The 118,705-nt window shown below is 36.2% G+C and overlaps 5 protein-coding genes across 6 annotated transcripts; 2 read left to right on the top strand and 3 right to left on the bottom strand.

Annotated features, from left to right (window-relative positions):
* Nucleotides 1-638: 638 nt before the first annotated feature.
* On the bottom strand, nucleotides 639-8,439 carry LOC128214199 (uncharacterized). Its single transcript, XM_052920539.1, has 3 exons — nucleotides 8,137-8,439; nucleotides 4,917-4,998; nucleotides 639-4,696 (listed from the first exon to the last, which is right to left on the bottom strand). Exon 3 carries the CDS (start codon nucleotides 4,684-4,686, stop codon nucleotides 2,305-2,307), a length of 2,382 nt encoding a protein of 793 aa, XP_052776499.1. The 5' UTR covers nucleotides 4,687-4,696; nucleotides 4,917-4,998; nucleotides 8,137-8,439; the 3' UTR covers nucleotides 639-2,304.
* An 8,598-nt stretch (nucleotides 8,440-17,037) lies between these two features.
* On the bottom strand, nucleotides 17,038-22,602 carry LOC128213107 (uncharacterized). Its single transcript, XM_052918630.1, has 3 exons — nucleotides 21,798-22,602; nucleotides 21,301-21,428; nucleotides 17,038-20,219 (listed from the first exon to the last, which is right to left on the bottom strand). The coding sequence occupies exons 1-3, from the start codon at nucleotides 22,018-22,020 to the stop codon at nucleotides 19,347-19,349; spliced, it is 1,224 nt and encodes a 407-aa protein (XP_052774590.1). The 5' UTR covers nucleotides 22,021-22,602; the 3' UTR covers nucleotides 17,038-19,346.
* A 3,598-nt stretch (nucleotides 22,603-26,200) lies between these two features.
* LOC128215118 (SCO-spondin-like) lies at nucleotides 26,201-65,837 on the top strand. The gene is made up of 32 exons (XM_052921838.1): nucleotides 26,201-26,515; nucleotides 27,112-27,247; nucleotides 27,570-27,749; nucleotides 29,449-29,616; nucleotides 29,884-30,045; nucleotides 31,111-31,260; nucleotides 32,836-33,006; nucleotides 34,802-34,966; nucleotides 35,172-35,336; nucleotides 35,580-35,744; nucleotides 36,011-36,175; nucleotides 40,212-40,376; nucleotides 41,012-41,176; nucleotides 41,351-41,515; nucleotides 42,619-42,783; nucleotides 42,938-43,102; nucleotides 44,068-44,232; nucleotides 44,558-44,722; nucleotides 45,151-45,315; nucleotides 45,888-46,052; nucleotides 46,897-47,061; nucleotides 51,878-52,042; nucleotides 52,381-52,545; nucleotides 53,088-53,252; nucleotides 54,532-54,696; nucleotides 55,107-55,271; nucleotides 56,103-56,267; nucleotides 56,934-57,098; nucleotides 57,880-58,056; nucleotides 60,729-60,875; nucleotides 61,014-61,421; nucleotides 65,776-65,837. The coding sequence occupies exons 1-32, from the start codon at nucleotides 26,201-26,203 to the stop codon at nucleotides 65,835-65,837; spliced, it is 5,541 nt and encodes a 1,846-aa protein (XP_052777798.1).
* Nucleotides 65,838-77,136: 11,299 nt separating this feature from the next.
* Nucleotides 77,137-81,262, top strand: LOC128213147 (uncharacterized). Its single transcript, XM_052918689.1, has 4 exons — nucleotides 77,137-77,278; nucleotides 78,535-78,734; nucleotides 80,074-80,191; nucleotides 81,185-81,262. Exons 1-4 carry the CDS (start codon nucleotides 77,224-77,226, stop codon nucleotides 81,205-81,207), a joined length of 396 nt encoding a protein of 131 aa, XP_052774649.1. The 5' UTR covers nucleotides 77,137-77,223; the 3' UTR covers nucleotides 81,208-81,262.
* A 13,989-nt stretch (nucleotides 81,263-95,251) lies between these two features.
* Nucleotides 95,252-103,014, bottom strand: LOC128213130 (ankyrin repeat domain-containing protein 66-like). 2 transcript variants are annotated; one of them, XM_052918660.1, is made up of 5 exons: nucleotides 102,886-103,014; nucleotides 101,332-101,514; nucleotides 99,140-99,368; nucleotides 98,454-98,669; nucleotides 95,252-95,511 (listed from the first exon to the last, which is right to left on the bottom strand). In XM_052918660.1, exons 2-5 carry the CDS (start codon nucleotides 101,477-101,479, stop codon nucleotides 95,436-95,438), a joined length of 669 nt encoding a protein of 222 aa, XP_052774620.1. In that variant the 5' UTR covers nucleotides 101,480-101,514; nucleotides 102,886-103,014; the 3' UTR covers nucleotides 95,252-95,435. The 2 variants fall into 2 exon arrangements, with proteins under 2 accessions (XP_052774620.1, XP_052774622.1); XM_052918662.1 differs by lacking the exon at nucleotides 98,454-98,669.
* Between the last annotated feature and the right edge of the window lie 15,691 nt (nucleotides 103,015-118,705).

Genomic DNA, 118,705 nt, shown 5'->3' with positions numbered 1-118,705 from the left:
GTGGTCAATTTGGCCCAGATATTTATATATGTGAAAGGGGAGTCTCGCCAAACATTCCAAACCTTTTAAATGTAAATGAACAAAAATAAATATGATGAAATGGACAGCTAAGTTGTTTTTCTTCGTTTAAGAACTTTAATGTGTAACATGGAAATAAAGTTAAGAAAGCGTCGCCTTATTCAGGTTTAGGAAGAGTATGGTGTCAAATTAAATTGGTTTTGGTCAACTTTGTTGATAATGTCGTGTTATCGCGTTTTCGTTATCGTAATGTCGCGTTTTCATCAACGTATTGTCACGTTTTCACCATCATAGTTTCGTGATTTTGCGTTTTCATCATCGTACTTTCAGATCAACACATTCACAGGCGATGGCCCTAACGGCATTCCGTAATGTACACATTATGACAGCGCTTGTAATAAAATCATAAATGTGGTATTCTGTATCTGTTTTCAAAAGTGACATCATGTTTGACTGTTTAAATGGTGTATAATAATAATCTGCCACTGGTTTACAGTTTATACAATTAACTGCAAAAACGTGTAGTACGTTTTCTCTAATTTAAGTGTCTAACAATCGCTACTGGCAAGCAAAGACATGTAGAAGTGTTCTGATTGGCGATCAACAAAACTCAACTCAACTCAACTCAAAACACGTTTATTTTTACATCCAGTCTGCATACAAGTACAAATACAATGGCAAACTTAAGCCACACACGTGCCAATGTTACTGAAGGAGAGAGATACATTAATCAAAATGCATGTGTTTTATAAAGACACAATAAATAGAGGCATACTCAGTTGTTTCAATCTTGAATAAGGCTATTTTCAATACTTCTCCTAAATGATTTACGTATGCAACGATTCTGTATATATGTATATATGAATACACAATCTACATACTGTGAAATCACTTCAAGTTAAATTTGATATCTGCTTCAACCTTCACTATTCTGGTGATCAAACTCATGCATTACGTTAGCGCCATCTAGGACGAATGATCGTGGCGCGTTGACCGGGCGTTCTTTTCCAAATCATCAAATCTATTTTTCATTTCGCATCATATTTTGCTTACTCCTTATGGTGTTATATATTTATATATATAAACAAAATCGGTCAACATCCAATTAACAGACTGTATACTATTTTCTAATTGTAGTACTAATGCCGTAAACCTTAGGGTACAAATCACTTGAAGTTTAAAACAATATAGACACAAAGATATACATGTATGCCTGCAGAAAAATCACAATTAGAAAACAATAATTTCAATATTGAAAACTACTACTACTACGACATGATTATAATAATAATGCAAATAAAAGCATTTTACTTTCAGATGGTAACGCCTTAGGACTCAAGTATAATACCAACACATCTCATTTACAATTCGGCCATCTATGAAAAAATACAAGATAAGTAAACAATAAATGAATACAATACATACATTGGAATTTGCATAGTAACTGTTGATAAATCTTATTCAGAGTCGTCTCGTTCAGTGAAAAGGATAAATATAAATCATGCCTATTTGAATTTGACAGCCATATCAGTATCAATTTAACAAACAAACATATAGTCAAACTTGAGGCCGTATGCATAATGCTATTATGGTGCGTACGATTATTGTCTAATCTGACTGTATGTTAAATCAATATTTCTTGCTTTTTTACTTGAAAGAGTATACCGTAAAGGTTAGGTGCATATCGCCAGGTAAATTGTTTATTAAAGAGTCTGCTATAATATGTGAATAAGCGATTCATGTGTTGCTTTAAATCTAATTTGGGCAATATCCTTTTCAGAAGTAATTTCATTATTCCAAAAAGAAATCAGATCGTTTATGTTTTCAGGTATTGGTTGTTTGATATTTAATACCAAAAAATGCCATTATGGTATTTGATTCGAATGTTAAAACACACACTGGACATTACAACAAAAACATATATATGAATAACATGATATCTAAGTATATACATTATAACGCACACGTACATGTCTAAATGGGATAAACATTACTACATGAACACAACTAAGAAGTTTACTAATCGAAAATACAGGGATGTTTCTTAGGATCTCTAGAATAATAATTTCCAAAACACAAATGACAGTTCGTACACATGAATACAAAGTAACTATTTCTCAAAACAGTTTAATAAAAGTAGACATCATTTGACACAACAAGCATAAACTGTTCACATGAAGTAATAGAGATACAAAAACGTGTTTCAAAATAAAGCGGGTCCTAATTTCCTTTCGTTCGAATCCAACTGTACAGAATGAAATGATAACCAGACAACTCAGTTTATTTTCAATCGAACTGAAACTGGAACTGCTCGTATTTCCCGCCATTCTCGGTGCTTAACACTCTAGTAAGATGCACGTGATCAATTTCCGTTTCGTCGGACAACATCGTCCTCCACGTTCCTGACAAATAGTCGTTGCAGTGGATTGTTCCACCTGGTATATAAAGAGTGTGCCTCACTGGGATTTTGAATCCAGTGATATGAATCTCATCGTCATCCGTAAACTTCCCTAATATAAAAGTCCCTGAATTTGGGACCAAAGGACAATCCAGGTGTGAAAAATCGTGTTTTTCAATCCCTGCGCCGCCATTTGCAGATGTAACGTACTTTTCCAGATATCCGTTTTCGTATGTGAAATCCTGGATACCATGTCGATATAGCAGGGAAACCTTTTCTTGTTGTGTATCAGCGAAACTACAGCCGTAGTACCGGAGAAGTTCATTTGTTGCAAGATCGGTCACAATCTTTCCATCAAAATTCTTCGGAAAAATTGCTTTTCCAGATTTTCCAGACACAGAGCTTGAGACCCATTTCACTCCTTTCGCTATGGTGTGTTTGGGAACCAGTGGCGGAAGGTCGCTGAAACATGCAAGATCTACCAGATTGTATTCTCCTGGAAGGAAATCTGCCACCATTCCGTGTCCACCTGTCATGACTACAGAACCAGTATTCCCTGCACGTCGAAACGTTGCAAACTTGTTCCATCTTTCTCGAATGTAAGAAGCTAACTCCTTTGCTTCTGTATCATCGTAAGCGTGTTTCAGCTGATCTCGGAAAACATCGGATGTTTCATCTTCTTTCATTGATTCTTCTATTATTGGCATCATTAGATCAGATGCTCCATTTTGAATGACTTGCTGAAAATCCGTGAATGAGATTTCATCTGAACCTGCTTTTGTTGCTTCGGAAAACACCTTCATTACTTTCGACATTCTGATTGATCTTTTTTTGTCCCATATGTACTCTGTTAATTCTCGGAAACTTAGAGTTCCCGAGCCATCTCTATCTGCTTCCATGAAAGCCGTTCTCATAGCGTTGACGCACTCTGCAGAGCAGGTTTCGTCCATGATGTGTTTGTTAAAATATAACTGAAACTCGTCAAACGACACATGTCCATTGCCGTCTGTGTCGACACTTTTGTAAACCAAATTAGCTTCTTGTTTTGACATCTGAAGGCCAATACTTTGAAGAAATGCTGCAAACTCTTCTCTGTCGATTTGTCCGTTCCCGTCTTTGTCCATCTTCATAAACATGGCTTTCATTTTCTCCGTGTTTGCATGTATAATGTTTTCTGGCTTCAACATTTCCTTTTTGGTTTTGTCGTCATCGTAGTGAACCGCTTTCACCTTTTCGTTCGTCATTTTTGGGGTTGTAGATGGAATAGATGGATTCTGGGTCTGGCCATTCTCGTGTTTCTTTTCATGACTCCGGCGCTCATTTAATAACTTTTGAATAGGTGTGTGCTTTTCTGTGCAGCACTTAATGGATTCTTCAAGGGCCGACAGCCACGACACCTTTTCTTCAGCACTACCAACAGAAATTTCCATATCAATAACAGGTTTATTTGATACAATGAATCGACCCTTCAGTTTGTGAAGAAGACTATTGTAGTCATTCAGACCGAGTAATTGTGTGTGCTTTGTTATCAAGAGTTCTCCTTTTGTTTGACTTGACGTTGGTGAAGAGGTTTCCTCCTTGCAGTAAATAATTTTATTTGGTGTAAGGATGCACCATCTGTGGACCCAGTTGGTCCAGTTGGCTTGCTTCCTGGTGCGTTTATAGACCCACCCGGACTTCATTACTTCTGTGACAATACTAGTATACAAAGAAGTCATGCTCTTCTGCAGTTTGTCCTGAGATGTCTCATGTAAAACTGTATCTTCGATTATATCAGCGAGATCTTGAAATGTTGCTCCATCGGTTTTGAAGCATTCGCTGCATTTCCACATCTTGCCAATGGCTGTGAACATTTTTTCCATGAACCAGTTCCCCTCCCGCTGACAGATGGCAGGTGGATACGAATTCTCGTCTACAAGCCGGTTTGATATCATCCAAAGTTTTCGAGTGTCCTCTTTGTTGAGAGACGTTTTGTAATATGGCTGGCAAAGCTCCCAACATTTTCCTTCTATTTCATCGAAAACAACATGAAGCGGATATCCCTTTTCCCTTAGATGATTATCAACGTATCGCTTAAACGATGTGAAATTTATGACACCAGAACTTTTAAAAACTTCTTGGAATGTTCTTTCAGAATAATGAACGGATTCCAGATTTGCTAATGCTAAAACTATTTCTTTGATGGATTCCTTTGGTATGTCTCCGCTCTTGTTATGAAGACCCTTCGCAAACGCAGTTTGCCACACACAGGTCAGCTGTTCCCCAGGCATGGCGATGATTCTGTTACAACAATAAAAACATCGACTTCATTCTGATACTGAGAAATAATTCATAAAAGGATACTTTAAAAATAATACTTAAATAAATGCTATCACCATTTAATAGTTGAGTTAAGTTCATTAAAATTTACAAAATGATATGGTATTGTAAAACACATAAGATGTGGTTTTGTATCTTAAAACAAACGCAAACATTTTCAGTATTATCGAATAAAACGTACCTCCACTTTATTATGCCCACTATCAGTACGCCAGTAATCCAAACACCTTATGGCTTCAAGTCCTCCCCAACCGAGCTATCATCTGTAAAACAAAGGAAAATTGCAACGTATGTGACGGAAGACGGAATTCGATTTAAAATAATAAAGTAAATTAAAGTTTTGGGGTGACTTTGTTAATAAACGCAGCAACTTGACCTATTTTTATCGAACAAAATGCAGCCCGAAAGGACAAATCCGCATGAGCTTGTAATTTTACTTAACCTCATGACACCATTATATGTCATTCTTAATTAAAGTTATTGAGACCAAAAAGTAGCTTTTGAAACCATGATCATGATCCAATGCACCAAAAATGTACCCCCAAGATAGGCTTCCATATACTAAGTTTTATCACTTCCCAACATCAACTCAAGCTTATTGTTTGAAAACAATTTTTCTATGATAAAAAGTGGCCACCTTCATCTTTTCAACCCAAACTGCTCTCTCAACGTACAATTTTACACAAGCTTGTTACATGCAAAGTTCCACTTTACACCAATTCTTAATACAGTTATTGATCGGAAATATTGTATTCAAAGTTTTGTAACAACTTACCAGTGACCCTAACTATCAAAGTTATGCCTTTACGTAATCTTGCTAGATGACATGTTATATTACTTTACTTCAATCCTAACTAAAGTTAATGAACGAACTGAAGCCAAATTCCTCTTTTATTAACAGCGACCTTGAACTTGACCCATTTGACCACAAACGTAAACTCAGCATACGTCTCTATTTGAGCCTGCTAAATACTCAATTTCTTCAATATACATAACTTTTAACAAAATTCAATAAGAGGATATAATTTGTATAGGTGTTCAATGTTTTAATGACAGTGACCTTGACATTTGAACAACTAACCCCACATGAAATCCCAAGTTACAACTTAACATGAGCTTGCTACTCACATAAACCAAACATAATACCATTTCACGACCTAACGTTAGCTTGCTTCAAGCAAGATTCTTCACTTTGCGTCAATCCAAGCTCATAACGCACGCTGTCAGGGGTGGTGAAATACGAGCCCGGACGTAAAATTAGGCAATCACAAACCTATTGACAGAATGGATTTCAGAAGAAAAATACAACAGCAACCAAACAAACGCATAAAACACACCTATTGTACACGCATGCACACACACAAGCACGCACGTACACATGAATATTCTGGAACTTGCGAAATATTTTGTACGAAACACAATTCAGTTACTAATGTATATAAATGTAAAAAATGTTGTTTGAAAAAAATATTTAATATCATGGCTTTTGTGAACTGTTGTACCATTCCAAGTTTCTTAACCGGTATTTAAAAGGGTGTTTAGTATGAAATTGAATTATGGATTTTAGTATAAAAACTAATGTCACATTAAGATGAAGATAGAATGCGAGTATTTACACACGGATGAAGACTTGAGATGAGAAGTTTCGCAATTATTTTTTTTAAGACTTGATAAACCATTACGCCAGTGTGATAACAAACGCAGGTTTCAAATATAAGGCCCATCCCAGATTATGGATTCAGACTGTTTTCTTTTGAATTTTAATCACGAAGGATATAATACTTTTTGCCAAACAAAATTGCAACACTAAATCAAATTGTGTAAGGGCATAAATTAATTGTAGTATACATTGTTCATATTTGTCGTTAACAAAGGCGAAAGGTTTTGCACAGTTGATTCATTTGTGAAATCCATTGTAAATAATTTTGAAATGCACGCATATGAATGACAAACACGATTAACTACGAATATAAGTTGTTTATTAAAATATGACACGCAGGCTTGAAACTTAATCATTTAACACGTCTATAAATTGCATGAAAGGCCAAGCAGCTAGGGAATAAATTTATATTGCTGAATAGAACAGAACATGAAACTTAAACATAGATATATACTTGTATGTTATCTATAGGTAATATTAATAAAAAGAGTAGTGGTTACGCCGAAAATGAGTTCCGTTTGATATTCTTTACATTCTTTCCAAAATACTGAAACTCCAACAAAAAGAAAATTGGTTGCTATTCATAAGTTGATTTCTTAATTTCTTTTCAGAAGAAAAATCGTCAAATCAAAGGTTAACATTATTTTCGATATAATGCGTGCCTTACGCCTTTATAAGTTTTTGCAAAATTAGCAGAGACAGGTCCAGGAGTATGGAACATGAATTAACATGGACAAGCATTCGTGAAGTTTTCTTTTAACAATACTACTGTTTGCAAATGAACTCAGCATTTCAATATTATGAATCATTGAATGATCGTGGCACGAAGTTCCCTCAAATGAATTAAGTGAAGTTCAAATGAAGTGCAACATTCATGGTGTCTAACTACTTAAAATATCAAAGAAACTGACTTTAGCCAACGATTTGGCATTGAGATTTACGTATCACGTGGAACTAACTATGGAGAGGCGTGCTTATACAACCATAAAACATATATGTAAACTTGAATCACAGCCCAATAAACCGAAACGTTCTGTTCGATGCCGCTGTTTGGGCGATACAAACTGACCATTTACTCGAGGCAAAATGACATTACAATCGTGCAAAATTGTTAAACGCACCCGAACGTCCACCCGCCCACCCGGTTCGCGCTAATCTATACCCAAGAACATTTTGATGAAATATTCGAAGAAATATTTTACATTTCGGAGAAAATACTTCATGAAATGAACGTATATCATTTGAGGAACACAAGGGGCAATTTAGAGAAGATAAAGAATGATTAGGTTAGCTACAGAACCGGCACGCCAGTTATGCCGTTATTACGTTATTACGCTCCTATACGCATCGTCGAATATTATGGGAGTTAAAACTGACAAAGAATCTAGCACAATATGTATATCCGTTTACTTAACATAATATTATAAATAAAATATGATCTTAAAAATCACATTCTTCTGCTTTAAGTGATATTTAGTTAAATTTACTCTAGTGAACAAATACTATACATTCTTTAAATTTCAGAATAGTTATAAATAGACAAAGTCATAATATGGGAATGCAAAACGGTAAATTTAACCAAAAATGCATAATAATATTTACTCTTTATTGCTTAAAATTGTAATATTGAAAAATACGCAAATTCATTGAGAGAGTGTCCGATGTTGTGATTCGTAGTAACAAGCATTCCAATTACAATGTACTCATCAATAAGACGTAATTCAACATATTATTTACTCACCATTTGTCCAACGTATTATTGTGATAATCGTCGAAGTCCTCTCCACAGAACAAACATAAGATTAGTGAGTGGCGAATATACCAGCGGGATGAAGTTTGATCCGGATGATTAAATCACTGAAATAAAATTGGTAGTATTTTCCTTCAAACGAAATCTGTTTTTCTTTCTTATATCAGGGCTAGCGCAGTAAGTTTGCAATGTTCATTGAAAAATCATTTAGGGGGTTTATTTGTATCCGGAAGATACAATCATTCAAAGAAACTTTGTAGCTTTTCGTGAAACGAACTTTTTTCTGAAATCAACAACGGTATATTTCTGCAAGCGCAGTTACTTGAATCCGCCAATATTCGCTGGTTTAAAGAAATTTGATTTCTCTTCCTTGTCTGTCCTTTGTAAAAGGAATTAGTTTTCAGCCAATAAAATTGGTTGTTAGATTGGGGTATTTTGGCTTGTCCGGGCTGTTATTCGGCTAGTCATAGGGTGAATTAAAAAAACAAACTTGGTACAATGTTAACCACGACTACACGGTGTGCCATTGGTAGGAGTCATGTTTGTAGGTCAGAGATCAAGATATAACTAATTTAAGAGTAACTGATCAAATACTTTGTAATTCGGCTTGTCCGGGCTGTTACGTGGCCATGCATATTGGGATTTAGAAAACAATGTTGGCCACAAATGTTCACCAAAAGAAGTCAGTAGTAGTAGTAGTGGTAATAGCAGTAGTAGCAGTAGTAGTAGTAGTAGTAGTAGTAGTAGTAGTAGTAGTAGTAGTGGTAGTGGTAGTAGAGGTAGTGGTAGTGGTAGTGGTAGTGGTAGTGGTGGTAGTAGTAGTAGTAGTAGTAGTAGTAGTAGTAGTAGTAGTAGTAGTAGTAGTAGTAGTAGTAGAAGTAGTAGTAGTAGTAGTAGTAGTAGTAGTAGTAGTAGTAGTAGTAGTGGTAGTGGTAGTGGTAGTGGTTGTGGTGGTGGTAGTGGTAGTGGTAGTGGTAGTGGAGGTAGTGGTAGTGGTAGTGGTAGTGGTAGTAGTAGTAGTAGTAGTAGTAGTAGTAGTAGTAGTAGTAGTAGTAGTAGTAGTAGTAGTAGTAGTTGTAGTAGTAATAGTAGCTGTAGTAGAAGTAGTAGTAGAAGTAGAAGTAGTAATAGTGCTAGTAATAGCAGAGGCAGCAGCAGCAGAAGTAGTAGTAGCAGAAGTAGAAGCAGAACAAGTAGAATCGTCGTAGTCGTTGTTGGTGTTGTTGTTTGTGTTGTTGTTGCTCTGTTGTTGTTGATGATGATTTTGATACATGAGAGTTACCTTTTGTTCGATCTCTGACCCAATACAACATGAATGAGTCCCCTTAAATTTTTATCCTTTGTTATTTTGGACACATTATTTGATTCTAGTTATATATACGCAAAAGTCCGAGTTAATCATGTGTGTTTCACACCCGAGTTTGCGGTGAGATATCAAGTCGAAAAAATAGCTCAGTTACTAGCGCTTCTAGGTCAAACGTTCGGGCCACACTCAGTACATGTGTTTAAAGGTAAAAGGTTATGTTATTAAAACTATTTGATTTTTACGAGCTGGGACAAGAATTAATCCAATCCAGAGACACTGTGCAATAAGGTCTACCTCTTTTTGTGAATGTACATTTTTTCGAGGTTTTACGAGGCTATCTAGAATAACATGACTTCTTCTGTAGTTATACCGTTTTAGAATAATTTTGAGAACTAGATATTTACTTTCAGGTCTTCTTTGTTACCATAGCAGCAACCTTTCACATAACTGTTTCATTTCTATTTACCGGTGGGCTTCACAATGTTGGCGTTTCGCCGACAAAGCTCAAACATATGTATAGTGCATATAGCGTGTTGACTTAAAGTGACACTCTTATTCAAAATCAATACATACACATGTATAACAAACATAGATTTTGAATGATAAACTTTTAACTTTTTACTTAATAATGCATTTATGGAAAACATTAATTACTGATAACGATACTGTAACCATGTATTTATTAGCTGAAAACGCAACAATATTAAATGATTGGCGAGTGCTAAAAGATTTACTGTGATCTTCTATCTTGTCATTAGGTAGAAATACCGTGTTTTCTGCCTACTTTCAAATTAAATCCGGTATCCTTCATACGAACTATTGTTTTCGACATTTATTCATCATTTTTGGTAAATGAAAACAATTGTTTTAATTGTGGTAAATCTTATTTGGGAGTATGAGTGCATCTTTGAGGAAGTATAAGATATGACATGTATTGCACTATTTTTACAAGAGCTTTGCGCACACGCATACCAATGGCATGAATGTTTAGTTTTATTGTGATTTATACTGCTTGTTTTATTCATATTATTTGAATTTGTTTTTTCTTCTTCTAGGAATACGAGATAAGACGGGGGATCATTTGTCCTGGGAAGATAAAATACCCGCGTGGTTATGGTGCAACTAACACTCAATCTTAAATAAACACAGCAATAATACAAGAAAGATACACTTTGATGTGAAATAATAACAACAGGTTTCATATTAAAGGTCAACGATATTTTTGTATGCTAGCAAACAAGAAATAGAAATATCTTACGATGCTCACTTAGATGAAACTTATTTGTCAATGTTTATAAAATATCAATCATGTTCGTTAATAACATACGTTTCATCTTTAAAATGACAATAAACATTCTCCGGATGAAAAGAAGAAAGTTTATTCAAGGAAATATAACATTTTCGGAGAAAAAAAACTAGAAATAAAATACGCTTTAATCGCGCCATTTTGGCCTAGAAGCTGTTATTTTTTTCTTGTTGGAGTACCCCGAACGCCCTCTGCCAACATTTGAAACTATTATAATTTCGGTTATGAGGAAGGGGCGAATGTCAAACGGATGGGCATCTAAGTTACGCACCCACTAACGATAATTGACGGGTCTGCCTCTGTTATTCCTACCTTTTTGGTAAATATCCATAAAACGTCCAGTTATGTCTAATGCATGAATTTCAAGTTATAAAGAGCAATGTCGATGATTTTTTAAACAGATTGAAAACAGTAGTTTTTTCCACCAAACAGCGATGTTACTGAAGTAGTTTTGTCGTTTAATCAAAAAATCTTAATTGATTAATTTCAGGTACGAAAATCATAAATCTGAAAGTAATGAGGGTATGAGTTTAGTCAGAGCTTGTTATCATTGTGAAGATACATGGTTTCGATCGTGCTTGAGAATCACGTTTTGCAAAAAAGGCCCTAAACAGGTAACATTTTACGGTCCATTTGTTTTTTATCAATACTTTTTAAGTATGCAAGATACCATCACAAAGAATATAAAACATGTAATGAAGACTGATATCTATGACAATAAGATTAAAAGACCAAGAGGCGCGGTAGGTAGAATCACTCAAGACAGGGAACAAGGAATATAAAAACATCCTGCCCATAAAGAGAGAGAGAGAGAGAGAGACGGACGATTTGGGCCAGTATGGCAGATGACTGTGTATGATGACATAAGCCAGTATGGCAGATGACTGTGTATGATGACATAAGCCAGTATGGCAGATGACTGTGTATGATGACATAAGCCAGTATGGCAGATGACTGTGTATGATGACATAAGCCAGTATGGCAGATGACTGTGTATGATGGCATTAACCAGTATGGCAGATGACTGTTTATGATGACATAAGCCAGTATGGCAGATGAATGTGTATGATGACATAAACCAGTATGGCAGATGACTGTGTATGATGACATAAGCCAGTATGGCAGATGAATGTGTTTGATGGCATAAACCAGTATGGCAGATGAATGTGTTTGATGGCTTAAGCTGTGTTTGATGGCTTAAGCCAGTATGGCAGATGACTGTGTTTGATGACATAAACAAGTATGGCAGATGAATGTGTTTGATGGCTTAAGCTGTGTTTGATGGCTTAAGCCAGTATGGCAGATGAATGTGTTTGATGACATAAACAAGTATGGCAGAAGAATGTGTTTGATGGCATAAGCCAGTATGGCAGATGAATGTGTTTGATGGCATAAACCAGTTTGGCAGATGAATGTGTTTGATGGCATAAACCAGTATGGCAGATGAATGTGTTTGATGGCATAAAAATATAAACCAGTATGGCAGATGAATGTGTCGTGATGTGCCCAATATACCAGGGGACGCTCCTCGAAGAAGGCACTCGATTATGCCTACAACGCAGGGGTAGCATTGACGAGCAATGATAGTGATATGATCCATAGAAAGGGGCGACAAAGATGAATGGTCAATAAGTTATTGTTTAAAGTTATCTTTCCCAAGAGCAATAGATAAATTGTCCGCTATCAGGAAAGCAATCGGCAATTGCTTTTTTTGCGAACAAATATATAACCCCGCGAAACTTTTTTTATTTTTCGTCTTGGAATGAGCCAATATTTGCGTACATATCTGCAAACAAGTGATATAAGACTGCTTATATCATTGGTTCGCAGATTTTTACGCAAAAAATTGATCTTTCCAAGACAAAAAAGTACAAAAAGTTGTAAAAACGGTAACTATGTGAGAGTGCAGCTTTAAGGAAGGAAAATATTCATATTTCAACTTCATGAAAACAAAACATAACAAATTAATTGCGTTTTCTATCAATTAATACGTATTTTTCATATAAATTTCATAAACATAAAAAGCAATATTGTTTTATCTTCGTAAATCATTGCTGATGATTGCAGAAAATTTAGAATTTATTTTACCATTGTACCATTGAACTGATACAAAATTGTCTTTGTTGTCTATGTTTGTGTCACTTAGATAACTAAATGTTTCTCATCTTCATCACATCGAGTATCAAAATAAACAATGTAGGTTTCCTTTTAGAATCCCCAAATGACGACCAGTTTGAATAGGGAATTAATGGCTAGAATGTTGTAATCCCGCTAATGATGATGGTACATGTACTGTATGTGTTCTAGTTTTACTTATTTCAAAATACAATACAGCTATAACAATAGTTCAATTTAATCTATAGATCAACCACATTTTTTATTGTTTAAGATAAATCCATTTGCTAGAATATCCAATAAGAAAATGCACATGTGTGTGTTTCAACTTTCCTTATACACTATTTATAAAAGGTCACAAAAGTTGCATATTTATGACTTTCTCGAAGTCCATGCTGTTCTACAAAAGTTCCATATCGAGTATTAGATATGAACGTCTACCTACCTGTAAATTACCATATCAAAGGGCGATATCAAACTTCAGTAAGTTGAACGATATTTCCTTTGTTGTCTCGCTTTCAGATACTTCCCTCTTGACCGTTCCTTAATCAAAGCGCTTAAAGCGTTGAAGGGCTGTTAGCCAGCTACGTTTTGTAAGTGCAGTTATGAAATGAAAATCAAGTCAATTTTGCTCGAGGATCCTGTCATTGTAGAAAGAGACCTTTAACATAAACTGTATAAACGTGTATAATGTATTTATTTTGATGCATATGGTTTGGTTGGCATGATAGAGTCGAAATTTATGCGAAAAACTACAGAAACAAGCTCAGTAGCAAAATATTTATATATATATAAACCCGGTTTAATGGCATTGGGTAAACGCCAAAGATATAGAACATAAAAACAAAACATCAAAAACAAGAAACATGGAAGAACAGCAAAACACTCCACAAACAGTTCAGTGCGTACATACTTGCTATATATAAAAAACTAGGTCTTTGCGGTCTGTATTGTAATACTTAAATATGTCTTAATGCTTTATCCGCGGCGGTGCATTGTTTATGAAACAATCGCGCACGAATAGGTAAAGACGAACACTTTATATTTGGAAAATGTTTTGATAAACTTTTTTATTTGTTATCATATACACATTGCATGAAAAAAGAAATGCGTGCTAGCTGGTCTTTTGCTTTTTTTAACTGCACAGCATTTTATGAATGTTCATTACTGCAACGCTTTATCAGCTACTCATGCATAACGCAACTCCGTATCTATTAGAACCGAGTGGTAATGTGAATTGGGTTGTTGTTCACCGCAGTGCTAAAAGCGCTGCGGTTGATACGTCAATTTCACACTCAATTTGGTAGATTACGATTTACTGTTATAAAAGTCTGAAGATCTAGCGATCTAAAACCTAACAAATGCTATCTTCAGCTAATTAAAATGCATGATATAAGAATACTTACTTTTTAAAGTACGATTACGAGCGCACCAGCGTGGATCGATGTGTTTTGTGTGAAATGAAGTTTTAGTTATTAGAAGATCTAAAGGTTTATTAACGATACACGGAGGAGATATCAGGCCCCAATATCACGAAAATACTTAACTCAAATCTCAAACTCAGTCTCAACACATTATACCACATAGCATCAAAATTCGTTAAAAATCATATATGATTTTTACAGTTTTATAAGCACATTCTATCGTAGAATATGCTGTTAAAAGCCTTTGGTCAAATTCCAGGGGAAATCACTTCTACAGCCAAAAATGTATATGAGTACAATTCTGTATTCTTTATAAAATACTCAAGTATATTTTTTGCTCTAGAATTAGTTTTCTTTGAAATATTGAAAACATCTTTTTAGCAACAAACGCTATAGGAAAATACGCTTTCAAAAAGTATAAAACATGGAAGATTTTGAAGAAAATTATGCTTTTATATGGTACATGAGTTGAGAATGAGTTTAAGATTTGACTTAAGTATTTTCGTGATATTGGGGCCTGATATTATAGGTGCTCATTGTCGTTAGTAAACAGCTAAAAGTCATCAATTGTTTCTCTTTCTCAAATTTGTATTTCGCAGCATTTGAATTAATTGTTAGTTTAGCAATTATCCATTTTCGCTTGTATACACATCAGTGATATGTTGCTATGTGAATATGTCGATTACATAAAATGCTGACAACAAGAAAGGTTATTTGAAGAAAATTCAAGATGTTCTAAAGAGTTTTACTGAGGCATGCCATGTGATATAAGAAGTAATCCCTATCAAGTTCTGAGGTGTATATTATTAAAAATTGGTTAAACTTATTTCTGGCTGAATCCTAAAATCTATTAAAAGACATATCTATTGGAGCTCCTAAAATTTTACTTAAGAAAGAAATGTCATATGGCAGAACGTTTAATATAGTTAAAAAACAAATATGTATTTCCAATTAAGTCAATAGGAACGTAAATCTGATATTAATGTATTGCACATTTTGTTAATTACACTTGTCAATATCTCTGGAGTAAGATCAGGTGTTGCAAATAAAACAATATCAATTATTTTCGGGCCTGTTGGGAATCACTCGCGGTGTAAAGTCCTCTATATACGCCTGCCGTCCTTAAGATAAAACATTGATACGTTCCAATCATGGTCAACAAGCCGTTTGCTCTATTATGTAGCATCATATTGCGATCACAGTCATACTTGAACAGTATTCCTCACAGAGTGTTTTTAATTTTGTCTCCAGTCAAACAGTTGTCCTCTATTTGCTTAACATGCAAACCCTGAATAATAGACAATTTGGCTTTCAGTTTTTTTTTGAAGTTAAGTAATAGTTACAAACTATAGTGTAAAAAGTTACTGATTAAGAAACGCGGAGCGAGCTTGCTCTTTCTTATTCATTTAGATAGTACTCAATATGTTTAAACTACTTTCAATAATAAAGTATTTTATGCAGGCGGGGAACCAAATTATGACGTCATTTTTTCAGTTGTTAAACTGCAAGTCTACTCAATTAAGCACGGTGTTAATCGAAGGTCGAAATGCGAATTGACTGGTTGCAAATAAAGGCTTTTGTCTAATGGGTATATATAGATACATGAACAATTACACCAAAATCATTAAGTATTTTCCATTTTTTACTACTCCATCAGCTGCAAGTGATGAAGGCACAATGTCTCGATAATAACGACATCAAGTGGTTGGGCTTTCTGCATTCAAACATGCTCAACACAGTCATAAATATCTGGCTGGTCGCAGGGATGGCGACACCAATATGCCATGGCAGTACCATACACATACACAATCGAGCACAGTAGACACAGATACCGTTTGTTTCATCATCTATCTTATTCTATTTTACACTATCGTTATGTTCTTGTGTTTTTAAGGTTATTTTGATGAGTTTATGTTTTGTGTAAGGTAATAGCCGTGTGTGTGGTTTGAATACCAAACTATGCCTTTAAAGAAAGATAATTTGTAGAGTTTCATGTCATGCTTATCGTGGTAATTAATTTCCCTTGCTAAGAATGCTTGTTAAATTTATAATGAGATGTAAGTTTACCAATGCGTACGTATTTATTTTTTCTGCATGTTACTTAAATTGTATTCGAAGTGCTTTACTTTTACTCTGATGATAATTTTAATTATTCGGACTTTTACTTATAATAGTTGATTTTGTCGTAACTGTTACGTCTTTAACTTATAGTTCATCTATTGGAATCTGTTACGAAGTATGCCAGGTACGAAAAATGGCAGGTACGAAGTATACCAGGTACGAATTCTACCAGGTACGAAATCTACCAGGTACGAATTATATCAGGTACGAAGTCTACCAGATACGAAGTATGCCAGGTTCGAAGTCTACCAGGTACGAAGTCTACCAGGTCGTTTGCCTTTAAATGCGTAAAGTGTTTGCACACTAGCACGTTCGCAGTTTTTCCATCTATTTCCCTACACTTTAGATGACTTGCTTCCTAAAAATAGTACACACTTTGCACCCATAAAAAATCGGTCTTACAATTTCATCTGTCGTCCTTCTTAACCAATAGTTTCCATACATGTGGAAATGTTGAGTTTCAGTCATCGCTTCTTTTACCGACATTAGCACTACCTAAAAAACATACTGGATCTGTTTAGCGTTCAATTACAATTTCAAAACTAACCTACCCAGCAGGTAAATTCAATAAAAGTGCAATTAAAATGTCTTTTATAGCAGATTTCACAAAAAAAACACAATGAAAGAACATATTCAGTTGTAGGTTCATACATCAAGGACATAACCTTCTCCCTGTATTCATTTTTGAAGCAAGGTTTTCTATTTCTCTAAAGACCAAAGTGATCAATAGAAAGAAGACAGTTTTTCAACATAAGTGTCCTTTTGACCTAGATATATATTGGACAATGGAAAAATGTTTCAATACACAATGGTTTCTAGTAAGCTTGCACAGAAATAGATACACAAGCTTTTAAAGGAAGTTATAACAGCTATTAACTTACATGTTCATTTATACTCATAATAAAGAGTAATCCAGCTTTAAAGTGACACTCGCATTCAAATTCAATACATACACTTGTGAAACAAACATGAACTTTGAGTGATACACCCTCAACTACTTACTAAATAATGCATTTATAGAAAATATTAATTACTATTCACAATATTATAACCGTGTATTTAATAGCTGAAAACGCAAAAATATTAAATGATTGGTAAATGCCAAAAGATTTGCTATTGTCTCAAAAGGTAGAAATACCCTGTTTTCTGCACATCTATTTTAAAGTATTCTTCATAAGCATCATTGTTTTGACATTTGTTCATCCTTTGGGGTATATTAAAACAAATGTATTAAATGTGTTAAATCTTTTTTGGGAGTAATAGTGCATCTTTAAGGAAAAGGTTTGAAATAACTCAATAAACTAATTTTCATTTGGCTCGCAACTGTATTAAGTTACTGGTATTAGAAATTTAAAAACTGAAAGGTTAGCATGTTTTTTACGCAAGCAGCGTCAAAAAGTAAACGCGTCTAAACACATTTCCACTTCTTGATTAACCTTCAATTGAATATCATTGTAACGGCAATGGCATGTTCTTATTAAAACGAACAGAATGCTCAGAATTCTAGTATGGTCAAGGATTTGAACCATTAAGTTAAGCCGCAGAACAGATACGAATGGGTTTGAATCTTTTCTCTCAGATTTTGTTATTAAAGAAAACAGATATCAAAGTAGGCATACCTAGATTTTAGTTGATTGATTTGTTTTGTAAGTATTTAGTAAAAATGACCCTCTGACATTATCTCAGACCAAACAATGAAGCATATTCCCGTGGAGATAAGATTATTTACTACTCCATTGACGTCATCAGATCAAAGGTCGTGATTATCATGACTTTAATCAGGAAGTAGCCTTTTGGGAGAGAAAAAATATACAAAACTTGTGATTAAACCTTCATTCCAAACGTTTCAGAGTAAAATGACAGGCAATATTTATTTTGAAGAATTGTTTTTTTTTAAAAAAAACACTTCGAAGTCATGTATTCATTTAAGTGGGAAAGCAACATTTCACCTCAAAATTTCAAAACATGTTTTACGGAAGCCACCATTTCGATAAATAATGATTGACACCAATGCTAAATCGGTTGATATATAAAAACTCCACGTATCTTTGCATTGTAAAATACAACCTACATTTTCAGCCAATGTAATGGCAGAAAGGCAATCATTAAGTACTAGGCTTAATTGTTAAGAATTCCAACTTTCGCGGGTGTTTAAAGGTCCCCCTAGTTAATCTGATTTTGCGTTGACAATGTGTCAACCAGTAAGGTTGTATTCTAAGTCAGTGAGATGACCCGATGTAAAATACAAATGAATAAGAAGGGCTCGTTCTCTACGCCCATTATAAATCATTAAGAGTTTACTTCATGTCATCTAACTATTGCTTAAACTTAATTTTCAACCACAATCCAGATACTATGACAACCATGACGACGGTTTAGATATCAGTCAAATTTATCTAACTTATACTTTCTGATAGTAAGGATGCCGATATACAAATACATGCATAGTTAAATTCAGTCCCAACATTAATCCAAAGTACTCAAAACTCAATAATCACAAAGAAAAGAAAAAACACACTGAGAACGGCAACACGATTCAATCCCGATCTCAGCGTTTTATTTTCTAAATGGCTAAACCACTGGGCCACTGAGGTATGGATATGAAACAAGTGTTATATAACACGGCGTACCCCTCCACCGGAACCTGTACACGGCGTACCCCTCAACCGGTACCTGCACACGGCAAACCCCTCAACCGGTACCTGTACACGGCGTACCCCTCCACCGGTACCTGTACACGGCGTACCCCTCAACCGGTACCTGTACACGGCGTACCCCTCAACCGGTACCTGCACACGGCAAACCCCTCAACCGGTACCTGTACACGGCGTACCCCTCCACCGGTACCTGTACACGGCGTTCACCTCCACCGGTACATTTTACTGATTTACTCTCAGCTATATGCTATTTTATATCAGTGTGTTTCCATTCACGACATGTCGACATACCCGTCATCATCTGTGACAAGAGTGTTACGTTTAGTCTTAGACTTTTTTAGTTTCATGTTTTGGTACGTGTGCATGGTATCTGAGGAAACTTCTGAATCACTACTGTGGCTCATATATTTTACTGTTTGTACGTTTGAAGCTTCAGTATGGCGTAAACATGACGTCGATTGTGACGCCACGTAAGTATTGCCTTGTGAGCTGGGTACAATGGTGTCAATTTCAGTTATCAAAGACGCGTCAAGGTTTTTTGTAAACAACTTTGTACGGACAATGTCTTCAAATGAACAGTTTTGGAAATTGCTATCGATGAAGCGTGTTTTCCCATCAGGAGTCTTGAATCTATACTCATGGCATTTTAAATCTGAAGCCAAAGATTCTGGAATAAGCTGTACCTTATAAGAATTCCTATCACCTAATACTTGTTTCCAGCCAATAATGACATCAAACTCTTCCACTTCTTTCAGTTTGACTAACCCAGAACATATTGCAGCAAACAATTCATGTTCTTCAGGAATAAATGACGCAACATCAGACAATAAAGCAACATCGAAAGACACAATTCGTGGAAAATGCGAATAAGATACAAACTCGCTCAAACGGACTACTTTCTTTTCAGCATTTGACGACAACTTTGTGGCAACATCTTCATCCACCACATACCTTTCACCGCGTTCGTCTTTGACAATAACTTTTATTTCGTTTTTATGTTGAATGTCAATGACGGTGAGACGTGCGCCTTTTGGAACTGGAGCTTTTCTTATGACGTCATCTTTATCTTCTGACGCATCTTTATCTATAGGCGTCAGTCGTAGATTATCCTCGGCAATAAGCGTTTTCGGCTGTGTTTCAACTACCTGTAACATATACGAGGGGATATTTAGTTTCTAGTTTGTATACGAATTCAAAACATTTATGGCTTGTCCATTTTTAAAACAAAAGGTGTTACTTTACAGTGGATGCCATAGAAAACTGGATCTGGAAAGAGTTCGTGTTTGTAGTAGACTGAACATCAACACAAACATAATGCAGATTCTTATCATAGCACAACTAAGATCGCTGTAAGCAGTATTTGTAAGTTAGTTTTAACATTATATATTTTACAACGATTGTGAAGAAAGCTATGATAGCTATGATGTTACGCGAGAGTGTGGTCTTGTGTTGTGGGGGGAACCGGAGTACCCGGAGAAACCCCACTTATTCGGCTTGGTGAACACTAACCAAACTCACATGCGCCCAGGCAGGGAATCGAACCGGGGTCGCCTTTGTGAGAAGCGAGTGCGCTATCCACTGCGCTAACCGGACAACCCAACCAATATTTGTTATGTGGTTAATATTCAAATTCAAGAATTGTTCAGCAGTTCAAACACAAATGTCATTTAAGTTATGGAATTAACGGGAGTTTTACAATATATATCGGGAGTGCATTATCTTAAAATAACTTTAAATAGTTAATATAAGTGTTAAGTAAGTCCATTACATTGTAATTATACAAGAAAGACAGTAGTCAGCGACTACGTGTAAGTAAAATTTCCTTTTGAATCCAATACCGTAAAAAGAAACTAAACACTCGCATGCATGCTCACATGCAAACAAGCACACACACACACACCAGCAAACACACATCCGCCCGCACACACACCCGCCCGCACGCACAACCTTCGCGCATACACGCACACAAAACCCGCGCGCACACACGCACGTACAGCCGCACGCACACACGCATAATAAACAAAAACAAACAAACACAATAACGTGCTGGTTCTTTGTACCACACGATAACTAGTCATGTTTCTTTTATAAACATTATGGACGTGAACTACAACCATGTTATATTTGAATATCGGCATTTCCGGCGTCCTTGTAATGGAGCCAAAGAAAAGTATGAAGTACAAATAAGTCTTTATCGTTGAAATAATAAGAGTTTATCTGCAATACCTCTGCAATGCTCATGAGTGTGTGGCGTTGAAATGTACGATTCAGTGGTGTCACAAATCCATGGTACGCCGCCGGAATAAGAAACTCCTGTCCAACAAGTGACTTCCGTTTCTCCAGCAATCTAGGATCTTAAATGTGCCAATCGGTTAAATACAACGCGCTTAAACCCATTTCAATAAACGAGTTGTGAATACAAGTTATAATATTGACTTAACGCATATTATGTAAATATTGAGAAAATAATCACGTTTCAAAGCTAGCATTTTATACCACTTAATCTATGAGCTGCACATTGAAATTACGATAAGGCAGCTATACTAAATATATATATAGGCGCCCACGGACAGACATTAAGATAACCAGTTATTATCACTTTATCTTTTTCAGAGTTGACAGGGGCATACATTTTAGGGCACGTTTATTTTATAAAAACGGCCCTGTAAAATACACATTAAGCCTATGTATCACTTTCAAGCGTTTTAATGATAAAATTATACCCGTCTCTCTGCCATCTATTTTGTTATCCAAGACCTCCAGCCGGACGAATTGGAGCGTCCGTGGCGCCCACTCCTCCAGCAGTACCGCCTCCTCCACTGCCTCTCCTTCTCCTATCGACATAACAACCACACACGGGAGCTGCACGCGCTTGTCACGCATAATGTCCGCCAAAGTAACAGTCCTTTTAGCGTCACGCGTTCGAAATGAAAATAATCTCCTCATTTTGTAAACACAATGATAAATAGCTCCTCTTCTTATTGATATTCGCTTATTTTCTACAGCGTTTGAATGTAAAATGGTTAAATGTGTTTTCCATTCTTACGCATTCAATCGTAAATTTAATTCAAAAGGTTGAGGTAAATACGTGAAACAAGATAGTTATATATACTATAATACTAGTTGTGTTTCATCTCATGATTGTATGGTGGCATTTTGCTGCCGTAAGATAACCTGATAACGTCCGCGAATTGCTTCGTGTTAACCACTGAATTCATTTAGCTATTAAGTTTATATTCACAGTTTGGCAGTTCTGGGCACTTTCAAGCCTAAATTTAGTCTGATGATATTTATTTTACCGAAAACGTTTCGCAATATTACTTAGATAGGTAGATAATTATCGCGTAAAATACGTGGTAAACACGAAACAATGCGCGAACGACATCTTCCAGCAGTTATATGTCACCATACAAACGCTATCAGGTTGTCTTACGACAGTCATAATTATGCAACCATACACAGAGCATGCAGGTACTAACGTACCGATTTGCTATAGCACACACAAACAATAACCATTTTCATTGGAGCATAATTATATTTTTTATAATGCAAACAATTCACATTATCAAGTTAATGAAAAAAAAATCTGAAAAACATATTATGCGTAGACAAAAATGACACAACAATCAATATACATTGCACAAAATCACAAATAGTTGTACGCAAAGAATTTAAATTCCTTTTGAACTTGAACCAATACTTATAATTCAATAGCAAGGAACCAGGCATGCGGAAGTGAAACACCCCATTCATAATTGTCTGTAAAGATATCTAATTAAACTTTGATCCCTACTCAATACCAAGAACAAAGTATGTGAAGTGACTGAAAGTTCTTCAACCAATGGTTTTCTGATGCTTGTGGATAATTGATAAGGCGTTTCCTCCAACTCGATCGACCCGTTTTTTACTCCCGACCCTGTTTATTTTGGTCGAAGTTTGGATTTTTATTGTAATTACCTAAAAATGTGCATTTTTCAGTGAACTTGTTAATATTTGACCATGTTATATCTAAATTATTCTACAATAGTGATTTACCCTGATATAGGTCAGTTTGGTACAGAATCCCGTTTGTCAAAAACAATATAGTAAAAAGTTATGCCTACCTAACTACCCTATTTTTTGAGATGTAAATTGAAAAAAGAAGACTTTTTCCGGCCCTAAGTTTTCATTGTAAACTTGTGGCCTTTAGTTTTCATTGTGCTACCGTATTAAGGTAGCGGCGAGATTTGGAAATCACAAAAGTCAGCCGAATGCTGGTCGCGACAACATATGTTGAAAAGAACATTTGACAAGTTTTGGACAGTGCTATGGAAAATATTTTGGTAGTTTTTAAGTTTTGGTAGCGCCTTTTTAATCAACACGATCATCACAAAAATGATTGCACGTAATAACCACCAATCGCAATCCTACTTTACCTCATCATCACCAAAACTCATCGCTACCAAAACATGATATCAAACCGTTGGTTAATGAACTTGTTACATCTTTAAATTAACATTCCTTCTACATCCGCGGTAGAATGAAGAAAGCAAGTTTGTATTGCAGTTTTCATTTCAAATTGATTTCAGATTTGAAAACGTTTAGTTTGTTTCTATTATACGGGTCTTGGATTCGTGACATCGCGTATTGAATGAAACCGGAAGACTTCTATTATTTACACCCAAAATAATACATTATTATAAATCATGCTAAAAGGCCAATAGACTAAAGAAGATTAATCGGTCGAATTATGGTGTGTAAACTTAAAAAGAAACTAAAGGAAGTTACCTTAAAACCATTCATATCTTTTAAAAGTATAATTTCCGTGTGCATGCACAATAGCATTATCATGTCTACTAAACGCCAGCTCCACCACGTATCCGTGGTGAAAAGAAAATGAGCTGTAGACACTTCCGTGGAGCAGCTGAGCCTATTGTTCGATTGTATATACTTTAGTACATTTTATATGTTTCATCTGATATTTTTAATACCTAGACGTATTGAGAAAATCGTAAAATATGGTTCCGTATAAGAACACTTTTACAGCATGTTAGCTACGTTTCGTTTTAATATAGTACAAAGTGGTGCCAGAAACCTCCCCTACCCCTGCACGGACTTGTTTATATGTTCATATCTGCTAGCATTTCAACTACATTTCGGTGCGCACACACGCCGTAAGGAACATTCTCAAACATTACCACATAAAAGTCACGTGGGTACAAATAAACAAAAGGCAGGGCTGCACCAAAGAAATGTTTACATATCATTTTCTTTGCACCACCGATAAGTGGTGGAGCTTGCGTTTAGTAGGCGTGACTATCCGCCTAAATCAATATTGAATTACAACGACTTGAACGTTTGGTACACAAGCACTCAAAACTAACATTATTGACGTGCTAGTAATGTCATATGAGTAGGTGTTAATCGACGTGATTTAAGAGTATTCGCGTGCATAGGACAACTCTTAAAGGGAGATATCTCTGACATGTTCTTCCTGTATCTAATGAAACAGTGTTAACATAGTTTTCACTGTAACTCTGGTCATAATTGCGTCACACTGACCGGAGGCTCCAATGAAATATTGCTGTTGATAAACTTATCTTATAAAACTTTCAATGGCAACTTTTGGTTGGTAAGTTTAGAATAAAATTACAAATGTTCACGTCCAAAGCTATTTAATTCTACAATAAAAACACATTACAGAATAGTATATACTATAAAAACAACTACTTTAAAATTAGCTATGACTGAAACCGGTTGATCAGTATGTTAACATTAGTCAAAATGTATGGAAAAGGGGACTCAATACATAAAATGTTTTTAAATTTTACATGATGCCAGATTTCGACATTTCGTTTTATTGAGAAATGTGTTAGTACAAGCGTGCGTCTACCGAAGTAATTGCTAAGTGACATTAATGTTGTCAATTGATTTAAAAAAGAAAACCTGAATAAAATAACTAACAGGGCCTCAAATGAAGATGGATAAATGCAGCTTATCTATGAAAGTCCCAGTTTCATGTAACGATAGGGATATTGTCCCTGAGAGCAAAAACAAAGGAACAGGTCTATGTTTATTTCTATAGGTTATACAACATGTATACAAAAATAATTTTAAAAAATCTCATTTAAGTTATTTTCCAGACTAAACATATTTAAATGCATGTATATGCAAAGGTAGTTCAGCATCCTAGTAACCGTACATCCCACATTGTAATGGGTCGATTGCACATAGTTAACAATGTGATGGACGACATCGGTGCTTATGCACCAGTAATCTGTCACCACGCCCCACAGGTCCGGAGAATAGCGGGGACTTTGACTTTCGGTCCAGCTAATCACGAGTAAAATCCCCGCCCTTCGGGGACACACTGCTGGCAAAATCCCCGCCATATGCCCCTGCACCCCAGGGACATCCTTGATAGGGCTTTTTCCCCCGCTATTTTCGGGGCGAAAATAAAACCACCGCATTCACTCGGCACTGAAGGGCAACCTGGAAGGTAAGAACACAACCAATGACCCCCGCTATCCGCGATATACCCCCGGACGTGGGGGAGGGTTCGTGGCTACAGTTGAAAGGTGCATTACCATTAAAGATAAAAAGAATATGATGTGCTCAGATTTTAATAAATGACAAACACATACAGCTGAAACAGTTGTCTCAAAAATATTTTGAGAATTACTGCACATCACAACTGTGTGCATGGAACATCAACACAAGTAAAAATGATAACGATAGCTTAACAAGGTTGTTTACAAAAACAAAGCCCTGAACAATCGGCCCTGTATGTCAATACATACTGAATATCACAGGCAATGATGAATATTTTACGCCAAAAGTCGATATCATGGCCAAATTGTGCCGATGATTCGCGAATTTCGGTCCAGAAACTGATTAAGTTACAGGTGTCTTGAATAATTAATTACCAGGGCCCTACTTTCACCTGACATAAAACGAGATCATCAAACCAATAACCTCTTCTTTTAATGTACCAAGACGCTGGAGAAACATGACTTAATTTTCTGAATTTTATTACGTTGCCTCCGATACCTTCACCGTTAGTCTTAGATTCGCTTTAACCGGATGTGTTTGGGTTTAGTGAATAATGAAGACACTTATTGTGACTATCGTGTTTTTTCTTACTTTTATGATATTTGGAAATGCCGAAAAGCCGGAATTCAAAATTTATGAATTCAACCAGAATCTGGACTCAAATTCGTCGTTTCCAGGAAAACGGTTTCTGGGTCACGTGATTGAAGAGTTTTCCACGAAGCGTCAGGTAATCCACTGCGCATACGAGTGCCTCAAGTCGAGCCGGTGCGCGTCCTTCAACTACGAGCACGTGGCGGGCACGTGTCAGGTGAACGACGCGGACCACGTGACGGACCCTGGCGGGCTTGAGCACGAGGAAAAAGGCACAAGAAGCGAGTACCATCTCAGGAACGCCTTTACAATTGATGAGGTAAGACAGGACCGGAAATAATTGTTCAAAATCCAAATGCTTCATTTATTACATGAGATTTAGTACAAATCTATAAATCAATGATTGTTTATGACCACTAGCGGATTACCGCACCCGGCGCGCCCCCTCTAAAATCGTCCAATTTACTTTTGATTTCAATATCGGAGAAAAAGGTAATAAAATACGCTTAAAATGCATTAATTTCGACTACAAATTGTTGAAATTGTATAAAAGGAGTAACCCCAAAGCCCCTTGCAAAAGGTGTATGCCGTATGTTTTCTGTTCTGAGGCAGGGGCGCATGAAAAGGTTGCGTTACGTATCTTCTAACGTGAATTTCTTGACCAGCCCCTGGTGACAATATTATAAGTCCAACATTTGAAGGATATAAAATTATTATTCAAGATGCACTCTTACTCCCAAATAAGATTTCCCACAATTAATAATATTGTTTTAATATTCCATCAAGGATGAATAAATGTCAAAAACACTTGTTCTTATGGAGGATCCCGAGTTTAATTTGAAAGAAATGAGCATAAAACACGCTATTTCTACATTATGAGACTATGAAGTCCTAATTTTTCTGTTGTACCTCAAGGAGGCACTAGGGCCGTGCGCGGTGGGCCCGTGCGAGAACGAGGGACGGTGTCTGGATACCTTCAACCACCGGATGGAGCGGACCTTCTATTGCATTTGTACAGAGGAGTTCATGGGAGACACCTGCGCTCAGAAACGTAATACACGAAATCATAGTTCAGTACATACATTAGTGAAGTCAATTATAGCATATAAAAATATCAAAAACATTTCTGCAACCTCCAGTATCCTTTTTATTGAAGGCATTTTCTTTTATTTCTTTTGTAATAACTGATCTATGTAAAATACCGAATTCATTTGTCCACCAAATATGTTATTCTTCAAATCTGTCTAAGGTAATAATACAATGTTTGAAATCATAAGTGAACAACAATAACATATTTTCGTATAAAAATAGTATATGTTCAAACTTAATGTGATTTTAAGTATAGTGTTTTGTTTTGTTTATCCCTTTGAAAGGAAACCAAATTGCCTGGGCAGAGTGGGAGGACTGGGGACCTTGTTCTGTAACGTGTGAGGAGGGCTGGACCACGCGACGTCGCCGCTGTGTTGACGTCGTCACGTTAGAGACGCTCTCGCCATCGCAGTGTTACGGTCGTGACGTCGAATACACGTCTTGTTCTCTGCAGTCGTGCCCGCGTAGGTTTTGTTTCATATTTTTGGCGGTATTGCGCGCGATATATCTTATGATTGTAAGTACATAACTAACAATTAATAAAATGAACTCTGAAGCAACATTGGACCATGGTTTTATTTTGATTGAAAAGCGCGCAATGTGTCAAAATTAAACATTGTCGTTCGGATAAAATTAGCCAAATCAATATAAGGAAAATTCATGTCATGAGTCATACACCTTACAGAGAGAAGTGTTTATTGTCGTAAACATGTTTAAAACAGTTTCTTGGCATAACATTATGTGTAAAGGTTTATCCCAACCCGAGCGTATGGTGTTTTGCAAAAACTAGCTTTACCGAGTTTGCCAAGCATACTCTAGGCGAGGGTTGGGATGAACCTATCTCTCACGAGCAGCAATCGTAGATGTTCTCCCCTCTCCCAGACCCCCTTATCTAAACAAACGATAGCCAAAATGTATTTTAATGTGTCCAGGTATCAGCCAATTAGGTTGTAGTCTAAGTCAGTTACATGACCTGCAGTAATTTCTTAATGAATAAGAAGGGCTCGTTCGCTACACTCAGTCCGCTCATTCTTATACATTAAGAATTTACTTCACGTCATTTAACTATTACTAAGATCACGTATTTGGGTCATTCACTAAACTATTACTGCACTATGTTGAAAAGAAATACAGTTAGAAGTGTTCTTTATGTTTGGCTTTGCGTGAAGAGTAAAAACAAAAATATAATTCTTTCAGAAATTATCCGAATATGTTTGAATCAGCTCGTCGTCGGATAAGGCCAGGGCGTCGGTGTTTTTTTTATTGTCCTTCTATAAGTGCCCCCACCCCAAACCGTGTATTGTTCACAACCTCTGTGTATTGATCTTAATCTAATTGCCTAATTGTCTTATCAGACCTCTGATCTGAATATCCTGCCGTGCAGTTTTGGTAGTTTTATTATAGAAATGGACCCTAAATGGCCCCGAGCAAATAAACAGGAAATTGGCCTCTACTGTGACATCAGTGCAATAAGCAGGAGGTGCACAGCAGGGGATTGCCATGCCAAAAATGCCTTTTAAGGCCTAGTTTAAGTCGTCTTTAAGGTACCCCCCCCCCACCAAAATCTGTGTATAGTACACAACCGCTGTGTATTGATCTTAATCTAATTGCATGCCAAACATTCCTTAAACTAAGCCATTAAACTACTATATACACCACATAAGCTGTCGTGCTCACGAAATTTAGACTATGTGAGAAATTATTTTGATTTGCCTATATGATTCACTTTTCCATGGGTCGGACTGTGTCCAATGATTGACAATAGCGCCATAAAATTTATGATTTGGACATCGTTGTTTACATGTTTAAAGTAAGTAAAACGCCTCCATTTTATCAGCGAAAAAACAGCCTCGGTACTGCGTGTCTCGAACTATTCTTTCTCTGACATGATGGACAGTTTTCAGCCTGTAACCCTTACATAATAAATAAACTCGTTTCACAATAAATGTAAATTTACGTTGAAAACGAATATTTTTTTTTTAATTTTGAAAACCCCCATATTTCTGACCCATAATTTAACACAGCACCAACAAATTGCTAAACAACACAGATTGCAGAACGCTTTAAAATTATAATGCTTATGTTAATGTATTTAGTTAAAGCACGACAGTGTGTTGAATATTTCATAAATTAGTATCTAAATTGCCTAACAAATCACTGTAGGATGGGAGGCGTGGTCTGAATGGGGTAATTGCAGCACAGAACACACATGCGGACGAGGCGTAAAACACCGGCACCGGAACTGTTCTAATGGCGGGGTTCCGGGAAGGGACCGCTGGTGTCTGGGATTCCCAAAAGAGACGGCTCCGTGCGAGGGAATACACTGTAGAGGTATTTCTAAACTATATAGCAATTGTAGGTGCATTCTCTCAGGATTCATGTGGGCACACCTTTTCCGAACATATATCCACGAAGTCGTCACCTAAACGATGTAAAGTTAACCAAAACGGACAAAGAGAGCGGTTTTAATACTTTTCTGTTTCTTGAAAGAATGAAATTTTAACACATTTGATCCTTAGATTAATTGTGTGTATGTTTTAAACAATAGAGAACTTCCGTAATATCGAGAATGTTAATAATCTCACGTGTGAATTGAAGGCATGTTGGTGGTGACGGACAGTGAACTACACGGGGACGGGAGACTGGAGATCCAGAGCGACATCGACTACACCAACATGGCGGTATGCGCAGACCAGGGGTGGGGCGTCACAGAGGTTGACATCGCTTGCAGGCAGATTGGATTCCAGGGCGCCGGTCACGGTAAGCGTGGATAGACAAAAATGTATCATAATCTGGACTCCAAAATGGTTTTATAAGAAAACTACTGTGTAATACATTTTGATACGTTCTTGCAAACAAAATCTCTCAACCTTAACCTTTTGGCAATGCAATGTATAAGCATCCTAGGCACCCCAGCGTATCATAACCTATATGATCCCAGCGTTCCCAGCGTACCATAACCTATATGATCCCAGCGTATCACTACCTTTATGATCCCAGCGTACCATTACCTCTATGATCCCAGCATATCATTACCTATATGATCCCCTATATGAAGGGACAAGTTCATAAATTGCAGAACAATGCTTTCAATAGTTTCCACGTTTGATACCAACTTCCGCCCAAATAGATGAAGGTTACACGGTACTACTACAATATCCTTTATGTTTGTAAACCTCCTACGCAGAAATCTCCCTTGGCTACAGCAAAAATGCCGAGTTTTGAAAAAAAATTACATTAAGCTTAATTGTTTGTTTTAAAAATGTCATTCGAAGGAATGAACTCCAGATAATTCCCTCTTGATGTATAGTATTTTTATCCCCGTTCTTTATACTCGTATGAGTGAAATTTGTTGCAAAAACTTATACAATATATAAAGGAAGGAATTCACATAACATGCCGGTACAAATAGGTGCCTTTCATGTTATTGAAATCTATGACTCTATTTCTTCCGAAAAAGCGTATGTATATTTTTGGTATACTTTAGTTTTAACCGGAGGATTAGCTTGGAAAAAAACAACAGAATATTTATTATTCCGGGCTTAAACTATTGTAACAATATTATTAACCATAATGCCCTTCGAGCATATATGTACACCCAACATAAAAAAATATTATCATTGAAATAATAACCATTTTTGGTTATCTGCATGCACGTTTTTCATCAAAAATGACCTTTTTCTTGTAACCTATATGATATCATATTGGCCATGATACGCTGTGGTGCCGAGGATATGTATAAGACACACAAAATGGTCTTTTCCACTACTTACAATAAATTAGTTGAATTCAAGCTATACTAACAAAAACAAAATCCCCTTGCAGGCGTTGAAAACAAGACATACACCGTGTCGCTGTTGGCGCCGGGGGCCAAGGTGGTGGAGCTTCTGTGTTCCGGTTCGGAGTCCACTATACAGCAGTGTACGCGGGAACCAGTATACGACTGCACCATGCTAGCCGGGATACAGTGCAGAAGTAAGGAAGTAGTTGAAATCATGATTGCAATTGTTTCGCTGAATATGATAAGCGATAGATATTTCAATATATTTAAAATGTAAAGAGGGCCAAAGACTATTTCTTTTCTTTATAAGATTATTTCTTTTATTGTTCTTCATGAAGAGTAATAATATTAATTTGCTGCGTTTTCGCGTTTTTACTCTAGAACATCTGAATATTGAATGTAATTAGGAGGCAAGTTTCGGGTAGATTTGAATCATTGATGACAACGTACCAAGGGCTTGAATACAAAGGGAAGCTTACTACGCAGCTACTTTGAATTATTTATAACAAGAATACTGGAATCAAATTAATCTATTGATTTTGTGTTAGTGCAAAAGCATTAAGGGTTAGATTTATAACTGTGTTTTGTTGATTTGCTCCTCAATATCTCTATTTATTTGCCTGTTTGACCCAAAAGGATGAAATCAGAAGGTCAGAACGAAACAGTCATAAACAAATTGAGCAATGTTGGTGTGAAGTAAGCACCTAAATAGTGGCAGTGCAAGAAACAGCAAAATCATCATCATCATCATCATCATCATCATCATCATCATCATCATCATCATCATCATCATCATCATCATCATTATCACCAGCACCACCACCACCACCACCATCACCGTCATCATCATCGTCGTCGTCATCATCATCATCATCAATAACAGCTACAAAAACAGCTGCAACAATAACAGCAGCTTAAACAACAACAGCAACAACAACAGAAACAACAACAGCAGCAGCAGCAACTTCATCAACAGCTACAACAGTAACAGCTACAACAGAAATAGCTATACATCAACAGCTACAACAGCTTTTACAACACCAGCTATAACAACAACAGCTAAATGAACAACATCTAAAAGAACAACAACCGCTACAACAAAAACAGCTACAACAAGAGCTACATCAACAGCTTAAACAACAACAGCTGCAGCAACAACAACATCTTCAACAACAAGAGCTACAACAACAACAACAACAGCTAAAGCAACAACAACAACAAAATCAACAACATCTTATACAGCAACAATAGCTTAAAACAATAGCTACAGCAACCGCTATAGCAATAACAACTACAACAACAACAACATCTACATCAATAACAGCTTCAACAACAGCTACCACAATAACAGCAACATCAATAACAGCTACAACAATAGCAACTACAACATGACAGCTACAAGAACAACTATTACAACAACAGCATAACAACAAGAGCTATGACAAAACGGCTACATTTACAGCTACAGCAGCAACAAAATCAACAGTTATAACAGCAGCTATAACAACAACAGCTTTAACAACAACAATAGCTACAACAAAAACAGCAACAATGCTGGAGCCAATCAAGAAACAGCATTCTGCAATATTATCACTTGGTTAATCGGATTACTTGCAAGTACCTCAAGTTTTGGTGAAGTACACTCATATGGGGGTGGGGGGGGGGATGGGGGTCAATGAGATGGGGCAAGACCACATATTTGGGACAAATACTAAATCGGCCCTTCCGGATTTTACAGTCAGTTCAATAAACGCATCACTACTTTTCAGTCAAGGGAGGTTGGAGCCTGTGGAGTGGGTGGGGAGAGTGTTCCGTCACGTGCGAGGACGGGATGCGTACACGGACACGTGACTGTAACCACCCACCCCCGAACTACGGGGGCACGCCCTGTCCCGGAGACCAGAGTCAGCAGAAACCATGCACAGAGATCATGTGCCCGAGTAAGCGTATATTTTTTGTGTCGAACTTAAACTGCAAAATTAAGATACTTAAATGACCCAAATAAATTGAAAAGAATTATTAAAAAAATGTTATCAAAATCTGTTTTCTTAAATTTATCAATGAATATCTGTGTTTTTCATATATGTTTACATTATTCATTATAAATGATTTTAAAAATGCTTGTAATGATATCATATTCATCGAAAATCTTAATACGTCTTTTTATATTGTACCTGTGTTCAAGAAAAGTTCTGATGTCGTTTACTTGTTCATCTTTCATTTTAGATTTGACGTCACCAATTTAGACACAGCGTCACCATGTTTGCTGCATGACGTCACCACAACGTCACTGTTCTAACTGCATGACGTCACCGTCAATGTTTCATTTCACTCACTCTATGGTTAATCTTTGGGGGAATTGAATTTGCATGCATCTTGAGATAAGCACATATGTATAAATCTGTATTTGCACAATTGACTAACATTGGTATTTAAATTCAAGTTTCTACTCATTCTTCTAGAACTGTGAAAACAAATACTTTGACTAACCATGTGCTGTAACTATCCCGAAGAGCACATGCTCAAATTGAGAAAAAAAAAGTTGACAAAAGTGAAATAGACCGTTTATGTGTCATTTTCTGTTTGAGACTGAAATATATAGTAGATAATAGTAACGATCTTTGCTTGTAAGAATTATTCATTATTTTCATATTTGATTTTCTTGTCAAATTAGCTCATACTAACAGGTAATTTTGGATTACGCAGATTGATCCATTGGGGTATATTAACCCCTTCACCCCCTTCCGGTTTTTATTTCAAATTCGGGGGTTTGGTATGACAAAACTTCGACCTGTCACAAGTTCATTACGCAACTGTGAATTGCGTACACTACAATCATTACGCGCCTGATACATTTAATGCTTGCATAATTTCTCCAGTAGCTGGCTTTCGGATAACAAGACGTCGGATTGCATGAAAATACAATATTGAAAAGCTTGTTTATTTTGTGTGTTTTATAACTGTTCACCCAGTATGCACCCTTCACAACCTAACCATTTACTGAAAGCATCAGATATAGCAATATTGAAACCATCCAGACATTAATGAAGATTACACGGACATACAGTAATAAATCAACTTTCACATCTTAAATGATGTTGTAAAGATTCACTAGTTCACTTAGCATTCATTCGTAGAACATTGCATTAAGCTAGAATAGATTTGATGTTCAGCTTTCAAATTCTTGAATAAATTAATAATATTCAAATGGATGGTTGAAATAAAATTGCTATATTTCGTTGCTAGGAAACGGCACGTGGGAAGAATGGGGCGAGTGGACCACGTGTCAAGTCACGTGTGGTGAGGGGAAGCGAACGCGTACACGTGCGTGTATTGGTACAAACCCCTGTTATGGGACCAACATTACTTACGAAATATGCCTCGCACCGGTGGCCTGTCCCGGTACTTTCATTATTGTCCTAGTGGCATGTACGCACGTGCACGTCTAGTCTCGTGGTAGTGGTCTGCGTAGCTGAGCATCCATGAGCAAAAAAAACAAGAAGTTTATTCGCTTGTCCGTTGGATTGATCATCAAAGTTCACGAATGCTGGAACGTTTAATCACTTTATGCATGTTGAATGGGAATTTCTTTATTCACACTCTGATACTAAAGCTTTGTAGACATCGTAGCAATGAAAAACATGCTGAGAAGAGCGAAATCCCGCGGAGAAAATTTCTTCATCAATAGCACATTTCGAGGGTAAATACTCCACACTCGAGTTTGTTGGTTTCTAGTCGATGGTGTTTGGGTCACGTGGTCTACTTGGAGTGAATGTGACGTCACGTGTGAGAATGGCACGCGGTTCCGGACACGTACGTGTGACGGACCGTTCCACGATGGCGCCGAGTGTCCTGGAGCGGACCAGGAAGTGGAAGATTGTTTCCCAAGGATGTGCCCAGGTGGGTGATTTCGATTAGGTCATTAAAAATGGCTAAATACTTGCTTTCAGCTGCCTAGAAAACAGCTGCCTAGAAAAAAAATATATGACACTATACGGCAAAATCTTGATTAAGAAATAAATGAACAGTTAAGGTATCAACTTGAAAATCAATGCATAAAATTAAAACTGCATATCACATGTTCTTATACTTTCATCCATTACAGTGGACGGTGTATGGCGCCAATGGCTGGCGTGGAGCGAGTGTTCCCACACGTGTGGCTACGGCACGCGCAGCCGGTCCCGTACATGCGAGGGACCATTTTACGACGGCGCCGAGTGTCCCGGGGTACCAGACGAGGTGGAGTCCTGCAACGCCTTCTCATGTCCAGGTAAATATATATGTATTTGTATGATAACAGGGATTTGCCGTAGAATCTACATTTAACATGTATTATTATATATAGAGAGATAAACAAAGTCATGATCTGTTATGAGTTAGTAACACAGTCTATGTTAAGTTACGATTTGTTTGTTATTTTTGTGAAAAAGAAATCATATAATTATGATCTTTTTTTTTTAAATACAACAATATGAACGCATAGTAAGCATATATCATCTTTTTAACTTCCCAGTTGACGGCTCGTGGAAGTTGTGGAGCACGTGGGGTGAGTGTAGTGTCACGTGCGGGGGCGGCATGCGAAACCGGACACGTGAGTGTGACATGCCAGAGTTCGGAGGAGAAAACTGCGCGGGGCCAGCCGACCAATCCGAGGGCTGCAGCGATTTCCCATGCCCAAGTATGATCACATATGTGCTTCTAAATCAGTTCTTTCGCTAAAATTTTAGAAATGTTTTTGTAGACTTGTTGTGTTTTATTAGATGTGTTCAAATGTTTTAAATGTATTAAAATAAAGTTTTTATAGATGTGTGTAGAAGTAGAACGCCAAATAGTTTTAACAGAAACACGCAGACCCACGAGTGCGAATTCCGCCGGTGATTTGTTTTATTTAATTTTGATACTTATTGTTGTTCATGTAACCTTAAATTATTTGCACCCACCCAGTTGACTGTGTGTTCGGAGAATGGATCGGGTGGAGTGCGTGTTCCGTCACGTGCGCTAACGGCACACGCTGGCGGTCACGTGAGACTTTCGGCCCCTACTTCGGCGGCCAGGACTGCACGGGCGCAACGTACGATGAAGAGGTTTGCGTCACCGAGTCATGCCCGGGTAAACAGATTGTTCTTGTAGCTACGAGTTTAACGTATCTATTGAGAAATAGTTTAACATCATTACAATTAACACAACATACATACAATACATGTAAAAAACAGCAACATAAGAGTGGAAAACATTCCTTTAATGGCTTTATAATATATAAAAAATCCTGCGACAGATATGCATCATACTTCAAATGCATGGCGTATAACGTTAAGCGATAATAAAATAATATTTAAGTAATGAGAAACGTGAGTTTATCAAAAAAAATATGGAGAGATGGGAAAGAAGAATTACATAATCGTCCTAAGCATGTTAAATATCTGATAATGTTAATATTGATTTAACTATTGTTTCAATAGTTCGTAGGTAAGATTGATAAATTCTTTTATTATTGAATGTGCAAAACTGTATATGTACATATATATATATATATGTACAGTATTCTTTTACTGTGTAAGTTTACATACATAGTAAACTGCATGCATTAGATAACATTACTCCATAAGAGTTGCGTTTTTTTAATTGTTCTTCTTTATTAAGTCAGATATTTGTTATTGGAATAAATAAGGCTTCTCAGTTTTAAGTTGTCGCATGTAAATAGTTCCTTATGTAAGCAAGTGGTTCTTTTGCATCATCATTATAACATTTGATTTATTGTTAATCCTATATATTGTCATTTTAGGCCACAACAAATTGATCATTTGTTCTACGGATTTTGCCCAAAAAAAGTAGGAGCGAGCGAGCGAAAAAAAAATTAAAATACTTTTTTTTAAATTTAAGGCAATTCAGAGGCGAGCGCAAGGCGAAAAATAAAATAAAAATTAAAAAGTTTATTTCTTACTAAATGTATCATGCAATATCTCAAAAAATGCTTTTTAATTGCAAACATAGGTTCTTAGTTTAAATATAAATGAAAAGGTTTTGATTGTATCACATGAAAATCTGTCTCAATATATAACAAATGGCAATAAGATCCAGTGCTTTACTATTACTTAAGAGACTGCTGATTAAATTGCGGGACAACACAATTGAAGCAGTATTAAACAAATTTGCAAATGTGGCACCGGTCATTATATTAGAGCAGGTGGTGGAATAAAGATGTTTCCCTTTCAAGACCTCGCCTTTACCATGAACCAATGGTTTATAGGTCCGTGCCTTGAAAAAAAATCATGACACCCTCCATAGCTTCAATGCCCGTAAGAAACAGGCCACTTTAATAACATGCCACTTTACTACAAATCGATCAAAGAAAACAAGTTGATAAGAACAAAGAATTGAGAAAATTAAAACAGTCATTTTACTTATAAAAGGTTTTATTTTCTGATGTTATTTTTATACTGTACATGTATGTGTAATGCACTAGTCAATTGTAACCACGACCCCCAAGGTCCGGGGAATAGCGGGGAGTTTGACTTGCGGTCCAGCCAACCCCGGGTAAAACCAACGGCACTGTGGGGCCACCTGGAAGGTAAAAACACGGCCCATTTCACCGGCCATCTCCGGTATACCCCCGGTCCTGGGGGGGGGGGGGGGGGGGGGCATGGTTACAATTGAATGGTGCATAAATACAGACTGTTTCTGAAACATTTACAAGTCCTTCTATTTTTATCAATTACGAGTATAAAACTGAGAAATGCATTTTACAATTTAAAAAATAACTCACGAAAACATGTTCATTTGTTGTAAGTCGAGTGTCCGTGTATTTTAATATAAGTTTTGCACTCAAAATCTGATTTAGTTATTATTTAACACTAAATTTTGAGTACAAAACAATGAATTACTTAAAACACACATAAATAATTATTGCCTTCGACGCTGTGAAACTGTTGTTGTTTACTGAAGACTATAATCCATTGACTATGACACTGAAATATGTATTTTACATTAACGAAAACTGAAAGTATCCTGCAAATTAATACCGGAAATAGATAACAACGGTGCGTCCTGCAAAATATTCCCGACAAAAAAGACTGTCAACAAATATCGGCTGTTTTGCGGTTACCCGGACCTGATTTTGTCCTGACACGAGGAAAGTTTGCTCGCGGAGAAGGTAAAGCATGGAAATACCTTCAAAAAAAGGCGAAGTCGACGTTGCAGGTTCAAATTTTAAGTAAAAAACTTCAGAAAATAGAGGAAATTCAGAAGTAAAAAAAAATAAATAATATGCGCGGCCAAATAGTAAGTGCGGGCGCAAAAAAAAAAGTTTTTTTTATTTTTTTTTCGTTTTTCGAATTTTAGGTGCGGCAAATCCGACGAACAAATGATCAATTTGTTGTGGCCTTATTGAAATATATCACAATCCCACATGTTCAAGAAAAACGATTCAACTTATTTATATAGTAACTTGAAGACAAAGTGTTCCTCACTACATGATAGATATAATACTTTCATTTAAATATATATACAGCGATAGCATGATAGGTTGGAAATCTCAGACATGAAAAGAGAACTCATAATAAATATTTTTAACATTAAACTTTGTAAAAGATACTTTTACATTACACTAACATTTCAATAACACCTCACAGTAAGGATGGACTAACAACTAAATAGTAAATATTTATATAATATTTGCCATGACGAAAGCTAGATTTGTTTAAGATATTATTAAGGTTTGCACAAAGCGAAAATGTTAACCTTTAATAAAGTTCATAAAACACTATTTACAATGATATGACGACGTTCAAATGCTTTAGAAATAATTTGCACAAATTAAGCTGCACGGAATGATTCGTATCCTGCATAAGATCAATACATTTCATCAAACTAACGATATATTTTCTTCTCAAATACATTCTACGTAAATCATCATATACGTCACAAACACAAACAAAATGAAACTCATCTTCAATGTCACAACCATTACATATGGTGCAATAATGTTCATGATGATCAATTCTGTTATTCCCATAACGCCCAGTTTCAATACGTAACTGGTGAGACGAGAGTCTCAATTTAGTAAGAAGAATTCGATGCTTTAAAGCAAATTTATCCAGATACATAGAGCGTTGAAAAGAAGTTTTAAAATGTGTGTATGTACGCAAGACTGGGCTGTTATATAGGGAGTTATACTAAGATTGTGTAAATTGATCAATAATGGGTTCTTTAAAATCTAAATACTATTAGAACGTTTTCATATCAACATAGCTCAAACATTTGAAAAACCAATTGTGTTAAGCAACATTTTTACATTACTAGCCAAATTAGTTTTCCCTTTCGTACAATCTGGTAAAAGACAATTATACAATGTACTATTAGTATTTTACACCAAAAAGTTATAATTCATGTATATCTTGTTAAATACAGTGGATATATACCTAGTTCACCATATATGTACAGTGTCAATGTGGACTGTTTAACATGTAATAATAATTTACAAAACTTCAGATGAACCCTTTTGATTTCCTTATTTTTTTCCAAATCCCCAAATTTCACAACCGTAATTAAGAACTGATGAGACAAATGCATCAAACAGTTGGCATACTGTACTTGGTTTTAAAGGTTTATTTTTAACATTTGAAAGAAGGACATACAGAGCCTTTAAACCTTTACCAGCAAGTGTCGATTGATTCAGTATACAACTTCCATTATAATTTAATACAGTTCCAAGATAGTTCAACTTATCAACAACTTCTAATTACAGCCATTGTATGTCCATTTTTCAAAATTTTGACAGGACCTCGTTTTTTTAAACACAACTTTTTTACTTTTATTTGGATTATATACCTTCTAATCCCCATCATTTACAATACCAATTCAACAAATTTAAGCTGTTTTGCAAATCTTCTTGAGACTGCCCCATTATAACCATATCATCTGCAAATAACATAAGTATAAAAAATACAGTTCTTCTAAAGTAATACCTGAGTCAATAATATAAAATAAAAGTAACTCCAGATCTTCTAAAAACAAGGAAAGCAATATTTGAGGCATAACTTCCCTTTGTTTTAAGCCTATAGAACATTCAAAGAAATCAGAAAATGTACTACACTTACACAGAACAACCACACACAATACAACTAAAACATACTGTTTGTCCTCCCAGTGAACGGTGTCTGGGAGCTGTGGAGTTCTTGGCAGACTTGTAACGTGACATGTGGAGGTGGAACCAGGCTTCGTGAGAGGGCTTGTGAAGGACCTTACTACGGGGGACTGGATTGTGAGGGGTCCCCTGAAGAACGCGGGAATTGCAACACGCATGAGTGCCCTGGTAAATATAATGTTGTCCGGGGTGTCTGTCATAAACTGGTGTCGGTTGTTGTTTTTTACCAAACATTTTTATTACTGGTATGGATGTATAAACTATATCGTGTTCATCCTAAATTGTTATCTGGCTTCCAAAAAATGCAAACAAATAATAAAAGTATCCGATATGAACAATGCTTACACTTTTGTCTAACATTTTTGTTGAAAGTTGTAAAGGCTCAGATGTCAATTTGCAAAACAGCTCGTACTTTTTAGACGTTTCTGTTGTTGAGGTGTATTTTTATAGATGTATTTTTATAGGTATTCTTACAAATATATGCCTACAGACTATACAATTATGAAATAGCACAACATGGTTACGGCTTGTACAGTAACCTTTCACTTGTGTAGACGTGTGTAACAATATAACTAGTAGCTCATGTAGACGTAGGCATTTCATTTCACATCGCTTTTATGTAACCAATTTGCTGCCATGATCACATTCGTCCCGGCTGTTAAAACACAAACACGAACCTCGGAATCTCTGCGACTTGCTTAGAATAACAAGAATCATGGGAAAACAGCTACGTCATTTTGACGCATGCGCAAAGGGATCGTTTGCAATTAAAACGAGGCAAACGGAGCATAGGTGATTTTCAGTCGACGGAGAATGGAATAGTTGGTCAGATTGGGAGACATGCAACACGACGTGCGGTGGGGGATCTCAGAGAAGGTCAAGGACGTGCAATCAGGCGTTGCATGGCGGACAAGACTGCTTCGGGACATCTGAAGACTGGCAGGAATGTAACACCCAAGCGTGCCCAGGTAGACCTATATTTCTATTTCTTTTATAACGTGATCAATTTACGGACTTAATGTTACAAACACCATAAAAAACATTTGTCATTTGGGTACTCTGAAAGTTGTATTAATTATTAACTAAATGGTAGAGCAAATACAGTTAGATGGTGAAATGTTTACGAGATCGTGACATTTCAGTTGACGGTGAGTGGGATACGTGGGGTCCATGGGCCGAGTGTAACGTGTCTTGTGGCGGGGGCGTGGCGTTGAGGTCACGCTTGTGTCACGAACCACTGCACGGGGGTGACACTTGCGAAGGAGAGGCGGAGGAAGTCATGACGTGCAATGAGCACACTTGTGCAGGTGAGAGTTACCTTTTTATTATAAAATGTGCTGTCATCAGCAAAAAATGAGTCATGTAAAGAAACAGCGCTTTTTTATTTGTTTTCCGACAAATAATGTTCACACATTCTCGACATGGTTCTTTAATTTGATTTAACACGTTGTTATAAGCTTGTTATGTTATCCTATCAGGTTCCAATATGGGTTTTTTTTTACGTGAATACCTCAAAAGGACGTCAAAAAATGAAATGTTGTTACATCTTTATGGGCTGCTTTAAATGCGCCGTTGCCTATATCGATAAGTCTTGCGTACACCCAGGTGGAAGTACAATAACACTTCGTATGTTAAGCATGTTCTTACTACAGAGTCTAACTAGAGGTAATGGATTCAATGCTTTGAAGTGGTTGTCTTTCATTTTGTATTCGATCGTTGTCTTTGAACGACGTTTGTTCACTCCTTGATAAATATCAGATGTGAACAAAACATTATTATTGAGCCTGTATGTAATAAATTAATAACCATCCTGTCACCGTTCAGTTTACTAGAAATTAAAATTTCAAAACTTAAAAAAGGCTTTCATCCAACATGTTTGCAATTCCTATAAGTTCAGTCGTCATTCACACATGCACTTGTGCTATTACCATGAAAATTACTACTCAACTGAACATAAATTTGGTTAGCCGTAATAAATTTTGAAGGAAAAGCGGGTCTTATTTTTTATTCCTTTTTCAGCTTTGGACAAGTGTTTGAACTCTGTGGTAATATTGATTTAAAAGCGATGTGAATAAAATAACACTTATACAACATATTAAACACTGTATACATGTTATATATCACATTGACTATACATAAACTGTATTTGCACTTATTATACTTAACAATGTTATGCAAATACTAACGACAGTTGTAATCTTGCTTCGTCGCTGTTTTGACATTTAGAAGTTTTTAATTGTGAGAATTACTTTCATCATTTTGATTTGTCAGTAGGTATTCAAAGATTTATAATTTTATTTTGGACTGAATGATTGAATTCACAATCAGGTATAACATCATTAACTTATTCTTAGTCAGTTGTAACATTTCAAACAATCTTATTCAAATCTCTATCCCATACCTCCCCTAGTTGACGGCGTGTGGCAGGCGTGGTCCAACTGGACGGAGTGCACGCTCACTTGTGGCACTGGTTCCAAGCATCGTAACCGCGTGTGTGACGGGCCCTACCTAGGGGGTAACGACTGTGACGGGCCTGTAGAAGAGGTGAAGGACTGCAACACACATTTATGCCCAAGTGAGTCGCTCCTATGTTTTACGTTATTTTAAAATGATAACTGAAAAAGCTCATAATCAAAACAAATATGACAATATGACTTTTTGCTACATGAAAACACATAGTAAAACTTTAAAAATAAGAGGTAAGTTAATTATTTTGTTTTATTTTTAAGTGGACGGAGTATTCAGCGAATGGAGCGAGTGGTCGGAATGCAGCCACTCGTGTGGCCGCGGGAACACCTTCCGGAATCGCACGTGCTACGGACCGTACAATGGCGGCGCTCCTTGTGAAGGCCCCGCCTTTGAGACCGAGTACTGTAACCCCGCCAGCTGTCCAGGTACAGCGACGCCCCGTCACGACAGACGGGGAAACATCCTAACCCTTACCTGACCCTTTGGCATTCGTACCAGAAAAGAGTGCCATGCAAAGGTCGCGGAAATATGTGCAATTGTAACTGTTGGCACCAACATTAACTGTGATACTTGCCAACATGATAACTTTCATTTTAAAATATAGACTGATAACATGTACATTGTTGTAGAATTTCCGCGTCCTTTCATGACATTTATTTCTGATTGTCGAAAACCATTTGCCCCGATACCATATCCTCATCGCTTTTAATGTTAGTAGTTTCATGCATGGTGTTAAACATATTAGTACCTGTAATAAGTAGATGTAGGAATAGATCCTAACTCACTGTACTCGCAGAATATGTTATTTGTATTATTTAATATACATATACTATTGGTGCTTGTTTAGTTCCATGGAGCCCAAAAGGTATTTCTTTTTAGTGTTTTCTTTTATAAACTTTGGTACATATTCATGTTTTGTATGGTTTTACTCGTCTACTTTTCATATTGCTCTCTATATTGTAAGTTTTCCTATTTTTTTTTTTAAATAATATCAACAAACTTTAAAGTTACATGTAACGGCTTTGCTTTTTTAATATGTCAGTATTAATGAACGTGTATGTTAAATAATGTTAAAAAAAAAACAAAAAAAAAGTTCAAAAAACCTATTCTGCCAAACCTTTCGCGCCACAGATACCCATTTCCTGCTTAATCTCTTAGTGTTTTCCCGCACCCACTCCTTGCTCCACCCTCAGCTTAAATCCTTAGCTTTAGACCTAGATCATCTAGGCCCATGCGCAGCGCAGACACATCCAACACCGTCTGGATTCGAGTTCATGTTATCCTTGTCGGAGCTCGTCGCGGACAAGGCACTGTGCAGTACTCGGAGAAGTCAAAATATTATTTATGAACAATGATAACTAATCTACTAAGCTATTCAATGATATTGTAGTTCACGGCGTTTGGAACCCTTGGCAGGTGTGGAGCGAGTGTAGCGTCACATGCGCTAACGGCACGCGGGAGCGTAACCGCACGTGCGACGGGCCTTTTTTTGGCGGGGATGAGTGTAATGGGGACGGCACACACGTGGAGGAGTGCTGGCTCCGCTGGTGCCCTGGTAAGTCCTTGTTTCATTTTTAATTTGAGTTTTATATTCGAAGTACAGTAAAATAACAACAACAGATTTTCAAATCATCCTTATGATAATGCATTTCAATTTTAAAATACGACTCCGATATTTCAGATCTATACCGAAGGTGTTGACAGTTAACCGAACTGTGGTTGAGATAGTTGATAATTGTTTACAGACGAGAATGGGTTAAACACGTGCCTTTAAAGCACATATACCTTTGAAGAATATCATCTCATTAAATTGAGTAAGTACTTTTGTCCATAATGTTGGACCATCAGGACGATTTTTAAAAATAAAATTAAACTTCCAGTTGACGGAGTGTGGTTAGAGTGGACGGAATGGGACGACTGTCCGGTGACGTGCGGGGGTGCTTTGCAGAACCGCACCCGGGTGTGCGAGGGGCCGTTCTATGACGGTCTGCCTTGTGAGGGGCAGGCAGATGAGGCACAAGACTGCAACACTCTACCATGTCCGGGTGTGTTTATTCTTCATTCATATTTCTCAGTTATTACTCTAACGAATTTTCTAAGTAAAAACGAAGTTATCACTTATTTTGCTTATTTGTTCCTGAAGAAAACAATTATTTAAATGGCCCTCTTTTCCCATTTAATAAATCTGAAGTTTGGATGCCCGGTGACCCCCTAAATGATTTGCTTAATTTGAAATGTTTTGTTCTAGTAAAAGAAATGAAACACATTTACCGAAGCTAATAAAACAAACACGTATGCTCCATATCGATCATTTATTTTACGTATTATGAAAACGTATAAAGCAATTACCTTATACTAATACCAACATTGTACGGGGTCAACATGGTATCCTAATAAAATATTAAGGTTACTATCACTGAACTAGCTATGATGGTCGGATTTCACAAGATGTCACTGTTTCGTTGAATTTTAGTGGACGGGTCATGGTCTCTGTGGTCCAAGTGGGCCACGTGTAATGTGACGTGCGGGGGCGGCACCACGGCGCGCTTCCGGTACTGCACAGAGGGGATACACGGGGGTTCAAACTGCACGGACAACGCGGAGGAGTACAAGAAATGTAACACGCATGAGTGCCCGAGTGAGTAGTACTTCCAGTTCATGGCCCTTTACTCATTGATTCATTAATTCATTATTTGACTATATGTATCGAGAAGAAATACTTTCTTTAAAAAAAACACCACCATACCTACTACTAGGATGTTATTAATATCAACAAAACATATATCTTCTTCTTCTTTTCTAAGGTGAAATTCAATTTGGTACGAAGTAGTATATTTTTCTTATATTTTTCCTTATCTTTATTTATTTCTTTATTTTTACTTTATCATATATTCATCTTCACCCGATTCTTCCTATTTCGTTCACAGTTTAGGTCAGTGAAAAATGTAATTTCCGTTTTCTTTTCCATATTTTTTTCTTTGACTTCATTACTTATCTATCCGGGCAACTACTTCATATCTACTTTCACTTTTGACCATTTTCTTCATGTCATTTCGTTTCTTTGTTGTTGTTTTTCTTTTCATCTGACCGCATATAAAGATGTGCCAAGTGTCCATGGAACTCACTAATTAGCAAACACACATAGGTATAATCATACGACGAAGCATGACGAAACTGTTGTTATGCATGTGACATGTTTCTTCCGAATAGTCGACGGAAAATGGGATTCATGGGCGGAGTGGGCGGCGTGCAGCCTAAGCTGCGGCGCTGGGGAGCGCAGCCGGAACCGGAACTGCACGGGACCATTCTTTGGGGGCGCCGACTGCGAGGGACTCGGGAACGAGACGGAACCATGCAATACACACGCATGTCCAGGTATGGTGACTTTATAATTCCATAATGTCGATATGTCATTCCATGCACGTTAAAGTTGGACAACTGAAAAAAAAAATTGGGAGGGAAAATGTTCGTACCATGAGAACCTAAAATTCGAATATGTACCATGATGGTATCGAAGGGTCATAATGTACCACGAATCTCTTTCTAAATTATTATTATGGTTTACCTTCACATGCTAATGCAAAGTGTTTCTCTGCAAGAGGTTAAAATTCTAGATGTTTGGGTACAATCTGATTATTGTTGTTGTTGTGTTTATTTAAGAAGAAAAGCCTAGGCATTGTCAAAGTATTCAACAATTATGGGCTAAGAATAAATAAATCATCCGAGCATTCTTGTCGTTCTTTCGAGGCATATTTCGCATTTATTATGGTTTTTCCAAGAGCACTTTACTTCATGAACACAAAGGCGACAGTATTGGTCAGCAGGACTGGTATTCAATATTGATCATTATTGGATCTAAGAAAGATGTAGCTAATCGGATAAACTGTTATTAATGACTGACCAGTAGACTGAAAGAAGTCAATCTGCTATGGATTAATGAAAGCAACAAGTCAATAAAGGAGTATGTTTATAGGAATGTTCGTCGATCAAAGAAAAACAGGTGCACGTTTCGTACGAACAATCTTAATAAAAAGCCAAAGGTCTGGAAATATTTGAGTATGGTACGAAGTGTTCGTGCGAAATTTTATCAAACAGACCGTTCAAATTACTCTTGATTTTATAAAATATCTAACCACGATGATATAAATCACATCAAACATCCTCTTTTATAAACTGTATTTGAAAAACAGTAATAACCTTTGAGTAATAAACATATAAGTTGACGGGTCCTGGGGAAGTTGGAGAGTGTGGTCGGCGTGCTCCAAGTCATGTGGCACGGGTCGCCAGCTGCGCGTGCGCACGTGCGAAGGGGTCACATCCGGGGGCACAGACTGTAAAGGGGATGCGCAGGAGAACCGCCCGTGCAACGCGCACGATTGCCCTGGTTTGTTTTGGCATGCGCGGTAGACTAGCAGCAAACTATGCTTAGAGATTAGTGGTTCCTTAATTGTATGCTTGTTTGTGCGTGTGTCGTAGGTTAGCCCTGTTGCGTGATGACAAAGTACCATCTAATGTACGTGTATGCATTGATGCCAATGTACCCATCAAATGTACGTGTATGCATTGATGCCAATGTACCCATCCAATGTACGTGTATGCATTGATGCCAATGTACCCATTCAAATGTACGTGTATGCATTGATGCCAATGTACCCATCCAATGTACGTGTATGCATTGATGCCAATGTACCCATCCAATGTACGTGTATGCATTGATGCCGATGTACCCATCCAATGTACGTGTATGCATTGGTGCCACTGTACCCATCCAATGTACGTGTATGCGTTGATGCCGATGTACCCATCCAATGTACGTGTATGCATTGATGCCGATGTACCCATCCAATGTACGTGTATGCATTGGTGCCACTGTACCCATCCAATGTACGTGTATGCACTGATGCCGATGTACCCATCCAATGTACGTGTATACATTGATGCCGATGTACCCATCGTATGTATGTGTATGCATTGATGCCGATGTACCCATCCAATATACGTGTATGCATTGATGCCGATGTACCCATCCAATGTACGTGTATGCATTGATGCCGATGTACCCATCGTATGTATGTGTATGCATTGATGCCAATGTACCCATCCAATGTACGTGTATGTATTGATGCCAATGTACCCATTCCAATGTACGCGTATGCTTTGATGCCAATGTACAAATTCAATGTACGTGTATGCATTGATGCCAATGTACCCATCCCAATGTACGCGTATGCTTTGATGCCAATGTACAAATTCAATGTACGTGTACGCATTGATGCCAATGTACCCATCCAATGTACGTGTATGTATTGATGCCAATGTACCCATTCCAATGTACGCGTATGCTTTGATGCCAATGTACAAATTCAATGTACGTGTATGCATTGATGCCAATGCAAATTCAATGTACGTGTATGCATTGATGCCAATGTACCCATTCCAATGTACGCGTATGCTTTGATGCCAATGTACAAATTCAATGTACGTGTATGCATTGATGCCAATGTACCCATCCAATGTACGTGTATGCATTGGTGCCACTGTACCAATCCAATGTACGTGTATGCACTGATGCCGATGTACCCATCCAATGTACGTGTATGCATAGATGTCAATGTACCCATCCAATGTACGTGTATGCATTGATGCCGATGTACCCATCCAATGTACGTGTATGCATTGATGTCAATGTACCCATCCAATGTACGTGTATGCATTGGTGCCACTGTACCCATCCAATGTACGTGTATGCATTGATGTCAATGTACCCATCCAATGTACGTGTATGTATTGAGGCCAGTCTACCCATCCAATGTACGTGTATGCATAGATGTCAATGTACCCATCCAATGTACGTGTATGCATTGGTGCCACTGTACCAATCCAATGTACGTGTATGTATTGAGGCCAGTCTACCCATCCAATGTACGTGTATGCATAGATGTCAATGTACCCATCCAATGTACGTGTATGCATTGATGCCAATGTACCCATCCAATGTACGTGTATGCATAGATGTCAATGTACCCATCCAATGTACGTGTATGCATAGATGTCAATGTACCCATCCAATGTACGTGTATGCATTGATGCCAATGTACCCATCCAATGTACGTGTATGCATTGATGCCGATGTACCCATCCAATGCACGTGTATGCATTGATGTCAATGTACCCATCCAATGTACGTGTATGCATAGATGTCAATGTACCCATCCAATGTACGTGTATGCATTGATGCCGATGTACCCATCCAATGTACGTGTATGCTTTGATGCCGATGTACCCATCCAATGTACGTATATGCATTGATGCCGATGTACCCATCCAATGTACGTGTATGCATAGATGTCAATGTACCCATCCAATGTACGTGTATGCTTTGATGCCGATGTACCCATCCAATGTACGTGTATGCATAGATGTCAATGTACCCATCCAATGTACGTGTATGCATTGATGCCGATGTACCCATCCAATGTACGTGTATGCATTGATGCCGATGTACCCATCCAATGTACGTGTATGCATAGATGTCAATGTACCCATCCAATGTACGTGTATGCATTGATGCCGATGTACCCATCCAATGTACGTGTATGTATTGATGCCGATGTACCCATCCAATGTACGCGTATGCATTGATGCCGATGTACCCATCCAATGTACGTGTATGCATAGATGTCAATGTACCCATCCAATGTACGTGTATGCATAGATGTCAATGTACCCATCCAATGTACGTGTATGTATTGATGCCGATGTACCCATCCAATGTACGTGTATGTATTGATGCCGATGTACCCATCCAATGTACGCGTATGCATTGATGCCGATGTACCCATCCAATGTACGTGTGTGCATAGATGTCAATGTACCCATCCAATGTACGTGTATGCATAGATGTCAATGTACCCATCCAATGTACGTGTATGTATTGATGTCAATGTACCCATCCAATGTACGTGTATGCATTGATGCCGATGTACCCATCCAATGTACGTGTATGCATTGATGCCGATGTACCCATCCAATGTACGTGTATGCATTGATGCCGATGTACCCATCCAATGTACGTGTATGTATTGATGTCAATGTACCCATCAAATGTACGTGTATGCATTGATGTCAATGTACCCATCCAATGTACGTGTATGCACTGATGCCAATGCACCCATCCAATGTACGTGTATGTATTGAGGCCAGTCTACCCATCCAATGTACGTGTATGCATTGAGGCCAGTGTACCCATCCAATGTACGTGTACGCATTAATGACAATGCTGCTTGCGTAGGATAACTTGCCTAGTATTTTGCATTCGGAACTCTTCGGCTATTTTCCATCGATAACAGCAAGGATGTATGCCGGTTAATTGTTAGTTTTTGACGTGTATTTTGTATTACTTAGATTGCCAGTGAAGTGTATTATTGCATAAATACTTAGCACAAAGTGTAAAGTCATAAAGTTTAACTGCTAAATTGAGATAGCTACGTGATCTACTTGCTAGCGTAGTAAAATGTAAAGATTTCTGACATTGTAAACCGTCCATATATATCCGAGGTTTTTGCGATGGAAAATGGCCGAGGAGTTCCGAATGGCTTTAATCGTTGTTGGAGAAGTTTAAACACTTTAATCTAGGTCATATTGAATATCTGGAAATGTTCGACTTACTGACTCGAGTTTAGTTAAGTCAAAGTATCGACTTATTGACTTATTTTAACGCAAATACTCGACAAATGAACCTAACTTTACGACGGAAATGGTCATAAATACAAACCCGTTTATTATATTCAACTCTTCGGCAAAATGGCTGAAGTGTTTCTTGTACCATATGCATGCCTGAACTGTTTCATGTTTGGCTATTATATGTTACGCTTTCGTGGAACTAGAATGGAGTGCCAAACTGTCAAAGTGCAATCCGCACTTCAGCTGTAGTTATGACTCAGAGGAGTCTTCTAACCGTTCAACACGCTCAGTTTTAACTGACAGTCCTACAATACTAGTTTTTGAAGACACACGAATCCGGCTCATGCCTCTGTCGATGGGGTCGCCGGACAGATTCACATTTAATAATTTAGAAGTGCTGTGCCAACTATTAATTCATTCAACAGATAATAGCTACAAAATTTCCATTAAGTAACGATAATGCACCAGTCAATTGTAACCACGCCCCCCCCGCCAGGTCCGGGGGTATACCGGGGATAGCCGGCCGTGTTTTTACCTTTCATGTGGCCCCGAAGTGCCGGGTGAATTCGGTGGTTTTGTCGTTGCTTTAAATATAGCGGGGAATGGGCATTATCTAGGGTCCCTGGGGTGCGGGGGCATTTGGCGGGGATTTTACCATCTGTTCGTCCCCGCAGGGCGGGGATTTTAGCCGGGGTTGGCTGGACCGAAAGTCCCCGCTATTCCCCGGACCTGGGGGGCCGTGGTTACAATTGACTGGTGCATAACAACGGCACAATATACATTAAGTCATCAATGGTTTCATTACGTGAGTTCATTGGACGCACTGGCTAGTATAGAGACATTTGATAGGCATTTCCCGCTGAACACGAACATATAGTTAGCATTTGTTTTTGGTCTTTTAAATGATTAATTTGCCCCGGGCTGCGCTCGGACGGCCGACTGAATTGTTTAGAAGACTCAAACAGTTAACTAAACTATTACTAAGTTTTCAGAAAAAAAATACCACGTGATATAGATGAGCTCAACTAGGAGTTTATACAGATTTTTGTATCATATGATTGTTAATAAGTGGGAATTTTCTTTATACTTAAAAGTGCGTAAATAAGTGGGATTTTCGAGAGACTCAGAACGTTTTGTCTTAAAAAAGTTAGATTTTCGAGATACTTGTAAGGTAAGTGTCAGGTTAGTATATAATACCAACTTCGTTTAAGTAGGTCGACATTTCCAGATAGTAAGTCCGAAGTTCGACGATATCGAATTTTGTTTTCATTTATTAATAATGCGATTCCGTTCATAAATAAAATCAAACTGTAACACAAAATATAGAACTTTAAAAGTCATTTCTATAAGGAGATCGTTTAGTATGCATTCTTGTACAGCTTTGAATTCATGAACGTTACGTCAACTCTGTTTGCGGAATATAATTAATTTAAGACTGTACATATTAGTTAGCAGAATGAGCGTTTGTGATAAAACATAATACACCGAATTATATCACTTACCAAAAATTGTTGCAGTGGACGGTATATGGGAGACGTGGGCATCCTGGGGCGCGTGCAACGTAACTTGTGGGGGCGGCACGCGCTGGCGGTCACGTGAGTGTGATGGCCCCTTCCACGGTGGGGCCGAGTGTCCGGGATCCAACATGTCTGCCGAGGCATGCAACACGCACGAGTGTCCCAGTAAGAAACAGCGAATTTATTATCCAATTAAATTTGTTTGGTTTATATGTTAATATTTAACAATGCCTTTAATTTGGCGGGGTCGATAAAACAAGAATGTAACTAAAGATTGCCAGTTACACACGTGCGACCCATTCACATACACATCAGTAACAGAATGTGTCACTAGTCATGTGTATTATTTGTTAGAAACTTGCACTTACTTCAAACTTCCAGTGAGGACCACTGGGTCACATTTACAGAGACTAATTGAAATAATATTTTTACATAATTGAACATGTATATTGCAGTTATGTTAAGTTACACATATACACGTTACAAACCTTATGTTTTTTAAGTTGACGGAGTGTGGGAGGACTGGAGTGTGTGGGACGAGTGTTCCGTCACGTGCGGTGGCGGCGACCAATCTCGGTACCGCGTTTGTGACGGACCTTTGTATGGGGGTGCCAACTGCTCTGGTCCGGAAGTGGATACACGGGACTGCAACACACACCACTGCCCCAGTATGTATACAGTGGGAGTACATGTAAGGTTACAAGATACTTTAAACACATCAAATATTTTCGGATACAGTTTAACATTCTAGTCAACAACACTTTCTGGGGTATTTGTAAGCATATTTTTTCATAGAAAAGTTGACTGAAGCAATTGTTATTTTATAGAAATAGTTAACCAGGGCGAGTATTCATATAATATATCAAGTCATATCTTATGTCAAGTTCGTGAAATTTCTCAAATTAAAAAAAAATACATGTATAAGTATTTTTACACAAAAATAGGCATTTTCAATCAACTAAAACCCTCAGATATTATTTAGTTGATATGTCATTAAAAAATGTGATTCTTAACTAAATAATTTTCTTTTATTTAGGAATTGATTAAAAGAGGATTTAAAACATTTTTATTAACTGGAACATGGTCTATACCGCGTACCAGTTAGGTATAAACGTATAAGCAATAACCAACGCGTAGTGTTAAGGAAATCCAAGAAATGTTAGAAGATGAATAAACTATCAGTTTCATCATTTAATCATTCATTTTGCAGTCGATGGCAAGCTAACAGAGTGGTCCCAGTTCTACGCGTGTGACTTAAGCTGTGGGGACGGCATCCAGTGGCGAAACCGCACGTGCGAGGGACCATTCTACGGGGGCGCAAACTGCACGGAACCCCTTGAGGATTTCCGGGAATGTAACACGCACAACTGCCCAAGTAAGAAAGTATCTTTTATAGTTGCAACGATGCGGTTATTTAAATTTATTTAGTTTGTTTTTATCTTATGTAACAAAAACTAATGATCCAAAACAACAAAAAAACACAACTTCTATCAGTATATAATCATTGGTAAAAAAAATTACACAAATGTACAAACAGAATTAAAACTTTTTAATTTTAATGGTGTTTCATAAAATACATGAATACAGCCTTCCTCAATTCTTGAAACTATTCAGCGTATAAGTGATGTAAGTCCATATAAACAGCCGCTTCAGAGTCTTTGGCGATTTTTTATTTGGCGACTCTACGTGTCCATATGGCGTAAGACCACAGTTATTTTACTATATGTTACATATAGACACTAACCTGGCTTTTGACTTCATACACACCTCAATTGAAAAACAAGGACATGGCATCTCTAGAACAATTCAAGACACAAAATATAATCACAAGAAAACACCGTGTTCACCATTGACCCGACTGTCAAAAATGAGTTCAAATACATAACCCTTCCGCCAAAGGAGTCAATCGGCTACAAACAACTTATTTTCAGACTTCCACAAGCTATGATTTTTCCAATATTTACACTGAAAACTATCAATTTCTGCAATTGAGTGTCAAATTCAGTCAAGTTCTTTGCAAAAAGAACATTTTTTGCTTCTTTTTCATTCAATTTTAATAAAACATTGATACTTGAACACAAGTACTTTTTTCTGTATTCACATCCGGATCTTGGTCAACGGGGGGCAGATAACTGTGGTCTTGAGCCATATCCCACTTGTTGTTTTCCTAGCCAAGAATGACAGATCCCAGCGCTAAGTATATTGAGCGGAAAGATAACGGGCACCTGCTAGATGGTTTCAAAATGGCGATGGTTTATTGACAGAAGTCGATCTAAATTAAACTAATTATTTGTGTTTCATAAAACACTCAAGTGTAATAAGTAAAAGGTATTGGCTAAAATAATTAAATTGTAACTTTTGTGTTTTAATTTAACAGTGAAGTGTTAAGTATAGTGGAGCTATAGTTGAAGAATATATTTTACATTGGTACTGCTCAGTTGACTTGTGGCGTTTAGGGAACAAAATGAATATCCAAATGTTAAAAAAAGTTCCCTAAACGCGCATTATTGTGGCTAAAGTGATGTGTTCTTGATAATTTAAGACCAATAAAATCTAAAACATGCAGTTGTTTTTCAATATCCTTCACTTATATAAAATAATTAATATACATTGTTTTTCATTTGAACGTATTGTAACTTAGTTTTCTCCGACAGTTGACGGGATGTACGGACCGTGGTCAAGCTGGGAGGAGTGTAGCCTCACGTGCGGCAAGGGGATCACGTGGCGCAAACGTACGTGCTACGGGCCCTTTTACGGAGGCGCCGAATGTGAGGAGCCTAGCAGGGATAACCAGACATGCAACGACTTCCATTGCCCAGGTGTGTCTATTTCAAAATACCGCTATTATCTTCTGTTTTGGGAATCATATAATAATTGTTTTATAAATCTATTGCATGGGCAAACACTCAAGATTTGATAATTTTCGACTTATGCATCTTATACGACTGGGACAAAACGGACGAGAGTTGATGCTCGCTCTCCAGCGTTTTATAATTATATATTTTCTTGCCGCGAAATTTGATTGTTTTTGTCGAATTGTCTAATGATAGTTTCTTTTGCTGTTGTTCGCTGTGTAAGTGACAAGAAAGGCATGATTTAATGAATGTTTGTCGCTCTGAGTTTCAGAAATGTTTGGCGGTACTGTTTAAATTTAATTTAGATTTTTAAATTATCCAGAACATTATTGTTTAGATGTTTTCGAAAATCAATGTTTCTTTGTTTATTTTAGTGGACGGTGTTTGGGAGGAATGGAGCGACTGGGACGCTTGTTCAGTCTCGTGTGGAGGCTCGATGCACGCACGCTACCGGAACTGCACCGGCCCCTTCTACGAAGGGGCTGAGTGCGCCGGGCCCGAGCAGGAAACGGAGAATTGCAACATGCACGAGTGCCCGGGTCAGATATACGCGTACACAGAATATACCAGCTATATCTCGGCCTGCAATGTTTCATGTTTTGGCTCTATTAGTTGAAATAATACCGCTAGAGCCTAAATGCGCTTAAGAGGGAATTAAATATGAATGAGAGTTGCAAATATGGATGTGAACAGTGGCGCTGGATGCCTACTCTCAAAGTGGGCTACGTAAATACAAGCCATTACACAACCTAGATCTTGTGAGGGGACAATGGTGATTTCTCTAGCACTCAGGGAGAGGCCGCTAATGTGTCCTCACAGACTAAGGTTTGGTGGTGCTATCAGAACAGATCTATGTGTGTTACATTGCGCTTGCTAATACAAAAAAGGAACTAATAAATAGCAGAACCTATTCACGATTGTATATCGTCTTTCACTTCTCACTTGCGACTTTCCAGTTTACCTCTAAACAGTTTGTCACTAGTAGCACTTGGTATTGTAGTTTCATTGTAGACTAGCTTATACATAATATAAATAGCTTTACAGATATATGAACCAAGTTCTAGTTTTACGTAATTATTTGCTTCACATTATATATTTAAACTTTGCAATACAAATAATATTTAATTTAATGTACATGGGTAACGCTTTGTGAAAGTGTAGGGTCCAATTATATAGTTTATAGTAAGCAATATAACCAGATGTAACCATGCTTTTTAGAACAGTTGTGAATAGTTAGAAATGTATTCATATACATGTGATTAATGCTGAATACTAAAAGATTATCAGTGCTTCATTTTATTTGCACAATACAAATTTAGTTCCAGACTACTTTTGTAACAATGTCAATAACCTTTCGGACTACTTTGCAGTCGACGGAGTGTTTAGTGAATGGAGCGCGTGGCTCGAATGTGACGTCACGTGTGGCGGAGGGATACAGTGGAAAACCAGGTCGTGTGTAGGACCGTTCCACGGCGGCGCAAACTGTGCCGGACCTTATGAAGAATCCCAGCACTGCAATACACACGAATGTCCGAGTATGTGCATTGATGTTTACATCTATTTTGTGATCAGGGCCCATATCCACTAACCTCCTCAATCCAGATTCAGAAAGCAAATCCTTAAAGTGACTCTCTTATTCAAAATCAATATATTTATATACATACACATATATAACAAACATAAATTAGAATGATAAACCCTTAATTACTTTCTAAATAATTCATTTATGAAAAAAAATAATACTGATAACACTATTGAAACCGTATATTTAATAGCTGAAAACGCTCAAATATTAAATGATTGGTGAATGCTAAAAGATTTACTGTGATCTTCTGTAGTCTCATAAGGTCGATATACCATGTTTTTTTGCACAGTTCTTTCTAACTAAACTTGGTATCCTTCATAAAAACATTGTTGCGACATTTTATCACCCTTTTTTGGTATATCAAAACATTTGTATTAATTGTGGTAAATTTGATTTGGGAGTTAGAGTGCATCTTTAATGTTACTAGATATATCTTTTCCAATTCTCTTTTGTGACATATTTATACCTAGTCATCAAAGCAATTTATTTAATGCAGATAGAACAGTTTTTATGACTATTTCTCTACTGATGGCATTGTTGCAATGGAATGAAAATTGGCCATTTTGTTTATTGAATTCCAAACTCAACTGAAGGCATTAGTGACCTTTATTTTCAGTCGATGGTAAATGGCAGGCCTGGGCTAGCTGGCAGGAGTGTAGCACTACATGCGGGGGTGGGGAGCGCATCCGTACACGGGTCTGTGACGGACCCTTCCATGGAGGGGCCGAGTGTCCCGACTCTGATACCGACACAGAAGTGTGCGGAACAGCCCTTTGTCCAAGTAAATTAATGAGTATTGTAAAGAAAATCATATTTGTTCGCTGTTATATAGCCACATACATAATTAAGTTGTCACTCCAAATTGTTTGCATTAGAACACACTTCCAATAGTTATGTCCACTGGGAGCTATAGATTCGCTAAATTTCTTTCAAATACCTCATATTATAAGGCTAAAGTTAAAATGCTTTTGTTCGGGACTTTAAACAAAATAATACAATGATAATCCTCCCGATTTATATTTTAAAAGCCTATGGGACATTATTTCTCTACATTTATCTTTTTCAGATATATTTCGAGACTCTTGTCTGCATGCTATCTAAGCCACGTTTGAATGTATAGTAGTATTAGTATTATAATAATAGAAGTCTGCAGATGACATCACTTGATAGGGTGTTTTTGAAAAATGCATGCATTGCTTAATAGTTGTAAAATAGATGAAAGTAATCTTAGAATGTGTAAATCAAAAGCAAGCTGTTTATTCGTTATTGTTAGTCATGATTTAGTGATTCCTTAAAAGAAATAAAAATTGTCTTAGTTGACGAGTAGTTTGATAAACTCAAACAGTTGATACAATAAACCATTAAAATGACATATGTAAATAAAGCAGATAAATAATTCACATTCGATCACTTTATTTATACGGCAAAAGTAAACACTGTGAAAAAGGCTGTAGTGACGTATTCATAAAATGTAAAAATTAATGGCTGTCTTTAGTTTCAATGCCCTAAAACAAGAAACGTTTTATTACCACTTTCTCATAAGCAATGTCATATCACCACAGTTCCCGGTCTGTGGAACGCCTGGTCGCCCTGGTCTCTATGCACGGTCACATGCGGTGGTGGCATTCGGAACAGAAATCGCACGTGCGACGCGGACTCTTTTGGTGAATTGACCGCCCCGTGTGAGGGATCGGAAGACGAAGAAGACATATGCCACACTTTTGAATGCCTCCCACTAGGTATGTGTGTATGCCTCCCACTAGTTTCTGTGTATGCCTCCCGATAGGTATGTGTGTATGCCTCCCACTAATTTCTTTGTATGCCTCCCGATAGGTATGTGTGATGCCTCCCGCAAGGTTTGTGTGGATGCCTCCCGCAAGGTTTGTGTGGATGCCTCCCGCAAGGTAGGTGTGGATGCCTCCCGCTAGGTATATGTGAATGCCTCCAGCTAGTTGTATGTGTATTTCTCCCACTAGGTTTGTGTGGATGCCTCCAGCTAGGTATGTGTGAATGCCTCCCGCTTGGTATGTGTGTATGCCTCCCACTAGGTATGTGTGCATGTCTCCCACTTGGTATGAGTATATGTCTCCCACTAGGTGTGCGAATGCCTCCCACTAGGTATGTGTGAATGCCTCACGCAAGGTTTGTGTGGATGCCTCCAGCTAGGTATGTGTGTATGCTTCCCGATAGATATGTGTGTATGTCTCCCACTAGGTATTGTAAATGCCTCCAGCTAGGTATGTGTGGATGCCTCTAGCTAAGTTTGTGTGTATGTCTCCAACTAGGTATGTGTGAATGCCTCCCGCAAGGTTTGTGTGGATGCCTAGAGCTAGGTATGTGTGTATGCCACCAGCTAGATATGTGTGTATGTCTTCCACTAGGTATGTGTGGATGCCGTCCGCAAGGTTTGTGTGTATGCCTCACGCAAGGTTTGTGTGGATGCATACCGATAGGTATGTGTTGATGCCTCATGCTAGGTATGTGTGTATGCCTCCCGCAAGATTTGTGTGGATGCCTTCCGCAAGGTTTGTGCGGATGCCTACCACTAGGTATGTTTGGATGCCTCCAGCTAGGTATGTGTGTATGTCTCCCGCAAGGTATGTGTGGATACCTCCAACTAGGTGTGTGTGTATGTCTCCTACTAGGTATGTGTGTGTCTCCCGCAAGGTATGTGTGGATGCCTCCAACTAGGTGTGTGTGTATGTCTCCCACTTGGTATGTGTGTGTCTCCCGCAAGGTATGTATGGATGCCTCTAACTAGGTGTGTGTGTATGCCTCCAACTAGGTGTGTGTATGTCTCCCACAAGGTATGTGTGGATGCCTCCAACTAGGTGTGTGTATGTCTCCCACAAGGTATGTGTGGATGCCTCCATTGAGGTGTGTGTTTATGTCTCCCACTAGGTATGTGTGTGTCTTCAGGTAGGAATGTGTGGATGCCTCCAACTAGGTGTGTGTATGTCTCCCACAAGGTATGTGTGGATGCCTCCATTTAGGTGTGTGTTTATGTCTCCCACTAGGTATGTGTGTGTCTTCAGGTAGGTATGTGTGGATGCCTCCAACTAGGTGTGTGTATGTCTCCCACAAGGTATGTGTGGATGCCTCCATTTAGGTGTGTGTTTATGTCTCCCACTAGGTATGTGTGTGTCTTCAGGTAGGTATGTGTGGATGCCTCCAACAAGGTGTGTGTATGTCTCCCACAAGGTATGTGTGGATGCCTCCATTTAGGTGTGTGTTTATGTCTCCCACTAGGTATGTGTGTGTCTTCAGGTAGGTATGTGTGGATGCCTCCAACTAGGTGTGTGTATGTCTCCCACTAGGTATGTGTGTGTCTTCAGGTAGGAATGTGTGGATGCCTCCGACTAGGTGTGTGTATGTCTCCGACTAGGTATGTGTGTGTCTTCAGGTAGGAATGTGTGGATGCCTTCAACTAGGTGTGTGTATGTCTCTCACTAGGTGTGTGTGGATGCCTCCAACTAGGTGTGTGTATGTCTCCCGATAGGTATGTGTGTATGTCTCCCACTAGGTGTGTGTATGCCTCCCGATAGGTATGTGTGGATGCCTCCCGCAAGGTTTGTGTGGATGCCTCCAGCTAGATATGTGTGTATGACTCCCACTAGGTATGTGTCGATGCCTTCCGCAAGGTATGTGTGTATGCCTCCCAATAGGTATGTGTGGATGCCTACCGCTAGGTATATGTGTAAGTCTCCCACTAGGTTTGTGAATGCCTCCCGCTAGGTATGTGTGAATGCCACCAGCTAGGCTTGTTTGTATGCCTCACCCCTTGGTTTGGGTTGATGCCTCCCGATAGGTATGTGTGGATGCCTTCCGCAAGGTTTGTGTGGATGCCTCCAGCTAGGTATGTGTGTATGTCTCCCACTAGGTATGTGTGGATATCTCCCGCTAGGTATGTGTGTATGCCTCCCGCTTGGTTTGTGTGGATGCCTCCCGCAAGGTGTGTGTGTGGATGCCTCCAGCTATGTTTGTGTGGATGCCTCCCGCTAGGTATGTGTGAATGCCTACCGCTAGGTTTGTGTGAATGCCTACCTCTAGGTTTTTGTGAATGCCTCCTGATCGGTTTGTTTTAAAACTTTATTTTTCATTAATTGCCAGTGAAAACATTAGTCAGTGTCTTCGAATTTTGATGAAGCTGCCTTTAGGGATTTGTTTCACTAATAAAGTACTATAAATAAAGTATAACATCTGTGCAACTATATGGCTGTTTTGATGCAGTTTTTTTTTCTTTACAAAAACCAGTTTTGCCATGGCAATGGTTATTGGTTATTTATTCGATATAAATATTATCTTCAAATTTATTAGTATTGCAGAAACTGACAGTATTAGATCTGGTAATATTTATAACTAATATTCAGCACTGAAGACATTGAAGACTTAAATATTAAAACATTTACAGCGATCCACTGTGCCGACTGGGCCTCACGTGGACTGAACCAGAGCTGTATCGCTGACGTTGATCCGGACGGCGAGGAGTCAGTTTACGGGCCCGTTCAAGTAGAATGCGACTTTGATACCGATCCAGGGAAAGCCGTTACAGTTATACGTAAGTGCTCATTGGCGATGTTCATAGATCCAGTAATATGTTTTTTGCTATTTTGACTTTAATAGAGAGGCAAGTATTGTTGATGGCCAACTGTAACAGATTATGTACGTCTTACACTTCAATTTTCCACGCTTGCAGATCATGACCAGGAAAACCGTACCCAGGTAAAGGGTTACGAGGGCGCGGGCGAGTACCAGGCTATCCTTATATACGACATAGGTTATGACGAGGCCATCCAGATCATTTCGTCCTCTGAAGAATGTGCGCAGTTCATGAGATGGGACTGTCTTGCTGCCATCATCCACAACCCTTTCAATCCTGATATGTTGACCACCTTCTGGATGAACCGTACAGAGCAAATGGCGAACTACTTTGGTGGCGCAACTCCCGGAAGTGGCAACTGCGCATGCGGAGAGACGAATTCGTGCTTCAACAGTTCTCTCCCTTGTAACTGCGATGAGAATGACGATGTTTGGCGTTATGACGAGGGTTTTGTTACTAATAAAGACGAACTCCCCGTTCACTCGTTTTTCGCTGGTGACACTGGTAAGAAATTTTATTTTTCTCACAGTTCATAGTGTACAAATATCATTTAGACTATAAGTATCTTCCATGGCCAAGAGTGTAAGGTAGGTTCATCCCGACTCGAGCGTAGGGTGTTCTGCGGAAACGAGGTTTACCGAGTTTCCGCAAAACACCCTGCGCGAGGATTGGGATGAACCTATCTTACACGAGCGGGGATGGTAGATCTAAGCTTTTTCTCCCACCTCATTTAAACAAAATTAAGTAAAAATGTATTTTTTTGCTGGAACTCTTTTGTGTGCAGTGAAAATAAATGCGTATGGATATGTGATAATGATAATTCGTGGTTGTCATGGATAAGCGCGCAGTGGTTCAGATTATACTAATAGTGAAATCGGTCTTTAAATAGTTCCGAGGAGAGTGAAGCACTATTTCTTGAAAGATGCGTGAAAACCTTTTATGGTGACACTTGAAGCGGGAATAATTATTTTAATTAAGCATTTTTAATATTACAACTAGACAAGGTTTCTATGATGCTACAGACGAGAGTCTTCAACAAGGGAGGAAATTACAAATGATCATTAAAAAGGGGTTCCATACGGGCGTTTTATCTTTGCCCGTGGGCAAGATAAGAATTTCTAGCTTGGTTAAATTGTTGGATCTACTTACCTGAGGTGGGAGAAATATCAATGTAAGGGCATGGATAGAAAACTGCTAAAATTCAAATTTATATTAAACAGTTGTTTAATCTCGAAGTTTTTATTCATTAAACCTATCAATTAGTATAATTAATAAACAACATGTATACATTAAACATATATAGTATTGCTCATACTGGTTCCTTTACTGTACTGCATAAGCTAAGCAACCTCAAGTATGAATTGATAAAATGTCGACCGAAAGCGAAAGTTTTAATTGTGTTATTTTTCAGGTAGACTTTTTTCTAAAAACGTTACTTACGGCCAAAGTAACACACCGTGGAGTGCCAATTGTATTTTGCTTCAAACGTTTTGCTTACAGGTGCCGAGCACGAATTCGGGATATTTACACTTGGTCCACTCCTCTGCTCTTAGTCAGTTACTTTTAAAAATTGCCTTACCTATATAACTAGCCCTGATTTCAGTGAAGGCTAATTGAAGATTTTTGCATTTGGTTCTCCGCTTGCACTCTCACAAATTGAACGTTTTGACAACTTTTTTTTATATTTTTTTTTGTCTTGGAACGAGCCATTTTTTTTGGTGAAAATCCATGGAAACCAGTAATAGAAGACTGCTGACAAAACATTAGATCGCAGATTTTATATCTAAGTTCAAAAATTGATGTTAAAATTTATGTATTTTTCTTAAACCGTTAGTAACGGTTTAAGCCATAAAACATTAATTTTCGGACGGAAATATGAAAATCTGCGATCTAAATTTTTGTCAGCAATCTTTTATTATTGGTTTGCAGATCTTTACGCAAAAATTTGCTTTTTCCAAGACAAAAAAATAGTTGTAAAATTGGTATATCTGTGATAGTGCAGCTTTAATTCAAATACGCAATTATCTAACATGAGTGACTGTTGGCGTAAACTGAACTCATTGCTGAATACTAACGGCACAAACAAAGATGTATCACCATATTTATCCTCCGTGTTTTTATCTTTTCCAGTACTAACTTATATTTCAGTATCTTACCAGCTACATATATCTCATTCACTCATTTCTACATATTTGATATAGTGATATTTATGAAATGGAAGAGAAAATGTAAGAGAATGATACGTTAAAAAATCGTTTCTATAATGATCATTTATTCACCTCGGACAATTGAGATCACATAACTTAGATGTCATCTTTAAAAAATTAAGACAGTATTATGTTTTGTGTTGTTTTTTCTAACAAGATGGAGAGGATATTGTTGATTTCAGTGTAAAATCGTGTTTTGTTTTACGAGTGTCACAGAAAAACATAGAATAAAATAAAAAAATAAAGTTTTTCTATGATCACGAGTGTTCACTGAAATAAGCAATTTTCTGTTTCTATATGCTTATTTTTGAAGTTTTATTAGTAGTTTAACATTTTTTTTCTAAACACCCCTTTTTTGAAAATAAGTGTTTTTTTTATAAATGCATCTATGTTCCAAATAAAAACAGTTTATGCACGACAGCACTATAAAATTAAACAGGGAATGAAAACATGACCTAAAAAATATTTCCACTCCTTAGTTTGAAATGAAAATATTTAACTGGTGTTTTTTCACTAATAAAACTCCATAACACATCGAAAAGCATGAAAGAAAACGGTTTATTTGACCTTTGTGGCGGAGCTAATATAGAGCTCCAAAACAAACTGTTAATATTTAGTGAAATATGATCACATATATTGGAATCGATGATACACTCAACGTTTCTATAGATTATAATCCATGCTGATCTGTCAGGCACCACCTGAGACGAGATGTATACTCCTCAAATTATTTTAAGGACCGCATTATTTGATTTCGTATATAGTGCAATCAAATGCGTTTCAATAAAATGTGTACAAATAAGGTTTACGTTTACATTGAGAAAAAAAATGAACACAGGAGATAAAACAAAAAGCAGCGTATAAGAAAGAAATATAAAGGCGCCTATCAAAATGGAATTATTTCGACCATATTAACAGGGGTACAGGGAAATTTAAAATGTCCAGTTACACTTCAGAAAATTGTTAAAATTGGATTTATTTTGCATAGTTGATACTCTTGTGTTTCAAAAAATACATTTTAGCATCTTATTGTTTAAACCGTGTTTAAAAAGTTGTCAGTCGTTGGCATGCGATAGTCACAAAAAAGAAATTCCACCCATATTACAAAAGACATATAGAGGCCTGAAACATCAGATAAGTACAAAAACCGCATAATAATTTAATTTAAAGGAAAATAACCACTGTAGATGGCTATTGAATGGAAAATGTTGACAAGCAACAGTTTGTAAACTGCTTTTGTGAACAGTTTTTTAATGCAGAAATGACAGATTTCCTTGATAAATCTAAAACATAATGAGATTTATGCGCTTTGAGACCGGGTTGGCAGAAGGACACAGCAAACTCGTCCTCATTTTACTGGGAAATCCAAAACGTTGCGTTTGCCTTCATGAAATAAATTTTAACTAGGGGTAAATAAAACATATATTCCGTCAATTAAATGGGAGGTGACTGGTTCGAATCCATAATAAACAATGCTTCGCGAATTGCGTGTCACTGAGATTAATATACCTGGAGGTCCTAGATATGCACGGCGTCAGATTGTTTATAGTGCACTTTGGGGTAAGAGGACTTTAGGTAACCAAATTAAGTCCGGAAATGCCTTCTTTCTTCATTAACTTTTGCTTCGGTATTAATTTCATTATTTTGCTAACACAACTTGGACAAATAAAGTAAGCCTAGCTAAATCGTTTTTGGAAAGGTACAGTAGGTGTCATGCAGACATGTGTGACTGCAACACGTTTAAGAAGGTGTTTGAAATCGCTCCGAAGCATTCAAGAGCCATACCATGCATTCATTTACAAGAATTTACTGTGTAATTGCTCTTTGTCCGGTAAACATCTAAACACGTTTATACACGCTTTCGGTTAGAATGACATGGGCGAATTCATTTGTCTTACGTTTCTGATGTTTTTGCTCAAACGTACAAATTTACCTTAACCCCAACCACAACGGTTCGATTTTGACAGGTCTCTTATGGGGACTATATTATTTAATTTTTATTAAAATCTTTTACACCGCTTTGAAAAACATTGTATGTGCTAAATTTATTGAGATAAATTAGTTTATTTATGTGGTCCTTAACTTATTTTGAGAAGTATAATACAACTTATAAACAAGGGAAACTTTTAGTTTAATAAAACTTAAGTAAACCATTATTTGCATGGTAACAAATTTTTACAATGTATGTAATCAAATTAAAGCAACACAATTGTAATCTTTTCATTTATTGTAACGCTTCAATGTTATGCTTGTTCTGAAAATACGATTAACGAGAACTGATTTAATCGTATCTAATTGCGGAAAGGGTACCAGGTACGTCTTTTTTTCTAACGGTCTTATGATCAAGGTACCAATTGAGAAAGGAAATATACTGCAGTAATCAACACCACTTCTCAGACAAACTAGCATGGGTAGTGTGTATCTCATGCATATCTTTTTACAAGTTTCTTTTTACTTCAAGTGGGCTTGTTTAGTTTTTAGATCTCCACTATGAATGTACAATTGGTCGCAAAATGTTATGGTTTTCTGGCCTTCAACCACGATAAATAATCAAATCAATGATAGAATCGTTATATATTCGTATGTTCTGTCATTGGGTTGAATGCCTTAAGAGTTTCAAACATTAACAGGCTGCTCTGTTGTTTTACAAGGTGGTTCCTCCGAAGATGGATACGCAACATTGGGCCCTCTCCTCTGCAGTGGAAATGCCTAGAATTATCGACCGTCCTATTCTATTACAACGAACTACTTCGCCTGTATTGAGAGACCTTTTATTCCTGATTCTGATTCCGCTTACATTTCAAAAGTTTCTTACATATAATAAACATACATTTGATACAATTTAATTCTTACTTAAAATGTAATACTAAAAGCGCAAGAGATATGTTTGTAAGCGGAATCCCACCAATGCAGGATCTACGGAAGAGACTCGATTCTAAGTACGCTTACGTATGCGATAACCCTGTTTCCCAAACCTCTTTTACCAATAGATGTTGCGTGGCGTTTTCCCATCCATTTGAACTTTTTATCTTTTGTGTCACAGCTTCCCTTTATCTCTTTTTTCCGGTTCTCTTTGATCACTTGTGTGAACCATTTTGAATGGGTGTTTTGTGACCTTTTATACATTATTCATACCTTGGTTTGTTCAAAAGCAATCTCATTTCAGAAGATTTGGTGAGTATTTAATGCTTTATTGCAACTCCTCCGAGCCTTCTTTACTTTACATAAATCCACAACTTTGCGCAAGGTTGTGATGTATCGTAAATTCTATAAACCATCTCATCTTCTAATTAAGTTAAGGTCACCATTTAAGGAGTTTAACCATTTTAGTTGGGAGGAGTGTGCAATAAGGTTACATATAATGCAATAACTAAGAGCTTTCCTTAACCGTTGTCCTTGACCATTGACAGGTGCGCCAGGGGAGGAGGGTTATTTTACCCTGGGACCCGTACTTTGTCACTAGCGACTGCGCCAGGGAATAGTAGTATGCGCACCCAGGTTTTGGATGAACAAACAAGACAAACATTTATGCATAACATTTTAACATACGCACTTCGCCTGCATGGTACGCTTTTGCATGTTCAATTATTGTTGTATTCACTCTCGCCAAGTCTGCTAAAGATAACTATAATTAAAGAACAGTTAGCTACAAGTTGGGTTATTTTCAGGTATGCAAGATACAAATGAAATTGGATATTTAACACTTGGACCAGTTCTGTGTAAGGGTTTTCAGACATAAGTAACTAAAACAAACGCTGAAATTGTTATTTATATTAAGAAATAATACAGAACAGTTGGTTTACAATTATTTAATGTACAGTCATGGCACAATAGTAACATTGTACTTACAGAACAAACACTGCATGCACCCTCTCTTCTCTTTCTTCTCCAATGTTCTCAACCTTCGTCACATTAGGACAAGTGATATTTTGGCTAAGCGCGCAGTTTCGGCCATTCTTGCGCAATAAACAGGAACTAGTCTTCAAATCGTCAGCTTCCTTTGCGTTTATATTTGGACACAATTGACGTGATTTATCCTGTGGATGCTAACTTTGGAATCAGTTCTGCAACAACCGAGAAACGTCGCTGGAAAGAGAACATCGTCTGCCAACACCAGAACAAGCTGTGACTTTTAATCCGTGTTAAACTTAACTAACAATTAAACATTTACTGTTACAATTTAGTGCAGGATTTCTTGCACTAAAATCGGAATTTAAATTTCAACTTTCATTTGTCATAGCAATTTATTAAAATGTATCATAAAATTAATTACATTGATAACTTTTCTCACACTATGCAGCCATCTTATCAACGAACGCACGACAACATATCGTAGACTCAAGAAAATTAGTTGAACGCTAGCGAGTCTGTCAATACTCAAATTCCGATTTTTACATGTGATTTCAAATGAACCCAGTCGAACAATTCCAGTTTAACTTTCTGTTTTAATTTAAATCTCATAACGTTCAAGAAAAAAACATTCGAAAAACCGTACTTTCTATACATTCGTTGATAAGATGGCTGGATTTTCTTAAACATATGACTTGTTTAAATTTCAGTCATTTGAAGTATCTCTTTTGTACCTTTAAGTGAAATTCTTGTGGTATTAAATCCTATTGTCATGTTTCTTTAAATATCAATTTGATTGTCTCTATATGTTAAAAAGTGTCAACTCAAACAATAGCCTTTTTGGTGAATATTTCTCCTTTGAACTAAGTGATTTTGTCATTTCCTATGTTTGCATCGGAGCAGGAAAGTCGAATAAACATCATCTCACACAACCATGTGTTTTAAATAGTGATTTCTGTGCTAACTTATGCATTTGTTTTCGGTTCACGGATTGTGCACTGTAAGGCTGTTAAAATAATGTTTATGAATTGGAATGGTGCACTTTTACATAATGTGAACATTTTCTCATTGCTTAATGGGTCATAATAGTATTCACACATTATGTAGAGATAATTATATTACGAACACTTTACTGCTAGCCCCGATGAGGTGCTTACACATCAATTGCAGTAAGCTTGATGTTGTTGTGTTCTGGCCATGAGATAATTCAAATCAACACTACTGTAAAATGCGACAGTGTTCGAAGAATGAATCGATGATTTAAACAAGATATGTCATAATAAGGAGTCAATAGATCAGCTGGCTTTAGTTTCTCGAAACTACTTATGTCCCTCATTTCAGGATTAAGCTAAGCTCACTATTTTTTTTTCTTCTTAAAGAGTTTCTATACTTTAGATAAGAATTATCTTAATGAAAATCAAAACAATCAATTTTTCATTTTTCAAAATGCAATTTTAGTTTGTATTTTGGCTAATTGAATAAGCTTCTTAAGCCTATTGAGCTTAAAAAGTTTCGAGAATTGGGGCTGGTTCTAGTTACAAGCTCAGTGTTCAAGTGGTTATGAAAAGGCTTGTACCTTTCTCAAATGCCAACCGTTAATTTTTGTTTTTAAAAAGCTCAGCTTTGAAGGCAAGGTATGCTAGGTAGAGCACAAGTATACCATGTTGTTTTTGAGACATTCGCTTATACTATTACTATAGGTGAAAAATGCGATAAAGCACTTTCTTATAACTAAGTCATTACTTCTATGCTGCAGAAAAAACTCAGCTACGTTGTATTTTTACGTTACAGCTACACGTAGCAGCTTTTACGTTTTTACAAAGAAAGCTTTGCTGTCTTGTGAGTCGAAGTTTAAGTGTAAAAAAGCTAGAGAAAGTTTGTTCACCTACTAAATGTTAATGACAAGGCATACCTAAATAGGAGAAGACATCAACAATTTCTACCTTTTCACCGTTATACTCATAATAATGATTTTTGGGGAAATCCTTAAATTTTCTAAAAATTATAACCTGTGTTCTTCCAGAATGTAATTTCATTTCTTATGTATTACAATACTCTATCAAAATACCAAAAGCATATCCAATGGCATTGTAAAAATAGTACACTATCATTGGCATATAATAGCAAACATATTTTAAACAAATACATCTCAATCTGTACGTAGTCATTTAGTAAAAGCATTTGTTCTAAGTCTCTTAAATATAATGCGAAAAGCAAAGGAGATACCCATTGTCCATGCCGCACTCCTATTATACAAAGCATTTAATTGCTAAGAATATTGCTTACTTTAACTCTTGATTTGATATAATCATACATACTTCTTATCACATTTAGAAATTACCTCTAACATTAATTCTTATTATGTTCTGCCTTTTGTTTTGGTCTTACCACAGTCTAATCGAAAACTTTACTGAAATCTATAAAACCTCAATAAAACTTTTTTATTATTGTTTATTGTATGGGAAATTAGTCCATTAAGTAAAAAACATTGTCAATAGTGCCTATATTTTTCCTAAAGCCAGCCTTAGCTTATATAGCCATATACAAAATTCTGCTGAGCCAATTTATCTAGTACATTATTAAAATATGTGTAAACAGTTTACCTTGAGTACTAATGAACAATGAAAAAATGAACAATAAAGCTCTCCGATCACTTATCTGGAAAATGCCTAAATTTAACACTCAAATGTTACATATTACTATTAAGCATTTCCATTTTTACCGTAGATAAACAAACTCATTTAGCATATTATCTGGACCTGAGCTTTTGCCAGATTTTGTGGGCTTGATGGCTTTTAAAACATCTTCCTTTGAAATATCTGAGTCTAATTCTGAAAACATAACTTGAAATTAAATATAAAAAATAAGATATTCTCGTCTGAATTTAAAAACTGGCCACTTGGAGTATTTATACTATACTATTGTTCAAAAGAAATGTTAATTGTATTTGTTTTCAACTCATAAACTTGTTTATTATATTCCAGTATGTCTTATCATGCTATATATCAAGATTTGTTTATAGTCTGCTACATAATTATATCATAATTATTTATTTATATTTTAGTAATGTCCTTTTATATAAACTGTAGAGGTAAATAAACGGAATTTCAAACATTGTGATTCGTCTAAAAAAACCGGTACGTACATTAAGATTAACATAACGTACACGTTAACGTCCTGAATAAAGGGTATGTCAAACGTTAAGTATACGTGCATGTCTTAACTAAACGATAGTATACGTTAACGTCTTAAATAAACGATACGCATGTACACGTTTTTATGAAACATAAAAGGTACGTACATGTAAGTGTACGCTGACATTTTTCAAACTAGACGCGTACAAACGAAGACTAAAACATATTTTGACACGTGGTTTGAGTTGGACCTGATTATAATAACTTGACAAAACTGTATCCGTGTTTTATTGAAGGTCACATTGTTGTGTATTTTGTTATTAATAGTGTTGTCTAGAACGCGTTGACATACCACTTTTTAGTAAGTTTCTCATATGACCTTGATTCAGTGTTACCTCACTCACCGCGTTATATAACGTTTTAATTCGTTTAAACTTTAAATAATGATGGCACATTGACAGAGGCATATATTACCGTGTTACAACGAAACCAAAACTAATACGAAGCCACTTCCAACCTGTGAGGTCTTTAAATGATCGACTTATTGCGGTTATAACACTCACCGTATTTGAAATATTTGATTTAGCATTTACTATTGTCATCATTTAAACATTGAAATATCTAAAAATGAGTGGGAAAAGATGGCAAACAATAGTTTATGGCTTATTCTAGCGTGTTCACAAAGATTAACTGAAAGAAGCGCACACGAGACCACCACCATTGAAATAGTGTCTTGGCCAAATTGTTTAAATAATTTTTCTGTAACCACAGTGATTTTAACAGGTTTCCCTGCTCAAGTTTGAATTCATACAACACCATTTGCAATTTGTTTAAAAAAGCTAGGTGCACCCAATTCCCTTACAGTTGGATCAACATTTCTATGGGGTTTTAAAGCGTGTGGGTGAGGTGCAATACTTCAGGAGCTACATGTAATAGAAGATCTTCGGGCATCCTTTTTACTACGTCAGGTGCCGTAACTATCATTAAAACAAGTAAAATGTCAAAAATACTAAACTGCACACATCCCATGATGATGAAGATTCATACGGGAAGTTGAAGTGCTTTTGGAGTTACATGCGACATAATATAATTGTTTACTTAATCAAGCACAATGACCCGTGTGATACGCCAAACACACCGCAGGAGCCAACTTCCCATGCTGATGAACTTCACTTGGACGTTTCATGAGTGTAGTTGAATACTTTTTTTGCAATGCTTTGAAAACTGTTCAATGTCAGACCATTTAACTTTAGAAAAGGTTGTCCTTGAGTAGAAGATCCAATTTGTTCATATTCGGTTAAAGATCATGTTCACGGTCAACAGTATTATGAATTTCGAAACAAGTACTTCACACATCGAGATGTGTGTCTTCACTGTTCTTATAATTGTAGTTGTTTCTATATCCTTAGTCCATGGTCAACAGTCATTTTTAGCTCAATGCTCCACTTGTTTCCGACAAAGCGGTGTTCTGGTGCATACTGTTTGACAAACATATAGGTGTTATGCCTTAGCATTTTGCCTATTAATATTGTCTGCGTTACCATTTCGGCTGCTAGGCTTGAGCCATTAGTTTCAATTGTTACTTGACCTTGTTCTAAGAGTCAGATCTCGTAACCATTTTTATGAAATGCTAACAAAATGACAATTATAAAAGATCATTAAAACTTCGAAATATTGCGCGTTTGTTACAATTTATTTATTACTATGTGACTAAAAGTGCTCTGTTTTGCAAAATAACAGAGTGAAGATTTTAAAAATTGAATGAATCAAGGATTTGCAAAATAATATAAAAGTGAATACATGCCCGTTGCTTTTTGTTGTTAATTATACAAGCAAGAGTACTCATTTTGAAAAACAAAACCTGAAAATTGTAACCAACATTAAATAAATGAGCGAGTCCCTTTGTGTTGCTACTTTTTGCTACTGAGCTTGTTTCTGTAGTTTTTCGCATAAGTATTGTTTCTTTCTAATAATCATGGTTAAATGTTGTTGTTTTTGTAAATAAAATGTGTTATGAGCAAAGCTATTTAGCCGCCATTTACGCAAAAACATCACAGTATGAAACCGAATGATTGATGATTAATACATGTGGAATTCATAGACAGTGTGTGTATGCCTCTAAATGTATTTTTCGTTTGACAGTATTGTATAGAGGTATTCAAAATGATAAAATATGAAATTTAATTTCTCATTCGTCAAAGCACTGCAACACAGTAGTTTTATTGACAAGAACGCAATGACACAAAATCTCACTCAATAAGCATTTAACGTATCATAGCCTGGTCATTTGACTTTTTACATTTAAAAAAAATGCGTACGCTTTCTTCGGACCTCACTCTTCTTTCCCCAAAATTATTTTGTTGAAAGCATTTCTTATTAAAGATGGGGCAAAAAAGGATCATTTTAGCCTCAAAAAGAAAAGAAAACACATACATATATTATAATGAAAAAGACAGGGACAAGCCCATTAATAAGGCATTTAAGCAAAACCCTGTTTTGACTTGAAATAGGTTTCTTAAATTTGATACTGTACATAATTACCAGTAATTTTGCACTCTGACTCCATCAAGCATTCGCTTTTGCTGTTAGTCGTCAAACCATCTTTGTTGTCCTTAGGCCAAAGGAAAGTTTTAAGTTTCCACTAACATCTTCAAAAATTGTAGTAGTTAGGCAACACTTTTTTTATCTTCTTTTTGTTTTTGAGATTTGGGATTCTGAAACTCATTTCATTTTAAAAGTGCATAGTCTTGCAGTTACAAAGAAGCATGTTTAGTTACTATCGTAAAAACCTAGTTAATAAAAGCTAGCAACTTCAATGCTTAACGTTTATTTGAAATGAAAAAAACCCAAACACTATGCATTCGCTTAACGTTTGGTGGACTTATACATTGTCATGATAAGGTGTAAATGCAATTTACTGTCAAATCAAACATAAGCTAAACTATTAAACTTAATCAAACATATACACATTATAAACATAGTCTTAACACTGAATGTCATACGGTGTAAACGTACTCTATAACGTTGAATATTAGTAAATAAAGTAACATTGTAAATGTAACAACAAGTTGTCAAACAAATAAACAGCCAAAGGTGCTATATTATAGCATTGCTTATTAGGTTATGTAATGATGTTTTCTCAATCGGAATGATCTGTCTCATCCCAGGATTGCTCATTTCTTCATCTAGTTCATGCTCAATATGTTTTATGGTAATATGAGTCCACCATACCAAACATCAATATCAAAATCATCTTCTAATAGCCAATTACATTCCGTCGGGACCAACCCACGAGGCGCTGTACGATCCGTATGTTTTCAGATATACGCGACACATTTGGACATTGACAGCCGTTGGGGTAAACCATGGATTCGACGGATAAAAAAGTGAAGGGTCGACTAAGGATAATTTGGATAAAAAATGCACTGAACAAACTGTTGTCCATTCAAGGATTTCGATGAAAGACATATACAAACGATTTCAGGTCTGTAATCGTTAAATTGTCCACACAATGAGATGTACCAAGTTTGCTTTCAGATCAAAAATATTGCTTTGTCTTCAGTGCAGTTTCACGTGGTCGTGAACCTCAATAGAGAAAACCTATGCATAGTCACAGTGTATGTGCATGTTTACCAGGGAGGTATTCGTAGACTACCTACCACGTTGAATGCTCGGTTATGTAATTTTGATGTACCGTTTATGTTTGTTTCCAGTGGATATTTCATTATACTTCCCCGCATAAAACAATAATTATAGTATAATTGTATTAATATCTGAAGCACGAACGACCATGTTTCTTTGGCCTTGAAACTTAAAAGCAATCTATGAAGCTTGGTGAAACTAGAAAAAGTGAATTTCAGTCGATAAATAAGGGCGTGCCATGAAGCTCAATATTAAATTCTTTTTAACAACTTTATTAACGACGCATTTAATATTTTACATATAAGCCATTTATATGCTGATGATAATATGATGTCGTTTACGGACAGCAATATCTTTAATGATTTTGAGATTTGCAGAGCGATAGCTTTCATTTAATAAATTGATATTCTGTTAATAAATTGCATGCAAATCCAGGTCACTTTCAAGCCATTTCAGTAGGAAATAAAACATATAAGTTCAAAATTACTGTTAATCTAAACAATAATGTAACTAAATGTGAAGATAAAGTGTGCATGACAGCCGTAACAATAGATCTTGAATTTAAATTCAACAGTCATAATTCTAGCATATGCAGGGATACCGCTTTACAGCTCAATGCTTTTAAACAAATTGGAAAATAAGACACTACTCTTTTATTGTGTCCAATTAAAATTATTGCCCATTGGATTTGTATATTTGAGGTGCAATGAACACTCTAAAGATGGAAAATACTCCAACACGAGTACTGAGATTTGGTTAAATAAAATATTAACTATAAAATATTTTGTTTTAATTGATTAGAAATTACTTGAAAATCTAAATAACCGACATTTACAGTAAGACGAAATATATCAATTGCTCTTAAATCCTTCAGAATTATAGAAAATCAAACACCAGTTAAGCTATATGATTGAAAGCAAACTTCGAGATCATTCTTTTTTATCGTAGGTATGCAAACCCAGCTGTAAAACCTAAAGGAAGAACAACACGGTATGGTACAAATCTTCCCGATACAGCACTGCTAAACTCTGAAATACCTATTTCACAACACCTACCGGAGTATATGAATCTTAATCAATTCAAGGGTTTGATCAGTTTCTGTGACGGTGGGAACCGTCACTGTTGTATGGGCATTGTTGTATGGGCTCTACGTACAGCTATATTTTTGTGCTAAGTTAAGTGTGTTGCATATTATTTGACAGCCATTTCTGTTCCTTTCTTTTTGTGTTTGTATATGTGCTTTGTCTTGTTCGACTTATCACTGTTATTTTAATTATTCATTTTGTAAATTTTCTACTTGGCAGCTAGTGTGACAAGGTAATAGTAACACGAGATATTGTTTTTATTATGTTTTTATTGAATGCTAGATTATTTTCTTATTGTGAGCATTATTATTTTTTAGATACTGCACTTTAATCTAACAGCATATTTATTAAATACTGATGGTCAAAATATACTCATAGCTTATGTAACTGTAAAGAGCTAGATTGTGGCTGAATATTAAAATGGTAACTGTCCATTTATAGCTGACGATTTTCATGACTATCTGAGTATATTCTTTTATTTTTAACAACTGAATGACCATTTTTATTTTTAATTGGTTGCCGCATTTCTTAAAAAAAAGTTATTCAGCGTTTAACAATACATGTATTTATAATAGTGTTGGTGGAAAACCCAAAAACTAAAGATCAAAATGTCAACAAACTGAAAAGACATGTTCTAAAACACATATGAATGTAATTAGATTAGTTATAAAAACTTTAAATTATGATAGCACTTTAGCAGGAAAGCGGATTACAGTCGAACCCCGTTGGCTCGAAGTCCCAGGGACCGGCGAAAATACCTCGAACAAATTCGAGCCAAGCGGGAATGTTTTGTTTTCTATCCAACACAATGTCTGCAATGCCTCAAAATTTTAATGAATATTGAAATGTTCAAATGCTTACTTTGTCATACACATATAGGTTTTACTTTACAGCTTTATGTTTCATCCTACCATTTACTGATATAAATTATTGTAATCATGATATAATCATTATGTTCACTTCACTTTGAACTAATGTCACATAAAATTAATATCATTACAAAATTTGTTGTGCATTCAGAGCATACCTGATTGCAAGACTTTTCCCAGTTGCCACACATAGGCTTATCAATGAAGCCGCCAAAGTGCACCATACTGTAACAACCTCTCTACTAGGAGCAAGCTGCCATGTCCGCAGAAAAGAATATTATTTTTTTCCCTGTTTCCCCCTTTTTTGAGTTTTCAAAATAATTGGGCGGCGGATCCGTACACCAATTTGTAAAAGATGGCCTAACGATCATACAACAAAATTAGAACCTCAGCATACCATTATCTAACAAAGTCTTGTCCTTTGACGGTAGGAATACAACTTGTGGTAAATTTTCACTATAAATGTACTAAAGATGTCTTAACAATGGCACATATCAGGACCGTTATGCGCATGAGGGGCACCTAAAACACAACGGCCTGGCGCGCTTAATATTAACCTCTTTCTTATTCACGTCTACAATCAACAGTGCAAACACATTAACGTCAAAAAGGTACGTTGACATTTATCTCATCAGACATGAACTAACGAACAAAAAATAGATTGATGCAAGGTTTGAGCCGGAGCTTATAATAACAAAATGATATACCATGTCCGGGGTGAGGTGAAAGTGAAAGTTGTGGTCTGTTTTTGATTGATTGTGTTGTCTAGAACGCCAGCACGTATTACCATTCCGAAAGCTTTCACATGATCTTGTTGTATGACTAATTAGTTTAATTATAAAAAACATTAAATTAAAATAGCACTTTAGGAGAAAAGCGGACTACAGTCGAACCCCGTTGGCTCGAAGTCCCAGGGACCGGCAAAAATACCTCGAACAAATTCGAGCCAAGCGGGAATGCTTACCTTCAATATTAAGAAATCGGTCCTTTACACGAGGAACTCGAGCCAAGCGAGTTCGAGTCAACGGGGTACGACTGTAAACCACGGCACAACAAGAAATATGAAAGGCAACGAGTGCGTAGTCGTAACAAACCCTTCGAAATAAACTTACACATTTTTACAGCTGAATATGGATGACGATATCGTTGTTATTATGCATGCATGCTTAAATTTTATTTGCAAATAAGCAATCACTTGAGGAAGTTGTCATCATATATTTTAATCATTTGTTTAAAATTTGACTTTGTCTATATACTATACTCTAATACTTCAACAAATCTGTAGCGAGTCGGAATACTGGGTACTTACTTCCGTCCGACCGTCTGATTTATTTAACGCTGCTTTGTCAAACAAATCACTTGTTGCACATTTCCTGACGTTACTGATGTTCTGACATTGTCATAAATCTGGTTTCATGACATACGCACTATGCATAACGTGGCCGCTACTACTTAAAAACGAAGAGAAACACCGAGCTGATTTTTATTTAACACAGACTTGGCAAACGGCGGAATAGAAAATGATTGTGCTAAGATTTCTAGCAATACTGTTTTCGTTAGGATGTTTGGCCTCAGGTAATATTTTATTACATTTATTTATGGAGTTCTTAATAATTTCTTGATGATATTTGGACATTTTCTCCTTATTTGCGTAACATATTTGTTTGTTAGAAATAATAATAATAATAATAATAATAATAATAATAATAATAATAATAATAATAATAATAATAATAATAATAATTAAAAAAATATAACATTAATAATAATATTAAATAATCGTATAATTTATGACCGTAGATAAATTAATAAATATTATAATTATCAAGGGAGGGAACGTGTTATCATTTCCGTTGGTTCAGTTGTCGGCCTTTCTTTATTTGGCGCCTTTCTCACCTGTTCTTTAGTTTTAATCCGGTTCGGACGTTATGGCCTATTATTTCGGCCAAGTTAAATTTATATTTTACATTTGTTTTTCCTGACTGAATAATTATATATAAATGGTCTGTCAGATGTGGATAATACATAATACCCAACACTCCTATAACCTAAGTCCAAAGTTTGCTAATCGTTTAGAAAGCTTTAGAAAAAAAAAAAAAAAAAAAAAAAAAAAAAACCCAATAAAATATAAATAAGTCATTTATTGTTTTTGGTGAGTGGTTAAGCGATTCGCGCATGCGCGCTGGCTAGTATATAGAGCTATGTCAATAATACACATCCTAATAATTGATGAACTGCCGTAGAATAAGGAGAAAACAACATTTATTATGTACATGCATTCATATTCAGATAAACAAAGCTTAAGAACTCTTCTCTTGAAAACGATATTTAAACAAATAATATTTTTTTAGGGATTTTACAACCATCTTCATATAGACGTTCAGTCGCTTATATATACTTGAAAAAAGACACCACTTACCTTGACAATAAACTTCAGTGAACTTGGGTCAATTATAAGTTATTTGTGTTTCTTTACAGTAAAATATTCAAGCATGCATGACATTAAAAACAAAACGATACAGAAATATTTACGTATCAAACCTAATATCAAAAAAGTAGTTAAGAGATAAAGACAAACTACTACATTAGTATTTGAGAAGCTTCTTAATGGAGCTCTCTTGCCTATATGTTTTTCTTTTATTTCGAGAAGAAAAACAAACGCTACTAACCAGAATTAAACATTGATTTATCTGATTTACAATAACCAGTATATCGCGTTAAACATGGTACAGAGTGTTCCATTGTTTTATAATTACCGACCCCTGACTTAGATAATTGACAAAAAATGAATGGTATGTTTGTAAATGTCTGCGGCTTTCACCATACCCCAGGTTCTACCACCACGGCGCCGACGACAGAGCACCCATGCGTGGATGTGCATATATGGATATGGGACGGCTCCCGTGACTGCAAGTACCTGACCGCCTTGTACCCTGATGACTCCCTCTATAGAATCTACGAACAGCGGGTGTATTTTTGTACGAGAGCCCTCACGCGCTGCTGCGCCTCGTGCAAGATTGTCAATGCAGAGGTAGGGTACATGTGCATTAGTTGCGAAATGAAAATAATTAGGGTCGTGTTTTGATATTTACTATTCTTTATAAGTTTAGCCAGTATTAATCTTAATACAACGGTAGAGTGAACGAGGTTGTACTGCACAAACCTGTGATGTTTCTTCCGATTGAAAGTTCCTTTGAAGCCAAAATGTGCATCTGTTGAAATAAAGTTCTTACGAAAGAAATCGTTGACCTGCATCTTGGCTCTAGCTCATATCATGAATAACTTCAAGAAGGCGTCCATACAAGAATTAAAGATATGCAACTGAATGGACGTAGAAGGAAATTTTATAATTAACAAAGAATGAATATCAGAACATTACTTTTTGTCCAAATTAATGCTTCGGATAATGGTTCGTTCATGTTCATATGATTATAGATTAGTTTCGTAAACTTTGTTGTAAGTAAGTGCCTGAACGGATCAATGGCCTTTTTGTTAAACAAAACGCTATTACTGAAATGAACACTAACCGTGCCAGTGTAATTGTGGGAAAATCACATAGAAGAGCGAAATCCAAATCTGACAATTGAGTTGTGACCTTCAAGGCTTTTTTATTGTAAATTTATATATGCGTATTCAATTTGCATTGGTATTCTTTAATGTATACTTACCCTTTTGAACACAAATGATTATTTGAACGTTATTTGCTAGAAATTAATGTAGCGCAGTAGGCGACTTGTCAAGCTTTGAAGTTGAAGGCGCTGGGCTTGACATCGTTTGGAGTAACTTGTTGTTTTATGTTTTTGGTTCACTTATAAATTAAGAACAACGAGTATTGTACATTCTGAATCACCCCTTAAAATCACATTGTTTTATTAAATCATTTTTCTTGTTCTTTATTACTTTTTAAATTGCATGTTCACTTAACAATGAAGTTTCACCAATGTTTATCTTGAACAATAAATGTCAAATATGCATAGTGAACTAAAACATTTTAGCTCGAACTATCTCTTGACAACTGGTTTTTCATGTACATCGACAACGGCAGATTAGATATATCCTGTTCACGTAAATGGAAGCTTTCTTTATAAAAAATAGTGAAAGATACTAGGCACTAACTTAAAGCAGTAAGTTACGTATTTGTAGTCGAACGTTTTCTAGTGACCTTTTCTGTCTTAAATGGAAAGGAACTTTCGTTTAAGAATATATTTGTTTATGAATAATTGAAATGCAAGACATGACATTTGATGCTAATTAGGATGGAGATGAGTTTAGGCTTAAGAAACGTCTGAAAATATAGCTTGTTTTTTTGAAAGACAAAGGTCGAGTTAATGTATATTTTATATCTGCAATTATGAGCAAAACAATTGCAGGCTAACAGCACGACAACAGGTGCTACAACGACAACAGGTGCTACCACAATAGCAGGCGTTACCACCACATCAGTCGTAACCACGACAACGAGCGCTACCACGACAACAACACCTACAGGTAAGTTTGATAAGATTAATTACATTTCTTTTGATACCTTTAATTTTAGTTTGATTTGAAGTTGTGTTCGTTTTGATGAGGGTTGATGAATGGTTAAGCATACACATTAATGTACTGATCGGTGTATTATTCCGACTGTTACATAAAGATTAACAAACAAGATCGAAATTAATTGTCATTTAACTCGTGGAAACAGTTTTGGATTGCGCAATATTCTGTTTGACTTTCGCAACATTTATTACATGTAAAATTATGACAACCATTGCCAGTCAGTGTGGTATATTTATTGCAACAGTAACCTCCATATTATCTACACTTTCTAATTGGCTCATGGGTATGAATGTCAATGTGATGATACTAAAAAAAGTTTTCCTGAACATCCATTATTTTTTGTGGCCAACAACTTTTCCCGTCATTAATTTCTTATTTAAGTTTGCCATTAATAACTCATCTAATAAACCGCCATAGGTTCTAGGCTACAACAACGTATAGGCTTGTCTCTGTAGTTTTCATAAAAAAACACCCTGAAAAGTAAAATCATTGAAATATTTTCAATTTTAATCCATTGCATCACTTACTATCAGGGTCGTAGTTTGCCCTCTATTCATGTGGATTCATAATTGTGCTACGGTGGTCAGGGGGCAAGCCCCCTCGAAATTTTTTGACAACTATGGTGCAATCAGGTATATTCTGTGCGTTCTGAGGTGCTTTATTTACTACTGGGAAAAGATTTAGGATCAGGTAGTTAAGTACGCATACTGCAATTTTGGCTGCTTATAATTTTTTTGTCAGAATCATGTGGTTTCAGCCGCGGACTTGCGTCAAGGCATCTACTCGCCTGCTTTCTGTCCTCTCTAAGATAAAACTTTGAACTGCAAATACATTTGATTTTGCTACGAGGCGGATACCGGTTACTCTAGCATCATATAGCCATAAATAAACGGCATCACCTGAATTGTTTCAGTAGGAATGACTTTGTGAATTTATTTGCAGGTGACTCGGAAGAAGACGACTAAAGAACTAGAAGAAGTGATATTTCCTTTATATTATAATTATGATAATAAAAAAGCAAACTCTTATATTTGGATAAGTTCATAGACTTGACAAAATATTTAAGATTAGTCCATATACATAGCCGCCATGTTCTTGGTCCAGGTTTGTATACAGCGAGTCCCATAGGCCGGTGTATAACAATTACCGAATAATGTCCCGTGCTCGAATGAAAAATAGGGTGCAAGCAAGAGTTCGCTCCGCCATTTACAGGATCCTTTTGCAGAATTAGATTTTTTCTTGTAATTCAAATAAATGAAGGCGCCGATTTCGCGGGCTAAAACATTTATTGTTAAATCTTTCACTCGAAGTCATACGATACAAATCAACGCGAGTATTAATCTTCAATCTGAATATCTTTTCTGAAATTCAGATTAGTTTAAACTTATATGAATTTATTCAAAAAAGCCTGTATGTAATAATCCAACTATACATCTTGATCCTAAACGTGTTAAATAATGATTCAAGTTCTCATGTTTTTACCTAGCTGTGGCAGGCAAAGGCTATAACTCATGGTTAAGAAAATAAGAATTAATGCATCGCCGCGATCGAAGGGATGCCCTTAAAAATGCAACACAATTATGGTGCCGAGAATCAGATTCCTTTTATCTCAATGCTTTTTCCAAACAAAAGTAACAAAACACCCTACATGTTCACCTGTTCCACTGATTAACGGAACACCACAAAACAATTGCACTTCCGGCACAGAATTCATTGCAGAAATGACGTACCCGGATGGGGAAACAAACATATACCCGATTTGTTATATTCAGTTTGAAAACAGAATAAATTATGAGATTAACTTCTGTAAGAAAAAAATATATAGTCTCAATACACAAAAATGGCAATTTAAATGAAGTTGGATTTTTTTAAGGAATCACATTATTAAGTGATATGGGGAAAACTACATGTATTCACAAATATAATTAATAGTCGTTTTTCAACTTGGGCCGAATATTACCATGTATATATCGAGGAATAAGCTGGATTCAGAGCTAATATGAGTACCGTTCATAGCATTTTCGTATTACAAAATATAATTAACCATGTTCCTAATGAAAACAAGCATAGTTTTGTGTTTTTGTTGATTTTACCAAAGCGTTTGACTATATAGTACGAGACGATATGAGGTATAATCAGGAATCACCATTGGAGGTTGTAAACAAATTTACATATTTAGGAATAGTCTTTAGGTGGGGATCACTTATGCATGCTAGCAAAACGTGTTCTGGTCAAGCACATAAAGCATTTTTTAAATTAAAAAATATTTAAACAAATTTTATATTATAACACATGATATAAATTGGAACTTATTAGACCTATCCAATTATATGGTTCAGAAGTTTAGGGTTTTTCAAAAAGATTGCCAATTAAAAGGATACAACCTAAATTCATAATATATGTACTTTCGGTTAAAACAACAACAAAAATGACTTTGTATATGCAAACACTTGCAGATTAGAACTACAGTCGCAATGCACTATAAATATGATTAAATAAAGACTGAGAGTTTTAAGTATGCTCACGGATAAATATGTTAGAACCAGCTGAAAGCTTTTCGCATACATATTGCACAAGGAGTTTGTGATATTTCACGTTTTGTGTCATTGTTGAAGCAAAGAATACAAGACGTTTTTGTTCCAAAATTAAATAGCAGATTATCAGTATCCTCAAGAGCTTAATTTAATAGAAACATTTCTAGTTTTGAATCTTAAGTGCGTTAATGTACGGAAACTCAGAATTACTTTAAGCCAGTTTAGATTGTCGTCGCATCGGTTAAATATAGTTTATGGGTGGAATAATACAATTTTGGAACAAAGACTTTGCCCACATTGTTATGAAGACGAATTTCATTTCTTGATTCAGTGCAGCCTGTATACAAATATAAGATCTAAATATATTCTAAGATAATATCGTACTAAGCCAAATATATTTAAAACCATGGAATTGTTGAACACAGGCCATACTGGTTTGTTAAAGAATATTTTAATTTTCGTGTTTAAAGCATTTTCTCAGAGAAAAAATCATTTGTTTACATGATACATGATTATTATATGTTTTAATACCAGTCGTTTATTTGTACGTGATCATTCTTTACATTAAAGTTTGCTACTATTTTTGCTACTGTAAAAATATCAACTAGTTAAAAAGCTTACATAAACCGCCAAGCAAATGTTAAATAATGGAAAATGAGCATGGACTATCACAGTCTACTTCATTGATGTATATATGCGTGATGTTATTTGTGGAAATAAACTTGTGCTTTGTTCTGTTCTGTATACATATAATTTGGTAATGCATACCTAGTCGTAATGTATATATAACCGCAAGGTCATTAAAAATATCACGAGCAAGTAAGTATGAGGAAATTGGGTTCTTAGGAATAAGTTATTACTAAATGACATTTGAAATTAACCATTGCGGCTATTCTAACAATTTTACATTAAGTTACGTTGACGTTGATGCACTCTCGGTGTGTTTTTTAAACGGTCTAGTTACGCAATTATCAGCTCAAAAACCGCTTCATGAAACTATATCAGTTTTTTTTTTCATTAAGAAGTGTAAACACCAAACAATGGAGTGACTTTCATTTAATAAAAAGAACGACTGGGTCATTTTCAACCATTATCATACCTAGATAATGAGGTGAATCTTGTCATCACGAAACTCCCAGGTTTCTGACTAAAATATTGATATCGGGAGTGAACTTAGCAATTTAGCAGCGTAACTGATGCAGCCAATTAATCGTGTAATCTAATATTTTTCACAGACAATAAAACAATGAAAGTATTTGAACAAATATTTGTTATTTGTTTCTGAGGTGTGACTTAGACATTTAAGCAGTTTAACCATTTTTTCGAGTCTTAAAATTAAACATTGTTTTTGTAGTCAGTAGTCCAACGGTCATTGTCACGACCTATTGTACTATGTAACATTTTGCCCTCACAAAACTTAGAGAACGGTTAGATAATTATGACCATGACAATTTAGCTGTAGGTTGTCCCTTACAAGTAGATGAACCCCATTGTTCTTAGGTAAGTAGGACAAAGGCTAACATTTCTGTGAATTTAGAAGCAAGAAGTTCAAGATTCGAGATGTTTGTCTCCGAGATTTTGATAGTTCTTTAGCTGTTTAAGAGATCATTTCTTCAAAGGCAAAGGACAAGGTCAACTGTTTTATGGATGTAGGAGCAAAGAGCTCACATATCGAGATATTCATGGATACATTGTGCATTTCATTTGCGTTTCATTTTAAATTTTTCAACACGTCACATTGCAATTGCACCATTACACTTCACAGCACTCAAAACTTATCAGTAGTGAAGTAATTTCGAATTTAAAACTAGAATAACGAAAACCACGGGATCATTAAATAAGTGCAACGCGTTCTGTTGACCTATATTGTCTTACAAAGGACACACTGTCTATCCATGTTAAGTATTTCTGCCAAAACATTCTATATCTTCCCATAAACTAAGTTACGGCATTGACTAGCCACAGAACACACCATTTTGATCAATTACCTTTAAATGTGACCTTGATCCTAAAGAGTCTGCACTTGGGTCTTTTGGGCGACACAATTTCTTTTCCTGGAGAACATTCGTGCCTATTTGTTTTAAACATCTTATTGAATTTATTAAACATCAACTTTATATGAGAAAATCGTATTTTTTTAATAATAATATCGACGTATTGGATGCATCATAACAGTATGAAATAGAATCCACGACGGGATTCCAACCCACTAGCGTTTGCATTAAAGATGTGTAAATTAAATTCATGAACCGATGTTATAACTAGACGACATCACAGACACTGTGTACTGTTGCATACCAACAAAATGCATACACAGTAACAAGATTGATACCAAAATATTCGCCTACTTTATATGGTTTCTGACAGTACAATTTAAAATTAAGTTTATATGTTCTACAGGGCAAAAGAGCTAGTTGTGAAAGTCCCGATTTCCGGCACATCTGGCAACTGATAAGCAATTACACAATGACACAAAGCATCTAATTCGCTTAGAAAAGCATCCCCACCCATTTCAACAAATTAGCATCTGCATTACGGTAACAATATAAAAACACTGATTTTTGGAAACTTATCAAGCACTTTACGCAACCCACGAATGCAGAACAAGATATCACCACATTGATACACAATATTCAAATATATGTGGACAACTATGACAACGCAAAGATCCTAAACATGTATTTTTAATCTCAAAGTAACCTCATCGACAGCTCCAATGCGAACCTTTCTAATATCTACAACAATGGAGATACTGCATTATTATCTGACTTCGTCATTACTCCACGGGAAGTGGACGCTCTTTATATTCGTAAGAACAGTAAAAGCATCTACAAGATCTTGTAAACGGTACAATTCTTAAAGTAGTTTCCAAAGAGCCTTCAACTCCTTTAGCAGGACTGTTCAATCATTCGATGCAGCATAGTATTGTCCCTCGACAATGGAAACACGCACATGTTTGCTATCTTAAAGAAAAATGACCCGTAGGATGTTGGATCGTACGACTTGAAAGCCCAAAACTGGTATTACGAGCTGGAGTGGTGCCCTAACACATACCGCTTCCAGTCAGGCGGTGAATCGACCCCCATCCCCATGGCAAGGGCGCCATGCTCCGTCCCGGCGCATACGAGCACAGAGACCTCCCCACCAGGTCCGTACTGTGGTGTACATAAGGGTTGGTGTTGAGGCTGAAACTGAAGGTCTAGAACGAATCCAAACTGAAGCCGCTAAAATAATATCAGTAGCAACGCAGTTGGTGTCGCAAAACAATCTATGCATGGAAAATGGTATTGAACCCCTTAAATCTAAACACAAAAAACACAAGCTTTGTCTACCCTTTAAAATGCACCATTCACTTGCACCTTCTTATCTAAGTGTCATATTGCCTTCAATTGTTGGTGATGTATCGGCATACAGATTAAGAAACGCTCGCAATCCAGTATTCAATGTAACTCTCAACAATTCGCCTCATCCTTTCTTCCTTCAACCATATCGTTATAGAACTTTCTGTCTGGTTCAACTAGAGGATCACAATCGCTTTGTTCTTTTAAGCATGCACTCATTAAAATAAACCGGTTGTTCCAGACCAAATTTATGAAACCAGAGACGTATCTATTCAACACGCAAGGCTTCGCATGCACTGTAGTTCTTTACATGAACATCTGTTTTCAAAGAATATCATTGACAGTCCTTTATGTACCTGTGGAGAAATCGAAGATTCATATCACTATTTTTTACTTGTCCTCTTATTTGTCACCAAGAGAATCGTGTTGCTCACAAGCCTCAGACCGCAATCATACATTAAAATAGCGTAATAGTCATATTGTACCAGTTATTTTTGTATAGTTCTATTACTTCGTACCAGCATTTGTGTAGTGTATCAAACAATTTCTGAAATATATTTTCCAATTATTTGTACTCACCATATTTCTTACAATGAAAACAGAAGAGAGACATTTTAAGTAATCAAACCAATTATGGTTAATTTTCAATTCTGTGATTTACTCACTGTTTATGCATTTTACCACTCTCTATTTTGTATGTATGTTCTGCATTTCTGTATCTCAAATCCTTATTTATCTTGTTCAATATATTCTGCAATAAATATTGATTTAGCCAATGTTAGTTTATTAATTATATGTATTCCGTGTTTACGCCTAAGTGTACATTTTATACCCCATATAACATTCAGTGCTATGACCATGGTGTGTTTATGTTTGTTTAAGTTGAATTGTTGTGCTTATGTTTGATTTGCCAGTGCATAACACTACTATTTTTCATGAAAATGTATTTGTACACAAAATGCTAAGCAAATACATGTTTTACATTTTTATTAATCGCTCAGCAATTAAATGGCTAGCTAAACGTGGTATTTGTTTGTTTTCATAAATGCAAGAATAGGCATTTTCAAAATGTTATGAGTGTATCATATTGTCTATCCAATTAGCCAATTTGCCCAATCGTTCAATTTCATTTTATTCGCGTGTTTTTTCAATACTACTGAGTGGTAACTATGGAAACAAAATTTGTGAAGCAATAACTGTTTTGCATTTTTTTACATTTTCACACTATTATTTGAAAAGAACATATCACATTATTATTGGAAAGAAAAATACGCATTCGAGTAAATCGAGGTGTTTTTGAAAATCCAATGTTTGTTGGATGATCATCATCATCATGGTAATGATGCTGATGCTTCTGCTGCTGATGATGATGGAGATGATTGTTGTGGTGGTAGTGATGATGGTGGTGGTGATGATGGTTATGGTTTCTTTTGTATGGCATTGTACATTCACTACATTAATATAAAATTGAACCTAACTCATGAGTATCACTCCTCTGTTGAGTAATGTTAGGTTCATTGATATATCTGCAAACGTACTTCAAAGTTTACTTTTTTAAAGGGGAGTAATTGGTGGTGGTAATGAATCACATTGCCAGGAACTCAGTGGAAATAAGTTATTGCGGTGCCGAAGGACATACTGTTGTTTTAACGTTTATTTCACGACCTCAGATATTGTACTTGACATTCCATCAGCCATAGTTAGTAGCAGACGACATTGAATGACATCAATTTCCGCTTCATTGACTTCCGCTTAAACGGCTTTGGCACGAGCAGTATTGTGTCTAGCACAGCTTCCTGTCTTAGAATGCAGTTGCCAAGATTTCGTTAGTTGTTGATTGCCAGAATTTCGCTACTACTTACTGGATAAAACGAAAATGACATCTCGCAAAAAAAGATCAATGCAGGTTCTGAACTTACTTTATCTAATTAGTGGGTATAAATTTTTTTCCAGTTTGACGGCATTTCAACGAACTTACGTAATAAAACATAATCAAAATTGTATTTAGAAAGCATTTGTTTAGTTTTAAAAATGTCTTCATTTCTGCTGAACCGTCTTATGATCTATGTGCATAAACAGGATGAGGAAGCACGTGACTTCAAAGCTGTTAGCACGTTGCTCACCACGAGTCACAACCTATGTAAACAAACGAAGTAAGTGACGTTAATTTTTAAATAACATTTTTGACCCAAATGATATAAACATATGTCTTTGCTTACAAAATATATTTTCTGCTTCACCACGTGCGAGCTATTTTAGATTTGCTTGTATTTTAATGATGAAATGTTTGGCCAAAATGTCAGCGCACCATCATTCTACAAAATTTCGTTAAGTTGAATGTTTGGTTTTGACCTTGGTGGCCAATGTGAGAACCCCTTTCTGGCATGTGGATTCATTACTATATCACTGACGCATTGCGACAGAAATACTTATAAGGCAAAAATATCAGTATATCGTGCCTAAAGTCCATAAATATTCATCCCATAGAGATGTTGCAGACGACACGCTCCGTGTATTGCCATTTCCGGCTGAGGCCTTTGTTGTTTTGTCCTCGACTTTCGTGTTGTGCATTGTGAGCACGACCTGGTCATCATTGGATCCGCAAATCGGGATAATTGTGTGCAGTACCATAGTGGTCTCAACTTGTCGTTCGGTTTGGTTTAGACAGTATTTGTTCATATGATGTTAATACGTCAGAATAGTACAAATATACAGGAAAAATCAATTGAGAGGATAGTTTTTTTTTTGTCGTTTGAAAGCATATGGATAAATTCTTCCTCATTGTTATTTATAAGGTACATAATATAAACGTATGATTGTAAACTGAACAAAAGTGTTGAATTATAGACTTAAATGTAAATCCACAGCTTTGGATATCTAAATACAAGCACTAACCTTCGTTTTGTTCCTACCGATCCACAGTTTTCTATATTCAAAGTTTAATCATAGGATAATCATGTTATTCTTAACTGAGTGATTGATTCTGAAAACGCTTGTTTGACGCCTTAAACCAGCGACACACCCAAACATGTCAAAATTTAATTAAAAAACCTGGTAAATAACGTTATGACCAGTTGATAATTGAAATAGTTATTGAAGTTATGAAATTGCCATCTCTCTATTTAAAATAATTTGTCTTGCTTAAAGCGAACGAATATGACTTTAAAATAAAGCACTTACTGGGTCAATGTACTTTATAGTCATATTTTGAAGGTAAAACTTATTTTAAAAGTTGTAAGTACAAATATTCACATTATTATTGAGCAGCAGATATGCTATTTCCAAATAATGCTAACTTATCAAAAGGAATTTAAGTTCATTAAGCTTGTTTTATTCACACAACAGCTGTCATTGGGTGGAATCACATTCTGTTTTGGTTCCACCTTCCTCTTGCGCTTTTCCAACTTCCTCTTGACGGCCAGGAACCATACAATTATGCAGCAGGATGTGGTCATTCCAAGCCCGACAATAGCCAAAGTCACGATTATGATGTCACATATTGTCACTGAAATATAAAACATATATCAGTTTGTTTGTACTTATTCTTAGCTTAGTTTATACTCGGTTCTGTTAGTTCGATAGTGAAGCGGATGGAAACCAATAATGGAATAAATTTTGAGACGTTATGGGAACGTTCGCATTGTAGGGAACGTTCTCATAACCTCATGAGTGAAAGGCGGCCACCTATACCGCTATTTCATACAAGCCCACTAATCGTATTGTTAAACAAGGCATCAAAGGAACAGTTTATATATATATGCAAAATATTCGTCCATCTAAAAGGGGAACATAAACTGATTTTCGAGCAGTCAACACTTATTTTAAGATTGATTATGTAGTCAAATTAAACAAAATAGTATTTTGATCCAAATTCAAAGGTAAGAAAAACATAGGCTTTAGAGCAAAATCCCATCAACACAAAATATAACTACAAAGGTTTTCAACAACCAAATACCGATATCGTCTGTAAATGAGAGACACAATATTTATATATTTGGGGTTTACTATATTATTTAGGAAACTGCTCATCATCGCTGCCGAGCAAAAAGGATTGAGATTTTTTTTAAATCTTTAAAAGTCTAGATTTGAGCAATAGAACTGTGCTTAAAGAAAATGAAACTTCAATAAGTGAATTATGAAGAAGAAAGACATAGTATAAGCCTAAAGGCTTTCTTCTCAATTCTGTGTACACTATTGTTTTGTGCATTATTTACATGTTCTTTGTTTCAATGCATTACGTATTTGGTCTTTGTTAATTTTGATTATGCTCAAATTTGTAGAACTAAACTAATTGTAAATATTATGTCGAAATAAATATTGTTTAACCAAGTAAATTATGCTACATACAAGTGTAAATTGTATACTGGAATATTAAAATAGTGGTATAAACTGTTGATCCTAAATGCAAATGTTTTTTTTTTCTTTTTTATTTACATGGGTGATTTTCTTTTCCATTTTACATAAATTGGGGGAAATCTAGACTAGAACAATCGAACTATGAAATGAAAGGTCAGCGAGTAAATCTTGCTACATATAAAATCATAAATTCAATACAGAACTTATAAGTTTATGAAATAAACTGTTGATCCGAATCGGGGAATTTTTTATTTTTATTTTTAATTTATATTAGCAATATTACAAGTAAGAAATGGCTTGACGTTGTTAAGAATTGTTAAAATTTCTTTCAAACGTCAACATATTGCCACACGCGGCGCATACCTGATGCATTGGGATCAGCGGAAAACTTCCAAGTTCCAACGCGGCAAATACCGGTGTCGCTTTCCGAGGGGTCAGACCCGCCATCCGCCAGCAGTGTTCCTGTCGTCTGTACATTCAGAGTTATATAGCTGGTCGTAGGATTTCTGGTCCTAGAACGTTTCGGAGGTCTTCTGGATAGAGTGTGTGTCGTAGGCTTTCTAATCGTAGTGTTTATGGCAGTGTTTCTGGTTGTTGCAAATGTGGTTATTGTAGATCTCGACAATGTAGATGTCTGAATTCGAACTGGTTGAGGACAATTAACGGGGAGCACTGGCATCACCTGGCACACCTTTCTACAGTCCCTTTGTTCAATACCTTTCGCTATTGTCAAATTGCAACTCTTTAGGCACTCGTCTACGCGTTGTTGTGGGTGGCAGCATATAGACTTCTGTCGCTTAGACCATTGAATGTACCCTGTTTGTACTGGCCCTCCACAGCACGTGCAGTTCCATGGCAACCATTTACTGAAACAAAACCCTTCTCTTGCGCATTCATCCGATACGGCTTCCGCCTGTGCTACTAACACCAGCATGCTGGCAATAGCAGCTACTTTCAGAATATTCATCTTGAAACACATTTTAATGATTTGTTTTAATTATTTAATTTATGAAATAATAAATCTTCAATTTTAAGTTACTCGGTTGTTGTACTATAAACGTGTTGCTTCTACAGTTTAACTAAACATAAGAAGCATGACGATTATTTAAGAGTTAATTTAAAAATTTGAAGGATCATGGGCCCCCATTAAAATGATAAAATTGAATTTGACTTTGTTGGTTTGAGAGTTTCTTATCTTATTGTATGATACTTACACTCAAGTTTGAAGATATTTTCCTCACTAAATTGCTATTTCGTTTGTATTACTTTCATATCAAAAGCAATAAAACCTTTATAAAGTTTGTAATTGGTATAACGAACAAAAAACTAACCAATTTTGTGCTTAAAACAATGACCAATTTTCTGTCCAGTTACATATGGTTTCAATCAAAAACCAATATCTAGGGGACACGACAGTAATTTGAGATGTTTATATCAAAATAATTTCAAACATGATGACTAGCAATCAAAACAGTAACATTATGCCTTACTTATTTACACATAAAGCTGATTGTGTGAGAGTTATTGAACATTCTTTCATAAATGAAATCATTTCTGTTGAGTTTTAGAGGCACACAATATGGGCTGATACAAATAATTTTTATTTTATTTGAATGCATTTTCATGTTTTACTCATTTGACTTAATGATTAAAAAAACAAAGCATATGATTTATGTGCATATACAAACATAAAGGCCCTTATTAATACATGGGTCTTTTTTAATAGATACGTGGCCACAAATTTCTCCAGTTAAAACAGCGCCAAATTATCGCTATTATGTTATTAACTGTACATACATCATATGTTTTATTTTAGCATAACAGTCAAATTAGGTAAAGCTGCACTCCTACAGATTGACAGTTCTGACATTTTCATTTTATTTTATTGCCTCTGAATCAGCTGATTTTGGCATCAATGCCTTGAATTCAGACTATTAAAATTACTCAGATTGGAATAAATCTTCATTGTCGGAAAAACTGTCGAAAGTTTCATTATTCTTCAATAGTGTGTGTATAGCACGTGATAAATTGCGTCATAAATGCTACTTTGGAAGGCAATATTTTGCTTAGATTGAAGACGTAAAACAATGATAACTTTTCATTTTCTTTACCATTTGAATTGAAACATAGTACAGTATATGCCACTTACGGAGCCCCGCCTTCGGTCTTTTACCAAATTTTGATTGAGAGTTTAGTTTCTTATAACACTTCGACAAGCCTTTACACGATACTGCCGTCTGACGGAGCACTGTCAAAACATTGTTTTGGAAACAGGTTTGTCGAGGTGTTTGATGAAACTAATCACCATATCAAACTCCGGTTATAAAACAAAGGTGGGGCTCTTTAAGCGGCATAGACTGGCCTTTGTTTCATTTAAAATGGTGTAGTAAGCGAAAAGTTATCTTTGATTTAAGTCTTTATTTTAGGCAAAATGAAATTCTCGCCCATAAATGTTGTTGAAATTAACGTGTTTCGTCATTGATGTTGCAAGTCCCCACTCCTTTGTGACAAGTTAGCAGCCAATAGATATAGCCAATCAGTGATTGCGTTAATTAGCTGAAATAGATACGACGAAACTGAAAAAGGCAAAAACATTTAATACAGCAACCGATAAGGAAATTAATCATAATTATATTTACTTGATCAAAGTTAGGTTTGTTATCCGTGACGTCCAGCGTTTAAACAAATGTATTGATGAACGCTGCGCCAGGATAGCGCGTATTCTGTTACGTTCTTATGCAATATATGTAATGTTGAAAGAATATCGATTAAAAATAAACATTCATGATCAAAGTTTGGTTTGACACCCTGGCCATCTTGACCCATTAACCACCACGTGTAGGACCTTAAGTGGCTGGAACGACCAGAAGGAAGCGATGTGACCCCCATAGACCGGATTCTGGCATGTAGGGGACATTCAGGGCTCTTTATTGTGGTCAGCTTGACCAAAATTGATCTCCAACGTCTAGGACAAATTAGGTAAAACAAGCACATTGGCCAATTGTGGGTGGCAGCCAAAAGGAGGAGATGTGACCCTAAACACCGGATACTGGCATGTAAGTGACACCCAGGACTTTCACCTAGCACCACCCATGAACGTCAATCTAAGGGTTCCGCTTTTCAGATTTTATTGATGCATTGTTGTTGTTTAGCAGGTGAACATTTAATTTTTTATTATTATATACTAGTTGGGTGCCACATTCCTTCAACATTTCTTGTTTCGTGGTAAAAGAACTTCTTGGCTGTTATGCTCCTTATAGGCTGCTGTGTTTATTGGCTGCTGTTATTGGCTGCTAACTTGTTGTCGATTACGAATTGTCGCCCTTAAATTCTGATGTGTTCGCCTAAAACACCAGTGACATTCAATAAGTATGCCTTACAAAAGTAGCAGAGGGAAACAATGTTATATAATAGATCGCAGCAACAATCTGCGAGATGGCTATTAAAAGAAAAGTGACAAAAATCATACATTGCCACTTCTAAATATCATTGTTTGCCGAAAAATGTTGACAGAAAACAGGCGTAGTTGAGAGTGATAAAAGTTCACCTGGCCAGGCTCTGAAAAAAAATCGTCAACATTTGTATAAGCAAGTATGGACTGGCTACAAGGTACAATGTATTACTAATCCCGACAGAGTAGCCAACCCCCTGTTGTACGTCCAAACCATGAGCGCGCTTCAGCTTCATGTTATAGTCCGTGTTGCACTGTTTGTCTTGAACTGACTTTGATTGGTCACAAACTTGATCGAATATGCATGTCTTGTTTATGACAACGACAACTTTGCTATATGAAAGCTGCTGTTTATGCACATCTTGCTACACGACCGATCACTGATATCAACCTTGGTTACAGTTAAATCATAGGTTTATATATTCATTACAAAAACCCTTTACACATATGACATTTTCCAGCTTTGACAGTTGGAACCATCTACCTACCATCATGGTCTGTATGCGCAAGTGGCACGTTTTCAATGCCGGGAATTTCTTTAGAATATGAGGTTTTTGTAAGGCTTTTACCTTTACAATCCCATAAAGTTTGTGTACTGAGTCACTTTCATGTTTTTATGTCATTCCTTCAAGCAAGTAAAAATATGGTGAAAACTTGACAGCGAGAACTTGAAATGATTGCAAAGATGTGTAGAACTGCACTCTTTCATGCTTAAAACACCTTAAAATTACAGATTCACAAGCATTAGGATGCCAGCAGTGAAACTGGAAATTCCAACACAGACTTTCAGATTGAGCATGTTTTGATTGCGACTAACTGACAGTGTTTTACATTAAAATGTAAGGCCAGGTTTGTGACCAAACGGCTTTTAAACAAAGTAATTGACGATTTAAAAGCTATACGCACACAGTATCTTGTAAGAAATTTCTAAGTTTCTGACAATTCTTTACTAAATCATATCAGAAAAAGACTATTTTCAAGTACAAGAGAAAATTAATTTTATAATATTTAGAAAAGAACGACATGGAAGTGAAATTATATGTACTTTGCCACTGAAACAAACGATTGAAATGCAAGAAAGCAACACGATTATGATTTCGGAGGAATGTCAAGCTATATCCTTGCAAATCTTGACACATTTTCCTTTTTCATTTCGGAAGTTTCAATCAGACTTGCATTAAAGGGATTCTCTGATATTACAAGAACTCAATTTGGAAACAATTGGAAAAAAGAGCCACATATGTGGAAGAGACTCTGGAACCGTGTGTTTTCAATTTACTTTTAATGTGGTTGTCATCGCAGTGTTGTGCCCAAATTCAGTAACTAGTTATTGTTAACACATTTATTTATGAAATGAATATAAATTTATAAGAAAACATTTTTTACACAATTTAAATAAATCACACCAGCATTTATGAAAACATTCGGTCGTTTATAAGCCATCAAAGCATGACAAGGGTTTTAGGTCAATACGTCCACAGTGTGTCCTGTCACTGAAATCTCGTGCCAGATCACGTTTCCCGTTCCGCTTCAGGAACAAACGGGGCGTCGTTGTTGATGCCCTTTTCACGTTGCTCCTCTAAGGCACTGTAATTAGAAACATGGTGTGTATTACATTACTGGTTTTTGTCGAAAGACAATGACCAGGGGTGACCAGTTGTGCATTCGGTCATTTCATTGATGCACAATCGTTCTAAGAGTACATATAATATAAAAGGCCATGTCTAGCTAATTTAACAGAAATATTGATTGTTAAAATATATTTGTTTACATGATTGTCTCTACTTCAATTTAAAACATGATATAGAATTCATGTGTAAGTGTATAAAGGACTTAAAAATCACAACTGAAAGCCATCTTGCATGAAATACATGGATGATGAAAAGAAGGCAAATCTAAATGCGTTGATGCGTTATTTTTTAGTTGTCTGGCATAAATTAACCAATGGCTTATCTGTCCTTTGTTATAAACATGGTAAAGGTTACTTTGTGAAAGGGAAGTGATTGGTGGTGGGAAGCAATCATATCATCATAGTTGTTATCGGGGGACGCGCTGATAATGAACTATTGCGGCGGTTAAAGAAATTGTTTAGAATAAAATCGTTATTGGCTGTGATGTGATAAATACTTCTTGATATGATCAGACAGACATAATGAACGTTTCTTGCACACCAGACATGCATTTCCGGTGTTTTATTTTACGCAGTTTGAACATTCTGTCTTACAACTACATGATATATACTATTACTCTTAAAGAGACTCGCTCATGTTTTTGGACCAACAATTAGTTTTCCCGGTTATGCATCTGAAAACACTTATTTTATCACTATTTTACTCTATGATATCAAAATTGCAGAAAAAATACAGTTATAGCCTAAAAAAGTAATTTGGTTTTAGTGGGGTTCGAAGCCGGTAAAGTCAATAAAAAGGTAGTAATCAGCAAGTTAGTCCTCACGGCCACCGGGACTTTAACTATATTGGTGGATATATTGATATATTAAGGATACATTGATAACATCACGTGATAATGTCGATCAACCAATCACGAAACAACACAGCCATAATTAAATTTCAATTTAAAATAGTGGTCTTCAAAGACGATATTTTAGCAAATATCAACATTTGCTGAAGAGTTCCAGCTTTTGGTATTTTTGTTGTTATCACTCCTTATGATCGGCCACACTTTATATCGTAATTAAAAAAGTGCATTTTACTAACCATGAGCGCGTTACTTAAATGAAATAGAACGTATTTAATCCATACGATAAAATGATTATATCCATTACACACACGCATCCTTCTAAAAACTTATTTAAACCACCTCCACTTTTTAGACTAGTTTTGGTCTGTTATCCAACAGTAAACATGTAAGAAGGACATTAAATATATGCATACCCGCATTTCTTGATACCTCTTATGTTCCTTGAAACTAAACAGGATTAAGCAAATTTCATAATTTTATATTTTCTCTATTTGCGTACGATTTACTATTTTTAGAATTTAAATAGAAACTTTCTTTAAAATAATCACAATAAACGATTTTTCATTTATCAAATTAAATTTAGTATGTATTTTTACTAATTGAAATAAGCTACTAATGCCTAAGAAGTTTCGAGAAATTGGAGCATGTATAGTATGTTCTTAAATACTTTTAACATTGATAGGGCATGTTTGCCTTTTATTTCTAAATGATAGATTAAAGGATTCAATTATTGACACCGATTTATCCAGACGCCTTTAATACGTTTTGGTAGTCCGTCAGCCACAATTAGAAGCAGACGTCATTGAATGACATCAATTTCCGGTTCATTGATTTCAACATATTAAGTGATTTCGGCAAGTGTCGCGTTGTGTCTGGAGCCACTTCCTGTCTAAGAATGCAGTTGCCTAGGTTTCGTGAGCTATTGCATTGTCCGAATTTCTTTTGTTGCTGGGCGAAATGAAAAGGACATTCCGCATTTCAGATTGAAGATTTAGTTACTCGGTAGTTTTGCTTATAAATTAGGTACTTTCAGATATAATACGTAAACCATCCTGTGTGTGATTGACGTTCCAATATGAAACATGCTGTGATGTTAAAGGGGCATATTATAGGTTGATACAAAACTATTCTTTTAATGCATAACTATGTTTAACTCATGACTTTAAATGATCTAAACAAAAACAAAAACATACGACCGGAACATCTAAAAAACAGCCTTAATAAATGGAAATTTTAATCAATAGCTACTTTGCCACACATTCCCAAGTTTAATGCGCCAACAAATCGCTAATATTTTTGACTACATACTGTTAATAGAATGATAATATGAAAACTAAATGTTGCATTGATGGAAGCACTGAATGTGACACTCTTATTAAAAATCAATACAAACACATGTATAACATACACACATTTTGAGCGTTTCACCTTTAACTACTTACTAAATAATGCATCTACGGAAAATATTAATTACTGATAACAAGTTTGTAACCGTGTAGTTAAAAGCTGAAAAAAACGCACACATATTAAATGACTGGTGAGTGCTAAAAGGCTAACAGTGATCAACTATAGTCTCATACGATAGAAATAACATTTTTAACGTTTTATGCACCTTTTAAATTAAACGCGGTGTCTTTCATAATTTTTTTTTTCGATATTTATTGATCCATTTCGGTAAATAAAATCATGGTTCATCTTATTTTGGAGTGACAGTGTATCTTTGAATACAATTGTAAATGACTTAGGTCTTTTTATTTCATAGCATGGTTAAATTATGAGCTAAAATTTATTATAACACACGAGGAATATCTAATCTGTACAAAATTAAATGCGAGATTTGCGCAATACTCTTGTTATCTTTATGAAAGATTAAGACGATGAAAATGTATTGTTGGTAAAGCCTTCAATTTAAATTTTATAAATATAGCATTAACAATTTATTAGAAGCACACCTGGGTTGGGAATGTTAGAGGTTCATATGGTTTGGGTCTGAAATGGTTATCTGCATGCTGATTGGTCAGTGTGGTCTTCCAGGCTGTTAAGTTTACCTCCCCGGTCTCGATAATGGTGACGTTATAGATTTCCTCATTGTGGAAAAGAGATTTCGCATAGTGGTTTGCCTCTCGGGTGTTGAAGACTGGGATTCCCCAGTAGGGGAAGGAGACGAGGCGAAACTCCTTCCGGAAATGCGTCTCTTTCTGAACACGGAACTGAATTTTGGGGGAAACCCCTGTTGTATACCTGCTGCTATCTCGGCTTCACATCTACAGTGGCACCGTTATTATTTGTACAGGGCATGGAGCAAGTTAGGAGTTTTAAACAGGTTTTTAATACTTTTTGCGCGTTTAAAATTAATGAAATTTAATAACTAAGTGGCGAAACTAAAATTGAATATTATATTTAAAGCGACATGAAGTTGTTTCATTTGCAAATTAAGGCAAATTAATTATCTTCAAAAAAGCTTTCGAGTACATATGCTTATAGAAAATACAGCATGATATGTTGTGTCGACTGCTGTTCATAATAATCAAGTTAGTTTGTCTCGAGTACTCGAACTTTTTTTTTGGAATGAAAATAATCCACTAATACTAGAGTAGTTTTTTTAAATAAAGATCAATTCATGATTCTAGAACGCTACAAAGAGGAAAATGACAAAATCATAGGTCCAGCTATATAACTCAGAAGTTTCTAAGTAGATAGCTACATCTTGATTATAGGATACTTATATACGTACTGATCAAAGAACTTGACGCACTCGGTGAACCCATATATTTCTGCGACTCGTTTCGGTGTATCGCCATATTTGTCTGTCAGACCAAGAGGGACGTTAGCGCTATAGAGGGCTCTCAAGGCCGTCAACTTGCCGGTCTCGGCTGCAAAATGCGCCGGCGTCCATCCGGTGTCACTTCGGGCAGTCCCGACAGCACCGCAGTCAAGTAGAAGGCGTATACACTCTACGTAACCTGTGGAGCAGGAGAAGCAACGGGTTATTTTGACAATTGAGGTTGATATGGTTGAAGATGGTGGGTTCCTTGCGATAATGACTACGGTAAAAGGGATAGCGAGTTTGGATCATATCGAGTACATTTGTTTTATATCTATATATTAGTTAGTATACCGGACAACTGGGGTATTGATGGGTTCCCGGGTACCTGCGTGTTGGCTGACAACTATATCAAACACAAAGGTACATATACGTACATTCACAGCTCAAACACAAGACATTGAACAAGCTTATCTGGTACATTGGCGCTCATTTTCGGTTTTAAAGGTGTTCAAAACGCTTGCACGAAATGCTTATGATAATGGGCTTGCAAATGATGTACGTGAAGTGACCAGCCCAGCAACCTGGCGGACTAGTGGCGTGATGTTCGGGGTAATTGGCCTAGCGGTCTAACGGCCAAAAATGTTTTCTATTTCAAAGTATATTTTTATGTGTTTTAATGAACAAATAAACGTTTTCATGCACAAATTAACATGTTGTAGCGAACATTAGCATTTTCCCAAAAAATCGATCTAGCAGTCCAGAGATATGGCGGCCTTGTGGCTTAAAGTAAGCGGCCTAAACTTTTTCGTTTTCAAAGCATTTTTAATGCGTTTTCTTCGAAAAAAATGACGGTTTAATATGTATAAAATAACATCATGTAGCGATTTTCATCATTTTTCAAAAATAATCATTCCCCATGTTGCAAAATATGTTAAAGGGTTTAATCAAAAACTAAGTCAAAACTATCATTTTACAGCACCAAATGCATAATGGGCAACCTATCTTTTTAAGCATTTTTGAAAACAAACAAAATCGAACTAGCAGGTGGGATAGCGGCGTGAAATAAGCGGCCTAGCGGCCTAGCGTTCTGAACTTTTATTTTTACTATTTGAAAGCATTTTAAATGCGTTTTCTTCAAATAATACAAATTAAGGTTTTTATGCATCAATGCGATTATCAGCATTCTTCTAAAAAATTCCCGTTTTGAAAACAAGTGTTGTGGTTTTAATCGAAACGAAATCAAAACTGCAATTTAAAAGCGTCTGGAAATGATATCCTAGCATTTCAAGCGGTTTTAAAAAAGACCCCTAAACGTCGATCTAACGGCCAAGCGGCGAGAGAGGAGCGCGTCTGAGCGGCATAAACTTGTTTTCTATTTCAAAGCATATTTCATGCGTAGAAAACAATGATAAATCTAGTATAACAAATTAGCATTTTGTGGCGATTATCAGTATTTTGAAGTCCCCCCCCCCCCAAGTTTAAAAAAAATAATAAGTTCAAATTTATGACATAAACATATTGAAAAATTGAAATAGAATACAATTCAAAAGCACTAGGCCTTTAGCTTCAGAGGCTATGCCACTAGGCTGTTCGGCCGCCTACTTCACGACGTGAGGCCGCTAACTTCACGCCCCTTGGCCGCTAACTATTTGCCGCGCTAATTTCACGCTTCTAGGCTGATTACTTCACGCCGCTAGGCTGCTAACCTCTTGAGGCAAGGTTCGCAAGCCGTTGATAAACGCTGCAGGAGGTTAATCTCGGCAAAAAAGTAATGTTTTCAAAGAAATCACATAAAAAATGAAATAGTATACAATTAAAAGCCACCTGACCACCAAATTCATGCCGCTTGGCAGCCAAGTTCACGCCGCTAGGCCGCTTTTTAACTACTTGCAACTAGACCACTAAGTCGTTAGGTCGCCAACTTCACGCTGCTAGGTCGCTATTTTTAAGCCACCAGGCCGCAAAGCCCGGCGGTAGTATGGTTTTAAACGATATGTTACTAAAAAATATTATTTTTCTTTGCTTAAATAAATTATTCTTGATGCAGACATATACGCTGTTCTGCTATATCCAATTAATTATTTTAACACGCCACAATACGGGTGTTCGTTTGTTCTTGAATAATTAAGATCCCTCACGATAAATTTACAAGTTAATACCCTTTGCGCATGCCCAGTGAAGGGCTGTGCGGTTGCTCCATTCCTCATCTCGTAGGTTGACGTCAAACTTTCCGGAGCGCAAGTACTCTTCCAGTGAGTCAAGGTCGCCCGTGGACGCCGCATCGTGAATCTCCAGGCCCGCTGACATCTCACTTCCGTTTCAGTGATGCTCGCATCACATAACTAGACAGGAAACGTTCAGATTAAGACAAATTGATCGCATTTACGTTATCGGAATTCATGGCCGCCTCGTTAATTTATTGTCTCGAACGGCTGACAACACTCTTCTACTTATAGTCTTTACAAATATGGAAAAATGATTACTGTTATCTCCTTCACACACTTGTGTCACGACAAATTCTTCCATCATGAAAACTCTATAAATACATATTTGTGCGCCATAGCCTGCATTCTGAGCAACGATGTAATCAATTCATAAGTGGAACTGTATAGATTACTTTTAATCATTACTTTATGGTAATATCTTTCGATAAACTCTCCGTTCTCAACCGCGCTCTAAATCGCTGCGCCACCTATCTGTCAGTTATAACGCAGTCTTAATCGGATAGTATTAATTTGTCTCTGAATTACGTTAAGACGTCTGCTGGTATTCAATTTGTTGTTATTCAATCCAGCACTGCTGCAGACACGATTCATCATCTCTCATTATCTTTAGCTTATAAATAAGATTACGAAGTCTTACGCTTTCCCTAATTCACCGATCTACGAAATGTCCCTGCTCTGTTTATTATAAGAGCTTTAAGTTTGGTTTGCAAAGAATTTAGAAGTTGATTCCGTTGGTCCACAATTATAAATCTTGGGCAAAATGTACTTTGTCGAGGACATTTATCCATATTTAAGAAATGGTCACTTCCGCTGATCGCCGGAAAGGTATAAACCAAAAGTGAGGGTAAATTTGAGCCTTTGGACATCCCCTTCTCGTCAATTTATTATTTTGTATTTGGCACTGGTTCCATAGATAAAATAATTTTTGTGCTTGACATTATATGTTGTCCAGTGGTCGGGCAGAGCGGGGAGAGCTATTTATAAATTCACCATATGTTTAATTTTGTAGCAGTCAGACGCATTAAGTTGAAGCGGGTAGATTGGTTGACTTAAACCGAAAGTGTTCGCCTGACATTTACAATCACTTAGCTATAAGCTAGTGTTTGTTTCCTGTTCAAATTGCAACTGATCTGATACACAGTGATATTAAAGCCTTTGAATATATTTAGATGTTATTATCTACTAGGTAGTTCTGATAGGTGCTGATAGGTGCTGATAGGTGCTGATAGCAATACTCTTTATTGTGTTATTGAGTTATTATCATCAGAATAATTGACATCGTTCTCATAGCTGTCGTATACATAGGTATAAGCCAAGAGTAATAACATTGAAATGTTAAATCTGTTTTAAACGGATTTGTTTACAAACAAACGATTTCAATATGACATATATAGTCATTAACGTAAAAAGGTACAAATCATATCTACAGTTTCTTAACTCATTAATAATAGAAAAGAAAGACAAAATAAGGTGAACTAAATCACTTACCTTTATAAGTCACTTGCCAACATTAAATCTTTGTATCAGAGTGAACTACAAGGCGTTCAATATCTCATACCTGATGTAAACAAATCGATCACGTATTGGCTTTTGTAAACACTTAACGCACGGACATGAGTAGACATGAAAACCGGTGTCGATATAAACCTGCTGTCATTATAAACGCGCTGATATTGAATAGATGTCTACAATTTATACCCCCGAGATTTATTGAGTACAATACCCAATACATATAGTCATAGGTATGAAGTATTCCTATTTTGTTAAATTTACAGATAAATAGAGATTGACGCACGGACGGACAAACAAAAAATAAAAATGAAAGAGTCAATCAATCTTTTTTTTATTAATTAATAAATGAATAATGAATAGAAAAATAAAAAGTGATTGATAAAGGAATCATGAATGGCCTTAATAAATAATTGATTAAGGAATCAATTAATAAATGAATGAGTAATTCATTACTAGTATAAAAAGTCAGAACATTTAAAGAGCGTAATAATCTAACAGGCGCGTAGGCGCTATGGCCGCAGGGGCCGCGCACGCGGCCCCAATATTCTGGCAACGCCAATATTTAGTACCGATTTTCTTAATAATCGTATTTTAATAAAAGTAACGCGCATGTGGATAATACCAGTCTGACACGATATTGAATAAACAGGTCACTATGTCATGATTAAACCTGTGACCATCTAGGTAATGGCGTGAAAACAGACGGCAGATTATTATTATAGACGGGTAAGTGAAAGAAGAGGCAATAAGATAATAAATATTTGTATCGTTTTTGATGTGTCAAAATCTGTAGTTGATTATGATAATTGCAATTACTCGTTAAAATATAATTGTCATTAAATAGCCAGCAATATGTATTTGTTCAAACTCGTCACATTAAAGTTTGGACGTTCCAAATCTGCCTAAAAGTTTTAAATTTTCAAAGAGATCTTTTGGCAATAAAAAAAAACTGAACACTGGGCATTTAACTCGCAATGGTTCCAATGTCAGTCGTGGCTTCACTATGAAGAGGTATACTGCGCTAATTTGTTATTTAACATACAGTGTGAGACTGCGCAAATATGAATAATTAAAAGAAATGAATACTGGCGTTTATAATAGTTTATGATTGCACAATAATTAACATGTCGCTGTTGCTCATAATGTTATTTTAACCAAAAAAAGGTTTAGATAAAAACATGAAAATAAAGCCTGAACTCACTGGAAATCGAGTCTTTCAATGCTTAAAATTGAAAAAAAATCTCGACCGAGCCCACCCCTTCCGCGGCCCCAATGTCATTTTCCTCCCTACGCGCCTGTCTAATATGTAAAAAAACTAGACATTTTGAATGACAAAGCACGCCTAAATGTTTCCATATTTCGATTAGCTTCTACTCACTTTCTAGCGTGTACATATTGTAGCGGTAGTAGCTAAACATGTACGATTGTTGGGGCGTACTTCGTCAGTAAACAAAGGACTTCAACCATATTTACGCTATCATTTATAATAATTTAACGTTCGCCTGTCTGCGCTAGGCTTGAACGATTGTACAAACACGAACATAAATATCAACAGTATTTTGATAAATTGTCACCCTACCTTGTACAACAACTACTGTGAAATCATTTATATTCGCTGGCATGAAATTTCGTGGTTTTCTGAAAATTTACATTTTCGTGGGTACTTGAATTCGTGGTTTTTCATTTTTTTTTTTAAAAATCAGAAATTTCGATCGTCCTAAATCGTCTGCATAATCTCCACGCTCTGGGCCTGTGATTTCCGTCTTCTACGTCACCCGGTTTACGACACTCGCTTTAGTGGTACAACATGCCAATTATAGCATATACTCATGTCAATTATCGATTTAATTGGAAATTACGGTCATAAAAGAAGATGGACCCTGATCAAAGATAAAGGAAGGCGAAGCCATTGAATATCAATTTAGAATTTTGCAAACTGTGAAAACACCGAGAAGGTGCATATATTTGAGTACAAACGATCAATGTAATCGATTAAATATTTCATTAAAGAAAAAGAATCGAGTACCGACACTCAACACGCACATCTTGTAAACCTGGATATTTTCATGAACAGCACACGCCATTGCACGTGTTCGTCACTTGGTTAATAAAACACAATGAAATGATTTGGTTTATTATTTGTTAAGGGCAGATATAATATATTACCGAAACAATTATAGTAAGATATACAGTTAGTTCGGTATTTATGCTGTATATCGCTGTATACTGCGACCTCTGTAAAGAATATACTAAGGTATGTACGTAACAAGGCAATTGAAAAAGAGAATAAAGGGTTTATATTTCGTTGGATCTTGAATTCGTGGATCACCCAATCCACGAAAACCACGAACATTAATGATTTCACTTAGTTAATTTTAGAATGTGTAACAATCACCTATTATTGAATAGATGCGGGAATGTCCAACGTAACGATAGAATTTGCAATGTTTGTAATTCTGGAGAGGTCGGAGACGAATTTCATTACATATTCAAATGTAGTTTTTTAAATCACTTAAGAAAAAAAACAAATTCCAGAGCCATTCCAAAGAAACACAAATTGTCTTAATTTCGAATCTCTTATGAATGAAAACAATGAACAAACACTTCGTCAATTAGGCATTTTTTTGGCTATTATATTAAATCATTTTAAAAACCCACCCGATATTCCAAACACACAAAACGTTAGATAATCATAGAAGCATGTATTTTTCTTTTTTATATTTTTTTTTATAAATATACTTTTCCGCATTATTTCATCCTCCTGATAGTAACAACCCACAGCCTGGTTATTGTAGTTATTAGTATACTGTTGTATAACCTTTTATCACATGTATGTATGTGCTAAGTGTACCAATACACTTGTAAACTTGTAAAACTTGATTAATTTCTATGAATACTTCCAAAGAAACAATAACTTGCACTTAATGTCCACTTATTACACAACCATTTCAGCACAAAAATAACAATTTCAAATTCATGCGATTTTTTTTATCCCCCCCCACACCTTTTAAAAAACAATAAACTACGATCTTTTTGGCAGGTGCATTAGTGTTATTATTTTATATAAAATAAAAAGCAATAACAATTAAATATGCTTTTGTTATGTTCTTTGAAATACAAAATCCCCATACCGGCTGTAATAAATAACTTATTTGTCCTATAGATAATAAAGTGTCTTAATTGTTGGTCACGTGCACCGACATTCGCTATTCTCAAAAAGATGGCCTTGCACTTATTCCAATTGAATTGACATTAAACTTAATATTACTCTTATACCCAGTAGATAAAATAAATCCATGAAAGAAATCCATTCAGCGGGTAATTCCTGGTATTACCTTTGCACATTATAGTATTGCCATCAAATTTAATTGGATGAAGGTGACATTTGCATTCTTTTTCCAAATAGAACTCTATAACCCTTTTCCAAATAGAACTCTATAGCCTTGGAATTAAACCACAAGAAACGAATGATTTCTTAAGGGTTAAATGTGCAGCTCTGGTGTTATAAATTCACCACAATACATTTCCTTTGCATGCTACTGTGATTCAATTGATGTTAAGTTGAATACCTATTATTTGTTTGTTCTCTAGTCAATGAGACCAAAATAGCAAACTCCGTCTTTGTAACATATCAGATACCGACCACGCTGAACCAGAATAAGATGGCGCTTTAAATGCCAGTATATCGTGTCTAGGGCTCATACTTCTTAATTTTAAATGGACGATGCAGACGTGCAGTCTAGCACACGGGATATACATTTTCGGTGTATGCAGCCGTGCTCGAAAACTTTTTCTCCCACCTCAGATAAGTAGATCCAATAATTTAACCTTGCTAGAAATTCTTGCCCACGGGCGAAGATAAAATGCCCGTATGGAACGCCTTTTTAATGGTCGCCACATTGTAATTACCCCCATTGTTGAAGACTATCGTCTGTAGCATCTTAGAAACTTTGTTTTGTGGCAATAATTAGAATGCGCATCTTTCAGGATATAATGCTTCACTCTCCTCAGAACTATTTCAATACCGATTTGACTATAAACATAATCTGAATAACTGCGCGCATATTAATGACAACCACGAATTATCACATATCCACATATCCATACACATTTATTTTCACTATGCACAAAATAGTTCCAACAAAATAAATACATTTTTACTTAATTTGGTCTATCTGAGTTAGGAGAAAAAGCATCTTCCATGGCCGATAGTGTTCACACCAACCCTCGCGCAGGGTGTTCCGTAGAAATCGGTAAACCTCGTTTCCGTTAAACACCATACGCTCGGGTCGGAATGTACCTATATTACACTCTCGGCCATGGAAGATTCATTTTCTCCTACCTCCTACCCATCCGGCACCGTTCTAAATCACACGTGTGACGCAATACTAATTATTTTATTTATTATACCATTTATGTAAGCATAATTCTGATAGTTCAATAGATGATTTCAATAAACATCAACTTTACAAAAATATAGCTTTAAAACAAAACAAATTTTTTCTCAAAGACGATATAATGAAGGAAAATTCTTGATATATGCAGTGAATAAAAATACTTCGCGTCATGACGTCAGTAAACATTATCGCACGATATGTTTTTGTGAAATGTACAAACAGCGTTTATCATGTCATTTTTTCACAAAAAAAGTATTTAAAGTATGCAAGAAAAGTATCAATCATGTGTGTCCTGTACGGATTGAAAAATCATTACCGGGCAACGCAGGTGCCCTCGGGTCGGATTTTTTCTAAAAGGAACGAAAACAAATGACTGGTATTAGTCGGTCTTTTGTCAATTCCGTCTTGGTTCTTTGTCGTGTTATCCTCGGGTGACGTTTTGTGCATTAGCCATTGCAGACACGATATGGCTGCCCAACGGTCTCATATGATCCGGAAATGGGAATGGATACGTACAGCAAATTAGTGACCTATTTTTGTCGCTTGAAGACACATGTATAACATAATCATCGCCATGTAACATGGCTGTAGATTGTGTTGTTGCCAAACCTTACATGTGTGTACCAACAGATATTGCTGTATGTAATCAAGTTTTCCTGGCAAAGTTCAAGACTTTTGTGCATCGCAATGAATAGTTTGAATCTTATCACGAAATGCATTCTACAAATATAAAACATATCTTTTATACAAACACGTTTGATAGCACTGTCCATTGACAAATATTTCCAGAATATATACATTTAGCGTTAATTTGCCTTTAAAACTATAAAGTTAAAACATTTTTTTCACTTTATGAACATATACAACAACAAACAACCCCTTGTTATTATAGACATGTTATTATCTCTTGAAGTTGATAACTGCTGAAATTCTAAAGTAAATGCGTTCACTGTTTTTAAAGAAATACGTTACTTTTAACGAATTAAATTGACTCGAAAATCCTTCACTGTGAAAATGTTTGCATTCAGAAATCATTAACATTTCTATTAAATTAACGTAAAAAGAAATTCTCATTTTAAAATTTACCAGTTTTTGTCCGTACAAATTTTCACATTAGAATGCTCGTAAGGAGAAGAGATGTTGTTTTCAGACAATTTATCCTCTCCGTGTTATCAAAAGGAATTTAAGTTGATTAAACCTGTTTTGCTCGCATAAAAGCTTTGATTGGCTGGATTCACCGGATGTGCTGGTTCTACCTTCTTCTTGCGCTTTGCATTTTTCTTCTTGGCAGCCAGGAAATATATGATTATGCAACAGGATGTGATCATTCCAAGCCCAACAATAGCCATAGTCAGGATTATGACGTCACATATTGTCACTGAAATAAGAACAAACTCTATATGTGTTTTAGGCAATTTGGATATTTGTTATTAGTTTGTTCTATTTATTTTATAATCGTATACAGTACTAGAAAACAAATGAGAAGCAAAGAAGAACATACCCCAGGTAGGGATCGTAGTTGTAATCTCATGTGTGAGATGAGTATACCGCTGGACCAGTATACCCCTCTCTTCGTTATTTTTAATCATAGCGCTTAAAGCATTTGACGTATTTCGGCCTGATACGTTTTTGTGAGCCTAGTCATATAATTGTAAAATAAATTAACATAAACATCTTAAGATAGCATACACACAGACATGAATTCCTTCGCAAATACTTTTAGATTTTTATACTGATACTCAAATTAATCAAAACCGTGGAGTATCAGTCACTTGAGATTTAATATGTGGAATACCCAAATAATTACAAAAGTGTATAGTAATACTCAATTGCATACGAAACCTTATCTGGATTCATGAACAATTCATCGCCACAGATAAATTATTTAGGTATTGTGAAGTAAAATCTACTCTACACTTCAAACATGTCTGAGTGGTTTTAATTTACTACCAGTGTATGTCAGCTTAACCAAATACATCTAATAAAATGCATTTGACATGCAACTAAAGTTTGAGGTCTCTTTCTACAATGACATGATCCTCGCACAAAATTCCTCTGGATCGAATCAACAACATACTAGTATGTATTCCGCCTATGTAATGGTGAATCTTATGATTTCCGTCAAACTTTGTCACTCGTGGACAAAATGAATATATATATCATGTCAGTGGTTTATAAATATGTATATGCAGCATGCTCAAGTCTCTGGGCTGAAATTATTAAGACAAACAGAGCAATCTTAACACTCTTCCCTTCAAATCGGCATTACATGACTATACTCACAAGTCGTATGAGGCCGACAGCCTGTCAACGTTTTAAGTGCTTTGATTTGTATTGTAAAAGTGTAAAATATGCATTTAGTAAATCTTAATGAAAACATGTCAGGTTAGAGCCGATGTAAGGCTATTTCAAACATAGAAATTATATTAATGAATGAATAACCATCACCCAAAACTAATTACTGGATAATACGAAATATTAAAGTTTCATTTAAAACATTTTGATTTGATATCTTACGCCAAACACATACCTAATGACACAAATCGGTTTGTTCTCTTGTCAAAAACATTCTTACCAGAAATGTGCTTACTTTTCGTATTACACTTTTTGATCTAAGTAAGCTTAAATTGTTAACATGAATTTGTTTGTGTCCCAAAACCTAGTTTTTTTATAGTGTTATGTTGCTGCGGAAGATAATACGGCTGCTGTTTATAAGGTATTTAACTTTTTATGGGCATTTAATTGTATCATCAATACAATACATGTTTTTGTTCAGGTTTTACCGAGTTTTTCAGATTACATTACGGGAAAAAAACCTTGCCGAATCGGAAGACCCACAATTTTTTCACCGATAGTATCTTGATCCCTGGCCGCGGCCAAAACGTAGACACAAATATATAAAAAAAATATGTATTTATTTGAAACTATCTGCGTAATTCGTTTTTTTAACTGCATTTTGTGATACTAATTACAGCCCTACTTTTAGCAAGCTTCTCATGTTGAACGCATGTCGTTGCTATAAGAGCAGATGGTGTAATAAATTAGTTCGGTGACCACCGCAGTTCTAACAGCACTGGGGTTGAAATGCCCGTTCGCGCATTAATTCGTCAAATGTAAAAAATGTTATGTCGATCTGCCGGTGGTATAAAATCTGCAGGACTAGCGTCCTACAGCCTACAAACGGTACCTTGGTGGAGCTTATATGGGAAATGTTATGTAATATAGTCAAAACAACATATCGACACTCCTAGCTCGTTTCCTTACATGCACGGATATTCTTTTAATTGAACTATGCCTGAAGAAAATGAAGTTCATTAAGTAAATCTCGCTACATTTTAGAACAAAAAATGTATACAGAAAAATGTACTCCGTACTCCGTTCTTTATTCGGAGAAAAACTGGTTATACTTATTGCAGATGTCAATTTTATACATTATATCGGGGTTATAAAAAGATCACACTTTTAATTCGAATATCTTTTGAATATCTGCTTTACTATGGACATGATACTACATAAACAATATGGTTCATAACATAACAAAATATTGGCATACGCGGCACAAACCTGATGCATTGGGATCAGCTTCAAACTTCCAAGTTCCAACGCGACAAATATCGCTGGCGCCCTCTGGAAGGTCAGATCCGCCTTCCCCTACCAGCGTCCCCGAACCAGAAGTTTTTAATATGGAAGGGTTACTGGTGCTTGCATGTTCACGATTTTTTGGACCATTGTATGAGATGGTGTTTGGATTTCCTGACGAGGTTGTGGAAAATAACGCCGAATATTTTGTATAACGTGTCGATAGTCTGGTTGATGTCGTTGTAGGATTTCCACTTGTAACACTCCTGGATGGTTTAATTGTTTTAGTTATTGTCATAGGTTGCCTAGTAGTGTTGTTAGTATTTGGATAGTGAGTTATATAACTAGTTGGGGTACGTGTCGTAGGTTGCCTTGGTGTAGAGATTGTCGTAGGCTTTCTGGTTGTAGTGGCTGTCGTAGGTTTCCTGGTTGTAGTGGTTGTCGTAGGTTTCCTGGTTGTAGAGCTTGTCGTAGGTTTCCTGGTTGTAGAGCTTGTCGTAGGTTTCCTGGTTGTTATGGCTGTCGTAGGTTTCCTTGTTGTAGTGGTTGTCGTAGGTTTTCTGGTTGTAGTGGTTGTCGTAGGTTTCCTGGTTGTAGTGGGTGTCGTAGGTTTCTTGCTTGTATAACTTGTCGTAGGTTTTCTGGTTGTAGTTCTAGTCGTAAGTTTCCTGGTTGTTGTTTTGGTCGTAGGTTTCCTGGTTGTAGTTCTGGTCGTAGGTTTCCTGGTTGTAGTTTTGGTCGTAGGTTTCCCGGTTGTAGGGCTTGTCGTAGGTTTTGTGGTTGTAGTTCTGGTCGTAGATTTTGTGGTTGTAGTTCTGGTCGTAGGTTTCCTGGTTGTAGTTCTGGTCGTAGGTTTTCTAGTTGTAGTGCTTGTCGTAGGTTTTCTTGTTGTAGTGATTGTCGTAGGTTTTCTTGTTGTTGTATGGGTGGTTGTAGTAGATGTTGGAGTTGCAGTCTGTATTCGAACTGGTTGCGGACAACTGGAGGGTAGCACTGCTATTGCTTTGCACACCTTTCTACAGTCTGTTTGTTCATTACAATCTTCCATTGTCAGATTGCAACTCTTCAGGCATTGGGGTATGGTTTGTTGTGGGTTACAGCATACAGACTTCTGTCGCTTAGATAACTGAATGTATCCCGGTTTCTCAGGCCCTCCGCAACACTTGCAATCCCATGGCAACCATCTACTGAAACAAAACCCTTCTCTTGCGCATTCTTGCGATATTGATTCCACCTGTACTGTGAACATTAACACGCATACAATTACAAATACTTGCTGCAGAATATTCACTTTTAAACACATTTTGTTATTACTCATTTGTGTTGAATTTCTAAAATAATGCTTCTCCCATTTTCAGTTACTTAGTCATGGTTATATCAACGAGTTGCTTCTGAAGTTAAACACATTATGAGAAGGATACAAACTATCTATTTAATTTCAATAGCATTCAAGTGTTTAGAAAGCCACTTATTGTGAGAAAATAAGGATATCATTCAACTTTGGGATTATTGTCTATCCACGTTTAGTCCTTCAGTTTACTAAAGTTAATAGATTTTTATTAATATAACATGGAAGCAGATGAAATGGACGGCTTTATAACTGACAAGCAGTGTCCGAAACGTTTTAGGAATAATGCGTTGTTTGTATTTGGTCTTATCGAAATATAATTAACGTACGATATTTGTTTGTCTATTCGCATTGTAAGTGTTATTTTATTCAGTCTAACAGTGATAAAATAATGTCCCATGAATCTGTCGCCGTCAAGCAAACGTTTTTTTTTTTCTAAAGGCATAAGCTGATTTAACAAAAACACAAACAAACAAAAAATATAGTTTGTTATCGGCTAAAGGTAATCTATCTGTCATTAATTAAAAATATGTTACTGGCAAAGAGTCATTTTAAAGTTACAAAATGTAAAGTTTGAATATTTTTAAAGTTTATCGAGAGCTTTCCATATATACATAGGTTTTTTTTTTCAATTTAAGAAACAAATTAATAAAGTTGCTATATATTCATAGTAAACTTTTGTTTTTTACCTCCCTTAAATAAAGTTTCAAAGTTTTATTTGCAAAACACCCAGAAGACCATGGCCCATGTGGACAAATATCATATTCAGTATTTACAGGTGTATACAACAAAGTACTACCATTCTAAATATATCATTTCAAAAACGTAGCGTCAATATAGTGTTGTTTTTTTTTCGAAAATGTGATCCATGCAAAAATAATGCAATGGTTAATCAATATAAATTAAATATAGACATAATCCTTATGTTTATATTTAAAATGTACTTACATATATTTATATACATATCATAATGATGGATAGCTTACCTTCTAAGTCCTGCTTATTCAGTTTTACGTCTTTTTGTATTTTAGTTGAAGTGGAAAATACCTAGATACATTAATATATGCAAAATAAATAATACTTGAATATGTATGTGGAAACGATACATATCAAAGACTTTTGTTAATGATTTAAGCAAGCTATAGGTGTCCGCATCTCACCCAAGATGGTGTTGGTTCGTGACCTCATGATCTCTAAACACTGACATCAAACTAGTCTTTACCAAGCAAACAAAATCCAGCGAGTTTCTAAGACTTTTACTTATCAGCTTTCGTCACAATCGAGAAACTAACAAAAATCAGTGTACAATTCAACAGATTTGACTGTTACTTAGCAGATAGCACTGAAACAAGTGTTGTATTACATGACCAAAAAGAAATTCTGCTGGGCATTTTATCCAAACAATTAAAGTGTTCAAAAAATCATAAAACTGTTATAATATGCCGTCTTAAACATAATACATGTATAGAAATTCCAATTACATCATAGCGCGAGAGGGAGACAGTTCATAAGGTTGTCCGGAGAATAGGTCAATTCATGATAATCTTTCATGTAAACAGCGTCATATAAACTTTTGAGATATTAACAAGAAATTAGTATTAGCTATCGAGCTATTAACAAATATTTTTATAAACTTAAATAAAGTTTCTCTCATCTGCCACTTCAATCACGGAAGCAAAAATAGATATGTTATCAGCAAATATCTGCTTCCGTCATTTCTAAAAATTGTTAAAGATATGTTTTGTTAATGCCACCGTTTCACAAACTGATATCAACAAACTGATTTACCGGTGTATATCTATAGCATATGTGAAGCTCTGCACTAGCAGTTCAACGAATGCTTCAACTGCTTGCATCACATTACCTTTTAGTTCAAGTTTGTTATTGAAGGATAGCCACTTTCTAATGTAACTCAATTAATAAACAAACAAACAAATTGGACGAAGCCTTACCGTTCAAGCGGAAGAAATCGGCCTTGACCTCGGAGATGATATGTTTTTTTTTAGAAAATAGTCCATCATGACCGACCAAGGAGATAGTCAAACAGCCAAGCTAAATTAGACCAAATACAGAATGATAGGCTAACTATTACCACTTATTAGTGTAAAAAGAGTTATTCTTATACTTATAGTATTTCATTGATTATAAAAAAACGATGTAAAAAGGGTCATAATGAAGAACTAAATGGAATGTCATTTAATTTCAGTGGGTGGGGTATGTCTGCCTGCCTTTATTAATTCTATTAATAAACTTTATTATTTGATGACTCACGGACATATGGTTTATATGTTCATGCTTAAACATTCATCTTCTCGAAATATAAGCTTTGACTGTAAGTGACATTTTTAGTTAAATATATGTATTCATCAATATTGTAGTATATTGTAAACTTTGGAGGAAAAGTGCGCCCGTGTGGGGCTCGAACAAACGACCGCCAGAATACTAGCACAGGGCTATTACCATCTGAGCTAACCCGACGGCTGGTTTTTAACCACAAACACTACAACCCTCTCCCCCCATTATCTTTATTATTAGTTTAGGCCGATTTGGGCACTCCTGTCGTTTACCGTTGCCACCATTAAAGTGAATCTGGGAGGAAAAGTGTGCATGGTGTGGGGCTCCAACCGTAGACCGCCGGATAACTAGCACGGAGCTCTTATCAGCTGAGCTTACCCGACGGCTGGTTCTTTCTCAGACACACAACATCGGTAAAAATCAGCTGCCATGTTGCCATAATTTGTTTTCCGGTATAATAACATAGCTCTCTAACTAATACGTCATGCCACGGACATGTATAAACCATTGGTTATAGGTCGGTGGTCATGATAGTGGTCCGGCAGTAGTGGGTTTTAGTATGATAACAAGCAAACATATTTTTCGAGGTTAAATTCCATAATATCAACTGGTGGTAGTGTAGAAAAATGTTATCCTTTTTGCCGTGCCCACGAATGGCAGACATTTAAATTGTTATCTTCTTGTTATTTCCAGAGGACAATATCAGTGTGTGTATACCACGTGATAAATCACGTCATATATACGCTACGTCGGAAGGCAGTAGTTTGCTTATAATAAAGACTTAAATCAAAGATACCTTTTTGCTTACTGCACCATTTTAAATGAAACAAAGGGCTGTCTATGCCGCTTAAAGAGCCCCACTTTTGTTTTATAACCGGAGTTTGATAAGGTGATTAGTTTCTTCAAATACTTCGACAAACCTGTTTCCAAAATCATGTTTTGACAGTGCTCCGTCAGACGGCCGTATTGTAAAAGGGTTTGTCGAAGTGTTCTAAGAAACTAATCTCGCAATCAAAATTTGGTAAAAGACCGAAGGCGGGGCTCCGTAAGCGGCATAGACTGCGCTAAGTTTCATTTAAAATGGTAAAGAAAATGAAATGTTATCATTGTTTTAAGTCTTCAATCGAAGCAAAATATTGGGGTATATGGTTGTGATATTTTCAAAATTCGGGTTTAAGCCAAAATATTGTTTATACAATCGATCAACAAAGAATGACTGTAAAACCAATATTGTAGCAGAATTTTAACATGATAAAACTTTTGTTTTGAATTTGGCACAGGTGGGGCTGGGTTAAAGAGGTTTAAGTGGGTTAAGATTTTTTAAACTTTACATGATAAAATTTATAATATTAGTATTATATTAATTATTTTGCCCTAGTGCACAATGGAAAACACTTCACTCAGAACGTTTAAACAAAGCATTAAAGCTGTCATTCACGAATTGACAATTTCTTTGTCATTTTTCATGGTGCTTTCAAATGATACCAAAGGAATAAGAGAGGCGATTCTTTAACATAAAGTTGCGCTCCCACAGATTGACAGTTTGACATTTAAAAGAAATGTCTCAGAATTAGCTGATTTTAGCATCAATGACTTTAATTCAGTCATATAAGATAGCTCATAACGGAACAGATCTCGATTGTTTAAAAAATTGCCTAATATAATTTTTTATAAGGGCTAGTATCGCTTTCAGCCATTTAAGATCTATTTTCGGACTTGAATATGAAGAACTGCAATCTGATTTTTTGTCAGCAGTCTTTTAGCACTAGTTTCAATAAATGTGTACAATAATTGGGTCATTCAAAGACAAAAATGAAAAAAAGTGGTCAAAACAGTCAATCTATATGAGTACTTTTCAACATCATTGTACAGGCTTTTAAAAGAATTGTTGTTAAAAGCTCATTCCTATCAATTCCGTTGTATTTTAAGCTTTTTTGCTGGCACTGATTTGCAGATATTTACGCAAAAATTTCCTCTTTCCAAGGCATAAAATCAAAAAGTTGTAAAAATGGTATTATCTGTGGGAGTTCAGCTTTAAAGCCTACAAAAAATACTTTAATAGGGCACATGCTTGGAAATGCCATATTTTGGATTGGGCTCTTTCATATGTGAAAATGTGAAAGTGATAAAGTGGATACTGTGTTTTTCTCCCATTAAAGGTTATGGATTTGATGCCAACCATTGATACCTTCTCATGGACTCAGAAAAAGGACATCAGTTCTGGTTTCAACCAAGGAAACATACACGGGAGTGATTTAATAAGATTTCAGCATTTGTCGCAATCAAGCGCTTTTAAAAATAATTGGGCAAAAGCTAAAATGTTATGTGACTTTTAACAATTTTTCCATATATTGTTTGCTTGTTTTTAATCAGTCAGAATATTAGTTTGAAGCGATAAGCATTGCTTGCAGCAGCCAATATTTTTTTAACCATGCTTTCAACGAAAATCAGGTTATGAGAATCGTGTGTTCTGTTGGGCTGTCGATCTAGCGGACGGGCATGGGCGAATATATTTAGTTTCTTTCATCATATGGACAACAAACTTGATGTATAGTAAGCTCATGTGGAGAGCTCGCTTGGTATGCTTTTGTGTCCGTTCCGTCAAAGGTCAGGGTCACCGTTACTAATTATAGAAATTTCGTTTATGGGAAATAACTTTAGTTTCTTTCATTATATGGACACCATACTCTGTGTATATAAAGAACAGGTGGAGAGCTCGCTTGGGATTGCTTTTGGTCAAAGGTCAATGTGACCGTTATTGAATATAGAAATGATTTGTTTCCGGTGATAACTACAATTTCTTTCATCAAATTGACACCAAACTCGATGAATACAAAAAACACGTGGAGAACTCGTGTGGAATTGCTTTTGGGATGAATGTACAGTGTTTTATTTTCGTCTTTTGATTGTAATGCATATGAAGAATCAACAACAACTCTGCTATCATTTAGGCATTTTGTATCTGTCACTTGTATTTCAGACTTACTCACTTATTTAAATACTACACTCGTCATTTTTTTATAATTGAAGAGAAATCAAAATACTCTGCAAGATGATAAAATGCAAATTTTAAGCATTTCACTTAAAAGTTTCAACCACAATTGCAATCGAACAAGAGACATACAATGTTTGTACCTGTTGCAATTCTGAATAAACATTCCGTTTACTGTATTTAAACTAAAATTGTGTTGCGTAAAGACATTTTAATTAACTGGAAAACAAATCACTCTCTGTGTAAGTCTGCATTCACAAAAACTTCACAGTCGTGTTAAGTAAGCACAAAAAGGAAAACAGTATTTCAGAATTCATCCGTTTTTGTCAGTACAGATATTCACATGAGAAATGTTGTTTTCCAGCAATTTATCCGTTTCATGTTATCAAAAGGAATGTGTTGGTTCCACCTTCTTCTTGCGCTTTGCGAATTTCCTCTCTAAAACCAGGAACCATATGGCTATGCAACAGCACGCGGTCATTCCAAGCCCGAAAACAGCCAGAGTCACGATTATAAGATCACATACTGTCGCTGGAAAAGAAAGAAAGATACATGTATATGATAAGCGTTTAAGGCAATTCGGGTTTTTGTTATTAGTATGCTATCTACTTTAAGAGCAAAGTGACGAAAGCTGATGAAAAAGTACTGACGTCAAAACATTGGTTTTGTTTATACTTCCATCAAGATATGAAAGGGTATAGCATCTTGAAAGGTCACTAGTCTGTCTAATATACCTTATTTTATCTAGTCCAAACACTATCATAGCTCCCATATTGCGTTGCTTTAAATACACGCATATTATTTCAATAAACCTCATTTTCGCTTGACGCATCATCTTAGGAATTCCTCCGACCTCAAAAAAACAACGTTCAATATCGGTCAAAAACATCTTCGCGTTTACATGTTTATGACTTCGTTGACACAAATGAAGTCATTTAAACATTAATGTTTAAGACTACCGGTTTATATTTGTTTATAAACATTTGGTTAGTGCACGGATAATCGTGAGCCTCGCTGACCGTTCACTGACCAATTGTTTACGTTAACTTAAATACCGTATTACTAGAACATTTAGTCCTTATATTCTACTTATATGTTGATATATTTACATTCAACTAGTCCTTAGTAAAGATTAAGCCTAACGTTCATTTTGGATAATTTGCAAGTGAGTAAGGCGCCATTTTG

Source organism: Mya arenaria, chromosome 13 (genome assembly GCF_026914265.1).
Source record: "Mya arenaria isolate MELC-2E11 chromosome 13, ASM2691426v1".
Lineage (NCBI taxonomy): Eukaryota > Metazoa > Mollusca > Bivalvia > Myida > Myidae > Mya > Mya arenaria.
Note: the sequence above shows the minus strand (reverse complement) of the source record. Positions and strands in the feature narration are given on the sequence as shown.

Bases quoted from the DNA above. Each gene is read 5' to 3' on its own strand.
- LOC128213147 (XM_052918689.1), top strand. From the start codon at position 77,224: ATGATTGTGCTAAGATTTCTAGCAATACTGTTTTCGTTAGGATGTTTG. The intron at 77,279-78,534 runs GTAATATTTTAT...ACCATACCCCAG, and splicing joins GTTAGGATGTTTGGCCTCAG to GTTCTACCACCACGGCGCCG. The intron at 80,192-81,184 runs GTAAGTTTGATA...ATTTATTTGCAG, and splicing joins CACGACAACAACACCTACAG to GTGACTCGGAAGAAGACGAC.
- LOC128214199 (XM_052920539.1), bottom strand. From the start codon at position 4,686: ATGCCTGGGGAACAGCTGACCTGTGTGTGGCAAACTGCGTTTGCGAAG.
- LOC128213107 (XM_052918630.1), bottom strand. From the start codon at position 22,020: ATGAGGAGATTATTTTCATTTCGAACGCGTGACGCTAAAAGGACTGTT. The intron at 21,429-21,797 runs GTATAATTTTAT...GGCACATTTAAG, and splicing joins AATAGATGGCAGAGAGACGG to ATCCTAGATTGCTGGAGAAA. The intron at 20,220-21,300 runs GTATTGCAGATA...TATATGTTACAG, and splicing joins CACTCATGAGCATTGCAGAG to GTAGTTGAAACACAGCCGAA.
- LOC128215118 (XM_052921838.1), top strand. From the start codon at position 26,201: ATGATATTTGGAAATGCCGAAAAGCCGGAATTCAAAATTTATGAATTC. The intron at 27,750-29,448 runs GTAGGTTTTGTT...AAATCACTGTAG, and splicing joins TTCTCTGCAGTCGTGCCCGC to GATGGGAGGCGTGGTCTGAA. The intron at 55,272-56,102 runs GTCAGATATACG...ACTACTTTGCAG, and splicing joins CAACATGCACGAGTGCCCGG to TCGACGGAGTGTTTAGTGAA.
- LOC128213130 (XM_052918660.1), bottom strand. From the start codon at position 101,479: ATGTCAGCGGGCCTGGAGATTCACGATGCGGCGTCCACGGGCGACCTT. The intron at 98,670-99,139 runs GTACGTATATAA...GTGCCACTGTAG, and splicing joins TGCGTCAAGTTCTTTGATCA to ATGTGAAGCCGAGATAGCAG. The intron at 95,512-98,453 runs GTAAACTTAACA...TTCTAATTACAG, and splicing joins CCATTATCGAGACCGGGGAG to TGCCTTAGAGGAGCAACGTG.